The 144,179-nt window shown below is 45.3% G+C and overlaps 2 protein-coding genes and 1 gene segment (V, D, J or C); 1 reads left to right on the top strand and 2 right to left on the bottom strand.

Annotated features, from left to right (window-relative positions):
- Positions 1–6,576: 6,576 nt before the first annotated feature.
- LOC115456945 lies at positions 6,577–19,746 on the top strand. The segment is given in 4 exon segments: positions 6,577–6,673; positions 17,287–17,613; positions 18,948–19,051; positions 19,313–19,746. Coding segments are annotated over 4 exon segments (504 nt in total).
- TMEM17 (transmembrane protein 17) lies at positions 17,514–43,530 on the bottom strand. 3 transcript variants are annotated; one of them, XM_030186311.1, is made up of 5 exons: positions 43,410–43,530; positions 33,137–33,240; positions 23,784–23,897; positions 21,412–21,749; positions 17,514–17,600 (listed from the first exon to the last, which is right to left on the bottom strand). In XM_030186311.1, the coding sequence occupies exons 1-4, from the start codon at positions 43,522–43,524 to the stop codon at positions 21,423–21,425; spliced, it is 660 nt and encodes a 219-aa protein (XP_030042171.1). In that variant the 5' UTR covers positions 43,525–43,530; the 3' UTR covers positions 17,514–17,600; positions 21,412–21,422. The 3 variants fall into 3 exon arrangements, with proteins under 3 accessions (XP_030042171.1, XP_030042177.1, XP_030042170.1); XM_030186317.1 differs by lacking the exon at positions 17,514–17,600 and adding an exon at positions 36,300–36,371 and having other exon boundaries at positions 21,033–21,749; positions 43,410–43,499; XM_030186310.1 differs by lacking the exon at positions 17,514–17,600 and having other exon boundaries at positions 21,033–21,749.
- An 18,724-nt stretch (positions 43,531–62,254) lies between these two features.
- Positions 62,255–133,860, bottom strand: LOC115456910 (large neutral amino acids transporter small subunit 3-like). The gene is made up of 13 exons (XM_030186303.1): positions 133,627–133,860; positions 130,387–130,576; positions 97,895–97,950; positions 97,562–97,638; positions 84,820–84,912; positions 84,551–84,684; positions 83,426–83,589; positions 63,978–64,124; positions 63,588–63,619; positions 63,338–63,480; positions 62,822–62,963; positions 62,673–62,746; positions 62,255–62,315 (listed from the first exon to the last, which is right to left on the bottom strand). The coding sequence occupies exons 1-13, from the start codon at positions 133,778–133,780 to the stop codon at positions 62,282–62,284; spliced, it is 1,440 nt and encodes a 479-aa protein (XP_030042163.1). The 5' UTR covers positions 133,781–133,860; the 3' UTR covers positions 62,255–62,281.
- Positions 133,861–144,179: the final 10,319 nt, after the last annotated feature.

Raw genomic sequence — 144,179 nt, 5'->3', positions numbered from 1 at the left:
CCATTTGGTAGGGTCATGCTCTATCAAACTATAATATTGTGTTTGACCCAAATGACTGTAAGCCTCCTGCATATATTTTTCTCGATCCATAATCACAGTAGATCCACCCTTATCTGCTCTTTGAACAATAATACGCTGATCATTAGCTAGCCGCTGTATACCCTGACGCTGCATGTTGTATATATTACTGCCATCATCAGTGCTTAAACCCTGAATCTTGGCTATATCAGCCAATACCAACCTCTGATAGGCTACTATAGATGGATCAATTGTGCCTGGAGGTACCCATCGGGATCTAGGTCCCTTAGGGACCAATGTGGGACTGGTTTGATCTTTATTATTGGTGGTGCCGAAATGTAACCGCAATCTAAGGTCTCTAAAAAATCTATAGAGACCACGCCTGGTCTCAAAGGCATCATATCTGCTTGAAGGTACAAACGATAATCCCTTGGCCAAAATTCCTTCCTGCTCCCCTGTCAAAGCCACACTAGAAATATTAATAATATTGTTTATTTCTTTGGAACCCTCTTTGTTTTGACAATCTTGCTCCCTTCCTTCTCTCCTACTGTACCTATTGCCTGATCTGGAAGTCTTAAAAAAGAATCAGATATTCCATGGGCTGGCTCAACTGGTTTCGAGGCATTAATTGATCTATGTTGATTGTTACGTCTGTCGTCATCCCCCGATGACTCACTCGATGATAAGTGAACCGGTATATACTGAAAACATCAGAAGTTCAATAAGGAGTTTTTCACTGGCTTCTTACATTCCTGTATAATGCTGCACAAGTGGGATGTGTGAGCATGAACGGCTAATGGAGTGTTCCTGCTTGAACTGAACAGTGGCACATTTGGGACAAACACAACTGACTGACTGCAATACAGTGGTCACGCGGAAAGCGTGGCGTTAATCACTGTTTTATAGAGACTAAGTATCATGATATCAACTAAGTTTTTGAATTAATACTGGAGCTTTTTTGAAATAGATTGTGAGTTTGGCTCTGGGAATTGTGGTGTATCCCCTATTTGGGTATATACATAAGTTTTCCACAAGATATCTCTTTAGCATGTCCCCTGGTTTTATCATTGCATTGTAATATGAACTCTTTATACTTGAATGTTTAATATTCTATGCCAATCATGATCTCTAATGTAATACTACTTGTATTTCTCACTCCGGAAATGGCGATCGCCATGATGGAACAATGCAAGCCACATTGAGCCTGCAAATAGGTAGGAAAATGTGGGATACAAATGCAATAAATAAATAAATAAATAAATAAAGGCTGATCAAAGGGCGAATCCAACACTTGGAGAAATACTTTATTGATGCATCAATAAAGTATTTCTTCATAACAGCCCAAGTGTTGGATTTGTCCTTTGATCAGCCTCTACTTTTCCCTGTTTGGTCTTTTTGGCGTAGAGGTTTTTCCTTTTTGAGAAGAGGACCATCATCACACCACTAGTGTTCCCAAAAGCACACTCCTTGCATTTGTGTTATATTAAGGCTGAACAGAATCAACTTAGGATGTAAAATGTAGTGTTTTGGCTTTTTCTGATATCAAAATGGGCTGTGTTCAACTCTGTAATGAAATAATCCTCAAATATGTATGGATAAACAAAGCACAGCAAAACATTTTTCACAAAATCATCCTAATAATATCTCAATCCAAAGTCATCACTGCACAGAACGCCGTGTGGTATTCATTTAACAAAACTCAATAGATTGAACAGCTTGGCAATGTTCCAGCCCAGGTTCAGCGTTGCACAGAGCACTGTGTGTCGTACTTATCTGAATAGCCTTGAATCTTTAATTGGGAACACCAGCTTGTGTGAAACTGATCACCACTCAGTCCACATTTTCCACCCCATAACCAAATTGTGAAGAATATAAAAAAGAATACGAAGCTTGAACAAATCCCGATGTTGAATTCCCTCAACTTAAGCTGAGTTTTGAAAATCTGCGTCAGGAGGAAATAACTATTAGGGTCCCAGAGAGCACTTAAACAAAAAGCAGAAACTAGCAGCTCAGCAGCTAGCAGCAATATTCTCACTCACAGAGTATCTCCTCCTCATTCAGAGTGATGCCAGTGATTAAGAGTTTTTAGCTCTGAAGGGGTTTCCCTGGAGCACTTTGAGGCTTTTTCCACCCACTATTATTAATATACTAGTAAAAGAGGCCCGTTTCTGGACCAAATGAAACGGGCGCTAGCAAGGTTTTCCTCCCCAATACCCCCCCCCCCTTCTCCCTCCCTCCCTACGTACCTACCGACCCCTTGGTCGTTCAGATGCCATTGCTCCACGCACCGTATGCCATTGCTCCGCCCTCAACGTCATCACGCTTGACGCGAGGGCGGGGCCCAGCGACTTGGCGATTTCGGTGGCTTCACCACCACGAACCCTTCGAACCTGTGTTGAAGGAAGTGACGTCAGTGGCTTGGCTTCACTGACGTTAGTGTCTTCAGAACGTTGAGGGTGAGTTTTATTATATAGGATTAGCAGATGTTTAATGCAGATTTTAATCTAATTGAGGACTGTATTTAAACTATATTTTGTGTGATTATTTCATCCTCTACCCATACATTGTTTCTAATGTTGGGAAATAATATCAGTCGGGCAGACTTCTATGGTCTGTGTCCTGAAAATGTCAAAAGACAGATCAGGATCAGGTATATCACATTCATCTCATCTGCTATGAGTGTGGTTACTGTGCCTCTCAGTGAGAGAGGGGAAGACATCTTAAGGTTGAAATTAATTACTAAAATGTTGTAGTTTTCAATTTTGTTGGATTGTTTCTTTAATCGTTTATTGATAATGAATGGGACTATATTTATTTATTCATTCATTCATTCATTCATACTTTTATCCCACAATTATCCAAAAACGACTTTCGGTTCAATGTGGGCTTACATTTAACAGTTGTTAGAGATTACATCGATTCAATTAAATTTGCAAGGCAGTGGCGTAGCCAGATAGCCAGTTTTGGGTGGGTCTGAGCCCAAAGTGGGTGGGCACAAAGTTTTCTCTGCTCCGCCCTACCACCACCTCAAAATATAAATACTTTAGCTAATGAGGATCCTCAAGCTCAGTCAGCTGAAGACTTTCTTTGAAGGTGGCCAGAACTCTCTTTTACCAAGCTTGGCAGGCAGCAGAAATGACCCTAAGCCACTGATGCCAGCACCCCACACATGCTTAGCTGTTGATGGCTCAAGGATGCTGTTGCCAGAGCTTGGTAGAAGGGAGTTCTGGCCGCCTTTGGAGGAGGTCCTTAGCTGTGGAAGTCTGGGAATCCTCACCAGCTATACAGCAAGGGTTAGGACCAGTGGCGTACCAAGGTGGGGGCGGTCTGCCCCGGGTGCACGCCGCTGGGGGGGTGCCGCGCGCCGGTCAGCGTTGTTGGTTTCCATGCTTCCTCTGCCCCGGAACAGGAAGTTTCACTGGGGTGGGGGGTGTCTCTTCGTGGGGGGGGGGGGGGCATCGGTGATCCATCCTGGGTGTCAGCACTCCTCGGAACGCCACTGGTTAGGACTGGTGTTAGACCTGCTTGGGCCCAGGTCAGAAAATAAAGGAGGGCTCCCCTCCCCGATTCCCTCTCCTCTTTGCCTCCCCTCCAATTTCCCACCTGCCATTGCTATCACACCAACAGACCCTCACCAAATACAGAACAAGGGATCACAAATTAGAAATAAAAATATTTAGACAAAAATTGAAAAGGAACCCCAAGAAGTTAAACATAGCATTACTGCAACACTGGAGACATAAAACAGAGAACACAATACAAAGACATTTGCTATGCACATTTCCAAAAGCTAACATATTCCATGTAAAACATTCAAAATAAAACGCTTTGTTTCTACCTTTGTTGTCTGGACATTTTATTTTTCCATCTTGCTGGTTCCAATTTCTCTTTTCTGCTTTCCTCTCTGTCGTCTGCTAATTCTTCAAGCGGCTGCAGTCCATTTGTCTTTTCTCCTCTCTCCTGTCTGTTCCCTCACTATTCCTGCCTCTGACAAATTGATCATTCCTTTGTAGCTCTTTTCTGCCTCTCTCTCACCCTTCTTCATCTCCTTTTTACTTTTCAACTACTTATCAAATTTCCATCTTCTTTCACCCACTAGCTCTCCCATTCCCCATCTCTACTTTCTCTTTTATCTTTAATCTACTTCCTATTACAATATTTCTACCCTCTGTAATCACTATCGCTCATTCATTTCCTTGCCACCCCCTCCTCCCCGTCTTGGCCTCTCCCACAGGGTTCCACCATTCCCATCGTCTTCCTCCCTCCACCCTTCTAACCAGCATCTGATCCCCTCCCCACCCCACCCTGGTAGCCTTATATTTTGCTGCCCCTTCTCTCTTCATTCCTGTCCTCTCCCCCATGGCCCAGCATTTCCCCCCCTCACCACCTACTGTGTACCTCTCCCTCCTTCTCATCCACCCTCATGTCTATCTCCCCCTCTCATTCCCACTGTCCACCATCTCTCTCTCTCTCCCTCTCCTTTGTGTTCTGGGTCCAACATCTCTCTCCCCTTCCCATACAGCATCTCTCCCTTCCTCCCCTCTACCATCATGTCCAACATTTCTCTCTCCCTCTCCCTTGTGTTCTGGTCCAACATCCCTCTCCCCTTCCCAAGCAGCATCTCTCCCTTCCTCCCCTCTACCATCATTTCTAACATTTCTCCCTTCCCTCCACCCCTATGCCCACCATTTCTCCCTCTTCTCCACCCCTATGTTCAAAATTTCTCCCCCTCTCGCCACCTATCCCCTCTCTGTACAGCATGTCTCCCTCCCCTCCACCTCATATGCAGCCAAGACTTCTCCCTTCTTCAACCCTCCACCCCTTTGCTGTATCTCTCCCTTCTTCCCCGTGCAGCATCTCCCCCACCCACCATGTCTCATCTTCCCTCCCCCCTGTGCAGCTGCTGTCCCTGTCTTCCCTCCCCAGTGCAACATCTTTTCCCCATCATCCCTTCCCCCGTGCAGCAACTTTCTCCCCATCTTCCCTCACCCTCCTTGCAGGCCCGCCCAGCAGCGATTCCCACACGCTGCCTGCTGGCTGCCACTCAACAATCTCCTTGCAGCTACTAAGCTTCCGGGTTAGTGCTTAGTAGCTGCAAGGAGATTGTTGAGCGGCAGCCGGCAGGCAGCGTGTGGGAATTGCTGCAAGCAGAGCCTGCGACCGGAATCACTGTGCAGGAAGGAACACTGCTGCTGGGCAAGCCTGACCCCAAATTGGTGGGCCCAGGCCCGCCTGTGGCTACGCCCCTGTTGCAAGGTTGTGTGATGCTGTATTTATACTGCAGCCATAATATTAAATGCGTCTTTGGTTGCCTTGTTTGGCAGACTGGATGGTGTGAGCAGGTCTTTATCTGCCGTCAGTTACTTTGTTCTTCCATATATGCTGGAAACTACCAAACTGACTAATCAGATCCATAGAATCAGATGTCTCCAGACAATGTCACCAAGACAGACAGCGTGTGTATACAGCTGATCCATTATGAACCACTGTGCTTCTGCCTGCCTTCCAGCAGGGTTTTTGTAAAGCTGTAACTTTCTGTGGTAATACAGGGGCCACAATGATAGAAGCAGAGGAAGCACCTTTACAGAAACAGTGGAGGGAAGAACACACAGAGCGAGATCCCTAGTGATAGGAAGAAAAGAGATTATAAACCCCCTTCACATGTATGTAAATATGAACCAGTGGGCGATGGAGAAAACACAAGAAGCTCCAAACTTTCTCTGGGGAGATACTTGTATTGTTATTATAGAAAAACAAGTTATAACACAGGATCACTGCCCCTAGGTACAGACTTTTTCCCATACGCTCAAAGGAGAAATACATGTTAAAGTGACAAATGGATGATGTTTCGCTGAGAAAGTCAGAAGGCAAAACCACACGTTTGTTAGTGGAAACAACTCTGTAGCTCAGTCATGGACAATAAAATGAAATGTGGTGACCCCACATGATTGGCTTTACTCACTGCTGCATAGGGATGAGAGGTTTTTCATGTGTGAGGCATAAACCTAGGGAGAAATCTTCCCCCCCCCCCCTCTTCTCTGAATAAGTCGTTTTGTAGGATACAGGACATACTATGGTGGGGCCGGGGTTGACAAGGTTTTACATAAGAAGTTTTAAGAAAGGAAAGGGGGGAGGCAGAGACAAAGAGGAGAAAGAAGAGAAAAGGGTCCTGGTCTTTGAACTGCTCCTTGGTTTACAGCAGGTGGATCTATTGGAAAGTTTGTGGGTCAGTATCAGAGAGGCACTGGATGGAAAGCCTGGGAGGAGGTACCTGAGCAGTTAGGAGGGAGAGAGACCAGAGTGCTTGAACTACAGTGGAAGAACAGGTGTTTTTGACAGAGCTCATGTCACTGTGTTCAATACAGCAACCACAGTGTTACAGCCAGTGCCAAGAATGCACGAGTGCAGAGCACAGGAAAGGACAGGCACTCTGCAGTTTGAGCCCAGCTCAGGCAGGGCGGAGGCATTTATGAACCTCAAGGACACTCCCACCTATACCTCGGACCTGGGTGACATCTGGAAGCTGTGATGAAGTGCCCGCTGGGGAAAGCTGGTAGGCAGCAGAGTGCTCTGAGGTTTCTGTGACGTGATGCCATGTGTTGCTCACACTGTGCCCCTGCTTACTTCTCCACCGGGACCCGACTGATCGTCACAGGTGAGACCCTGTGTGCTGTGTGTGTAGCAACCAGTTCAGCAGTGAGATCTTGCAGTGCTCTGAATCCAGACCCAAATACAATCAAAGCTTCAGGCTTGACTTCAGTAATTCTCAAAGGGTAAAGTGTGATAGAGAGCCATCCTGGTGAGGGAGAAGGAGTGATTTATGAAAACGTTATGATGCTCTAAACAGGAACATGTTATATACAAATTGATGGAGCCCATTTATGTGATGTACACAAGGAGGTGTCCACAGGCTGTGTCTATGAATGGATGGAAAAGTATCCGCTGACACACCCAACATGAAGGGAATGGGACCTAATATACCACCTTCCTGTAGTTTTTGCAACTGCATTCCAAGCAGTTTACATAGTATACACAGGTACTTATTTGTAGCTAGGGCAATGGAGGGTTAAGTGACTTGCCCAAAGTCATGGGGAGCTATAGTGGGAATCAAACCCAGTTCCCCTGGAGCAAAGTCCTCTGCACTAGCCACTTGGCTACTCCTCCACTCATGAAACTATTTCAAATCTTTTTATTGAATTATACAAAGAAAGCAATCACCACAATAGATACAAGCAAAATGTGCCTGTACAAATCAACTAGCACTCCATGAATAGAGCAGTTCAATAAAGATACCAAATGAGGTGGCAAGCTTTGACTCATTATAGCTCCTACCATAGAACTTGAAATAACCAACTAATCTGTCTGAGCTCAATCCCACTCCTCCTTCTCCCCTTTTAGCATAAGTATGTAATCCGTATTCAATCATCTCAAACTTAAGAGAATATCTTCAATAATCCCAACAACAAAAAAGGGGCAAATGCAGCACTTTCACCATATATTTATGAAGCATCCTATCATCAGCTATAATCATCCCACATTGAGTAGGCGGCTTCAAGCTGTTGGGACGAGAGTCATCCAAAAAGGTTCCCAAATGTCACAAAACTGCTTCCCCAGTTTTGTATCTAGGTCTGTGCACTCCTGAAACTTTAACATGACCACCAAATCCAAAAGTTATTACAAACACATCATACACAGACACAAATACACAATCTCAAGAGCCAAGTTTCCCTTTGAAAAATCAGCAAACACCGTAGAGCTACTGCAGTCATTACTCAAGTAACGCATCTCCATCCTAAACCCTCTGCTCCCTCTCAGCTTCCAGTGCAGTCAGCAGGGCTGGACAAGGGTGTAAAGTGCCCTAGACAAACCCTCAACATTGTGTATCCCCTGTTACCTTTCAGGCTCCATGTGCCCAAGTTTTTGACAAGTAAATTTATCAATCATAATTATCCCAAGATCAATCATTCCATAAGCTCTGTTTGACACAATGCAAGTACTACAGCAAGTGCTAGCAGTAAAGTTGAGAGATTGAGATCAGCCCCCCTCCCTACCCTGGCTTAGGAAGGAGGTTAATTAGAAAATAAACCCAAGTGCAATATTTACCCCAAGATAAATCATATTTTTAAATATTAAACTTTCTTTTGTAAGTCACAATGAGGACAGTTTCTAAAACACCTTTATCCAAGGAAATGGGCTATTTGAAACTATTGACCTTTCCTTTGAGTTCTTTTACTCTGACTGCAGCTGCTTTTTGCCCCCACCCCCCCCCTCAGAAACTGATGCCCTAGGCTACTGCCTAGTCTTCCTAATGGATACATAGGCCCTGCAGTCAGGGATAATACAGGACAGAATTGTTTATAAAACAGCCATCAAGTGACAAAACAACCCAGAGCAAGGGAGGATCCGATAAGGAGAAAGTGATTAGAATATCAAGAATCACCTTGGGAGGGTTATTGCCTCCTGGTCTATTTCCTGTTCATCTGCATTGTGGGGGGTCTTTTACTAAGCAGCAGAGAGTTTTCATAAGGCTTATTGGAAAAAAAACAGCAAGGTTTCAAATATTACCTACATCACATTGGCCTTAGCTGTACATCAGCAAACATCAAACCCAAGACTCCTGAAGCAGGCCCTTGAGGGGCGAACCACGAGTCGTGTCGAGTCCTGGATGTTTAATAAAGGTGTTCATTTGAACATTGTCTGCTGCCTTCTCTTTTGTCACCCTTGTTGTGACTGCTTCTTCGTTGCATGGCAAGTGCTTAATTTGCCGCGTGGTCATTTCTTTTTTTTTTTTTAAACCCAGCCTTTTACTAAGCTGCGGTAAAAGGGGGTCTCAGCGTGCATCAAAAACAAGTGCTGATGCCAGTGCAGTCCCCCATTTGCAGTAGCTTAGTAAAAGGACCCCTATATGAGCTGCAGTAGAAATACCTCCCCCCCCCCTTAAAAAGTGACACCACCACAGATTCTAAGATCTTAACACTCTCATAGTGAGATCAGGGACCTGGAGGATCTACTTTAGAGGTTTAATTAGAGCAATAGATAAATTCCAAGAAGAAAACAGCTCCTGCCCATGCCTTCCTCTTTGGGAGAATAATGCAGTATACATGTGTAAAAACAAAATAGTTAGTCAAATTGTTAAGCATTTAGGGGCATAGTTATCAATGTGGGCTACCATTAAGATGTGCTATTTTATCACTAATGTGCTATTTTAAGAGCACACCTCCCATATTATTTATTTTATTTTTATTTGTTGCATTTGTATCCCACATTTTACCACCTTTTTGCAGGCTCAATGTGGCTTACATGGTACCGTAATTGGCGTTAACCGATTTCGGTATGAACAAATACAAGTTGTGATTAATATCAAGGTGATATTATTTATGGTAGAGTAAGATACATGTAAGGTAAAGACAATTGGGGAGAGCTTAGAAGAGGTAGGATATATCCATTACGATCTTTGATTAAGTTGTGTCGCAGATGTCCAGGTTTTTTATGTTGGGTCGGTGGGGTATGCCCTTCTGAACAGTTCTGTTTTTAGTGCAATATTATGCAATGAGACCTGGTTACCAATAAGTGGGGTCTACAGTAAAATAGCACTTGTTGATAAATCCATTCCTCCCCCCACCAGATCTAAAATGCTCTAACCCATACACAGTTATTCACATTAAACAATGTTAAAATAGCAATGAAAAGGTCTTTATCTATCTATCTATCTATCTATCTATCTATCTATCTATCTATCTATCTATCTAACTGTATTTCTGAATATTTTCCATCCACGTTATAAGCGTGGTTCACAAAACATCAATTATCAGAAACTGGGGTACAAAAATGGAAACAAAAGAAAGGATAATGCATGCACAACAATGTTATACCAGTGGACAAATAAATATTATGACACATAAAGAAGGAGAAAAATAATTATCTAAATTCCATTTTGACTTTACAAATACACTGCTAGAAGCATAAAATTAACAATTGCAACAAAAAAGGCATTAAAAGGCCTTTTATCTCCTTCCAGACTGTATTTACAATTTTCCATTTTCGCATTTCTCTTTTCCTGATTTGCCCAACCAAGCTGGCCAATCCCTGGACCACTTTAAAAAAAGATGAAAATTTAAATCGCTAAAGACAGCTGAAGGGGGGAGACTGTCCTGTTTGTCTCACATTTCAGCAGACTTTGAGTGCAGTCTGCAATTGCTGAATTTACTGTAGAGAGATGTGGTAGCCGTGTTAGCCCACTTTTAAAGGTAATCAACAGAAATAGGATAAAATAAAAATGGAAAAGAAAATGATACTTTTTTTTATGATAGTCCAACAAAAAAAGGTATCATCTTATTTTCTTTTCCATGTTTTATTTTATTCTATTTCTTTTGATTACCTTGAATTTACTGTGAAATTCAGGATCAGGTTTTGCACTGGGCATTACATATGCATCTGGTGCTTGAGGGGATCCCAGTATCCTCTTGTTAAATTATTGTCTGACAACCAAGATTATCTCCCTGAGCAAAACTGGTGAAAGCCACTGGGTGAGAAAAGTTGATTTTGCAGTGTCTGCTTAATAAGATCCCTTCAGGTCTGTCTGTCTTTCCCACAGACAGGAGAGAGTATTTTTCCCATGGCGTCGGTGACACCAGGTAAAAGCTTAGGACTGGCAGCTTTTAGGGGCTCTTTTACTAAGATGTGGTAACCTGTGCTAGTTTGGACACATGAAATTAGTGCATGCTGGGTGATTTTTTACCACGGTGGGTATAAAGGCCTTTTTTCAATGGGGCGGTAAATGGCCGTGCGCTAATATTAAAAGTTGGCGTGGCAGTTTACTGCCTGAGCCCTTAACGTCACCTATTTACTTGGCGGTAAGGGCTGACACGTTACTCCTGCGGTAATCAGACAGCATGCATTAATGTGCCTATGCTGCCAATTATTGCCAGGAATGCCCCCCACGGTAGAAAATAGGTGGGAAACAGCACACACTAACTTTGAAACTATCGCAGGGCACCCGCACTACCCTGGTGGTAGTGTCGATTTAGCGTGTGCTCTCCACACATTAACCTTATCACAGCTTAGTAAAAGGGCCCCTTAGTGACCAGATCCTGCCCCCAAGAACTGCTGTTGGATTTTAATTTGACAGCAGAGTCCTGATGTGACCCCAAGTTTAATCTCCTGGGGAAAGGCAGAGGCTGAAAGATCTTGACTTTTAGAACTCAGGTTTCTCAGTTTATTTACAGGTCTTTCAAATGAATAGAAACACAAGTTTATTTTCCTCACATCATGGTACTTTTTGCTTGTGAGCACTTTCATACCAAGTCTAAGTAAATACCAAAGACATGCGAATGAAAGGCTATTATTTGGATTTGTTCACAGCTTTTTCCAGTCTGGTTAGGGTACTAAATACAGAAATTCCAGAGCAGAAGGAGTTTTATTTGAGTGGCTATCCAGAATGGAGCCTGATTTCCATTAAAGATATTGGAACAGCTGTTTCCCCGCATCCCCCCTCTCCTGACTTTTCATAAATTGCTTTCTTGAATCAGAGAAATCCGTTTATCCCATGTCTTGCACAGATGACTTTTCCCTTGGCAAAATGGATCCGGGCCAGGACTCATCATCTCCTCCTGGGGGCTGAGGCCACTATCAGGTCTACATTCACCAGGGGCGTCAGTGGGGTTTAAAAATCCCATCCCACCTCTCCTTGCTCCCCTATATGCCCCAGTAAGGCTGGGAATCGCAGCCCAGCAGCTCCCCCACCCCCAAGCTTCCGAGGAGGGATTTTTTGTTTGTTTTGCCCCACTGTAGGTTTGTAACATACTGCCAGCAAATTAGGAAAATAGGAAAGGTATCACAGCCCTCAGAAAAAAGCTGAAAAAGAAACTCTGGTAGTGATTTGGAAACAAGAACTATCTGACCTATTTATTTATTTATTTATTAGGATTTATTTACCGCCTTTTTGAAGGAATTCACTCAATGTGGTGTACAGTAACATGAGCAATTGGCAATTACAGCAGTAAAAATATTTAAATAACAATACAAAGTATGGCATGGTATACTACTTACAATGTCAACACAATACCTAATAGAACATTTTAATTGATAGTGAAGGGTAAAGCAAAGATGTAACATAATAGGTAAGAGAGTAAGAAGAGTTAGAAAGTAAGGTGACTGATTTAAAGAAAATTGCACATGAGATCAGAGAGATGGTTAAATATTATCTCAGCTAAGGCAGGTGTGGATAAACACACCAGGATGTGTCACACGTGGAAGAAACATGCGAGATTGCGCCGTCTTATTACACAGCACCCGCTCCTTATGGACAGAAATCCAGGATTTTTTAAAAGCTTGTCTGCTTCAGGATTTACCTCTCTCTAATAAAATACTTTGTTGAGAGCCCATTGCGGTTACAGCAGATAACAGTAATCCCAGTTTTGTCTGGAGTAAGATCTTCATCTTTTTTTTGTTTACTCTGAAATAAACATGTTCAAACTCAAATTCCTGCAAGAGCTGGAACAATCGGGGATTAAAGTAAGTTTGGGGTGTTCTGTGATAGTTAACTGTCCCTCCCTTAATTTTCTTCAGAAGCACATTACCATGAGAGCTCAGCTCCAGCTGTGAGAGACAGCTGCAAAGTCTAAGAAAAGTAAACCTTCAGGCAGATGAAAAACGAGTGGATGCAAAATGCTGACGAGCACGGGGCAGGTTCATAATTATAAGCTATTTTAATTATAGTTATAATTATAACTATTGTAATGGAATCTATGTCAGATGCAAGGAACATTTACTTAAGAAACTTCAGACTGCCCAGAACTCGGCAGCAAGACTGATTTTCGGAAGATCTAAATTTGATTCTGCAAAGCCCCTTCGGGAAAAACTGCACTGGCGTCCCATCAAAGAACGAGTTGCCTTCAAGGTCTGCACCTTGATTCACAAAATCATCTATGGCACAGTTCCAGAATATATGCTAGATTTAGTTGACTTACCACCCAGAAACAGATCTAATACCTCCCAATCTTATTTAAACCTACACTATCCGGATTGTTTTGGCCTCAAATACAAATCTACATATGCCTCCAACTTTCCTTTCTTGGGTACTCGACTGTGGATTGCCTTACCCAGATTAGTTAAATCAACCCAGAACTATCTGAAGTTTAGAAAATTATTAAAGTCCATCCTATTCAAACAGGTCTATTCTCCAGATGCAACATAATCAGATCAATTTCTTTGGTTTCAAATAATCCAGAAACACTTAAATCTATGTTCTTTACTACGCTGCTGTTTCATATAATGCCAAGCTTTAATTTACTGTTTGTAATATTTTAATGTACTATTGTAATGTAGTCCTGATATTGCTTTGTAAGCCACATTGAGCCTAAATCTTAGTACCCAAGGTCTAGACCACTCTTCAAGCTTTCCTGGATCACTCATCATGCCATCTGCACCACCAAGGTATTATCTGCAAAGAGGCAAACCTTGCCCTTCTACAATATCACAAAAATCTTAAAAAGAGCCAGACCAAGGACTGACCCTGTGGCACACTACTGGTAACATCCCTTTCCTTCAAGCAAACACCATTTACCACTACCCTCTGTTGCCTTCCACTCAACCAGTTTTTAACATAAATCAATTAGTTATGAGTTGCCTATGTGGAACCGTGTCAAAGGCTAAAATCTATGTACACCACATCTAGTGCTTTCTCTCTAACTGTTGGTCACTCAGTCAAAGAAATTATTCAGATTCATGTGACAAGACCTACCTTAAACCATGCTGTCTCAGGTCCTGCAAACCACTGGATTCCAGAACTCTCATTATCCTCTGTTTTAGAAGTGTTTCCATTAATTTACTTATCACAGAGGTCACACTAACTAACTGGCCTGTAGTTCCCAGCCTCCTCCTTACTTCCACTTTTGGGGAGAGGGACCGCATACACTTTTCTCTAGTGCTCTGGAACCACTTCCAACTCTAAAAAGGCATTGGAAAGGTTAGACAGCAGAGCTGCCAGAACTTCCCTAAGTTCCTTCAGTCCATTAGGATAATTTTGGGTGATAATCTATTTTTATAGCAAGTTATTTTGTTTTTAGCTTGGCATTTTGCTTCAGAACTATTTATATATATATTTCTTTACTTGATAAATAATATATATTCCATCTGTGGCATTGTTCCTTTTTACAGCAACTAGCTAGTCATTGGGATAAAGAGGTACACTTCCCCTAGACACGAGTCCATAATAATTGCTATTTAGTAGAGTCTAGGGGAAGCGTACCTCTTTATCCCAATGACTAGCTAGTTGCTGTAAAAAGGAACAATGCCACGGATGGAATATATATTATTTATTAAGTAAAGAAATATATATATATATAAATAGTTCTGAAGCAAAATGCCAAGTTAAAAACAAAATAACTTCGTTCCATTGAACGGACACTTGTAATAGACTCCCGATGTAACAGAGGAAAGTAAAATGTCTGGCATACTGAAAGCATGTATTGTATTAATGTTAATAAAGATAAATTAAAAAAAAAAATAATAATAACTTGCTATAAAAATAGATTATCACCCAAAATATAGATAATGGAATATGATTATCCTAATGGACTCACTAAAAGAGTAATTACACAACCAATCACAATACTGCTATCTTAATGATTAGCATGAGAAGTTACAACACACATCTTATGCAAAATACAGTTAGCAGCTAAATCCATAGACCATAAGTCATGACATAACCCATCTGTCACAGACAAAGCCAAGAACTAATTATCCCCATGACCACAGGTAGTAAATCCTGGTATCTCACCCTGCAGTCTGTGGCAGACTTCCAGTGGTAAAGAAGCGGATTCCTCCTCTTAGAATCAATCTGAAGCCTCAGCGAGTCTCTCAGTCCAGGAATAAAGGCCCTCAGTTCAAGAATAAAATCCAAGACCTGTATTCTGGACACAGATTACACAGTCATAAGTAAGGCCGTAAACTGTAGCTGAGTGAACCTTGTGAATTTGTTACAAGGTATGCAGTTCACTGGTGTTTAGGAAAATCAGTCTCTGGCTCTTAATGAGCCTTCTATCCACCTGCAAGTCTTCCGGTCATCCCCCTTTATCCTTCTCCTCTTCAGTCCAAACTTTTGGTATCCAAGGGTCAGATGATACCTGTGGACCAATCACAGATGGTGTAATAATGTCCAGCCAGCTTCATGGTCAAGAAGCGAGCCTTTGTTCTAACCATGAAACTTATCGAAGGCATGCAAACCTCCCTGTCTGCTCACATACTCCTGGAGCCATGTGTGTCTCTCTCCTCCAATCTTCCCAGGAGATAGCAGGCTAGTTTGCAACACAGAATATGTCCTTGGATGAAGTCATCTTGCTATGCTCAGCAGTAATGTTCCTTTGACAAAACTGGTTACTGATGCATACAGACCACAAGCTGTAATTCATATTGTTATAACAATGGCTGTATAGGCCAAGACCAGCAAAGGTGAGATATCAGGTAAATACTCCTACATAGCCCCATATACTTTCTGTTTAGCTAGCTCCTCAGAAACACCAACTTCTGAAAATTGTTCAAAATTTCCACATTTCTACTCATATTTGTATTTGCCTTCTGCAGTCCTACTCCTGGCAGTTCCTCTGTGAACACAAAATAGAAATATTTGTTAAGCAATTCCACCTTATCCTTAGGTATTCCTCCCTTTCACTTTTGCACTTCCTCCTATCACTAACTTATTTAAAATATTTCTTGTCCCTCCATTTTATTTATTGGCTGTGTTTTCTTCCATTTGCATCTTTGCAGTCCTGACTACTCTACCAGCTTCTTTTAGCTTTTCCAGATATTTTTGCCTCTCTTCCTCTTTCTGTGATCTCTTGTTTATGAAAACTAACCTCTTTCCCTTTCCTTTTCAGCTACTACTTTTGAGAACCAAAAGTGGCCTCCTTTCCTTCTTATTTACTTTCCTAACATGTTGCCCTTCCAAAAGCTCCTTTCAGTTTTGTCCACTGCTTTTCTACTTCTCGCAGCTGTTCCCAACCAGCTTTATTCCTTGAGCTGTTCCCCTATCTTATTATTATTTTTTTTTTTACTAAACTCTCCTCAAGCATGTCTTAATAATGAACCACACCATCTGGTGATTACCCACTATAACATCAGAAACACTCCCATTTGTAAGCTCCAGGTCCATCCATGTGGGTTCCATTACCAACTACTTGAACAATTCTCCCTGTAGAGAAGCCATGATCTTCCTACTTTTAGGTGTCTCTGCAACAGGGATGCCTCAGTCAATATTCAGCATATTGAAATTATCTATTAGTAGTACTTCCCCTTTCACAGCTATATTTTGAATGTCTTTAATAAAATCCCTGTCCATGTCTTCTGTGAAGGCCTATATATCACACCAATATAAATACATTTGCCATTCCCTCTTTCCAGATTAACCCACAAGGCCTCTTCCTTATCCTATAGGTTCTGCAATTCTGTGAAGGTAATCTTATCTTTACATATAAAGCCACTCCCTTTTTTCCTACTCCTTCCTGAGTAAGATTATTATAGCCTGGTATAACTACATCCCAGTCATGGCTCTCTGTGAACCACGCCTCCGTGACTGACAATGAATTCAAGTTATCTATATCATTAGCATCTATATTACAGTGGTATCAATCCAATCAGCTGGTGAGGAGGTATTTACTGAATTCTTTGGTAAACCTGCCTCTTAAAGTGCAAAGCATCAGACTACTCAAAATCAAGCATTTTTTATTTCTTTATTTCTTGCAGCAAGATTATGGAATGCTTTGCCAGAGGATTTGAGAGCTATTTCAGATATTCAGTATTTTTGTGGACGATTGAAAATTTATTTAGAAGGCCATTTGTTTTTTTTTTTTCCCCAGACATGATTAAATACCAGAAATTACTTTAGAAGTTTAGGATGTTATAGGAGATTATATTTATTTTTGATGATTTTTGCGGGCGATTGAAAATTTATTTAGAAGGCCATTTGTTTTTTTTTTCAGACATGATTAAATACCAGAAATCACTTTAGAAGTTTAGGATGTTATAGATTATAATATTGATTTTTGATTTGTTGTGATGTGTGTATGCTTTACATTGTGCACTTACATTTTATGTTAGCCCCTCTTGAAACATGGTGAAGCGAATAGAATATAAATTTTATAAATACACAAAATAGACATACAGACCTCCACTTCAAAAGTGGCTTCATGTCTATTTGTGAAGCAGTGTGATATTATCTACTACAATGACACAGTACATCCTTAAATGTTCTTTCTGTTCACTTTCTCCTAGGCTCAGGTCGGGATAAGGTGGTTGCTCCAACTGTCCATGTCTTCTACCCCTCCTGCAGCGAGATCAAAAAGCACCAGAAAGCCACTCTGATCTGTCTGATCCAAGACTTCTACCCATGGTACGTGGAAGTGAGCTGGAGACGAGACAGCCAACTGATCAACCCTGAGGCCGTGGCTACTGACATACCAAGGAAGATGCCCAATGGCCAGTACAGTGTGAGCAGCAGACTCCGGCTCTCCCAGGCAGAATGGTACCAGGGTAACACATACTCATGTGAGGTGAAACACATGTCCTCATCGCCCACAGTGAAGAGCCTGAGAATACAAGGTAAGAACTCCACAGAGGAACCTAAGAGAAGGCATTTGGACACACACAAACAGCACCTAGGAGAAGAGACCTCAAACCATATAGGACAGCAATATAATAAATGACTGCAGTTAAAGGCAAGAATAGTCCATCAATTTTGCCCAGTTGAGAATCATTTACTATTGGTACATGTGCATTAAATACCCATATGCAACTCCCCAGTATTTTCTGTCTGATCTTTGATCCTAACACCCAAGTCTGCCTTCCACATCTGCCCCAAGCATTTCCAAAATCTGCTGTAGTGGTGGTCTCTGCCTCTTCTGTTGGTAGATCCTTTCAGATCTTGCCATCATCAACATTGCTTCTTACAAGATCAATACTTAAACTAACATTCAAGCCTCTTCTATGCCTTAATACCAGTAGAATAGATGAAAGGATAGATGCACGGACAAAATATGACTCCAGTGAACCAGACTCTAGAAAAAGAACAAACCCAGTGAGCTGGATTGAAGCACTTCTATAGAGCTTTCAGTCCTGCTTTTAAAGCACTAAAAATGAGATTTGGTCATTAGAAAAGATAAGGGGAAGAGGATTTGGTAGTACAATGTGACTTACATTCATGTATAGTCAGTATTTCTCTGACCCCAAAGTACTTACAGCCTAAGCAGGGCTAATGCAAGGATATTAGGTGCCCTAGGTAAACCTTCATCCTTGTCGCCCTTCCCCCTATACACAATCCTTATAGTAACACCCCCTCCAAAAACAAATCTGGGAAAATGGGCTATTTTTAAACTACCCACCCTCCCTACAACCCCGACTGTTAAAAGCGCATCCTTTGAGTTTGTATGGTTGTCAGGCCCTATTATTTTACTTCAGTTACTGTCTGGCAAACCCAAGGAACTGCTGCTCTAGGCAACAACCTAGTCTTGCCTAATGGTTGGCTCAGTACTAAGTGTACCTGAGGCAATGGAGGGTTAAATGATTTGCCCAAGATCACAAGGACCAACACTGGGATTTGAGCCCCCCTTTCTCTGGCTCTCAGCCTTCTACTCTAATCATTAGGCTATTCCTCTTCCACATATTTTACTTCAAAACTGTGAAAAAGTTTAAGAAATAAAATAGTATTGGCATGAGGTACATGAGCCTCTGTGGCAGACCCTCACACGCTAGTTCTGCTGGTTTAGAATGGATGGAGTGAGGTGTATGGGCCCCTGTGACAGATCCTCACACGCTGGTCCTGCTGCTTTAGAAGGGACAGAGTGAGGTACTTGATCCCCTGTGACAGACCCTCACACACTAGTCTTGCTGGATTGTTGGCAGTTTGGCTCACATGGGTCCCTCTTTCTCTCTATTAGGTGAGCAGGGATCGCTCCAGAACAGCATGAAATCAGCACAGCTCGGCCTCCTGCTCCTGATCTCTAAGAGCATCATATACAGCTGTTTCCTGGGTGCAAGCAAGGTAATTTCCTCACAGCCATCTTACACCACTTCATTTAAACCTTTTTACCCTCTCCATTATTAAGTGGGTTCCCCCACCTCTTCTTTTTCACCTTTAGACAGGAGGATGTCTAAATACTTGCATTTCAGTAGGAGAACTGAAACTCCTTCCCTCCTCAGTCACAAAAAAAAACAGCTTTCTTTTCACCCTGTCTTCTGAAGGCGGCAACCCTTAATCATCACTATAGCAGGCTCATATGAGGCCTTTTCTTTGTCTTTGCAGAGAAAACAATAATTGAGGCTTCTTGTGGCAGCAGGGCAAAATCCCTTGCACCTGGGACTAATGTTGTGGGAGAAGAGTTCAGCCCTTTGCAGATTCCAGTTCAGACCTGCACATACTCCAGCCCAGGATTTCTCTACAGCTTTAAGTGCTCACTCTAGCAATAAGTTTTAGCCATATCTGTCCTTTCAGAATTGAGAAATACTTTATTATTTCTGGAAAATGAAGGATTGCTGTATGTAACTGTAAGAGATTATGGTCTTGTTCCCCCTCTGTCTCTACTCCCTTATTAACCTTGCATTTCTCTATATTTTCTTTGTGCTACGTCTTTTATCAAAGAATTCTTGTTAATGCCATACAGTATCCTTTATCTACAGATTTATTTACAATATGCACAAAGTAAAAATGTAAACAAAAATACATACATTTTACATGAACTATCTCCTTGATCTCTGTATTACAAAACGACATTGTGGTATTTGGGACTAGAAAAGATATCCATCAATGTACAGTGCAGACAGCCATTTTGGCCTGTGCACACTCGGGCCATGGGGATTGGCCACTGCTATGGTAGCCACAAAGCATATAGGTGGCACTTCAAGAAAGAGAAACTTAGATTTATGTACCCTGAGGCAGCGTAGGGAGCACCTAGATTCCAGTCCATTATAAAATACTATTATTATTATGTTTCTTGGTACAATCAAAGCACCGCCATGTATGCTGTGTCGATGGCAGGGGTAAATTGTCACATCTAAGTGTGTCAAGCAATGCGTGCAACTGACAATATTTTATAAACTTAAGCATGTATGTGGGAGACATACCCATGTCCCGCCCATGTGAATGCTTCTGAACACCCCCTTGCACTTATACAGGCCCTTACAGCAGGGGTTCTCAACCCAGTCCTCGAGACACACCTAGCCAGATAGATAGGTTATCAGGATATCCACAATGAATATGCATGAGATCTGCATGCACTACCTCTGTTCTATGCGAACCTATCTCATGCATATTCATTGGGGGTATCCTGAAAACCTGACTGGCTAGGTGTGTCCCAAGGACTGGGTTGAGAACCCCTGGTTTATAGAATAGTGTCTAGGGTGTTTATGCACACAAGTGCTAATTAACTCTGCATTTAAGTGTGCATAAGTGTGGGAACACAGTTACAAAACTGCTGTGATAGGGACTGTCACCAGGAAGGGACAGGGTCCATACTGAATGCAAAGTCATGGGTAACGAATTATCAACACCGTGTCCGGAAAAAAACGGGATGCCCAACCTTTTTCCAAATAACCCAAAAACAAATGTACTATTATTTAAAAAAATGATTGCTATTATTGATAGGTGTTACTGCAAGATGCTGTAAAAACCGGATGAGCCCTGTTTTCAAAATGGCGTAATTCAGGAAGTGAATGCTTAATAACACACAACCCAGGGAAAAACCTGCAAAATGTTTGTGTATACTAACAAACAAATCTGCAGGTGTCACTCGCAGTTTTGCTTATGTTATTCAGGAAGTGACCTTAAGATTCGTTTTAACAAAATGGAGTTTAGCGAAGAAGATGGGAATGGGAAATGGGACTTGATATACTGCCTTTCTGAGTTTTTTTTTTTTTTTTTTGCAACTACATTCAAAGCGGTTTACATATATTCAGGTACTTATTTTGTACCAGGGGCAATGGAGGGTTAAGTATCTTGCCCAGAGTCACAAGGAGCTGCAGTGGGAACTGAACTCAGTTCCCCAGGATCAAAGTCCACTGCACTAACCACTAGGCTGCTCCATCCACTCCACTCCACAAATAAAGTTGAGATTACATTTTTGCAACAGCATTAGGCATACAACACAAATCGTTTGCTAAGGGAATTTCCTAATAAAAGTTGGACTAATGTATTTTCAAAGGTCATACTAAATGTTTAAACAATTGCAAAGTATTTTGAAACTATGTAAGGGGTCCCATTTTTTCCGGACACCATATACATACGGGATGTCTCTGGAGAACTCTTAACATCCAAACAGGTCTGATATCAATGAAGCATAAAAGAAGAAAATAAGAAACCAGTTTCTATTTATGACAAGCTCCTGGGGAACATTTCGTAAGGCACACCTTTATAGCATTTATGTTGTGATTCCAGAGCCCCAACCAATATCACTGGGTTGGGCTCCTCTCCCTGGCACCGTTATTAGATCTTTGTCCCCATTCCTAACAACCCCTCCTTCCAACCGGTCAAACTCTCGTAGATGGAAGCGGGTGGCCAGGTGATTGACCATCCTCTTGAGGGTGATGAAGGCTGTGATGACTTGGAAGATGAGGAACAGGAGAAAGACAATGTGGGTGGCTCGTTCCAGTGGCTGCACCTCCAGTCCTTCATTAAAAAGCAGGAAAAGTATCAACGGCAGCTGCAGCAGGATACTCAGAAGCCAAAAACCAGCCAACTCGGGGACCTGAAAGAGAAACCAGTGGGGTCATATATCAACCTGGGGACAGTAAACAGAATCCAGGAATCAGAGATAACTCAAGAATCTGTAACAGAAGATATGGACCTGAAATGCCATCAGACATCATCGGAGAACTGAGAAAATACAGTAGGTCAGTAGGGGGGTGGGGGGGTGGGATGGCTGGTGCATGGGTGGGGAGAATTATGTATTGGATCACAATTTACGAACCTGGTACATTGCTGTCTGTAGCAACAAGAGGTTATTTACAAAAAATAATATGTGAGGAAGAGAAAGTGCTGGAACCTAGCATAAGGGAGCAAGAATAAGGCTCAGTATGCAAGTTTCTTTCAGAGAAGCTTTCATTACATGTACAGTGGGGGAAATAAGTATTTGATCCCTTGCTGATTTTGTAAGTTTGCCCACTGACAAAGACATGAGCAGCCCATAATTGAAGGGTAGGTTATTGGTAACAGTGAGAGATAGCACATCACAAATTAAATCCGGAAAATCACATTGTGGAAAGTATATGAATTTATTTGCATTCTGCAGAGGGAAATAAGTATTTGATCCCCCACCAACCAGTAAGAGATCTGGCCCCTACAGACCAGGTAGATGCTCCAAATCAACTCGTTACCTGCATGACAGACAGCTGTCGGCAATGGTCACCTGTATGAAAGACACCTGTCCACAGACTCAGTGAATCAGTCAGACTCTAACCTCTACAAAATGGCCAAGAGCAAGGAGCTGTCTAAGGATGTCAGGGACAAGATCATACACCTGCACAAGGCTGGAATGGGCTACAAAACCATCAGTAAGACGCTGGGCGAGAAGGAGACAACTGTTGGTGCCATAGTAAGAAAATGGAAGAAGTACAAAATGACTGTCAATCGACAAAGATCTGGGGCTCCTACGCAAAATCTCACCTCGTGGGGTATCCTTGATCATGAGGAAGGTTAGAAATCAGCCTACAACTACAAGGGGGGAACTTGTCAATGATCTCAAGGCAGCTGGGACCACTGTCACCACGAAAACCATTGGTAACACATTACGACATAACGGATTGCAATCCTGCAGTGCCCGCAAGGTCCCCCTGCTCCGGAAGGCACATGTGACGGCCCGTCTGAAGTTTGCCAGTGAACACCTGGATGATGCCGAGAGTGATTGGGAGAAGGTGCTGTGGTCAGATGAGACAAAAATTGAGCTCTTTGGCATGAACTCAACTCGCCGTGTTTGGAGGAAGAGAAATGCTGCCTATGACCCAAAGAACACCGTCCCCACTGTCAAGCATGGAGGTGGAAATGTTATGTTTTGGGGGTGTTTCTCTGCTAAGGGCACAGGACTACTTCACCGCATCAATGGGAGAATGGATGGGGCCATGTACCGTACAATTCTGAGTGACAACCTCCTTCCCTCCGCCAGGGCCTTAAAAATGGGTCGTGGCTGGGTTTTCCAGCACGACAATGACCCAAAACATACAGCCAAGGCAACAAAGGAGTGGCTCAGGAAGAAGCACATTAGGGTCATGGAGTGGCCTAGCCAGTCACCAGACCTTAATCCCATTGAAAACTTATGGAGGGAGCTGAAGCTGCGAGTTGCCAAGCGACAGCCCAGAACTCTTAATGATTTAGAGATGATCTGCAAAGAGGAGTGGACCAAAATTCCTCCTGACATGTGTGCAAACCTCATCATCAACTACAGAAGACGTCTGACCGCTGTGCTTGCCAACAAGGGTTTTGCCACCAAGTATTAGGTCTTGTTTGCCAGAGGGATTAAATACTTATTTCCCTCTGCAGAATGCAAATAAATTCATATACTTTCCACAATGTGATTTTCCGGATTTAATTTGTGATGTGCTATCTCTCACTGTTACCAATAACCTACCCTTCAATTATGGGCTGCTCATGTCTTTGTCAGTGGGCAAACTTACAAAATCAGCAAGGGATCAAATACTTATTTCCCCCACTGTATGTAAGGGATCGTGGCTAGAAAACACAGAATGAGTTAAGTAAAGCCTGCGAGCCTTCTCCTGCATGTACGCACCTTTTCCTGCAGGTTCCCTGTGCACCCCAGATACAGACGAATCACCTCGATCAAAGACACCAGAATCAGAATTGTCACCAAAATGAATTTGTAGTAGTCAGGCAATATTGAATACTAAGGAGAGAGAGGAGAGATAAAGTACATATATCAGGGCTCGACAAATCCCTGGCGCCAGGTCGCCACTGCACCTAAAAGTTGTACCCTTGCACTTGTAATTTTGTGCCCTTGTACAGTTTTTTTGTTCCTACAGCACCACCAAACGGGTCTTCTTTTGCATTGCGTGATTCAGCTGAAGTTCACATTTCGTGCTGCAGGAACTTCTGACACTGGTCGCGCGGGCCAAATCTCTCACTGTCTTGACTTAGAACCATGTGACCAGCATCAGAGTTCATGCAGCACACAATGTGACCTTCAGCTGAGTTGTGCTGCAAAGGGAGGCCTGCTTGGCCTCTGCAAAGCTGAAGCAGGAGGGCATTAGGACCAGGGCAGAATGCTGCTGGTAGTCTTAGGACTAGGGAACACTGGATGTGCTGCTGCAAGGCTCAAGTCTTTGCCAAGTTTCTGCCCCCTCTTTTAGCACAGACTTCCTGTTTCTAATGAAGGAAGGAGTGGAAATGTGGTAGGACCTTGAGCTCTACCATGGTTCCAAGGCCAAATGTTTTATTACTTTGCTGCAGGCTGGGCCCTGCTGCACCATGGGGATCCTTATGGCCAACTGGTGAAGCAAAGCAAGATAAGGTGATGGACTGATATAGAAAACCTCCATGTCCTGGTGCTTTGGGTTAGCAAAGGGGAGGGGGCAATCTTCAAAAAGGAGGGAGAAAAAAAACGCAAGGGAGAAAAAGAACAGAAAAAAAGGTAGTGGAGAAAGAAAGAGAAAACATGAACAGAAAAGAAAATGATTCAAATGAGAAATGGAAAAATCTGAGAATAAAAGGAGAGAAGCCGGGGGAAGTGACGTCACTGCTCGAATATGGACATCTGAAGCTTTAACACCATTTGAGCAGCGGGTAAAGTGTTGAATTATATCCCTCTCCGATCCTCCTCAGTGTGGAAACTTCCAACAGAGTGGAAGATTAGTAGGATGCACACCAGAAAGCGTTTGGAGAAGTTTAAATACACACCGGAGGGAAGCTGAACACTGAACCACAAAGCAGCAGATCCAGCATTCAATACGGCAGTGGAGCACAGCGATTCAGAGGACAAGGAAAACGGTACCTGTTCTGAGTCGGCAGAGGATGAGATTACAAAAAAAGAAGTAGTGAGCTGGTTCAAAGCTATCAAGTCCGAGATGCAGGCAATGTGAAGCGATTTGCAAAAGGCTCTAAGAAAACTCCAGAGAGATGTTAACAAGATTGGGACAAGAGTGGAGCACATGGAAGAAAAGGCAGATGGTGTGGAGAGGCGTATGATGATTCTGGAACAAACCAGCTCCAGGGATGGTCAAGAGAGAAAGGAACTGCTTAACTCGGTAGAAGATTTGGAGAATAGATCTCGCAGACACAATCTGTGCTTTCGGGGGATTCCCGAAGTAGAGAAGTATAAAGATTGCACCAAGACAGTAACAGCCATTTGTAGAGCTTTATTGAATTCAGAGTCCCAGGAGGATGATTCATCTGACATGATACCAATTAAGCTGGACAGAGCACATAGAGGAGCAGGAACACGCAAAAACATGGCACCAAGAGATTATTGTCTGCTTTCACGACTTAACTTTAAAAGAGGAAATATTGCACAGAGCTAAGGGTAAAAACGATTTCCATTGGGACAACAGTAGAGTTTTGGTTGACCAGGATTTGGTGCATAGCACCTTACAGAGAAGACATGATATGGCTCCCGTGACACGGTATGTGCAAACGGCTGTTTCATTTTGGACTGCTTTTCACGGTGAACGGCAAAACCAGGAAGGTGACCACATGTGGAGAGGCTTGGACAGCATTAAAAGAATTGGGCTGCAAGGATTTGCCGACACCAGAAACTAGTTTGGTAGCAGTCTCGTCCCGTTCTACAGGGTGGCAAATGATAGTTGATGGAAAACCTAGATTGGCTCATCTGGTACAAAAAAGAAGAACACTTGAACGAACAGGGAATGAAGGGAGACTACAGAGAACTGATTCTTAATAGGTTTTTCAACTATTTATTTCTGAGTGTGACTGAATCAGGAAAGTGTGTACAGGGGGTGAGAAATGGATGAGTAGAGATATGAATGCAATGATGGGAGAGAGGTTGGAAGGTGGAAGGGAGGGGTTCTGCTCTGGGACAGGGCGATCTTCCTTGGTGGAGTGGGCTGGCAGAGGGCGGACATAGCCAGCATGGACGAGGGGGGGAGGGGGAGATTCGGGGGCACAGAGGAGGGATATTAGGGGGAAGGAAGAGGGGAGACGAGAATCACTCAGATGGGACTTCAGGTGGGTTCGTGGAATATTAATGGCCTAAATGATGAAGAGGAGTATTGTGTATTCACAATTAAAACGACTTCAATGGGATATAATTTTTTTTACGAGAAACACATGTAAGAGAACGAGATAGCCATATGTCACATCATCGATATTTTTTGGTATGAGACGTTCACACTTCAGAGGGGGGAGGGAGAAAAGGGGGATTGGCTATTTTTTTGTAAAAATACTTGTCCATTGGAAGTGGAAGATGTATAGCGTTCTATGGGCAACTACGAGGTATGCCTATCACTCTGGTTAATATTTATGCTCCTAATAAGAGTCAAGGGGCCTTTTTTGCACCATATTGGGCCCATTGCAGAAATTTGTGAGAGGGCAGGTTATATTGGGAGAAGACTTTAATTTGACTCCGGATAAAAGATGGGATAATTCCAGGGGTAAGGGAGATTACAATAGGAAAAACAGGAAAGTTTTGATGAGGTTGGTTAAGGGATTAGAGCTATTAGATGCATAGAGATTACATCACACCTCAATGAAAGGCTATACTTTTTACTCACATGCAACAGGGACATATACTCGCATAGACATGTTGTGGTATCATTGGAGTTTATGGGGACAAGTCAGAAATGCAAACATTTTGCCAATGCATGTACTGGAACATTTCCCAGTGTGGGTGGAAGTGGTTTTGGAGGGTAACATGAGAGAGGAGGGTTTTTGGAGACTCAATGATATTTGGGATCTTGCCGGGTATTTATGAACTGGATTGGCCACTGTTGGAAACAGGATGCTGGGCTTGATGGACCTTTGGTCTTTCCCAGTATGGCAATACTTATGTACTTGTTGGGGGTTAGATTGGTTTGAGAGGATGTGAAGGAAGTTATACAGAATTATCTATTGAATAATGACAATGGGGAGGTGAATGATAGTATAGGGATGCACTTAGAGCTGTGGTACGGGGGCATTTGGTGAAATGGGGAGCTCAGAGGAAAAAAGAAAGAACACAGACACATCTTAGGCTCTGAGAACAACTCTTAATATAGGAACAGAGACATCAGATGACCTCAAGTACTAAAGTTTGGAGGGAGTTAAATTATGTTAGGGCAGAGTTGGGGCGTTGGCAGCTTCAACAGATAGATTTTAAGCGTAAATGCTTAAAGCAGCGCTCATTTGAATTTGGGAATAAATCAGGGATGCACCTGGCAAGAATGTTGGAGTGAAGAGCAGATCAGGTGATACAACAAATTAGAGGGTCAGGGGGGCAACTATGCTATATGGATGATAAGATTCAAGAACAATTTTATCAATTTTATACAAAGTTATATGGACAAATGGAACCTTGTGAGGGGGGAGATCTACATTCCTATTTGCAGCAGGTAAATCTGCCAATTTCAACTGAAGAGGAAAGAGCGGGATTGGAAATACCCATACAGGTGGAGGAATTGGGCCAGGCCATAAAGAATTTGCAGACTAGGAAAGTCCCAGGACTTGATGGTCTTAGTGCTAAATTTTACAAGGTGTTTGGGACGAGGTTGAGGGGGTGTTAGCTCGGGTAGGTAATGGACTATTAGAAGGGAATCAGCTACCTTTAAGTATGAGAGAAGCAGGAATAACAGTACTTTTAAAGCCAGGGAAAGATCCTGCCCATTGTGGTTCATATAGCCCAATGTCCTTACTCAATGTGGATGTCAAATTACTTGCAAAAGTGTTAGCTACACGATTGGGAAGGTTATTACTGGAATTGGTACATCAGGACCAAGCGGGCTTTGTGGCGAAACAACAGGTGGGAGATAACATACGAAGAACGTTAAACATCACGTGGGAGGCACAGCAGACCCGGTTGAAATTACTTTTACTGGCCTTAGATGCGGAGAAGGCATTTGACCGGTCTGATGGGAATTTCTGTGGTGGGTTATGGAAAAAGTTGGGCTGGGACATAATTTCTGTCAATGGATATGGTGTTTGTATTCAGAGCCTACAGAACTGGTTAAGGTGAATGGAAGCTATACAGGACTCTTGAGAATAGAACGGGGAACAAGACAGGGATGCCCACTCTCGCCACTTTTATTTGCCCGTCTATTGAGCCTTTGTTTCAAAAAAATTTCTTAAATACAAATATACTGGGGTTCCAAATGGGGGATCGACCTCCTCATAAGATCGCATTATTTGCAGATGATGTTTTGTGCTATGTGGGGCATCCATATTTGTTGCTACCAGTTCTTTTACAGGAGCTACGAGATTATGGGAAGGAGGCGGGATTTAAAATAAATCTGGACAAAACGGAGATTTGGAAATTACCATAGACTCACAGAAGGAACAGCTTCGTAGTAATTTTTCTTTTAGGTGGGCAAGAACTCATTAAATATTTGGGGGTGCAGTTGCCTAGAGATCTTGATACATTATATGACCTTAATTATGATCCGTTATTTAAGATAATTAAGGGAGACTTGCACAGATGGCACTTTGCCTGATTGTTTTGGTGGGGGAGGATAGCAGCCCTGAAAATGAATATATTATTATGGCTTCTGTTTCTATTTCAGACTATACCTTTAGCAATCCCGGAGGGTGCCATTCAGATGTTACAAGGGGAATTTAATAGGTTTATTTGGGGGGGGAGGGGGAAGCCACCACAATTAGCAAAAAAAGATATTATGGCAAAGTCTCACATGGGGGGGTGGGGTAGAGCGGTTCTGAATATGTTATGGTATTACTGGGTGGGACAGCTCAGACAATTATGGGACTGGAAGGGGTCAGCTAATAAGGAAGGGGTAAGGTTGGAACAAGAGCACTTTCAACTCTTCCCTATACACCATTTACTATGGTTATCGCTCATACCAAAGGTTTATCTGAAACATATTCAAAACCCCTTCATGAAGCATTTATTGAGTTTATGGAATAGTATGAAGGGGAGGTTGGGGATTCGAAAGAAGAGCTCATCTTTGGCTGCATTGTGCTGGGAACCTCAATCTCCAGCGAGTAGGGAAAGTGGGGTATTTGCTAGATGGGGGAGTGTGGGGTTAACGTGTTTTAGACAGTTTTTAGATGTAGGGGAAATTATATCGTTTCAGGATTTAAAAAGGAAATATTCCCTAAGGGAGGGGGATATTTTTTCATATCTACAAGTTAAACATTACATAATGGGACAGGGGTGGCTTCACTTAGACCCCGAAGACACAGAGCATTTTGAAACGCTGTGGAAGGGTCTGGCAAAGAGGCCTAAGCCCTTATCGATACTTTATAGAGTTTTTAGGGGGTGGGAATTTCGGAAATTTGGATTCATGGATTTGGGGAGAGAGATCACGCAGAGTGAATGGAAAAGAGTGTTTCGAAAGGTTCAGAAATCTTCCATGTGTGTTAATTAAAGAAAATGCATATAAAGTGGTGACCCATTGGTATTATACTCCTGTGAAGCTGAAACTAATGCTCCCTAATATGACGACAGATGAATGCTGGAGATGTATGGCGGCCAAGGGAACTTTTTTCCATATTAGGTGGGAGTGCGGGATTATTCAACAGTATTGGTCCGAAGTGGTAAAGAAGTTGACTAGGATTTTGGGGACGGGATTTCTATTGACTCCCATTGACTGTTTGTTGGGCTAAGTAATACTAGGGGAGCTAGATGGCAGGTTCGACTTAAAAGACTTTGTTTAGCAGATGCAAAGAATGTGATTATGACTCATTGGAAAAGAACTTCTAGGCCTGGAGTGGAAGACTGGTTGGTTCGAGTGGCTCAAGTGCGTGAACTGGAAATACAGATTGATTACATGGTAGATATGATCCTGACAAAGATTTAGGTCAGAGGAGAAGGATGGGACGGGGGAGATCAATGAGACTTTTTCATGTCTCATAGTGGTTTGTACTGTATTTGGGGATAGGGAGGTGGGGGGGGGGGGGGGGGGGAAGAGGGTCTACAATTTATAAGAATTGTGAAGTTTTTACTTGCACATATAAATGTTATGTGGTGTTAATTTTCAATAAAAATTTATGGATACTAAAAACAGGAGTAAAGCTGGAAAAAATGGAAAAGCAAAAAAAAAAAAAAAATTACAAAGTAGATACATGAAAAGAGAGAAGTAACCTGCCTAGGAAAGAGGAGACTATGGGACACTATTGACAAGGACAGAGGAATGAGAGGAATGAACAGGATTGAGAATTGAGGGGAGGAGGAGACTGAGGGTGGACAGGGTGGGATGGATAAAAGAATGAAGGATGGGGGGAGGGGGAGAACTGGTAGAAACCCTGTGCTATAGCTGATAACCGAACCAAAGAAGTAAATCATCTCTGGCACAGTTGTTAAAGAGCCCTGACGGTCTGCTGACAGTGCACTTGAGGAAGGACGACTGCTGACTTCTGTCAACATAGTGCGGAGGTACATTAAGAGCCTAATTTACTACATTTTCTTTTCCTTTGGAAACAATGACAGAATAGTCTTAGTGAATTCAGCCCCAAAGGAGTTGCAGCAAACCTCTGAGAGGATGCACCTCCTGCTTTTGAGCTTGGGTTGAGGTATTGGGGAGTTGGAGAAGGAATGAGATATATTGGACTCTGAGTGCTAGGTTTTTGGGCTGGTTCCTAGATTCCAAGAGAATTTGTCAAAGCCTGGCATATATTAACAGTGCTGATACACACAAACAAATAGAGCTCTGCCAATGCATCTCCATTCCAACCTGAAACACCCCCAGCTAATCTAATACTGACCCCCCTCACACACACATATACACACAGCTCTGCCAATTCATCTCCATCCCAACTTGAAACATCCCCTGCTAATTTAATACTAACCCCCCCCCACACACAGCTCTGCCAATTCATCTCCATTCCAACCTGAAACATCCCCAGCTAATTTAATACTAACCCCCCCCACACACAGCTCTGCCAATTCATCTCCATTCCAACCTGAAACATCCCCAGCTAATCTAATACTGCACCCCCCTAAACACACACAGCTCTGCTAATGCATCTCCTTCCCAACCTGTAATACCCCCAGCTAGTCTAATACTGCCCCCTCCACACACAGACACACACAGCTCTGCTAATGCATACGTTTCCCAACCTGTAATACACTGCCCCTCCCCAAACATACACACACAGCTCTGTCAGTACCTGAAAAAAAAATCTAGTTTAGTACTAAAATCGAAGATATAACTTGAAACATCTGGCTTGGACAATGCAGGTTATACACAAATATACAGCTGTGCTTCCTTAATGAGTAGGTATGGTGGTAGTTAGTCAATTTATGCATTCTGATATTGTCATCTTTGGCCCATACTACCTGACCTGGGGGAGGAGGTTTTGGCCTTTGAAAGCTAGTCCAATAAAAGCTATCACCTTATTTTCCATTATTTGTTTAGTTCCTCTAATAGTGCTGCTGAGCCATATGTATGAATTGAGAACATCCAAGTTGCACTGCAGCTGAATACTGGTCTCTGCATGATCTTTAATTATTTAAAATGTATAATAGCCATGCTGGGTTAGGCCAACACTGACCAGTCTGGGTTGTTTGAAAGTATCCGTCGGATCCCAATAGGAACGTTCCATTTTGCTCCTTCCTGGAAGTAAAATGTTGGAGACTTTCCAGTCTGTCTGGCTGACGATTATTCTTGGACCTCTCTTCCAGTAACTTGTCCAGACCTTTTTGTGGTGGTCTTAACTCAGCTATTCTATAAGTCTTGACCACATTTCTAGCAAAATTAATTCTGGAGTTTGCATGTTGGCTCAAAACATGATTTCCTAAATATACTGCTGGATAGTTTCATTGGAGCATCTTCTAGTCTTAGTACTGTTTGATAGTATAAATAACTTGTTCACACCATATAGAATTTTATAGACCTCTGTTGGTATCAGCTGTCACTTGTTTCTTCTCCTAACCAGTTGAGCCTTTCTTTTTATAAGAGGACTGATCAGCCCTATAATCATTTTTCTCATCATTCTGCTGTTTTGAGGTGCAGCTACCCAGAACTGCTTGCAGTACTTAAGTTGTGGCTTCATCATAAATTTTCCCGAGGAGTCTTTCATGTTGCCAAGTGCCTTCTGAAAATCCATATACAATATATTGACCGTCTTGCTTTAAGTTTTTTATTTACACATCTTACTGGAATATATACCTGAACATGTATACTCTGGAAGAAAGGAGAAACAGGGGTGATATGATACAGACGTTCAAATATTTGAAAAGTATTAATCCGCAAACGAACCTTTTCCGGAGGTGCGAAGGTGGTAGAACGAGAGGACATGAAATGAGATTGAAGGGGGGCAGACTCAAGAAAAACGTCAGGAAGTATTTTTTCACGGAGAGAGTAATGGATGCTTGGAATGCCCTCCCGCGGGAGGTGGTGGAAATGAAAACGGTAACAGAATTCAAACACGCGTGGGATAAACATAAAGGAATCCTGTTCAGAAGGAATGGATCCTAAGGAGCTTAGCCGAGATTGGGTGGCAGAGCTGGTGGCGGGGATAATGCTGGGCAGACTTATATGGTCTGTGCCAGAGCCGGTGGTGGGAGGCAGGGCTGGTGGTTGGGAGGCGGGGATAGTGCTGGGCAGACTTACACAGTCTGTGCCCTGAAAAGGACAGGTACAAATCAAGGTAAGGTATACACAAAAAGTAGCACATATGAGTTTATCTTGTAGGGCAGACTGGATGGACCATGCAGGTCTTTTTCTGCCATCATTTACTATGTTACTACTGCCCCATCCTTGACCATCTTTAAATCTAGATTGAAAGCCCACCTCTTTAACATTGCTTTTGACTTGTAACCACTCCCCCACATTAATTGATTTGCTTGCTTTATTTTTGTCTATTAGATTGTAAGCTCTTTGAGCAGGGACTGTCTTTCTTCTATGTTTGTGAAGCGCTGCGTACGCTTTGTAGCGCTATAGAAAAGCTAAATAGTAGTAGCAGTAGTAGTACTGAGTTCCCCGCTTATACATTATTGAGAGCTGAGACCGAGAGGAAATTTACCTTGAGTTGTAAAATGGTTACATAGCACACCCACCAGAAAGGGAAGTAGAAGACATTGAAATACAGTGACATCTGCAGTGGCAAATTCGAAACAACCTCATTATCTGAAAAGAAATAGAGAATGTGCAGAATACTGTGAGTGAAAAGTGATCCTTACTTGTAGATAACAAAATACAAAGATTTTTCACAACAATTAACTAATACAGGAAATAATTAATTAGCAGATCATAAAGAAGACCCTCTCCACAAACCCACCCACTAGCTGCTCCTTGTCCTTCCACTGTACTTACCCATCAGAAATGCACCCTGTCCCCTATCCTGACATTGTCCTAACCCACTGCACCAAGAATGGGCCAGTACATAATAACCTTTTGCTCCCAATCCTCCCACTCCCAGAGATACGCACTACCCTCCATTCTTTCACTGTGCTATCCCATCAGAATCCCTTCCCCATTCCAAATGACATTTGAAAGAAGAACTATAAAATACATAATCAGAGGAGGGATAAAAATCCATGATTATAAAAAAACTTGTCAGATTTTTTTTTTGTCAAGATACTATTTTTATTCTTTGCAACCTAAAGGAATATTGGAAAGAAATCTAATATAATAAAACGCACCGTGAACGTTCTAATGAGGACAACGTTCTGAAGCCATCTGACGTCACTCCCTGAGTTCGTGGGGTCCGTGGGGTTCGTGGCGTTCGTGGTGTGAAGCCATCCAGCCGTCTCTGCCCCGCCCTCGCGCCTAAACAAACAAATACGGAAGCGAAGCGTCAGGGAAGGAGGCGGCGCTCCCGACGTCTAGCCTTCCCTTCGCTGTGTTCCGCCTTCAAAACAAGGCGGAACACAGCGAAGGGAAAGCTAGACGTCGGGAGCGCCGCCTCCTTCCCTGACGCTTCGCTGCACGAACCGCCACGGAGGTAAAGTTAAAAAGAAAAAAAAAAAAAAAAAAGGGATGCATGGATGCGAAGGGGGGGGGGCATGGATGCGAGGCATGGATGCGAAGGGGGGGGGAGGCATGGATGCGAACGGGGGGGGGGGGGGGAGAAGAGGGCGGGCCAGGCTGGGACATGGGAGAGAGAGTAGCATGGATGCGAGGGGGGGGGGGTCATGGAAGGGCGAGAGGGGACTTGCTGGAAAAGGATGAATGGAGGCGGCAGGGGACAGAGGAGCATGGATGGGCATGGATTGGGAGGGCAGGACTCAGGGAGAGAGGGAAATTGCTGGATAGGGAAAAATGGAGGGGCCAGGTGACAGATGAGCATGGATGGGCATGGATTGGAAGGGCAGGACTCAGGGAGAGGGGAATTGCTGGATAGGGATGAATGGAGGGGACAGATGGGCATGGATGGATATGGATTGCAGAGCAGGCCTCAGGCAGAGAGGGGAAATGCTGGATAGGGAAAAATGGAGGGGCCAGGTGACAGAGGAGCATGGATGGGCATGGATTGGAAGGGCAGGACTCAGGGAGAGGGGAATTGCTGGATAGGGATGAATGGAGGGGACAGATGGGCATGGATGGATATGGATTGCAGAGCAGGCCTCAGGCAGAGAGGGAAAATGCTGGATAGGGAAAAATGGAGGGGGCAGGTGACAGACAAACATGGATGGCCATGGATTGGGAGGGCAGGGCTCAGGGACAGAGGGGAATTGCTGGAAAAGGATGAATGGAGGGGGCAGGGGACAGATGGCCATGGATTGGGAGGGCACGGCTCACACTGTCTCTCTCATATACAATGTCTTTCTGACTCTCACTCTCACACAGTATCACATTCACTCTCTATGTGCCACACAGTCACTCACACACTCGCTTGGTGTCATACACTCACTCTCACAGAGAATCTGTGTCTCACACACACTCTGTCTCTTGCCCACACACACACACTCTCTCTCACACTGTGTCTCACATACACACTTGCACACACTCTCATTCTCACACACACTCTCTCACAAACACACTCACACCCAGAGTCACTCTCTCTCTCACACACTCACACTTTCACTCTGACTCTCAAACACTCACTCTCACATACACTCTCCCAAACATACACACTCCAAGGAAAATCTTGCTAGCGCCCGTTTCATTTGTGTCAGAAACGGGCCTTTTTTACTAGTGATAAATAAAAAGCATCAAAAATGTCTGTCCAATTGCCTAGGGATAAAATAACTCTATAAAAAGTTAATGGAACTGGACCAAATTTAGCATGGAGAAAAGCCAGGGAAAAGACACATCAAATTCGAAAATGGGTTGATTTCTTTTCTTTCTTAAGAATCAGGAGGGAGCTCAATCAGCCATTTACAGGGCCACGGCAGGAGAGACAGTACGAATGGTCCAGGCCCAAATGTGAAGTGGCAGCACAAGATGCAGAGATGGAATTAAAAGAAGAAGGTATGGCCTGGAGCCACACTGCCAGGAAACCCGGAAGTGAAGATGGGTCTTTCACCTCTTCCACTAGGACTCTGGCAGCCTCTAGGGAATTATATGATTTTAAGTAATTAGGCATGTGCGCATTAAACCCAAATTTTGCATATGCATAATCTCATAATTTCATTGGGTGTAGTACGTTGAAACACACCAGTTAGGAGAGAGGAAAGGCAATCTGAAAGAAGCAATTACCTATCTTCTTCAGGTCACAGACAGCCAACATAGATACAGAAACACAACCACACACACATGTACACCAGACCATCACACATACACAGACAGTCACACCCACAAAGTGGGGTTGGAAATAATTCCATGTACATGCTACTCAAGCTTTCCCCACCTTGAGTCACAGTGTAACATCTGAGATGAGCAGTCAACAATCAACATGATCTTGTGGCTGATGCAGCTGCATAAGAAAAAACCCCACTGTACATCACTTCCATTAATCTCACTGAAGCCTTTACCCATATGAGCACAGGATCCTGCTCTAGCTGCTAGAAAGACTGGCTGCCTTTCCAAGCTTCTCAGCGTGATTAAGTCCTTCCATGATAATATTAGCAGCAAATTCTATTCCTCTTAAAGTGTGTCCTTAGGCCAATAACTGAGTAAATATATTAATGCACCAAATTCTGTCAGAAAATGTTTAAACTCTACTGACTCCAAGAAAAACCCTAGGTGCATGAAGTTCTCATTAGACAACTGTTATTTCCTGCTACTATTGCTGTAAAACTCACACTGAAGAATAACTCCCTTGCCTGATGGGCAACTTCTCCTAAGCATTCCAGGACTTCGGGCTCATCATTAGCCTGGAGAAGACAAATGTGATGGGATAAGATGTTGATAAGCCCCCAACTGGTATTAACAATCACACATTACAGCAGGGGTTCTCAACCCAGTTCTCGGGACACACCTAGCCAGTCAGGTTTTCAGGATACCCACAATGAATATGCATGAGATAGATCTGCATACAGTGGAGGTAGGGCATGCAAATCTATCTCATACATATTTATTGTGGGTATCCTGAAAACCTGGCTAGGTGTGTCCCCCAAGGATTGGGTTGAGAACCCTTACACTAGAGCAGTACTATCAGCCAGTCCGGTTTTTAAGATATCCCTAATGAATATGCATGAGAGGACATATTTGTTTCCTGTCATCACAAACAATCCTGCATTCCTCAAAGGAATACAATGTAGTTGGTGGACTGGTCCGCACCCTGAAGCAGCCGGGGTTTATTACCCAGTGAAACATGGTCCGTGTAGGCAGCGGAACTAGATAAAGATGCTTCCAAAAGCTAAGTCATATAAACTCCTTTACAAATTATTATAAGAGTAAATGATCTGAGTTAATATATGCAGAAATAAGTATAATTATGGGGTTAAAAACTTGTGTGACCGATGAGGATTAAGGAGTCATGGGCTGCACACTCATGTAAAACTAGTCATCACTGAGGTCACTTTTGATGAGTGTTGAGTGTACCTGTCTACTGTGGCTGCCACTCGTTTAAGTTTTGGAGTCTGACCTTTTAAATAGATTTATAAAGGGATGGAGTTAGACAGAATACACCAAAAGATAGTGATGGAATTAAGCAAAGCTCTGGCGGATCCCCGTCTCTCCTTTTCAATGATTCCTTAAACTTGGGAGTAGTACCAGAGGACTGGAGACAGGTGAATGAGGTTCCTCTATACAAAAGAGGAAGTAAGATAGGAACTTTAGGCTAGTTAGTCTGATCTCAGTGGTGAGCAAATTAATGGAGTAGCTGCTGAAACTCAGGAACTGTTGGTTGAATCTGATCAATGTTTTTGACTCGGCAACCTGAGAGCTGGATCACAGAAGAGCATTAGATATGATGTACTTGGATTTTAGCAAGATCTTTGATACAGTTCCGCATAAGTGACATAAGTACATAAGTAATGCCACACTGGGAAAAGACCAAGGGTCCATCGAGCCCAGCATCCTGTCCATGACAGCGGCCAATTCAGGCCAAGGGCACCTGGCAAGCTTCCCAATGTACAAACATTCTATATGTTATTCCCGGAATCGTGGATTTTTCCCAAGTCCATTTAGTAGCGGTTTATGGACTTGTCCTTTAGGAAACCGTCTAACCCTTTTTAAAACTCTGCCAAGCTAACAGCCTTCACCACATTCTCCGGCAACGAATTCCAGAGTTTAATTACGCGTTGGGTGAAGAAACTTTTTCTCTGATTTGTTTTAAATTTACTACACTGTAGTTTCATCGCATGCCCCCCCCTAGTCCTAGTATTTTTGGAAAGCGTGAACAGACGCTTCACATCCACCTGTTCCACTCCACTCATTATTTTATATACCTCTATCATGTCTCCCCTCAGCAGTCTCTTCTCCAAGCTGAAAAGCTCTAGCCTCCTTAGTCTTTCTTCATAGGGAAGTCGTCCCATCCCCGCTATCATTTTAGACCAATAAACTGAGTGCCCCTGGTATGGACCTAAAGTACCTGACTGGTTAGAAACCGGTTGAGCAGAAAGTGAAACAAGAATAGTAGTAAATGGAGTTCACTCAGAAGAAAGGGACGTTATCAGTGGTGTGCCGCAGGGACTGGTCATTGGTAGAATTCCTTTCAATATTTTTTATATTGTGGACAGGTTGTTGGGTAAGGTTTGCCTCTTTTGAATAATGCCAAAATCAGCTTCAAGCTCTAGATAACACGAGAAATGACCTAGAGTATGGTAACTAAGATTTAATGCTAAAAAACGCAGCCATTCATTTGGGCTGCAAAACCCAAGGGAGTGGTACAGTATAGAAGATAAATATTCTGTGCAGAAAAGAAAGAGCGGAATGGGGATATGGTGATCGTATTGGCAATAATAAGGTGGCCAAAGTGGTTGAAAAGGTGACAGCAAAAGCTGGAAGGATGCATGTTTAGGGAGAAGAGTAGGTATCAAGAAAAATAAGAGGATAGCGCCTATGTATAAGTTTCTGACACAACTTTATCAGGAGTACTGTGTCTAATTCTGGAGACAGCACCTGGAAAAGGATGCAAAAACAGATGAAAGTGGTCAGAAGGGTGGCTATTTATTTATTAGGACTTATTTACCGCCTTTTTGAAAGAAGTCAATCAAGGCGGTGTACAGTAAGAATAAATCAAACATAAGCAATAGACAATTACAGAAGTAAAAATATTCAAATAACAATATAAAGTATGGAATAGCATACTACTTACAATGTCAACACAATATGTAATACAATATTTTAATAGCATAGGGTATAAACAAAGATATAACAGGCATCTCTGAGACCTGGTGGAAGGAGGATAACCAGTGGTACACTGTCATACTGGGGTACAAATTATATCGTAGTGATAGGGTGGATCGAATTGGTGGAGGGGTAGCATTGTATATTAACGAGAGCCTTGAATCAAATAGATTGAAAATTCTGCAGGAAACAAAACACTTTTTGGAATCACTGTGGATTGAAATTCCATGTGTAAAAGGGAAAAAGATAGTGAGTGTACTACCGTCCGCCTGGCCAGGATGAACAGACGGATGCAGAAATGTTAAAGGAAATTAGGGACGCAAACAAACTGGGCAACACAATAATAATGAGTGATTTCAATTACACCGATATTGACTGGGTAAATGTAACATCAGGGCACGCTAGGGAGGTAAAATTCCTTGATGAATTCAAGGACAGCTTTGCTTGATAACAGTGATCATAATATGATCGGTTTGATATTAGCTTTGAAGTATACATAGGAAATCAAATACGTTAGCGTTTAACTTTAAAAAAGGAGACTATGATAAAATGAGAAAAATGGTGAAAAAAAAAACTTAGAGGAGCAGCTGCGAGGGTCAAAAATTTACATCAGGCGTGGATGCTGTTCAAAAACACCATCCTGGAAGCCCAGGCCAAATATATTCCGCGTATTAAAAAAGGAGGATGGAAGACCAAACGACAGCCGGCGTGGTTAAAAAGTGAGGCAAAAACAATAGTAAAACTTTTTTTTAGGTATATTAAAAGCAGAAAGCCGGCAAAAGAATCGGTTGGACCGCTAGATGACCGAGGAGTAAAAGGGGCAATCAGGGAAGATAAAGCCGTAGCGGAGGTGATTAAATGAATTCTTTGCTTCGGTCTTCACCGAGGAAGATTTGGGTGGGATACCGGTGCCAGACATGGTATTCGAAGCTGACGAGTCGGAGAAACTTAATGAATTCTCTGTAAACCTGGAGGATGTAATGGGGCAGTTCTACAAACTGAAGAGCAGCAAATCTCCTGGACCGGATGGTATTCAACCCAGAGTACTGATGGAACTGAAAAATGAGCTTGTGGAGCTATTGTTAGTAATATGTAATTTATCCTTAAAATTGAGCGTGGTACCGGAAGATTGGAGGGTGGCCAATGTAACGCCGATTTTTAAAAAAGGTTCCAGAGAAGAGCTGGGAAATTTTAGACCAGTGAGTCTGACGTCAGTGTCGGGCAAAATAGTAGAGACTATCATTAAGAACAAAATTACAGAGCATATTCAAAAGCATGGATTAATGAGACAAAGAGGCTCATTTTCAAAGCACTTAGCCTTCCAAAGTTCCATAGAAACCTATGGAACTTTGGAAGGCTAAGTGCTTTGAAAATATGCCTCAAAGTCAACATGGATTTAGTGAAGGGAAATCTTGCCTCACTAATCTACTACATTTCTTTGAAGGGGTGAACAAACATGTGGATAAAGGTGAGCTGGTTGATATTGTGTATCTGGATTTTCAGAAGGTGTTTGACAAAGTACAGGAAATTGGAGACTCATGGGATAGGAGGTAGTATTCTATTGTGGATTAAAAACTGGTTAAAAGATAGAAAACAGAGAGTAGGGTTAAATGGTCAGTATGCTCAATGGAGAAGGGTAGTTAGTGGGGTTCCCCAGGGGTCTGTGCTGGGACCGCTGCTTTTTAACATATTTATAAATGACCTAGAGATGGGAGTAACTAGTGAGGTAATTAAATTTGCTGATGACACAAAGTTATTTAAAGTCGTTAAATTGCGGAAGGATTATGAAAAATTACAAGAGGACCTTACGAGACTGGGAGATTGAGCATCTAAATGGCAGTTGACGTTTAATGTGAGCAAGTGCAAAGTGATGCATGTGGGAAAGAGGAACCTGAATTATAGCTATGTTATGCAAGGTTCCACGTTAGGAGTCACAGACCAAGAAAGGGATCTAGGTGTTGTCGTTGATGATACACTGAAACCTTGTGCTCAGTGTGCTGCTGCGGCTAAGAAAGCAAATAGAATGTTAGGTATTATTAGGAAAGGAATGGAAAACAAAAATGAGGATGTTATAATGCCTTTGTATTGCTCCATTTGCAACCGCAACTCGAATATTGTGTTCAATATAACGGAATTAGAAAAGATGCAAAGAAGGGCGATGAAAATGATAAAGGGGATGGGACGACTTCCCTATGAGGAAAGGCTAAAGCAGCTAGGGCTCTTCAGCTAGGAGAAAAGGCGGCTGAGGGGAGATATGATAGAGGTCTATAAAATAATGAGTGGAATTGAACTGGTAGATGTGAAGCGTCTGTTTACGCTTTCCAAAAATACTAGGACTCTGGGTCATGCAATGAAGCTACAATGTAGTAAATTTAAAACGAATCGGAGAAACGTTTTCTTCACTCAACGTGTAATTAAACTCTGGAATTCGTTGCCACCGAATGTGGTAAAGGTGGTTAGCTTAGCGGATTTTAAAAAAGGTTTGGACGACTTCCTAAAGGAAAAGTCCATAGACCATTATTAAATGGACTAGGGGAAAATCCATTATTTCTGGGATATGCAGTATAAAATGTTTTGTACTTTTTTTTTGTTGTTACATTTGTACCCCGCACTTTCCCACTCATGGCAGGCTCTATGCGGCAGGCAATGGAGGGTTGTGACTTGCCCAGAGTCACAAGGAGCTGCCTGTGCCGGGAATTGAACTCAGTTCCTCAGGACCAAAGTCCACCACCCTAACCACTAGGCCACTGGATCTTGCCAGGTATTTATGACCTGGATTGGCCACTGTTGGAAACATGATGCTGGGCTTGATGGACCTTTGGTCTTTCCCAGTATGGCAATACTTATGTACTTATGGAACATATAGATAGGTAAGAGAGTAAGAGGAGTTAGAAAATAAGGTGACGAATTTAAAGAAAGGTGCATATGAAGTCAGAGAGATGATTAAATGTTATCTCAGCTAGGGTAGGAGTGGATAAACCTGTGGATTAACATGATCAGTGGTTTTCCTGATAAAGCAAATGGGGCTAGACTTAAAGATCAAAACAGACACACACACACCCTGGAGAAAAAGGAAAGGAGAAATATAAAAGATATTTAAATATTTCCAATGTAAAAATACACAGGAGACAGAACTTTGGAAAGCTCTGAAACAGGGATCATGGGATGAGGGTGCAACAGAACAGACTCAGGAGTAATTGAGAGAATATTTCTTTACAGACAAGGTCGAGACAAGGACAGTTATCAGAATTCAGGACACATTGTGTGAAGAAGAGAAAGGGGGTTGTAGAGCATGGATTTTTGGTGTGGATGGCCAGACTGGATAGGCCAAATGTGCTGTTTTTCTATCAGTATTTTCTCTTTTTAGCTCAAAAAACTTTATAGTTAATACAGTAACACAAAATCAGCAAGGAATATCCTCAATCCAAAATGGGAAAGGAAAAAGAAAAACTGAAAAGTATAGCAGAGAGACACATAACTGATTGTGTCAATTAAAACTAACTTTGGCCAGATAGTGCTCTATTATCTTCTGTAAACGTACAAATAGTCCTGTTATATATCATTTTTCTAGTGGCTTTTTGCTCATACTTATTTTATTTTTCCAGTAGTAGTTCAAGGTGAGTTACCCATGTATTTTTTAGAGTTTACAGTGTAAAGAGCCATTTTACTAAAGCTTAGCATGTGGTAATGGAATTAGCGCACTAAAACCCCCGGATTTTATATATAACACCCAAATTTGTATGCTGCAAATGAATTGCTTAACAAGCTTAATGACATCAATAATTGGGAGCTAACAATCAATTATTGATGCTACTCATTAATATCTGCAGGTGCATCTTTGTGCTATTCTATAAGGCAGTGCAACTAACTCCCATAACACGTATCTCAAAAGGGTGAATGGCCATGGGAGGAGGGTGTTCTGAAAATTTGCACGTGTATAGAATACTGGGTCAGTGCGCCTAACTTGGGCACTAGCATTTACACCAGGTTTCCGTAGGCATTAAGTCTGGCGCCCACAGTTAGGTACCATTCTATAAAGGCACATGCCCATGAGTGGGAAAGTGCGGGGTACAAATGTAACAAAAAAAATTACTGAACAGCAGGCTGATTTTTATCAGCATCTAATTTTCAGCGCCATTTACAGAATCCAGCCCTTAAATGCTTTAGTAAAAAAGGGCCCCTAAGTTTATACCTAAGGCAATGGAGAGTTAAGTATCCAAAAGCACATGCAAGTTGGTGGGGTTTGAACCCTTGTCTCTCTGCTCCTCCAGTATGTTAAACAAAGCTACCACTACCATCACAGATCTACCATTTACTGTAGGGTGCCCGCATGCATGTGAGTGCCCTGTTACACAGTTTTTTTCTGGCAAAGAAATGTGGAGGTAAAATCAATAAATATTGGATATGCCGCTTGCCTGATCTTTAGGGACTGTAGTACTTCTCTCGTCATATCTACACTTATCCGAAGTTACTCTTGGATGCTTTAGTTTCGCTCTCTAATCAAATGATTAGCCAATCGGAGGAATGGAACTGTTTGCCATGCTTTACCATCATTTTCTACTGTTTCTATGCTGCACAACTGTCCACGACGCTCAGCTTCACCTTGACTGGACACTCACCGACAGCTTCAGCGCCAAAAGCATCACTGTATTCGGGGCCAGTCCGGTTTGTGTCGGTGAATACGTTCCGAGAGAAAGAGTTGAGACGGCGCCGCACTGGTTCCGGAAGCGCCATTTTGGAAGCGGGCAGGTTGCTATGACAACAAAAACTCTGTGACGGAAATGACCTAAGCAATGCCGCTTCGCAGAGTTTGTTCCAAACAAGGAGGTTGGATAAAAACGGGAGACAGGATGAGCCTATCTAGATCATTGTATGGGCTGAAGCCAGTAGGCGGAGCTTGCTGCCGTTTTAGCACACCCAAAATAATAGCAAACGCTATTGAAAACAAATGCAAAAGATTATTAGAAATAACGGACTGCCTATGCGTGGTCCATCTGTACAAAGTCAAAAGCTGTTCCAGTTGGATAGGCAATGCCTGAAAAGGTGGAGGACAAAAGATTTTTTTTACTTATTTTGACAGCTTTTTAATTTATTTGTAAGCTTATTGAGTATCAACTAAAGCAGCTTTAAAAATTATTGTAGCTGGTAGAAACAGCAGTTATAAACTCTGTATTTTTTGCTCTCTTTTTCTACAATACAGATGGTCAAATTTCAGTGAGGATATCCAGTTTCCTGGTGGGTTAATCTTAACTGTTGTTGTAATCTGCCATGGGAAGCCTGGTGATATAAAGATGGAATATATTGTAATTAAATGGAAGTAAAATTAAACTCTCCTTTCATTGGGGCACATGGAGTCACATCTTCACCTCATCTCTTCTGTAGAAGTTTAAATTTTAGATACACAAATAGATTGTTCTGTTTTGAGCATGTTTCTGGGACAAGTGGTTTGTCAGTCAAAATAATAAAAATAAATATTTTCCTTTTTTTTCATGCAGATCTCTCACTTGTTGAAACATTACTAAATGGGCTATAAGCTCCTAATGCAGTTCATTGGTTTCTTATACTTTGTTCTTGCAATGACTTATATTGTGCCAAAACTGAAAACTCTTATCTCTTCTATCAGGTGTATAATGAAAGGAGCTCATTGTCAACACCATCCACCCTAAAAGGTTGTTTTGTGGCTGAACATGAGGAATTGCGATATTTATTTATTTATTTATTTGTTTGTTGCATTTGTATCCCACATTTTCTGCAGGCTCAATGTGGCTTACATTATGCCGTAAAGGCGATCGCCATTTACGGAATGAGAAATACAAAGTAGTGTTACAATAAAGTTCATAGATGTTGAAGTACAATATAAATAAAATTAGATAAATAGTTCATTAACAGGGGCGTAGCCAGACTTCGGCGGGAGGAGGGTCCAGAGCCCAAGTGAGGGGCACATGCCGACACCCCCCACCAGCACCACCACAAACAACTTGACCCCCCCCTGCCGACGACCCTCTTGACCCACCCGCCTGCCCCTGCCAACTTTTGCTGGCGGGGGACCCCAACCCCCACCAACCGGTCTTCTTCCTTCGTTTGGTTTCTGAGTCTGACGTCAGAAACCTAACGAAAGAAGACCGGCTGGGGGGGGGGGGGGTTGGGGTCCCCCGCCAGCAAAGGTAGCAGACGGCGACAGCGCGTTGGCGGCGGGAGGGGGGGGGTTGAGAGGGTTGGCGGTAGGGGGATCCAGGGCCAAATCTATGGGGGCCCATACCCCCATAGTAGCTACACCCCTGTTTCAGCATAAGAGATAAGGGGGTAAATAGTTAACGTTCATTGGTGGCAAACTGATTGAAACAATCAGGTGAAGAGAATATAGTTTCATCTGGTTCTGCTGGAGTTTAGATGTTAGGTCATTGATGATGGGTCATTATGATATGTCTTCTTGAACAGGTTGGTCTTTAGTAACTTCTGGAATTCTTTTAAGTTGTGCATTGCTTTTAAGGCCTTTGGTAGTATATTCCACAGTTGCGTGCTGATGTAGGAGAAGCTAGATGCATATATTGATTTGTATTTAATTCCTTTGCAACTGGGGTAGTGGAGGTTCAGGAATGTGCATGTTGATTTTTTTTGTGTTCCTGGTTGGCAGATCTATGAAGTCTGACATATATATCGGGGCCTCACCATGAATGATTTTATGAACCAGGGTACAGATTTTGAACGCAAATCGCTCCTTCAGTGGAAGCCAGTGCAGTTTTTCTCTTAGGGGCTTAGCGTTTTCATATTTCGCTTTTCCAAATATGAGTCTGGCTGCAGTGTTTTGGGCAGTTTGGAGTTTCTTAATGATTTGTTCTTTTCATCCGGTGTAAATGGCATTACAATAATCCAAGTGGCTTAACACCGTTGATTGTACTAGGCTGCGGAATATTTTCCTTGGGAAGAAAGGTTTAACTCTTTTGAGTTTCCACATTGCATGAAACATTGAATAAATAAGTGTATTTTTGTGTCCCTAGTCACGCATCTAAAGTTTATATAATCCTTTAAAGCCGGTTAATCATTTAACTTATTAGTGGAACATAATCTTAGAGGCATGGTCTGGTCACATTTTCAAATTGGTAATACTAAGTCCCAGCTAAGGAACAGGTTATTTTGAGTTCATCTTCACTGGTCCAAGCTTGCTTTCCTTGTGCCATCATCATCCAGATAGATAAGGCAGTGTCTTAAAAGGTGGAGGATAAAGTGGTTTGCTTTTTTTTTTTTTTTTACATTATTTACATTTATATCACACATTATTCCAACCAAAGTCTGGTTCAATGTGGCTTACATTTGAAAATACAGTGAGACAGAATTATAGAATTCAGTTACATCATGGGTGTTCTGTCCTCCGACAGCCTCGCACTAGTTTATAACGTGATCCTAAAATGTGTGTAATGCCTTTACTTTTATTCTCAGTCCCAAGGACTATCATTGCTGCAGTTTCCCACTGGAAAAATACATGAGCAATGCACTGTGGGTAATGTAGTTCACAGGCAGTGCAACCACACTTGTTTGGCTGTGTAAGAACTGTTACCACTGGTTGTGAGGCTGCTCAGACTCTCTCTCTCTCTGCCAAGCTTGGCTCTTTTGTCTTCCTGTTCAGTCTTACTATCTGTCCTCAGAGGTCAGCCAGGTATGACCTTTCCCTCCTATCTCTAGGACTACCCCTTGCTATCCGATGGCAGGCTCTGTCCCCATTGGTCTCTATCTGCTCCTCCCTGTGTGAAGCCCCACCACTTCTTTGTCCTTTCAGACACGCGGGGCTTCCTTCACCATTATAGCCAGGGACATGGAGCTAACACCATCTGGCTCCACACAGCTCTGTCCTGCTGAGAACTCCCTGTAAAGAACCTGGTTTTTACCCTGTGAATATCTTCTTCCAAATGAGATATCGCACATTCCAGTCACCCAGCTTTGGACTATTTCTACCTGTTCAACTACCTTCCCCTCCCCCTGCAATACAACTACCTCTCTTCAGATCTCCACCTCCCACAACCTCCAGATTAAGAAGTCTCTGTATCCTGAACATCTATCTGTGAGTAAATTATCTGTGATTTATTCAATAAAAGAGACTTCATAAAATAATAGAGACTTCAGGTGATTGCTGTGCCAGGGTTATGCTCCATGATATTAGGGCTTCTAATTACCAAGCTCCAAGAGTCATGACAATGGGAGCAAGTAGATGGATATGTCCGAAACATTTAACAAAGTTGAATTTAGCATATACACCCAACTGGGCATTTAAAAGTCTGTCATTCAATGAAGCCACGTTCAGAAATCATAGCTATTAGCGTAGACAGTTATTCAAACATTATCACATGCACACACCAGAACAGGCATCCATACATTGGAGCTGACTCTGTGGGTGCTTGAGCACCCCCAATATTGAGAAAATTCCTTGTAAGTGTCCAGGGAGGGGTTATTTCCATTGGGCTTAGCACCCCCAATAATTTTGAAAAGTTGGCTCCTGTGCATCCATACACACATTTTCTCATTTCCATCTTCCAAAATTCCAGACAGCAGATGTACAGATCAGCAGGACCAAGCAGTCCAAAACAAGTAAAGTCAGAAACAACACAGTTTATACCTAATTGTTCCATCTCCCTTAGGATTCACCATGTGGATGTAAGGACTGGATAAACAAATTAAAACCATCTTTAAAGCAAATGCCCTTAATATGTAATACTTGGTAGCAATTATGAAACAGTGCGGCAATATTCACATAGCAAGCAGCCAGAGCCAAGATATTTATTTTCCATTGAACATAATTAACTTTGTATGAACTTGGCGGCTAATAGTGTGCCGAACTACTGGACAATGTTGGCAGATTTAGACTGACTCTGGGCTTCTGCATTAAGGTAGCTCTGCCCTCATTATTCAATATCTGTCTTTTAAATAGTAGTAATAAAAAATATCAAGTAGGGGTCACGAGATGCTGTGATGGAGAGCGGTCGTGGGTGAATCTCTCTCCGTCGCCAACCTACCTGTTCACGAATCAGCAAGTGAATCTATCCCTTTAAAGTGCACAAAATCCGTAGCACAAGGCTTGGGGAGTGCTCCTGCCAACATTTCCACCGCCAAAAGCTGAAAATGACAGCGAGATCAGCGCCGCGGGACAAACAGAAGGGAAAGACGACCGACTACAAGATGGCGGCGTCTCCTTCCGATGCGGGATCATCGGTCTCCTCCGCTTGGATAGCGGACATCACGTCCGAACTCACAGTGGTGATGGAGGACTTGCTTGAGCGGCGACTGGCTCCGATTGATCAAAAGCTGGATGGCAAATTGGAACAGCTGAATGCCAAGATCGGAGAACTGACCAAAGAATGTGTTGCGTTCCAGACTCGGACAAGAGTGAGGAACCGAGGAACAGACTTGGAGGACACTCAGAAAGACATGAAGAAACTTGTGGCAGACATGGAGAACAAAATCGAGGATTTAGAAAATCGTTCCCGGCGGAACAATATCCGCCTGGTGGGTCTGCCAGAAGCGCTGGGGGCCCGCCATTTAGAAAAAACCCTGGAACAATGGCTGACTACACAAGTGGAATTTCCAGCATCATTGGGCCCATTACGAGTAGAACGAGCTCATCACCTGGGGCCTCGCCAGCTGGGGAAAACTACATCACGAGTGGTTATCTGCAGGATATTAAATTTCATGCATAAACAGTGTATATTCCAAGCAGCGCGCTCCGCAACGACTTTAACCTATGAAGGCAAGAAGATTCTTTGTTTTCAAGACTATTCGGCAGGAATATCAGCAAAAAGGCAGGCGTTTTCGCCAGTGTGCTCAAAGTTGTTTGAGATGAAGATTCGTTTCTCCTTGCAATATCCCGCTACTCTGAAACTGACACACAATGGTAGACTGAAAATCTTTACATCGGAGAAAGAAGCGGGAGCTTTTGTAGCTGAATTGGAGCGGGCAGCAGAATCGGAGCCTGAAGAGACTGGATCTACTTGAATCTGCTCAGACGGATAACAGAATGAAACACATTGGTGATTATCTGAAGATATTTGGGAAAGGTGGAGACAGACAGAAGCAGGAGAGTTTTGTAAGAATTTAAAGCTATAGATGGCTTAGGACTTGATATTAGTTGTTGGACTCGAATTGGGAGTTACAGTTGGGGGAAAAAAATTTTTGTAAAGTTGGGCGCCACAGGTGAATGTCATACAGGGGATGAAGTGGGAGGGCGTATTAGCATACACATATGGATTCGATCACAAGGTGGTTAGTATTGTGGAGATGGGGGAACAAAAGAAGTATTGTTAATAGTGACCTTTAATGTATGGGGGAGGGAGAAAGAGGTAATAGTTCCAGGACTGAACGGGGAGGGAGGTAAGCGTTATTTAGGTGTGACCAATCAAACGGGGGGAAGGTTTGGTAAATGACAAGGGCAGGGGGGAGGGGCGGGGGACCAGAGGGTAGGGGGAGGGGACGTAATGCATACAGAAAGAATAAGCTAAACTCTTCTCAAAGGGGAATGTGGATGGGAACATATGAATATGGACACTTTCAGTCACAATATAATGCACATGATAAATATATGGGACTGCTGCAGCTGGGACAGCAGTCCGGGAATTGGCGGGAAATCAGTCAGCTATTGGAAGCATTATATGGAGGAATAACATGAAGAATATGACAATATACTCATGGAATGTGGGAGGTATAGGCTCACCCATTAAGAGAAAGAAAATATTGGGGGAGTTGCGCAAAAAGGGAGCATTGATAGCCATGTTGCAGGAAACACATTTAACAACACAGGAGCACGCAAAACTAAATCATGGTGGGTGGGTACTGTACTAGAGGCTCCTGCGGTGGGGAAAAAAGCAGGAGTTGTAATTTTGATTCATAAAACACTCCAAGTAACTCAGAACTATGTCTATACAGACCCAGAGGGTCGATTTATTATCGCTAAGGTGACGGTAGATGGAATGCCGCTGCTGTTGGTAAATGTGTACGCCCCGAATGTGTACAGCAAAAGGTTCTTTCGAACCTTAACTGTGCGTATTCAAAAAATTAAACTGCAAGATCCGCATATACAGACGGTGATTGGAGGAGACTTTAACATAGTGGCGGACGCAAGTATGGATAAAACTTGTAATACGGGTGGAGGGAAAGGGGATCATATGAAAGGAATCCCTTGGATGTGTGATACATTGGAAGTAATCGATGTGTGGAGAATATTAAATCCAGGCCTTAGAGATTATACACACTACTCAAGAGCACATCACACTCAATCTCGGATTGATTATCTTTTGATTAATGAGGGGGCTCTCCCAGATGTACAAGAGGCAGACATAGATCCCACTATAATATCGGATCATGCGCCAATCTATATCACCTTTAATAGGCAAGATACGCAACCTAAAAGGCGGAAATGGATGTTCCCCATTGAGCTTTATTATGATGATGAATTTCTGAGCTATATCAGAGAGAAATGGATGGATTATAAGATTCATAATGAGAGGCACACATCAGAACCTATATTGTACTGGGAGGCAGCGAAAGCTGTACTCCGAGGAGAAATAATAGCTTATTGTAGCCGAAAGAAAAAAAGACGAGAACAGGAAATACTTAGGCTAGGGAAACAACTAGTTAGACTACGACGTAACTATAGGGACAAAGCCATTCACACAGGCAGCTCCGCTCCCCTATGCCGTGTCCATCTGGCCCTCTCTGATGTACTTCCTGTTTACGTAGGGCCAGATGGACGCGTAAAGGGGAGCGGAGCTGCCTGTGTGAACAGTAGCGCTTTGCAATGGGCAAAAAAGAGAATTCAGTAGAGCCTGGGGAGAAGAATTATTTTAAAGGCAGGCATGCAGACAACGCTGCTGAACGCTGTCTCCCGGACGGCCATACCCGGCGGAGCCACGGGAGAAAAGGCAGCAACAGCAGCGAAGGATGTTGGATGGACGGGCCTGGAGGGAAAGTGGCTGAGAGCTGCCGGACATGATGGGAGGGAGAGGAGGAAGGGACAGAGCTGCTGGACATGGGAGGGAGAGGAGGAAGGGGCTGGAGAGCTGCTGGACAAGGGAGGAAGAGGAAGAAGGGACTGGAGGGAAGAGACAGAGGTGCTGGACATGGGCGGGAGAGGAGGAAGGGGCTGGAGAGCTGCTGGACAAGGGAGAAAGAGGAAGAAGGGGCTGGAAGGGAGAGAGCTGCTGGACATGGGAGGGAGAGGAAGGGGCTGGAAGGGAGAGAGCTGCTGGACATGGGAGGGAGAGGAAGGGGCTGGAGAGCTGCTGGACAAGGGAGGAAGAAGAAGGGACAGGAGGGGACAGAGCTGCTGGACATGGTAGGAAGAGGAGGAGGGGACTGGATGGTAGGGAGACAGCTGCTGGATGTGGGAGGAAGAGGAGGAGGGGACTGGATAGTAGGGAGAGAACTGCTGGATGTGGGAGGAAGAGGGGGAAGGGAAACAGAAATACCAGACCAAGGAGATGAAGGAAATGGGAACAAATACTAAACGTACAGCGTGAGGGAGGAAGGGAGGGCAAGGTGGGAAGGCATTCTTCTAGCTTCCTCAGATCCTTTTTCATGCTTTCCACTCCCTCCCTGGTGTCCACGCTGTTGCAAATCTTAGTATTATCCGCAAACAGGCAAACTTTACCTTCTAATCCTTCAGCAATGTCACTCACAAATATATTGAACAGAATCGGCCCCAGCACCGATCCCTGAGGCACTCCACTACTCACCTTTCCCTCCTCCGAGCGAACTCCATTTACCACCACCCTCTGTCGTCTGTCCGTCAACCAGTTCCTAATCCAGTTCACCACTTCGGGACCTATCTTCAGCCCATCTAGTTTATTTAAGAGCCTCCTGTGGGGAACCGTGTCAAAAGCTTTGCTAAAATCTAAGTAGATTACGTCTATAGCACGTCGATGATTCAATTCTCCAGTTACCCAATCAAAGAATTCAATGAGATTCGTTTGGCACGATTTCCCTCTGGTAAAACCATGTTGTCTCGAATCTTGCAACTTATTGGCTTCCAGGAAATTCACTATCCTTTCCTTCAGCATCGCTTCCATTACTTTTCCAATAACCGAAGTGAGGCTTACCGGCCTGTAGTTTCCAGCTTCTTCCCTATCACCACTTTTGTGAAGAGGGATCACCTCCGCCGTTCTCCAGTCCCTCGGAACCTCTCCCGTCTACAAGGATTTATTAAACAAATCTTTAAGAGGACCCGCCAGAACCTCTCTGAGCGCCCTCAATATTCTGGGGTGGATCCCGTCTGGTCCCATGGCTTTGTCCACCTTTAGCTTTCCAAGTTGTTGATACACACTCTCTTCCGTGAACGGTGCTATATCCATTCCATTCTCAGGTGTACTTTTGCCAGTCCCTTGTGGTCCTTCTCCAGGATTTTCTTCTGTGAAAACAGAACAAAAGTATCTATTTAGCAAATTGGCTTTTTCTTCATCATTATCTACATAGCGGTTTGCTGTATCTTTTAGTCTCACAATTCCCTTTTTAGTCATTCTCCTTTCACTAATATACCTGAAGAAATTTTTGTCGCCCCTCCCTACATTTCTAGCCATTTGTTCTTCCGCTTGCACCTTCGCCAGACGTACCTCTCTCTTGGCTTCTTTCAGTTTCATCCGGTATTCCTCCCCGTGTTCCTCTTCTTGAGATTTTCTATATTTCTGGAACGCTAACTCTTTAGCCTTTATTTTCTCAGCCACTTGCTTGGAGAACCATATCGGTTTCCTTTTTCTCTTGCTTTTATTTACTCTCCTTACATAAAAGGTCTGTGGCCCTATTTATTACTTCTTTCAGCCTGGACCACTGCCCTTCCACTTCATGTACGTCCTCCCAGCCCATCATCTCCTTCCTCAGGTATTCCCCCATTTTACTAAAGTCAGCATGCTTGAAATCCAGGACTTTGAGTTTAGAGTGGCTGCCCTCCACTTCAGCCGTTATATCAAACCAAACCATTTGATGGTCACTGCTTCCCAGGTGTGCACCCACTCGGACATTTGACACACTATCCCCATTTGTGAGCACCAGATCCAGCGTCGCTCCCTCCCTCGTGGGTTCCGTCACCATCTGTCTGAGCAGAGCACTTTGGAAAGCATCCACGATCTCTCTACCTCTTTCCGATTTGGCAGACGGAACCTTCCAATCTACATCCGGCAGACTGAAATCTCCCATCAACAGAACCTCTTTTTTCTTTCCTAATTTTTGAATATCTGCGATAAGATCTTTATCTAGTTCCTCTAATTGTGTCGGGGGTCTGTAGACAACACCTATGTGGACAGAGGTTCTATCATCTCTTTTTAAGGTGATCCATATCGCTTCTTCTTTTCCCCAGGTCCCTGTCATTTCAGTCGCCATGATATCATTCCTCACATACAGAGCTACTCCTCCACCTTTACGACCCTCTCTATCCTTCCTAAATAGATTATAGCCTGGTATGCCATTCGTGGGAACCGTTGAGCCACGTCTCTGTGATTGCAACAACATCTAAGTCTGCCTCCAACATCAGGGCTTGAAGGTCATGAACTTTACTGCTTAGACTACGAGCATTTGTGGCCATCGCTTTCCATCTATATTTCTTGGTATGTGTTTCAACATTAGTGATTTGGGGGTGTCTTTTCACTTTGGGTACCTTCATGTCTTTTTGTTCCAACTTTATTGCTTTTTCCTCTGCCTCAGTTCTATTTTCAGGAGCATTACAGTGCTGTAATGGAGCAAAAGAATTCTTTAGTGGCAACACTTGTGCGGGCGGATGCTTCTGTGTCACCTGACGAAGTCTGCCTGAGCCTACTGTGTACCATCTGTTCTTATGTGGTTTTATTCTTTGAGGGAGTGGTGAGAAGCTATTTTTCTGTGCAGTCCCAGAAGCTGCTTTAATTGTATCCAATTCTTGCATTACTTTACTGAGCTCTTGTTTAAAACTAGATAGCTGAAGACAGATAGGACAAGCTTTAAGGCTCCAGATGATTGGCCTTGAAACTAAAGCACCACAATTATTGCAGAGAATAAAAGTCATCCTGATTGGTTGAAATGGGTATGAACAGGTGTACTATGTTGGGTTAACAGTGTGCAAGACTGCCTTTGTATGATTGAGTAAAGGTAATGAGGTTTGGTTTGTCTATAAATGAGTGGAAAACCCTGCGGTGGGTGGGATGTGGGGAGGGTGGGTGGGATTATAAGTCCCAGTGTGTCAGCTAACTGCTCTTATCAAGGCAATTCTCTAGATGGGGACCAGAATTGGTACAGTCTAATCAAAGAATTTTCAATTGATTTAACTTTCAAAATTGCCCTAGAATATAAAACTTTTCTTCTTGTGATATAAATCTAAATATTCCCAATAATTATAGCAGTTTCAGCAATGTAAAATGCAACTTCAGAGCCTCAATTGAGTGCTATGCAGTTTAAAACAGCCTCTCCTCTCTATCAGAGCTTGGCAGGGAAAGAAATAAAAGGTTTCACAGGGCAAATTAATTAATTAAGCAATAAGCATTAAATTAAAGAGAATATCAGGTATCTCACCTATAGCCAGAAAGTTGAGAAGTTTGGAATTTATAAATTTTCCAAAAGTTCCAGCAGTGGCTCCTTTAATAACATTCAAAAGATATCTTTCTGAAGTATTAAAAATTACTGAACAATTGTTTCCATCTGTAGCAAGGATTTATTATTTGGCTCCCTATGTTAAGAAACCAAGTGAGCACATAATACCATCTATGGAAACCCCATTTGAGGAGCTAAATTTGAATTTATCACAAACAATTGAAGATGAACTATGTGGAGTACAACCTGCTACATTAATTATAGACTTTGTTCTACAGCCGGATCGGGACTGGATCTTGAAAACTTTCTTTAAACATAGACATGAAGTCTTTCTGAATTGCAAAGTCAAAGTATTTCCTGATATTGCTAGACAAACTCAGAAAAGACGTCAGTCTTTTTTGAAACTTCGTGATCGTGTATTGTCACAGGGGGGAATTTTCTGGCTTAATTTTCCTTGCAAATGTGTTGTTAAATTTCAATCAATTAAATATGTTTTCTTTGAGAGTGATCAGTTAGCAAAATTCCTGGACTCCAGACAAGAACCAGCCGTAAACTCTCTTGTGCTTCCTCCATTAGTATCTACTCCGTGCTAGGATAAATGGGAACATGTTCTACTCATTTTTTCCTATGTTAACCAATTTTTGAATTGTGACTTGCCTACAATTGTGGACTTTAGCAGTAATTATCATTTAATAGATTTTCTTTATAAAATATTTTCTTGTATGGTATGGTAATACTCCTTTTCTGTACAAGTGTATCTTGTAAAATTCATTAAAATTACAAATAAAAAAAAAAAAAAAAGGATGTAGAAACCAGAGCCTGGGCCCAACATGACTTGGAAAAATAAAATGAGCAGACAACAAAAGGTAGAAAAAAGAATTTTATTTTTCTATTTTGTAACTAGAATATGTCAGATTTGAAATGTACATCCTGCCAGAGCTGGTGTTAGAATATGGCTGGGGCCCAAGGCAGATATTTAGGAGGGGACCCTAAAGCTTACTAACAGGCTGCACCTTCTTCAGCTTCCAGCTGGTCTGGGGTTCTCTCTGGCTAGGGAGCCAAGCGCAGTTGCCCTAGTTGTACCTCCCCTAACACTGTCTCTTGCATGTGCTATCGTATTTTGCATAGTATAGGAAAAAATGCATCTCTTCGTATTTCTCTGTGCTGTGCTAAATGCAATGTCTGGCCTCTTGGGATTTTGATTTGTTTATGGTTTGTGGTCACTTATTCTGTATTTGGCATTTGTGTTCTGTGTGTGTGACCAAAGTATTCTGTTAGCATCAATTTTCTATGTCGTATTGTATAGTACTTTGGCTTGTTCAGTTTTCTTGATGTATTGATATTTTAGAGCCCCACTGTAATATTTAGGGCATGTGGACTAGGGGGCACGTGAAGAACCTACTAAGTAGTAAATTTAAAACGAATCAGAGAAAATATTTCTTCACTCAACAAGTAATTAAACTCTGGAATTCATTGCCAGAGAATGTGGTAAAAGCAGTTAGCTTAGCAGGGTTTTAAAAAGGTTTGGACCATTTCCTAAAAGAAAAGTCCATATTCTAGGATAAGCAGCAAAAAATCTGTTTTACTGTTCTGAGATCTTGCTAGGTACTTGTGACCTGGATTTGCCACTGTTAGAAACAGGATTCTGGGCTTGATGGACCTTCAGTTTGTCCCAGTATGGCAATACTTATGTGTTTATGTTTATATGCTTAAGCCACCCACAAAGTTCAACTGACCAACTAGACCAGGAGCAATCACTCAGAACCAGAGGCTGAAAAGTGTGTCCATCTACCTGCTGGAGATAGAAAATACTGAGGAGCTGGACGGTATCTAGACTGCCCCTATTTGACTGACTGTACATTTGTCCTTTAGATTGTAAGCTCCTTTGAGCAGGGACTGTCCTTCTATGTTAAATTGTACAGCGCTGCGTAACCCTAGTAGCGCTTTAGAAATGTCAAGTAGTAGTAGTAGTAGTATGCCAAGAGAGGTATGTCTCAGTTCAGTTTTCTGTTCTCTATCTCCACACATCTATCCCACAGGTTCTGGAATTGTTTTTATGTATCTATCAAGTCTATAATTAAATTATCAACCCATTGCATCTTTCACTCCACTAATCAGGAGTACTACAGATTTCCTACCTTAGATCAGTGGTTGTCAACCCAGTCTTCGGGGTACATTTAGCTAGTCAGACTTTTAGGATATCCACAATGAATATGCATGAGATAAATTTGCATATAAAGAAGCAGTGCATGCAAATCTCTCTCATGCATATTCATTGTGGATATTCTGAAAACCCAACTGGTTGTATATGTCTCAAAAACCGGATTGAAAACATGAAAAGTAGAGACAGGGTGTGCTTGATCTATGGCCGGGCTAGCCCTATGGAACACGTTGCTGGCTATGTTCCATTTAGAAACTGCCTTGTAAGATTTTTGAAGCAAATCAAAGCCTCTCCCTTTATGGCAGCTTTTCAAGTACGGTATTGCCAATTTTATGATGCTAACTGAATTTTTCTGCATTTTAAATGTATTTGACAGTTTTACTTCACTTGTTGCCTTTGTAAGCCACTTAGAATTTTATTAAATGTGGATTATAAATCAGAATGAATATAATTTTGTAATGTCATGATTTGTAATTTTAATGGTATGTCCTATGTTTTTGATTTATGTGTACTGTTAACTGCTTGGATTTCTTAAGATAGGCAGCCTGTAGGCAATAAATGAAAAGATCGCTCCTTACACAGTAATTGCTCCAGGCAGTATGTGAAGCGTGGTCTAATTCTGCTGAAATGTATTAACTGTGGTAGTGCTAAAGAAACTAAAGTTAGAGTTAGCTCAATGACAGGGAGACCTGGCTTCAGTTCCAGGCCTGGCCTCTGTTTCCTAAGAAGTTCTCAGACACCAAGTGGAGAGTCCTGCTCATCACACAATAGGAAGACAGCTGCTGATGTGGCTGGGCTCCACAGCAGACTATGTTTGTGAAGGAGGAACCAATCTGGTTCTCATGGAGAACTCCCACTGTTGTATGTCAGCTATTTCCAGTAATCAGTCCTTGCCCTCAGCAGGAATCATAGAACCACACTACCTACATCTGAAGTCTGAAAAGCACTGCCCCACATCATTCCAACTTAACATCAAAGATAGCAGAGGAGGAGACAGCCACAAATAAGAAGCACTATAACACTAAAATGAAATCTTGATTATAACAACAGTCTGCTGTTAAAAGCTTAATGTGGCCTAGTGGTTAGAGAACTGGTCTTGCAATCCAGAGGTGGCCGGTTCAAATCCCACTATTGCGCCTTGTCATCTTGGGCAAGTCACTTAACCCTCCATTGCTTCAGGTACAAACCTAGATTGTGAGCCCTCCTGGGACAGAGAAATATCCAGAGTACCTGAATGTAACTCACCTTGAGCTACTTGAGCAAAATATAATTAAATAAATAATGTTTTGAAAGTGAAACAGATCTCAGTTCAAGTTTCAACTACTTACACCTTGGTACATGAACCTAGCAGAGCACAGGTAGAAGAACCATCAGGATACAGCAAAGTGCGAGAACGGGGAACAGGCCCAAATTCCTGAGAGAAAGTTATGGGCAATATGAATCCTAACCTGTAATAGCCTGACCTGGGGCCCTACTCATCTTAGGTACCATTTCAAGGAGGGATTTATTAATAATCTAGTGTTCAATGGCAGGAAATGTTTCCCAGTATCCAAGTCACTCATTTCCCAAGAAATTCTTTTCTTCCTGTTGGATAGCTGAGTTAATCACAGAACTTATTAAAACATCATTTAAATAAAATATTTTAAAGCACAGACTTGCTCTTCATATTTTACAAGTACAAAAATATTAAATTGTTCATTCTTTGACCTTTGCATGACCTCAAGGATCTGTCCCATGGTGTCTCTGTTCAGGTCTCCATTGTTTGTGGCATTGTCTTCATGCAGTTTGATGTGGGTACCATCAGCCAACTGTGTCTTTCTGTCCTTCATCTTCTGACACACTGACGTTTGAAATAAAACAGGTATATTGGGAGGAAAAAGCCCACCAGGGAGAAAATGAGGAGACCTAAATTCACCTGGAGGGAAAGGCAAGAAGGGAGGATATCAGTGTATTGGGCTTGGACAGTGCACTCCGTAACATACTACACATTGGCAAATAAAGACTAACTGAGCCACCCACTCTGCTCAGCCTTCCCTGCACCTATTGCAGCCTAAAATAGTGTACCATGGGATGTGTTCAGGCATCCTGTAGTAACTGCCAAAAGTGCACACATTAAAATTCTTTTTCTAATTTTTGAGGGGGTGTGTCAGGGCAGAGAGTGGCCATTCCTGCACTAAGTAGGGCAGCTACATTACTGCTTGCTAACTGGTTAGCATACAGAAGGTGTATTAGCCCTTACCATCTACAAAATGGGTGGCGGTGAGTGCTCATGCAGTAAAATTGTTAATAGTTGTGTGCTAAAAGCAACATTAGCGCATAGCCATAAATACTTGTACCGCAGCTTGTTTTAAGAGGGCAAGTAGACACCAACTTAGGTGCTATTTTATAAAAATACATTGGTGCCTAGGTATCTTTATAAAATACTAGGCACGGACATTTATACGTACTCAAGCAGGAGTAAATGCTCACAAGTGGAGTGTGTGAGTTTGTGTGTAGATTAATAGATTTCAATATCTAAATGTGTACTTGCAAACTTTGCCTAAACTCTGCTCCATTCACAGCTATCAGCAAAGTATACATTATCATGCCAATGTGTGCATTTTTATGCCAGTTGGAATTTTGTAACAGGTCACTTACATGCAAAAACAATTCTACAATTACCTCCTGCAAGGCAAAAAGCAGGGGATTGGAATGGAAGCAGAATCTCCACATTTACAGCTCAGTGCTCCAGCCATTACTTCACACCCACTTACCATTATCATAACAACTTGTTTACTGGTTAAAAATCTCATGTTAAAGAGGATAAATAATACATTTTTAATATGGAACTCTTTGACGGATGATGTGGTAACGGCGGTTAGTGTATCTAGGTTTTTTAAAAGTTTGGATAAATTCCTGGAGGAAAAGTCCATAGTCTGCTATTGAGACAGACATGGGAAGCAACTGCTTGCCCTGGGATTTGTAGTATAGAGTGTTGCCACGATTTGGTTTTCTGCCAAGTACTTGTGACCTGGCTTGGCCACTGTTTGGAAAACAGGATACTGGGCTAGATGGACCATTGGTCTGACCCAGTATGGCTACTCTTATGTTCTTATGTTCATAGCACCTGTAAGACAGACTGGATATAACATGCCTTATAAATTAATAAATGAATTTAGGGGTAGGATGCATGAGAGAAGGTGGAATGTCATCAAAGTAACATACCAGAGTCTAAGGATTAGAAAAAAAAAAAAGAGATAACAAAACTATATCCAAACTACATGATCTGGCAAGCCTCTTCTGGAATACTGGTGCCAGTTTATGGAAGGATATGGATGATCCTGAAGGAGTTTGGGGCACAGCAATGTTTATATGGGGGAACAGAGCTACTGTCACATCTTCAGCTGCTAAAAGAACTGGAAAAGTTCAATATGGAGAAAGAAAATTGAGACATGCCATGCTGGGCCATCAAAGGTCATCAAACTCAGCATCCTATCTGAAATTGACTAATCTGAGATATTAGGAAGTACCTGGCAGATCCCAAACAGTAGATTCCTTCCTTGCCCAGGCCCCTTTTAAATTCAGCTAGATGACTTGATCATGTTCTGTACTTCGATTGTGCTCGAACTGTCAGTCCTAACATGGAATCTGACTAAGAATTATTTTTCCCTATGTGCATCAGTCTTCATCCAGGCGAGATTTGCGCCATCTCCTTTCCAGTTTTCGTCCTTCGCGTTTAAGGATCTGAAGTTCTGGAGAAAACCAAGGTAAGCGTTTGTGAGTGGCACATAAGACCATTTTTTAGTGGTGTTATTTTCTCTAAGGTCTTGGCTAAGTGTGTATTCCAGATGTCAACTTGTTCTGACACTTGTTGTCTTTTCATCCACATGTGGATAGTCCAAGGCCTCTAGGAAATTCTCAACTGTCAGCTTTTTTTGTCTCTGATCTCCTTCCAAACTCTGGGAGGTGCCATTTGTTTCAGGTGGTCACTGAGGGAGAATTTAATTAGAAAATGGTCTGACCATGATAGAGGTGTTATTTCAATACTGTTATCCCAGAATTCTGGGATATTCACCACTTTGTAGAATACCAAGTCTAGTATGTGACCCTTTTCGTGGGATGAAGAATTGATCACCTGTGCTGTCATCGTGTCCAAGAAGGCAGCTGTGGTGGTATCTGGGGTTTTGATGTGTAGATTGAAGTCTCCCATGATCACCAGCCTAGGGTAATTCAGGGTCACTTGAGTAATCAGGTCTAGGAGTTCTTGCACTGATGATGTGTTGTTACTCCGATTGTTGATAACCTGTTGTTGTTGTACTTTGGCCTCCATTTCTGACTGCTTGCTCTGTTTAAGGGGAGGGGAGTTACTTTACCCTTGTGTTCTTTTATTTGGGGAACAGAAGTTGAGAGGGTTGGGAGGAGTTATTCATCTGTGTACAATTGGGAAGGGGTGGGGGGGGGGGTTCTTTATCTGGGAAAAACTTTGTTAAAATATGGAAGCTTGACAATTTATTTTAGTTTGAGCTTTCCAGGGTATCAAAAGTTACCTATTTGTATTATCTGGTTTTCCTTCTTATTGTTACCTGGATTTATAATAAACTGCTTCTACAAATAAAAAATAAAAGAACAAATGCCTCTTACTAAAAGTAGTTTTAGAGAACAAAGCAGCTCTGGTAGAAGTAAATGGTAGTGGGATAAGATTGTGTGGATGATGCTGCCCTAGTGAGGAACTGTTTAAACTGTTAGTAGAAAGTTTTTGCCGTGGATGCGGACTGGGTCCTATATGTTCTCCTTCCTTGAGAGTGCCAGGGTTTAAGGGGCTGGTCTGGGCCCCAAAGGAAGGCTCCCAGAGCCTGAGGTTAAAGGAATGTTCATCTTCCACAAATCTCTAAGAACTGGAGGAGCTACAGAAAATAAAATGTTCAAAGACCCAAGAAGAAGAGGAGAAAGTGGTGAAGAGGAACAAGGCTCGTGAGGGGTCTAACAGCCCAGGGAGAGATAATGATTCCAAACATGAGGTGTCTGGACTCTTGTGGGGAGATCTGAGTGTTATTGTCCTGTATCTTTCATTTGTTCTACACAGGATTCTTCTAGTAAAATCTAATTTATTTAAACAGCAGTTTTGCATTTCTGGGACTGACTGAAAGACTGAGAGGGATTATAAGAAACGGTGGAGTGCTTGTTTCTGCACCCACCTGAATACAGCAAAAGAGGTACACCTGAACTATCCCTCCACTCAGTACCCTTTCTCCACCACCGCCAACTCCAGGCTCCGCTCATTCTGCCTCACCTCACCCTATGCTTGGAATAAACTTCCTGAGCCCTTACGCCAAGCCCCCTCCCTACCCATCTTCAAATCCTTGCTCAAAGCCCACCTCTTCAATGTTGCTTTCGGCACCTAACCTTTATACCTTTCAGGAAATCTAGACTGCCCCTATTTGACTGACTGTACATTTGTCCTTTAGATTGTAAGCTCCTTTGAGCAGGGACTGTCCTTCTATGTTAAATTGTACAGCGCTGCGTAACCCTAGTAGCGCTTTAGAAATGTCAAGTAGTAGTAGTAGTATACAGTAAATGAAATGAAAATAGTTATTTCCTTGCTGCCTCCACAGTAATACAGATCAACACCCCATCCCCAACATCCCCACCCCCAGCATTTTCTTTTGTGCATGCCCAGTAGTCTTCTCTCTTACCCAGAAAGGATCACCCTGCAGCGGTTCAACCATTGCCATGAAGAGAGGTTGCTGGAGAAGAGCGAACACAGCACTGATGAGAGACTGCAGCCCTGTCAGTGTCCCAAAATGATTGGATGGATAGCTATCAACCAAAGTGGCACATGAGAAAATGAAGGGTGCTGTTATAACAGGAAACAGAATAAAAACATCTGATAACTGAGTACGAAGCTTTTTTCCTTTTGCCCACAGTCAACACCTGCATAGCCAGATTTCTGCCAGGCACCACCCAAATATTCATTCACCAGAACTGTTACTGATGTACAACAGACCACTATGTCCCCAAACATACATACTGCACCCAACAATGAGCTTATGGGGACACTATCAGGTCTCAGTGCACACATGTGCAGGAAAAATGGGAGAGCAGTGAGGTAAAAAGTGGGGGGAAAAGAAGGGACTGTGCCACTGAAGCCATTTACTCTGAAAATCCCCTCAGCATCAGGATTCGTATACCATACAGAGCTGAAGAAACTCACACAGCAGCATAGAGACCACCACAAGCTGAGTGAATGAAGCCACGGACCAGTGTGTGCAAGATGAATGTCAGAAACTGTGAATAAAAATGGAAACAGTGAAAAGTAAAATACCAGCACTGAATTGTAATATGAGCTGCAAAAGCAATCACCTGCAGGGGGAGACTGTGAATCATACAGGTAATGCCAAATCCCACCAGCAGCAGATTGGTGAAGAAGAAAGCTCTTATGGCATTGGTCAGTTTCTGAATCTTCTTGTCACGCAGCTTCTTGGGCTTTTGCGTGGAGTTCTCTCTGTGGCAAGAAAGAAAGTTCTGTCCAATTCCCAGAGTCAGGACCACGCGATCCATATATACTACTACTACTACTTGACCACCACTCTAGTGCCAGGACTCACTTCCAGTCCCAGCTTCATCTCTACACCTCTGCACTAGTGTTGGGATTCACACTCCTAGTCTCAGCACAGCAACCCTACCCCTGCTCACTAATAACCAGCCTTTCAGTACAGCAAATTCTATACCCCATTCACAATAGTGAGCCTGGACTCACATTTCCAGCCTCCATATGTAGCAGGATCTATAACCCAACATACCATTGCCACGATTCAGATGCTCAGCATCAATGCACTGGGCTGTAGGTGGATACAGTCTCCCTTCCTCTATACTCACCCAATGCTTCCATCAGCATATTTGTCTATTGGTCCATCCACACATTCCTTTATTCGCCAATCCATAACATAGCCAATGAAGGGACAGCTGAATAGGCAGAGAAGCTGCAGTACTCCAAAGATAGAGGAATAGAAGCTGACTATCAAGAAGAAGCAGATTCCAGCATTAGCAGAATACCCACACAGAGAAGGGAGCTATCATTAACTCAAGACAGACAGCTCCATTTCACTACATCATTTTCCTTACCGGAGGATTCAGCCTTCTCCTTCAACTCTTTGGAACCTTAAAGGGAAAACAAAGCAAGGACAAAAATAACCACAATTCTGAAAATATGGCACAAGCATTTCTAAAGTCCTGCCTCAATCTCTCCATCTTCTCATAGTGACCTTACTGTCTCCCTCTCTATTTTTCAGTATCTTATACTTTTTTGCTATCTGTTTCCTCCTTTGCCTCTGTTTCTGTAGATGAAGGTGGGGATTATCTCTCTCTGCCCCTGCTGCTCCTTTCCCACTGTCCCCGTCCTGTCTCACTCTGTTCCCCTCCTGTTCTCTCTCTGTTCCCTCTCTTCCTATCACCATGCTTCCACTCTTCCAGTGTCTCCATTCATCCTGCTCTCCTCCTCTGCCCTATCTCCTCTCACCGTGCTCTTCTCCTCCAGTCACTTGGAACTCCAACATCTTGTTCATGGCAGCCATGTAGAAGATGAGCCTCAGCTGAGACATGCCCATGGTGACAAGACTCCAGAGAAAGATGGGAGAGCAGACGCTGTGACAAAATGGGATAACTTCTAGGAAAAAGCATAAAAAAACTACAACTTATAGAGTGTTTTCTTCAATATGCCCCTCTAGTACCAACCAATCACAGAGTGCTTTCTTAACTACACTACTTGATACAGTACGAGCCAATCCCCCCAGTACCAGCCCAGCACAGACAGCTTTCATCACTTTACCCCGATACCAGCCAATCACAGAGCGCCTTCTTCACTAACCCCAAGTAATCAGAAAAACATAAAACGTAACAGCAGAAAAGGACATCAAAAGCATGGAAAATCACATTAACAGGACAGAGCTTTACATCATAGTTCTCCAAATTTATATGATTAATTTCAGACATTAATGGATGAAATTGCTCTATAAAGAGATTTTCAATAGGACACGGTTTATGTGTTAAACAAGTTGGCATTTTGGTTTGTGAGATTTCTCGTCAGTTTTAATGAGCCATGTCTGTGGGCTAAAGGAAGGCTGTAGGTAAAATGTATTTTCTCCATAGCAGCCTGTGATTGAGAGGATTGGGAGGAGCTTTCTTGAGGACAGAGTAAATAGTGAATGATTTTTCTGCTCAGGGAGAGAGTTCTGTGATCTTACCCTCTAAAACCCTTTTGCCTCAGGTGGAGGCACCAGGCACAATACATATAAGGGGCCAACTGAGCTGGCCCAGGGGGCTCCTGCCAGGTCAGGCCTCTGAATGCAGGTATGCTCCAAAGGGGGTGTTAAACAAGTATTTCTCAGAAGTGACAGATAATGTCCCAGCAGGAAAATCATCTCTCTGCCCCAAATTCCCAAAAGTCCCATCAAAAGGAACCTGCACCCCCTGCCAAGTCTCCCGCATTCAGCGGGAGACTCCCACTTTGGAAGGCCATCTCCCGCTCTCCTGCCAAAGCAGGAAAGTCTCCCGCTGAGATGGAATTGGTTTTCCTTACTGCCGCTGCTGCTGTGGCAGAAAAACAACAACAACAAAAAAGCAAACGCAGAGCCGCAGCACTGCCCTCATCATGTGATATCAGTTCTGCTGGTCCTCGGCCCCCTCCAGAACTCGTTGATATCAGCAGGGGCTGAAGACCAACATAGCCGACAGCGCACGCCTGAAGGCTGCTGTGGCCCCGCGTTTGCTTTTTTTTTTTTTGTCGCGGTTGCTGCAGAGGCTGCATCATGGAGGGAGACGGGATGAAAAGTTGAAGCCAATGGTTAGTCTCTCTTTCTCCTTCAACACAAAGTAAGCAAACGGTAATCTCTGAGCTGCTGCATCCACGTTGTCATTCTTATATTGTTGGTATCATTTTAAAAAATATTTATCTCACTTATATTTTCAAACATTGCTGGCTTGTGCAGTATAGCGAAGTTTCTTACCTGAAGCAGGTATTCTCTGAGGGCAGCAAGCTGGATATTCTCACGTGTGGGTGACTTCACGTCGGCCCCCGGAGAATTTTCAGCAAAAATCTGTAGAAGTCTCTTCTGGAGCGTTCCACCGCGCGTGGCAATCGCACTGCGCATGCGCAATTTCCCACCCGTCGCGCGATCCCGCTCCTCAGTTAAATCCAATAGTAAAGAGCAAAAAACAACTCCAAAGGGGAGGTGGGAGGGATTGTGAGAATATCCAGCCTGCTGTCCTTGGAGAATACCTGCTTCAGGTAAGAAACTTCGCTTTCTCCGAGGACATGCAGGCCGATATTCTCATGAGTGGGGTATCCCTAGCCCCCAGGCTCACTCAAAACAATAACCATTGGTCAATTGGACCTCGCAACGGCGAGGACATAACAGAGATTGACCTGAAACAAGAAAACAGCTAACTGACAGTGCAGCCTGGAACAGAATAAAAGTGGGCCTAGGAGGGTTGGAGTTGGATTCTAAACCCCAAACAGGCAAAAGGCTAGGCGCCGCAGGAGCCTCCGGCACCGTCGGTACTGGTACCTCCGGTGCCGGATGCAATTGGTGCAGCACTGCTTCCATAAAATTGGGAAACAGAGCCTTGATGCGCTCATCAAAAGAAGCTGTCGAGGAAGGCTGCGGTGCCGGTGTGATATTCGGAGGCAGAACCTGTACGGTTGGGGAGCCGGTACCGGACTGCCAGACGACCGCCAAGCCAACACCTCCATCACAGAGCGAGAGTGATCCTCTCGGTGTCGACGCTTCTCGGGTGCCGAGTGCTTCGACGACCCGGAGCTCCCGGTACCATGTCGAGAAGGAGAATGATGACGGTGCTTCTTGACCTTCGCCCGACGCCCGTCATCGAGACTCCTCGGTACCGGTGAGGAGGACGTGGAATCCACACTCCTCCTCGGGGCTGGGTCCGATACAGGTTGGTCCCGGGGGGCCTGCAAAGCAGGAGGCGCCGAGGCGGGTGGAGACCCACACGATGCATCAGTGCTCCCAGTGTGCATCGGTCTTTTGGCAGCCTTTACCTGGTCTCCCGACGCCAACGCCGCCCTTGACGTCAACACTGCCGAGGTACTGATTGTTACATTTGTACCCCGCGCTTTCCCACTCATGGCAGGCTCAATGCGGCTTACATGGGGCAATGGAGGGTTAAGTGACTTGCCCAGAGTTACAAGGAGCTGCCTGTGCCGGGAATCGAACTCAGTTCCTCAGTTCCCAAGGACCAAAGTCCACCACCCTAACCACTAGGCCACTCGGACCCAAAAAGCTTTCTCTCTGAGCTTCTCTCGAGAGCTGGGTGCGTTTCTTCATCTGAAGACACAACTTACAGCTCTCTGGGCGATGGTCGGGCCCAAGGCACTGAAGGCACCAGGAGTGCGGATCAGTGCCTGAGATGGTCCGGTTGCAGCGGGCGTATGGTTTGACAAAGTACCTCATGAAAAACTCCAGAGGAAATAGGAAAGTCATGGGATAGGAGGTAGCATCCTATTGTGGATTAAAAACTGGTTGAAAGATAGAAAACAGACAGTAGGGTTAAATGGTCAGTATTCTCAATGGAGAAGGGTAGTGGGGTTCACCAGGAGGCATATTTTCAAAGCACTTAGCCTTCCAAAGTTCCATAGAAACCTATGGAACTTTGGAAGGCTAAGTGCTTTGAAAATATGCCTCCAGGGGTCTGTGCTGGGACCGCTGCTTTTTAACATATTTATAAATGACCTAGAGATGGGAGTAATTAGTGATGTAATTAAATTTGCTGATGACAGAAAAGTTATTCAAAGTTGTTAAATTGCAAGAGGATTGTGAAAACTTTCAAGAGAACCTTATGAGACTGGGAGACTGGGCATCTAAATGGCAGATGACGTTTAATGTGAGCAAGTGTAAAGTGATGCATGTGAGAAAGAGGAATCCGAATTATAGTTACATAATGCAAGGTTCCACAATAGGAGTCACCGACAAGGAAAGGGATCTAGGCATCATTGTTGATGATACGTTGAAACCCTCTGCTCAGTGTGCAGCAGCGGCTAAGAAAGCAAATAGAATGTTTGGTATTATTAGGAATGGAAAACAAAAATGAGGAAATTATAATGCGTTTGTATCGCTCCATGATACAACCGCACCTCGAATACTGTGTGCAATTCTGGTCACCGCATCTCTAAAAAGATACAGTAGAATTAGAAAAGGTACAGAGAAGGGCAATGAAAATGATAAAGGGGATGGGACGACTTCCCTATGTGGAAAGGCTAAAGTGGCTAGGGCTCTTCACCTTGGAGGTGGCTGAGGGGAGATATGATAGAGATCTATAAAATAATGAGTGGAGTGGAACAGGTAGACGTGAATTGCTTGTTTACTCTTTCCAAAAATACTAGGACTAGGGGGTACGCAATGAAGCTACAAAGTAGTAAATTTAAAACGAATTGGAGAAAATATTTCTTCATTCAACGTGTAATTAAACTCTGGAATTCTTTGCCAGAGAATTTAGTAAAAGCAGTTAGCTTAGTGGGTTTAAAAAAGGTTTGGATGGCTTCCTAAAGGAAAAGTCCATAGACCATTATTAAAATGGACTTGTGGAAAATCCACTGCTTATTTCTAGAATAAGCAGCACAAAAATGTATTGTACTGTTTTGGGATCCTGTCAGGTACTTGTGACCTGGATTTGCCACTGCTGGAAACAAGATGCTGGGCTTGATGGACCTTCGGCCTGACCCAGTATGGCAATACTTACAGTATGCCTCTCACTTAATCAGGTGTGGGATTTAAACAATAAACCTGGTGTTGGATATCATTCAATTCTTAATGTCACCAGAATCATAATCACTAATATTTTTGTAAAATTTTTATGCTGTGCTCAGTAACACTATCGTGCCCATTAAACCAAATCAAACTCTGGAAAGGGTACACAGTCACCAAACATCATCGCACATACCCTTCCTTCCTTCCTTCCTTCCGTTTTCAATTATGAGCTGAATGCTCTGGATATAATGTAAAAACTTATAGGAAAATGAAACTTATCTTGATTGGCAATGTGCGCTGACTGTAGCACCTCCAGACACCATAAAACTAGTGCTTTGTGGTTAAAATCTCCAACTCCATAACAATCCCCAACGTGGAGCCACGTTTCACTTCAAAGCTTTTTCAAGGGAATTAATCTTCAATCTATCAAAAAACAGGGGATATATCTAAACTTGCTCCTCCCTGCTGTTAGATGAGATGACATAGGAAACCCTGTGAGGCTCAGCTACCAGATACCCCATCTGCAACCAATCTTGCGAACTACTTCAACGAAAAAGTTATAAAGCTCCGACTCATGATACCTACCAACATAACTGACTACACAAACATCCTGGAATGTCTAGACCCAATACCCGGGGAACACCCAGCAGATCGATCATGGACCAACTTTGACACGCTCTCATTAGATGAAATCTCAAAAGGGCTCGGAAGATACGCCAAATCGCACTGCAAACTAGACACCTACTACTACTACTTAACATTTCTAGAGCGCTACTAGGGTTACGCAGCGCTGTACAATTTAACAAAGAGAGACAGTCCCTGCTCAAAGAGCTTACAATCTAATAGACAAGTGAACGGTCGGTCCGATAGGGGCAGTCAAAGTGGGGCATTCTGGATTCACTGAACGGTAAGGGTTAGGTGCCGAACGCAGCATTGAAGAGGTGGGCTTTAAGCAAAGACTTGAAGACGGGCAGGGAGGGGGCTTGGCGTAAGGGTTCAGGAAGGTTGTTCCAAGCATAGGGTGAGGCGAGGCAGAATGAGCGGAGCCTGGAGTTGGCGGTGGTGGAGAAGGGTACTGAGAGGAGGGATTTATCCTGTGAACGGAGGTTACGGGCGGGAACGTAAGGGGAGATGAGGGTAGAGAGGTAGTGAGGGGCAGCAGACTGAGTGCATTTGTAGGTAAGAAGGAGAAGCTTGAATTGAATGCGGTATCTGATCGGAAGCCAGTGAAGTGACCTGAGGAGAGGGGTGATATGAGTATATCGGTTCTGGCGGAATATGAGACGTGCAGCAGAGTTCTGAACAGACTGAAGGGGGGATAGATGGCTAAGTGGGAGGCCGGTGAGGAGTAAGTTGCAGTAGTCCAGGCGAGAGGTAATGAGAGCGTGGACGAGAGTTCGGGTGGTGTGTTCAGAGAGGAAAGGGCGAATTTTGCTGATGTTAAAGAGGAAGAAGCGACAGGTCTTGGCTATCTGCTGGATATGCGCAGAGAAGGAGAGAGAGGAGTCAAAGATGACTCCGAGGTTGCGGGCAGATGAGACGGGGAGGATGAGGGTGTTATCAACTGAGATAGAAAGTGGAGGAAGAGGAGAAGTGGGTTTTGGTGGAAAGACGATAAGCTCGGTCTTGGACATGTTCAGTTTCAGGTGGCGGTTGGACATCCAGGCAGCAATGTCGGATAAGCAGGCCGATACCTTTGCCTGGGTCTCCGCGGTGATGTCTGGTGTGGAGAGATACAGTTGGGTGTCATCAGCATAGAGATGATACTGGAAACCATGAGATGAGATCAGGGAGCCCAGGGAAGAGGTGTAGATTGAGAAGAGAAGGGGTCCAAGGACCGATCCCTGGGGAACACCAACAGATAAGGGGATGGGGGTGGAGGAAGATCCATGAGAGTGAACTTTGAAGGTGCGGTGGGAGAGATAGGAGGAGAACCAGGAGAGGACAGAGCCCTGGAACCCAAATGAGGACAGTGTGGCAAGAAGTAAGTCATGATTGACAGTGTCAAAAGCGGCGGATAGATCCAGGAGGATGAGGATGGAGTAGTGGCCTCTGGATTTGGCAAGGAACAGGTCATTACAGACTTTAGAAAGTGCTGTTTCTGTCGAGTGAAGAGGGCGAAAACCGGATTGAAGCGGATCAAGGATGGCATGAGAGGAGAGAAAATCAAGGCAGCGGCTGTGGACTGCGCGCTCAAGTGTCTTGGAGAGGAAGGGTAGGAGGGAGATGGGGCGGTAGTTGGAGGGACAGGTAGGGTCTAGTGATGGTTTTTTGAGGAGGGGCGTGACTACAGCATGCTTGAAGGTGTCGGGGACAGTTGCAGTGGAGAGAGAGAGGTTGAGGATATGACAGATGGAGGGGGTGATAGTAGGAGAGATGGTGTTAAGTAAGTTGGTAGGGATGGGATCAGAGGAACAAGTGGTGCATTTTGAGGAGGAAAGAAGGCGGGCGGTTTCCTCCTCGGAGATATCAGGAAAGGAGGAGAAGGAGGTCTGGGTTGGTTGGTTGAGGGAGAGGGTTGAAGGGTGAAGAGGAGGAGGTGGCTTGGTAGTGAACTCAAGGTTGATCTTTTGCACCTTGTCGCGGAAGTAGTCAGCCAGTGATTGAGGAGAGAGTGACGGGGGGGTGGGAGCGGAGGGCACTTTGAGGAGGGAGTTAAGGGTGGCGAAGAGACGACGAGGGTTAGAGCTGAGAGAATTAGTCAATTGGGTGTAATAGTCCTGTTTGGCAAGGAATAGTGAGGACTGGAAGGAGGATAGCATGAATTTGTAGTGAAGGAAATCTGAATGGGTGCGAGATTTCCTCCAGAGGCGTTCAGCAGATCGGGCGCAGGAGCGAAGGTAACGGATGCAAGGGGTCAGCCAGGGCTGGGGATTAGTACGCCTTGTGGGACGGGAGGTGGATGGTGCAAGGGTGTCCAGAGCAGAGGAGAGAGTGGCATTGTAAGCGGAGACAGCCTCGTCAACAGACTCGGAGGACATGATGGAGGGGAGGAGATTAGAAATACTAGATGATAAGGTGGGAGGGTCAATAATCTGGAGATTCCTGGAAGTAGTGGTTAATGTTGGGCGGGGCTGAGGGGGAGGGTGAAGAAGTGTGAAGGTGATCAGGTGATGATCAGAGACAGGAAGAGCTGAGGTGTGGAAATTGGAGGGTGAGCCGGAAGAGGAGAGGACGAGGTCAAGGCAATGGCCATCACGGTGAGTAGGGGTGGTGGAACATAGCTGGAGGTTGAAGGAGGATGTTAGAGTGAGGAACTGAGAAGCGTGAGAGTTGGACAGGTCATCAACGTGTATGTTGAAGTCTCCGAGAATGAGGGATGGAGATGAGGGTTCAATAAAAACAGAAAGCCAGGCATCGAAGTCGGTGAGGAAGGAAGGGAGGGATTTATCAGGGGGGCGGTAAATGACTGCCACTCTGAGTGGCAACGGGTAGAATAGACGGATGGAGTGGACTTCAAAGGATGAGAAGCAGTGAGACTGTGGTAGGAGGAGGGGTTGGAAGCTACAATCTAATAAGATCTGCCCCTAAACAATTCAAAACAGACTTCACAAAACACATAAACCACAGCCTTCAAAATGGACTCTTCCACATGGATAAAGGAAACATCCTACTTACTCCTCTGCCTAAAGACACTAAGAAAAGCACAATGGACCTAACCAACTATCGCCCAGTAGCATCTATTCCGCTCATAACCAAACTCATGGAGGGCAGAGTGATGAAACAACTCACTGAATATCTAAATAAACACTCAATTCTACACGAGTCTCAATCAGGATTTCGATCGAATCACAGCACTGAAACTGTTCTAGTGTCTGCAATGAACTCTTTCAAACAAGCAATTGCAACTGGTAACAACATACTCCTCTTACAATTCGACATGTCCAGTGCCTTCGACATGGTTAATCATGGAATACTATTACACATACTAGAATACTTCAGAGTAGGAGGCACAATTCTCAAATGGTTCAGAGGATTCCTGACCACAAGATCTTACCAAGTAACAATGAACACGGACATATCAGCCCAATGGATACCTGAATGCGGAGTTCCCCAAGGATCCCCCCTCTCACCAACCCTTTTTAACCTAATGATGATACCTTTAGCTAAACTTCTAGCCAATCAGAACCTCAACCCCTACATATATGCAGACAATGTCACGATATATATCCCGTTTAAACATGATCTGAATGAAATAACCAACGAAATCAACCAAAGCCTCCAAATCATGCACTCCTGGGTGGATGCTTTCCAGCTGAAACTAACGCAGAAAAAACACAATGTCTTGTACTCACCTCACAACATAACACAAACAACTTCACCACCATAACCACACCATACTGTTCTCTTCCCATCTCACAAAATCTGAAAATCCTTGGAGTTACCATTGATAGGAACCTCACACTCGATACCCACGTGAAGAATACGATGAAAAAAATGTTCTTCTCCATGTGGAAACTCAAAAGAGTAAAACCTTTCTTCCGGAGATACATCTTCCGTACCCTAGTACAATCAATGGTAATAAGCCACTTGGACTACTGCAACGCACTATACGCTGGCTGCAAAGAACAGACTATCAAAAAACTCCAAACAGCCCAGAACACCGCCGCCAGACTCATATTTGGAAAAACTAAATATGAAAGTGCAAGACCCCTAAGAGAGAAACTTCACTGGCTCCCACTTAAGGAACGCATCACATTCAAGATATGCATGATTGTACACAAAATCATCCATGCAGACGCCCCAACCTACATGCTAAACCTCGTGGACCTGCCTCCCAGAAACGCCAAAAGATCAGCCCGCAAATTCCTCAATCTGAACTTCCCCAGCTGTAAAGGACTAAAATACAAGCTATTACATGCCACTACCTTCTCCTACATGAGCACGCAACTGTGGAATGCATTACCTAATGATTTGAAAACTATCGACGAAATAACCAGCTTTTGTAAATCTCTGAAGACTTACCTCTTCAACAAGGCCTATAAAGAAAACCCATAACCTCACTCAACTACTTCGCCAACCCAATCCAGCTAAGATAATCTACCTTCTATACTTACTCACCTCTTTTCTGTTCCCCCACTTAACCTTGATACATCACTAATTGTATCTGATATCCTGGAATGTTAATTCCATAACAAGACTCTGTAAGCCACATTGAGCCTGCAAATAGGTGGGAAAATGTGGGATACAAATGCAATAAATAAATAAATACTCAGCTATCAGGAGCTGTGTGATGCAAGGGCCAAACAGCATTGCACAAGGTTTGGAACATGCAAGAAGGGAAGGGAAGAACAGCTGCAGGGGCCTCAGAATCAAGCCATCTCCACTGATCTCTCATGACCTAGCACAGGCAGTAGCATCTGTTCCTGCACAGCAGACAGAATGGGGGGGCTGGTCTGCATACTCATTCACTTATCCAAGCTGATGCTTCTCTCATCCAACTGCAGCTTAACAGAAGCATCAGTACAGGGCAAAATGTGTAATCTAACCCCTATGTGTTAAGAATGTGATTATTAATTTGAGCAATCTACTTATGTAACATGTACAACCATCAGGACAGATCAGGAGATGGTGAATGCTGCAGAAGGATGAGTCTTCACTTTATTACAAAAAGTAGCTGTTCCTTTTTTTTGTTACTTTATTCTCATACTAAGTATGAGTTTTACAACATTTTATATTTGTACAAGATGAAAAAGTTAAATGTTCCTGAGTGAATATTTAGCTTGAATCCTGAAAGAGAAGAAAAGACAAATGGTCAACAGCCACTGGAAAGAGAATTAGCAGAAGACAGACAGAGAAATTGGGACCAACATGACAGAAAAATAAAATGTCCAGAAAACAAAGGTAGAAAAAAAGTGTTTTGGGAGGGATAAGTACACCCTAAAAAAATACATTTTGAATTCATTAACTGGACTATGTTAACTTTCAGGTATGTGTATCACAGATGTCTTTGTACTGTATACAGTGGCATAGCCAGACGGTTTTGGGGGAGGGCTGAACTCAAAAGTGGGTGGGTACCAAATTTTCTTCCTGCCCTCTGCACAATATAAATACCAGCTTGGAGAGATCTGGCTGCCAGACCAAGGAGGTGGTCTTCAGCTGGCAAAGCTTGGGGATCCCTGCCAGCCACATCAAGTGTGATGGTTAATTTGGGAGGGTCTGAGTCCAAAGTGGAGGGACCCAGGCCTAGACCCCCTGTAGCTATGCCACTGATTGTGTTCAATACAAAAGAACATGCATTTCTGTTTTTATTTCTTCAGTGTTGCAGTATTTACCAAATTTAACTTCTTGGGGTTCCCAGTTCAATTTTGGTGTTCATATTTCTATTTCTAATCCCTTGTTCTGTATTTGGTGAAGGTCTGTCTGTGTTTCATGTGTGAAGAAGTCATTTAATGTTGTTTTATGCATGGTAGTAATGGTGGGTGGGGAGACTGGGGGAGGGGGCCTCTTACTTTATTTCTGCCCTGGGCCCCAGCATGTAGGTGAAATGAGACCTTCTGTGGAAATACGGGAGAAGTATGATATTCCTGAGACTGAGGTCTTCTATTACTTACAGGTTAAGCATTATATCTCCCAACAGGGATAGGTGAGGGATGACCCAGATGAGCATGAGCATTTTGAAAATGTTTGGGTTCAATGGGGAAAATAAAGGGCACTATCTCTATTCTTTATAAATTTATAAGGGAAGTAAGCTTCCAGAAATTTACATATATGAAGCAATGGGAACAGGATTTTAATGTGGAACTTACTGAGCATGAATGGAAAGCTATATTTTTGGAAGTTAAGAAGGCCTCAATATGTGTACTCTTGAAAGAAAATGCATACAAAATATTAACACGATGGTATTACACTCCTGTAAAATTACATGCTATGTTTCATACAACCTTCAGTAACTGTTGGCGGTGTGGCATAGAAATGGGAACATTTTTGCATATTTGGTGGTCCTGTGATTGGGTCCAACCCTTTTGGGAGGCAGTTGTTGCTAAGATTGCTACCCATATGGGTAAACCCTTTTCTTGTGACCGGAAATGGCGCCTGTTGGGTTTGGGCAACAGGCGGGGCCTGAAATGGCAAAGACGTTTTAAAAGAATATGTTTGACAGTGGCTATTGCTAACCACTGGAAACAATCAGTGGGACCGACTGAAGCAGACTGGATTTTAAAGTTATCTTTGTTCGGGAACTTGGAATGACTTCCAGACAAAAGATTAGGACTCTATGACCTTGCTTCTGAACTATGGACACGCTTTGATGCATTAACAACATTCCTAAGGGGAAAATATTGAGGGAGGGGAGGGGGGGAGATAATTGCTCAGGGGGGTGGGGTAATTCTGAGAGGTTGCGGTTTAGCATTTCCATACTTTCATTGTATGTTTGATAGACCAATTGTGCTTAGTTGTAATGAGCATATTATGTTTGTGACTATTATAACCTTAATAAAAATTTAACGTTTAAAAAAAAGAAAAAATACATATCTCAGCCACTTAATATCCACAATACATAACAGCAATTCTATAAACTAGGTGCTCACATTTATATACATGTAACTTGTGTAGATATTTAGAAAATTAACATTTATATGTGTATGTGCGCACATAATGGGTTTAGATGCAAATATTCTGCCTGTGCTATTTTGCAAATTTGTGCTTAACTTACATACTGGGTACGTTTAAGGGGGGTTTAAAAACAAGGGCAGGACATGAGCAGGACTCCCACTTACACACATAATTTACACGCATCCCTACCACATTTAGGAACTCGTAATTATGTATTGCGAGCACTTAAATTCAGGCATGCCAATACTAGAATATGCTAGTATTCTCTAATGGAACCTACACACCTAAGTGTCACTAAAGAATAGGCTGCTACAGGGCAGAGACTGACAGTGATCTGGGCCTCCAGGCATGGGTCATGGGCCCCTAACTACCTTATCAAAAGTGATTAAATTAGATGAAGGTTAGGGGAGAGTGGGCCCCAAGGTACTGCACTATTGTTCCAATGGTCAATCTGCACCTGGGCTCCTATTGTACAGCCTCACATTGCCTAAATGACTATAGAGTTATGCTGTATAAGTTTACATGAAGGATAAAATTCCTGCCATACACATTAAGCTGTATAATGCTGCTGCTATGAGCAAGAAGAGATGATGGATAGCAATTCTTGGGACTAGTATTGCATTTTTGATGTGTTAATGATCATATTTCATGTGATGTATTATTATGGGGTTGTTCTTTGAATATGCTACTACATTTTTGCATTACTATGCTCCAAGCAGCACTAGATTCTTTTAGAAGGAGGGTAACAGAGATATGGACAGTATAAAGTACTATAAAGTGAATGATACATACCTGTAGCAGATGTTCTCCGAGGACAGCAGGCTGATTGTTCTCACGACTGGGTGACGTCCGCGACAGCCCCCACCAACTGGAAGAAGCTTCGCGGGTGGTCCGCACGCAGGGCACGCCCACCGCGCATGCGCGGCCGTCTTCCCGCCCGTGCGTGACCGTTCCCGCCAGTTAAATGACAAGCAAAAATGATGAAACGCAACTCCAAAGGGGAGGAGGGAGGGTAGGTGAGAACAATCAGCCTGCTGTCCTCGGAGAACACCTGCTACAGGTATGTATCATTCACTTTCTCCGAGGACAAGCAGGCTGCTTGTTCTCACGACTGGGGTATCCCTAGCTCTCAGGCTCACTCAAAACAAGAACCCAGGTCAATTGAACCTCGCAACGGCGAGGGTACAACAGAAAATTGACCTACGAAGAACAACTAACTGAGAGTGCAGCCTGACCAGAATAAATTCGGGTCCTGGAGGGTGGAGTTGGATTTACACCCCAAACAGATTCTGCAGCACCGACTGCCCAAACTGACTGTCGCGTCGGGTATCCTGCTGCAGGCAGTAATGTGATGTGAATGTGTGGACAGATGACCACGTCACAGCCTTGCAAATCTCTTCGATAGTGGCTGACTTCAAGTGGGCCACTGACGCTGCCATGGCTCTGACACTATGAGCCGTGACATGACCCTAAGAGCCAGCCCAGCCTGGGCATAAGTGAAGGAAATGCAATCTGCTAGCCAATTGGAGATGGTGCGTTTCCCGACAGCGACCCCTAGCCTGTTAGGGTCGAAAGAAACAAACAATTGGGCGGACTGTCTGTGGGGCTGTGTCCGCTCCAAATAGAAGGCCAATGCTCTCTTGCAGTCCAATGTGTGCAACTGACGTTCAGCAGGGCGGGTATGCGGTCTGGGAAAGAATGTTGGCAAGACAATTGACTGGTTAAGATGGAACTCCGACACCACCTTCGGAAGGAACTTTGGGTGGGTGCGGAGCACTACTCTGTTGTGATGAAATTTGGTATATGGAGCATGAGCTACCAGGGCTTGAAGCTCACTGACCCTACGAGCTGAAGTAACTGCCACCGAGAAAATGACCTTCCAGGTCAAGTACTTCAGATGGCAGGTATTCAGTGGCTCAAAAGGAGGTTTCATCAGCTGGGTGAGGACGACGTTGAGATCCCATGACACTGCAGGAGGCTTGATAGGGGGCTTTGACAAAAGCAAGCCTCTCATGAATCGAACGACTAAAGGCTCTCCAGAGATGGCTTTACCTTCCACACGATAATGGTAAGCACTAATCGCACTAAGGTGATTCCTTACTGAGTTGGTCTTGAGGCCAGACTCTGATAAGTGCAGAAGGTATTCAAGCAGGTGCTGTGCAGGGCAAGAACGAGGTTCTAGGGCCTTGCTCTCACACCAAACGACAAACCTCCTCCACTTGAAAAAGTAACTCTTTTTAGTGGAATCCTTCCTAGAGGCAAGCAAGACCCGGGAGACACGCTCAGACAGGACCAACGCAGTGAAGTCTACGCCCTCAACATCCAGGCCGTGAGAGCCAGAGACTGAAGGTTGGGGTGCAGCAACGCTCCGTCGTTCTGCGAAATGAGAGTCGGAAAACACTCCAATCTCCACGGTTCTTTTGAGGACAACTTCAGAAGAAGAGGGAACCAGATCTGACGGGGCCAACAGGGCGCTATCAGAATCATGGTGCCGCGGTCTTGCTTGAGCTTCAGTAAGGTCTTCCCCACCAAAGGTATGGGAGGATAAGCATACAGGAGGCCGGTCCCCCAATGAAGGAGAAAGGCATCCGACGCTAGTCTGCCGTGTGCCTGAAGCCTGGAACAGAACAGAGGCAGCTTGTGGTTGGTCTGAGAGGCGAAAAGGTCTACCGAGGGGGTGCCCCACTCTCGGAAGATCTTGCGTACCACTCTGGAATGAAGCGACCACTCGTGCGGTTGCATGACTCTGCTCAGTCTGTCGGCCAGACTGTTATTTACACCTGCCAGGTATGTGGCTTGGAGAAGCATGCCGAACTGGCAAGCCCAACGCCACATCCCGACGGCTTCCTGACACAGGGGGCGAGATCCGGTGCCCCCCTGCTTGTTGGTGTAATACATTGCAACCTGATTGTCTGTCCGAATTTGGATAATTTGGCAGGACAGCCGATCTCTGAAAGCCTTCAGTGCGTTCCAGATCGCTCGGAGCTCCAGGAGGTTGATCTGCAGATCCTTTTCCTGGAGGGACCACAGACCCTGGGTGTGAAGCCCATCGACATGAGCTCCCCACCCCAGGCGAGATGCATCCGTCGTCAGCACTTTCGTGGGCTGTGGAATTTGGAATGGACGTCCCAGGGTCAAATAGGTCCGAATGGTCCACCAGAGCAGTAAAGTGCGGCAACTGGTGGAGAGGCGGATGACATCTTCTAGATTCCCGGTGGCTTGGAACCACTGGGAAGCTAGGGTCCATTGAGCAGATATCATGTGAAGACGAGCCATGGGAGTCACATGGACTGTGGAGGCCATATGACCCAGAAGTCTCAACATCTGCCGAGCTGTGACCTGCTGAGATGCTCTGGTCTGCGAAGCCAGGGACAGGAGGTTGTTGGCCCTCGCTTCGGGAAGGAAGGCCTGAGCCGTCTGGGTATTCAGCAGAGCTCCTATGAATTCCAGAGACTGGGTTGGCTGGAGATGGGACTTTGGGTAATTTATCACAAACCCCAGCAGCTCCAGGAGTTGAATAGTGCACTGCATGGACCGGAGGGCTCCTGCCTCCGAGGTGTTCTTGACCAGCCAATCGTCGAGATATGGGAACACGTGCACTCCCAGCTTGCGTAGATACGCCGCCACCACCACGAGGCACTTTGTAAACACCCGTGGGGCAGAAGCGAGCCCAAAGGGCAGCACACAATACTGAAAGTGCCGTGTGCCCAGGCGGAATCTGAGATACTGTCTGTGAGCTGGCAGTATCGGGATGTGAGTGTATGCGTCCTTTAAATCCAGGGAACATAGCCAATCATTTTTCTGAATCATTGGCAGAAGGGTGCCCAAGGAAAGCATCCTGAACTTTTCTTTGACCAGGAATTTGTTCAGGCCTCTCAGGTCTAGGATGGGACGCATCCCCCCTGTTTTCTTTTCCACAAGGAAGTACCTGGAATAGAATCCCTGCCCTTCCTGCCCGGGTGGTACGGGCTCAACCGCATTGGCGCTGAGAAGGGCGGAGAGTTCCTCTGCAAGTACCTGCTTGTGGTGGGAGCTGAAGGATTGAGCTCCCGGAGGACAATTTGGTGGCAGGGAGGCCAAATTCAGGGCGTATCCGCACCGCACTATTTGGAGAACCCACTGGTCGGAGGTTATGAGAGGCCACCTTTGGTGAAAAAATTTTAACCTCCCTCCGACCGGCAGATCGTCCGGTACGGACACTTTGAGGGCGGCTATGTTCCCATGGATCCAGTCAAAAGCCCGTCCCCGGCTTTTGCTGTGGAGGCGCAGGGGGCTGCTTAGGCGCACGCTGTTGACGAGAACGAGCGCGCTGGGGCTGTCCCTGTGCCTGACGAGGCCTTCGGGCCGGCTGGGTGTACCTACGCTTGGTAAAAGCATAGGGCGCAGCCTGCCGGGCCCGGGAAAAACGTCCACCTGCTGAGGTGGATGCTGAAGGCGCCCAGTGGGAGAGCTTGTCGAGGGCGGTTTCCCGCTGATGCAGTTGGTCCACCAGCTGCTCGACTTTCTCGCCAAAAATGTTATCCCCCCGGCAAGGGACGTCGGCCAGTCTCTGCTGAGTGTGGTTGTCCAGGTCAGAGGCACGCAGCCATGAGAGCCTGCGCATCACTATACCTTGGGCCGCAGCACGAGATGCCACGTCACAGGTGTCATATATACCCCTGGACAGGAACTTTCTGCACGCCTTCAGCTGCCTGACCACCTCCTGAAAAGGCCTGAACTGCTCCGGCGGGAGCTTGTCAACCAGGTCCGCCAGTTGCTTCACATTGTTCCGCATGTGGATGCTCGTGTAGAGCTGGTAAGACTGGATGCGGGTCACGAGCATGGAAGATTGGTAGGCCTTCCTCCCAAACGAGTCCAGAGTGCGAGACTCCCGCCCCGGGGGCGCCGAGGCGGTATCCCTCGAACTCCGTGCCCTCTTGAGAGCAGAACCCACGACCGCCGAGTCATGAGGCAATTGGGGCCACATTAACTCTGGGTCCGAGTGGATTCTGTACTGGGACTCTGCTTTCTTGGGGATGGTGGGATTAGATAATGGTCGCATCCAGTTCCGAAGCAGTGTCTCTTTGAGGACATTGTGCAACGGCACCGTGGAGGACTCTCTAGGTGGTGATGGATAGTCGAGGACCTCGAGCATCTCAGCCCTCGGCTCATCCACAGAGACCACGGGAAAGGGAATGCAAATAGACATATCCCTGACGAAGGAGGCAAAGGAGAGGCTCTCAGGAGGCGAGAGCTTCCTCTCTGGTGAAGGCGTGGGGTCGGAGGGAAGGCCCACAGACTCCTCTGAGGAGAAATATCTGGGGTCCTCCTCCTCCCCCCACGAGGCCTCTTCCTCGGTATCGGACATAAGCTCATGCAGCTGAGTCCTGAACCGGGCCCGGCTCGACGTCGAGGCACCGAGGCCTCGGTGTCGTCGAGCGGTGGACTCCTGCGCCGGCGGGGACGAAGCTCCCTCCATCGACGTCGACTCCACCTGCGTGGCGGTCGAGACCGGCGCCGCAAGTGGCGTCGGTGTCGAAGGCCTCGGCACCGGGCTAGAGCTCGCCGGCGCCACAGTCAACGGCGCCGAGGGCGCAAGCACCCCTGGCGCCGGCACAGCCTGGCACATCAGCCCTTCCAGGATCCCTGGAAGGATGGCTCGGAGGCACTCGTCCAGGCTCGCTGCCAGGAAAGACGGGGGGGGGGGGGGCCGGTAGAGGCGTCGGTGCCGGAAGGTGCTTGGGTCCAGGAGACTGCACCGAAGTGCTGGGACCCTGACGCGTCGGTACCTCCACTACCGAGGGGGACCTTTCCTCTCGACGCTGACACTTACTCGGCGTCGACTCCTCTCCGGCGCCGGGGGGCCGGGTGCATCGATGGCGACCGATGACGGTGCTTCTTTGGTTTTTTGCGGTGCCCGTCATCGGCGCCAGGTGGAATGGAGGAGGAGGAGGTCGATCCCCCTCGGTCTCGAGGGGCCGGGTCAGACAGGGTTCGGTCCCGAGGGCCATGAGCAGAGGGAGTGACCGGGGCCGATTGCCCACGCGGCCTCTCACCCCTACCGTCACCGGAGGACCGGCGGGCCGACGGGACCTGTACTCCTGGGGTCGATGCCATCGGTGCCGATTTCGCGGACATCGATACCAGTACCGAAGAACCGGCCGTCGATACCGATGCCGTCGAGGTCGACGTCGAGGGGCCGGCGCAAGTTCCAAAAAGACGGTCCCGAAGAACTTGCCTCGCAACTTGAGTCCGTTTCCGGAGACCAAGACACAAAGTACACGACTTGGTATCGTGCTCCGGCCCGAGGCACCAAGCGTGGGTGTCGGTCTGCGAGATAGGCCGGCCGCACCGACCACACTTCTTAAATCCACTCGGGACCTTCGAGGACATCGACGGAAAAATCGTGTCGGCGAAATCAAAGTCGTCGATGGTGGCGGTAAAATCACACCTCGAAAAACAACTCGACCGCGCGGCCACAAGGCCGCAACGCGACGCCCCCGCTAGAAAACGAGGGAAAAAAGCAGCGCGTTCTTTTTGTTGTTTTTTTTTTTTTTTAACAAAAGAAAAAAAACTTTTGGGGAACACGCAACGAAGGAACTGAAAAATAACGAAGGTTCGCGAACAACGCAACGATTTTCCGGGGCTGATTAAGAGAGAGCGGTAAACACGACTCTCTTCAGGCGCGGAAAAGAAAAGACTGGCGGGAACAGTCACGCACGAGCGGGAAGACGGCCGCGCATGCGCGGTGGGCGTGCCCTGTGTGCGGACCGCCTGCGAACCTTCTTCCGGTTGGTGGGGGCTGCCGCGGACGTCACCCAGTCGTGAGAACAAGCAGCCTGCTTGTCCTCGGAGAACCTTTAATACAAAGGAACACATTGTCCCCACTACACAAGTTATGCTGTATAACTTCATATTAAGGACAAAGTCTCCAATCATATTGCATTTTGAAGACACAACCTACTGTTGAAACACTTTGTATATAAGGAGCAGTTTGAAGGGAAATGCAGGGAAGAGAGGAATTTTTATCCCAAAGATAATTATCTTTCAAAAAGCTATGGGCCAATATACTTGCTACTAGTTATCTGGAAGTTAGCACATGCTCACTGGGTCCAGTCAGTGATATTCAGCACATTATCCAGAGAATGTCATGTCTGACCACTTGGACACTATTGGGATAGTGCCAGGGCAGTCCGAGGGCCGGAAGTTATCTGGTACTGTGGATATTCAACACCCCTACTCAGATAACTATCCAGGCAAGTCAGGACAGCAAATAGCAAAATTGTCTTAACACCTCTCCAGGGACCAGTGCTGAATATCGACAGCACCCAAATAACTTCCAGCAGGTGCTAAATACCTGGATATTCAATGCTGGTATCCAAGTATAAAGACATACCGACCACCGTGGATTAAATATTACCCACTATAAGTTTGATAGGTAGTTTTTAATCATAAGAACCTTAAGACTACAAATTTACTACATTAACTTGTAGTGATGCATTTCCTTGCACCACAGGCCATATCAAAAAAGCCCCTAGAAACAAACTTATCTTGTGTAAGGCCCACAGTAGGGGCTATTGACATTTGCAACTGCATCCTCTCCCCTCCCCACACAAATACAGTCAATGAGTGATTGTCCTCATACTCCCCTACCCCCAGAGATGGGACATACGGTCAGGGGGGGTCTCTTGCTGCGGGTCCTCTGTGGGCTGGTAGAACTCCTTCCCCTGATCCAGAGATGCTCTCCTCTGGCTTAACCTCTGACCCACAGTGATCACATGGTTATCAAATTGGTCACCAGTCACTTTTTGGTCCAGGGACAGACCACTGAGCTTACTGTAAAACAACAAGAAGGAAAGGACCTGTTCTTAACTATTTAGAAGAACCAGAATATTATACAGTGTATTTTCACACCAGAAAAATCATTTCCCACCCACAGGCAGCACTGTCACATCACCACTCTCCCTCTCACACAGCCAGTTCTTATACCATCTCCTAGTAGTGCCAGGACCAAGTGACTGTTCTGTACGGTGACTGCAGAAAGACAAGATCCCCAAGGACTAGTACAGGTAACAGAAATATAAAGCAATTACCCCAACTGCACTGGGCGCCGTCAGATTGATTATAAAAAAACTTCCAAGTGAACCTTGATATGTTGCCTGAACATTTTACACCCAGGGCTGGTGTTAAGACATGTGGTGGTCCAGGGCAGAAATTTACAAGGGGCCCCAAAGTCTGCCAGCAGACTTTGCTCCCTTCAGTTTGGACAGGCCTGGGGACCCTTCTGGCATAGAGCCCAGGCCATGTGCCCTGTTGCACCCCTCTAATCCCACCCTAATCACACTTTACATGCTCCAGGAGGTAGCTCTCTGACACAATGCAAGTATTAAGCCTAACAGTAAATTTGAGAGAACAGGATCATATTGAACATGCTCTGTCTCATGAGTGGGGTTCATTCCTGCCATGGTTTGAGCAAATGTAATCCATTTGAAGTTATTACCCCCAGCCAACTCTCTTAGACCAGCCTCCTACAGCCAACAGTCCTCTCTCCCCTCCTCCCAGTTAAGGCTCTTACACCATCCTAAGGACATTCTGGCTCAGATTCATTGTCCATCAACTCCAGCATCCTATGTCGACACCATGCCATCTCCCAAAGAATGTGCTCCTACCCCAACCCAGTATTCCCACATCTTTCCCCCAAACAAGTTTCTTGTTCATTGTGTTCCTTTCTTCCCCCCACCCACTTCTTGTTAACCTTTCACTTCTCCACACCTACCACCCAAACGTACACACTCACATGTAATTTGGTTCCTCTGGTGCTGGGAAAGATTCCTTTGGCCAGTTAATAAGACAATTCAGAAAAATTAGGCAGGCCAAACCGGACCAGGCCAACATGATAGCGACAAAGGAAACTCCAGCATCATAAATTAGCTGCAAGCAAACCACAAATAGCAAAACTAGGTTACTGCCTCTCCCAGAGAGGCAGAATGATAAAGAATCAAATATGAGACATGTCCTGCAGGTGGAGCCATGACCAGCCTCCCCGCTGGCAACATAAAGATCTACCTTCACTACAGGAAATGTCACAGCCGAGGAGGCATAGGACCCGATCATCAGCGCAATGAAGGTGGAGCGCAGGTTCCCAAACAGATTCGGCAGCTGCAGATACAACAGGAAAGAAAGGAGGAAAAACATATCACAAAATATAGAAATATATATATATATACAGTGCAATCTGCTTAAGTGCAAGGGTCTGGGACCAAAGTAATGCATGCAGTTAACCGGAGCGTGCACTTAACCGTTGTGACCCAAAGAAGCTTGACATCTGATAAACGTAAGTACAGTACTGTTTATTATTATACATACAGTATACAGTCTCCGTTAACTGACATTAGGCTTACTTGAAGTAATCAGTTATAGTCCTCTGTACACTATTGGGTCTGTGAGTTCCATAGACTACATCTGCCAGACGGTAAAAACTGTCATAGCACTGACATCCAGTGGTTTTCAGATAGGCCCGCACGGTGTTGAGACTCTCCAGCGCTCTTGCAAAAATGACAGGAGGAGGTTGTTGAATTTCGTCAGCATGTGCCTCGCTGCTCATTTCATCATCTGTTTCATCATCAGCCATTGTTGTCTGCGTGTAGGCACATATCTCAACATCAGTGCTGTCGTCAGCTGTTTGTAGATCGTAATCAACAGCTACGTAGTAATGATACTCCTCTTCAGTAACATCAGCTGGGATGTCAATAACCTGTTCATCTGACACGTTTGCAACAGCTGCATCTGTTTCGTCCCTCTCCACATCCCTAACAAAGCTTGCCTGCTTGTAGCAGTTCACAATGGTTGCCTGTGTAACATGATTCCAGGCTTCTTTCTGCATATGTAGGGAATCCAACAGTGATAGATTACAAGCCAGTTCAACAGCACGTTTATCCTTGCCAGTCTGGCCATCCATAACGCTCATCAGATGATGTAGCACAAGAGCCCGATAATGTTGTTTGAAATTGGCTATTATGACCTGATCCATAGGTTGGATCTGAGAGGTAGTGTTTGGTGGGAGGAAGACCACCTTGACGTTAGACAGCCTTACATCATCCCTGTGTGCAGCACAATTATCACAAAGCAACAAAATCTGACGCTTTTGTGCCCACAGTGTCTAACTTTTTCAGCCACTGCTTCCAAATTTCCCCAGTCATCCATGAATTTCCATTAGCTTCGTATGACACAGGAAGTCGCTTAACTTTCTTGAAGCAACGGGGCTGTTTGCGCTTTCCAATGACGAGGGGTTCCAACTTCTCACTCCCATCCATATTGCAGCAAAGGAGGATTGTCAGTCGGTCCTTCGATGTTTTACCTCCAGTAGTTTCGGCATGTTTGAATGCAAGTGTTCCATCAGGAATCGCTCGCCAGTAAACACCGTTTTCGTCAGCATTGAAAATGTCACAAACTCGTTCAAGTTGGTAGGAAGAACTGAAACAACCCAATTTTCAGCACCAAAGTCATCAGTGTCTTGTTTCTCACCATGCTGTTTCTTGAATTTTATGCTGTTCCTCTCCTTCCATCTTTCCAACCATCCAAGAGTAGCTTTGAATTCAGTTAGTCCAAGACTTTCAGCTAGCTGGTTAGCTTTCTCCATAAGCAGTGGACCACTGACAGGAAACTGTCTGTTCCTGACTTGAGAAAACCACCGAAGAAGAGCATCTTCTACCTCCTCAGCTTTTCCCGCTCGTTTTCGTTTCCGTTGTGGATTTGTATTGTTTTGCCAGTCTTCCAGAAGCTGGTCTTTCTGCTTCAAGACACGTGAAATTTGACTGGGATTGACACCACTTCTATTCGTTCAGCCAGTGTTAAAGTCTTACAGTTCCGCCGAAACAACGACCCCAGTGTACACTCTAACAACATTCTTTCACTTAAAGGGGCAGTAAATTTGAAATCTCATTGGTTGTCACGCGCCAATCGGCTTCCATATTCCGTGCGCGCACTTATGTGGAGTCTTTCCTGCAGAGGAGCGGTCTTAAACCATGCATTTAAGCGAATCTTGCACTTATCAGTGGTGCGCTAAACCGAAGTTTGTCCCCATAGAAATTGATGGTGCCAAAAATGGGACCGAAGTACGGCATGCAGTTAAACAAAGCATGTGCTTAACCGACGTGCACTTAAATGGAGTGCACTGTATATATATTTCATTGAATTTCCTTCAAAAAGATACTTACCTGCAGCAGGTATTCTCCGAGGACAACAGGTTTCATATTTTCACAAGTGGGTAGATGCCAATCCGTGTTGCCCAGTCCAACATTCATGCCAAAGTAAAAAGTTAGAGCTTTGTGAAGCGTGAACCACGCTCCACCGCACGAGCGACTGCCTTCCTGCCTGTTGTGTGAATTTGGTCCCCTTAGCTCAATATTAAAGCAAAAATAAAATATTCAAGGAGACAACTCCAAGGGGAGGTGGGCAGGATTGTGAGAATATGAAGCCTGCTGTCCTTGGTGAATACCTGCTACATGTTAAGTATCTTCGCTTTCTCCAAGGACAAAGAGGCTTGCATATTCTCACAAGTGGGGAATCTCTAGCTTCCAGGCTCACCCAAAACAACAAACATTAGTTAATTGGACCTCACAACGGCGAGGACATAACACAGATTAACCTGAAACTATATACAACTGAGAGTGCAGCCTGGAACAGAATAAAATGAGTCTAGGAGGGTGGAGTTGGATTCTAGACCCCAAACAGATTCTGCAACACTGACTGTCCAAACCAACTGTCGCATTGGGTATCCTGCTCAAGGCAATACTGAGATGTGAATGTGTGGACTGAAGACCACGTTGCAGCCTTGCAAATTTCTTCAGTACAGGCTGACCTCAAGTGTGCTACCAACACAGCCATGGCTCTGATATTTTGAGTCATGACATGACCCTCTAAGGCCAGCCCAGCCTGGGCATAAGTGAAGGAAATGCAATCTGCCAGCCAATCGGATGTGTTTCCCGATGGCGATCCCTGTCCTGTTGGGATCAAAAGAAACAAAAAGCTGGGCAGGACTGTCTATGGGGCCTTGTCCTTTAATAGAAGCCTTTGGGTTTGTGTAACGACCAACAATCCATTGCATAAATTTAAGACCTATATTTAACTTCTCCATTGTCGCTTTTATGAAGGCCAATGCGCATGATCGAAGGTCTTCTCAGCATCTACCCCCAAGAGCATCATCTTGATCTTCTATTGCTGAACTGATTCACTTCACATTACCAGCTCCCTGCCACAAAACCTCTTTGATCTGAATGGATAACACAACAAACAGCAGACCAACTCACATTGGAAGTAGTAGCAAGAATTTTAATTTAACCCAAAATACGTATGCCTGGCAGTGTCACAGGCAAAACTAAAAACAGAACAAAATTATAATAACATTATAACAAACATTCCAAGCCAACAAAAAAATGCTGGAAAATCCAAAGTGCACAGCAGCAGTCACCTAAGTTCCTCCATCGGCTGGGAGATTATGACCAAATATTTATTATCTGCTTTTAGGTTGGATTATTTTGTCTGAGCACAACAGGACACCCATATTGGATTCTACACCTGTTTCTTGTATACATTTGCTTTAGCTTGCTATGGATAGATGGCTTAAATATTGTTTTTATGGTTACCTGGGGTTGGTTATGATAGGTGGGGGTGGGCGGGGGTGTTCACGTGGAATCTGGGACAGTAAATATGGGTTGGGGTGGAGGTGGGGGGAGGGTTGGGATTTGGAAGGAATATGGGGATGGTATAGAAATGGGGAGAAAACTGGAAATCTTGGACTAACAAGTTTTGTTTATATTTGACTAGTAAAAAAGGCCCGTTTCTGACACAAATGAAACGGGCGCTAGCAAGGTTTTCCTCGGAATGTGTATGTTTGGGAGAGTGTATGTGAGAGTGACTGTGTGAGAGACAGAGTGAAAGTGTGAGTGTGTGTGTGTGAAAGAGAGAGTGAGTCTGGGTGTGAGTGTGTTTGTGAGAGAGTGTGTGTGTGAGAATGAGAGTGTGTGCAAGTGTGTATGTGAGACACAGTGTGAGAGAGAGAGTGTGTGTGTGTGTGTGTGTGTGTGTGTGTGTGCGAGAGAGAGAGTGTGTGTGAGACACAGATTATCTGTGAGAGTGAGTGTATGAGAACAAGCGAGTGAGTGACTGTGTGGCACATAGAGAGTGAATGTGATACAGTGTGAGACAGAGTGTGTGAGAGTGAGAGTCAGAAAGACATTGTATATGAGAGAGAGAGTGTGAGCCCTGCCCTCCCAATCCATGCCCATCTGTCCCCTGCCCCCTCCATTCATCCTTTTCCAGCAATTCCCCTCTCTCCCTGAGCCCTGCCCTCCCAATCCATGCCCATCCATGCTCCTCTGTCACCTGCCCCCGCCATTCATCCCTATCCAGCAATTCCCCTCTCTCCTTGAGGCCTGCCCTGCAATCCATATCCATCCATGCCCATCTGTCCCCTCCATTCATCCCTATCCAGCAATTCCTCTCTCCCTGAGCCCTGCCCTCCCAATCCATGCCCATCCATGCTCGTCTGTCCCCTGCCCCCGTCCATTCATCCCTTTCCAGCAATTCCCCTCTCTCCCTGAGCCCTGCCCTGCAATCCATATCCATCCATGCTCCTCTGTCCCCTGCCCCCTCCATTCATCCTTTTCCAGCAATTCCCCTCTCTCCCTTCCATGACCCCCCCTCGCATCCATGCTCCTCTCTCTCCCATGTCCCAGCCTGGCCCGCCCTCTTTCCCCCCCCCCTTCGCATCCATGCCCCCCCTTCGCATCCATGCTGTCGTTTCTCCCCTGCTCTCCCGCTCCCATTTTTCAACTTTACTGCCCACCCTCTTCTCTCCCCCCAACATCCCTTTTCTTTTTAAATTTACCTCCGTGGCGGTTCCGGCAGCGCAGCGTAGCGTCAGGGAAGGAGGCGGCGCTCCCGACGTCTAGCCTTCCCTTCGCTGTGTTCCGCCTTCTTCTGGCGTCATCCTTGACGTCAGAAGAAGGCGGAACACAGCGAAGGGAAGGCTAGAGACGTCGGGAGCGCCGCCTCCTTCCCTGACGCTGCGCTGCCGGAACCGCCACCATGGAGGTAAATCCGTTTGTTTGGTTTTTTTTTCCGCCCTCGACGTCATGACGTTTGACGCGAGGGCGGGGCAGAGACGGCTGGCTGGCTTCACACCATGAATCCACGAACCCTTCAGGGAGTGTTTGAGTGACTTCAGAACGTTGTCTTCAGAACGTTCACGGTGCGTTTTATTATATTAGATTGTTTTTTCCTGCTGTATTTTTCGTCAATAAAACAGATTTAACGTAACATTATAACAAACATTAACTTAGATCAACTTAAATCACATCATAAAACATATTAAAACAAATTTACTCATACTAAAACAATAAAGAACCATGCATAGCTTGTGACCGACATACATAATTGCAAACATAAAAAGTGTGAGGGCTTCCAAGAAAACATTGTGTGAGAAAATAGTGAAGTGGTAGGAACAATATTATTTACAATAGTGGTGCAATTGTGAAACAGGCTAGGTCAAAGCGCAATATCATGAAAAGTCAAGTGCAATGAAGGTAGTATCTTCAAAATTCAGTGAGAGGGCAAGCAAGAATAATACATACCTAGAAAGGCAAAATCAAATACATTTCTCTCTAGCGTAACAATCAAGGAGAATTCTAGAAGCATTGGGTTCGACACTGACCATGGCAGTTAGCCGGGCTCCCTCCCACTGTCTCAATAACGTCTATCTTTTTCGAAACAAAAAGATAAGACAATTTTCTAGTTCGAAAATCACTATGTTCGCCACTTGAATTTTGGATGTTTTCAGCAAAGTTGGATTTAGAAGTCATATCAAAAATGCTCCTCCAAGTCTCTCTACACAGTTATTCCTCAGGATGAAGCCATTAATGTCATTTCACAGGTGTTAGAATCATGTACCCATCCACATAGGGTGCCTGTTCATGATTTAATCACTTTGGCAAAGACTGCCATGAGAGAAAACATTTTCTTTTGAATACTCAATTCTATTTACAAAAATCTGGAATTGTCATGGGGTCAACATTTGAGCCTTCTGTTGCCAACCTGTATAAGCAAACTTTGAAAGTTACTGATAACATTTATAAAGGGTGCCAATATATTGACAATGTGTTGGTCTTGTGGACTACAGATACAGCTCAGTTAGTCTCATTTCACAAGTGGTTAAATACATGTAATGATAACATGCAATTCACTTGTAATTTTTCTATTGAAACTAACTTTTTAGATATTGAGATCATCCAGCACCATAATTGTTTTGAAAAAAGTGTTCACAAAGCCCCCAGATCGTAATACCATGCTTCAATATCAGAGCTAAAAAAGAAAAAGGATGGGAGTGACCTATATGATGAGTCAGGATAAAAATACAAATCCTTTATTCATATATACACCAGTGTTTGCTTGAAGACAGCACATTACTACTACTACTACTTAACATTTCTAGAGCGCTACTAGGGTTACGCAGTGCTGTACAAAATAAACAAAGAAGGACGGTCCCTGCTCAAGTGAGCTTACAATCTAAAGAACGAAATGTCAAGTTGGGCAGTCTAGATTTCCTGGGTAGAGGTGTAGAGGTTAGGTGCCGAAGGCGACATTGAAGAGGTGGGCTTTAAGCAAAGATTTGAAGATAGGCAGGGAGGGGGCCTGACGTATGGGCTCGGGGAGTTTGTTCCTCGCGTGGGGTGAGGCGAGGCAGAAAGGGCGGAACCTGGAGTTGGCGGTGGTGGAGAAGGGTACTGAAAGGAGGGATTTGTCTTGAGAGCAGAGGTTACGGGTAGGAACGTAAGGTGGGATGAGGGTTGATAGGTAAGGAGGGGCTGCAGATCGAGTACATTTGTAGGTTAGTAGCAGAAGCTTGAATTGAATGCGGTACCTGATCGGAAGCCAATGAAGTGACTTGAGGAGAGGGGTGATATGAGTGTATCGGTTCAGGCGGAAGATAAGACGTGCAGCAGAGTTCTGAATGGACTGAAGGATGAAAACAGCAGGCAGAATCTTAAAGCGGACTCAACACGGTCTGTGTTTCAGACTATACCTTCATCAGGAGTCCATAAATGAGATGAGCATGGAAATAGTGCTATAAATAAACGAGGCGACACTACAGCCAGTAGTCAAGTTCCTAGGATGTGAGCATACTGATACTCGCAGTATGGCTACAGTGGCAGTGTGTGCACAACCTAGGAACTTGACTACAGACTCCCAAACTCATGTTCATCATCCTGGAACAAGGACAGGAAAAAATGCCTACTGTACCTGAATGTATACAGGCTTCAATAGCTTGCAGGCAGTACTTAAGAAATTAAATAACAATAAATAAATAGAACAAGACAGCCTACCCTCTCAGGGGTTAGCGACTTTTCTGTGGCTCTGTTCCCAATAAATACAACCACAGACAAGCTTCAGCAGCACCTGATTCACAATGAATGCTGAGAAAAGCTAAATTATTGAGAAAGGAGTCAGTTGCAGGAGGGCGGGTTTCAGCCCCTGATGGATCTGCAGGTGGCAATTTGAACATCTGGTGAGTTTGTCTCAGTTGCAGGGGGACAAGCATAGTAGAGACAGGATGCTCCCGAGAGCTGAGCTTTACATGGAGATAGCCAGGAGAATAAATAGTTCTTACTCTATTGTGGTGAAACTTAGTGTAAAGGTGTTTCAGCTACTAGGTCCTGAAGCTCACTGACCGCCACCAGAAACACAACTTTCCAGGTCAAATACTTCAGATGACAGGAATCAAATGGCTCAAATGGAGCTTTCATCAGCTGGGTGATAACAACGTTGAGATCCCATGACACAGTTGGAGGTCTGACAGGGGGTTTTGTTAATTACAAATCTTGCATGAAGTGAGCAACCATAGGCGCCCCGTATAAGAGGCTTGGGGAGGCTAAGCCTCCCCAGCCCAGCTGTGACCTTCCCCGCCTGCCTCCTCCAAATGTAGCCCTGATACGCACACCTGCCAAGACTCGTGTCCCGCTGAATTCTGCTGCCGCCGCCACTTCTGTTGAGCAGCGGCAGGAACAAGCACCGCACTGAACCGCTGCCGCCTCTTCTCTCCATAGCCAGCATAAGACAAAAAGAAGCGCGGGGCCACAGCAGCCTTCAGGCATGCGCTGTTGGCTCTGCCGTCCTCTGCCCCTGCTGACGTCAATTTCCTGTTCCGGGGGCAGAGGACCGGCAGAGCCGACAGCGCATGCCTGAAGGCTGCTGCGGCCCCGTGCTTCTTTTTGTTCTTGTGTCAGCGCTGCTGTAAGAGAGGCCCGGAGGGAGACAACATGGCTGGAAATGGTAAGGAAGTGAGGATGCTGGAGGAGAGAAAGAGTGGAAAACAGCAGGAGAGAGCCAGAGAGAGATGGGGAGAGAAAGAGGGGCCATGGAAAAGAGCAGGGGAGAGTCAGAGAGAGATGGGGAGAGAAAGAGGGGCCATGGAAAAGAGCAGGGGAGAGTCAGAGAGAGATGGGGAGAGAAAGAGGGGCCATGGAAAAGAGCAGGGCAGAGCCAGAGAGAAGATGCTGAATGGAAGAGGGGTACAGAGAGAGAGATGAGTGGAAAGATGGGGAGAGAAAGAGGGGATATGGGCAGGAGAGAGCGAGAGAAGCTGCTGGGGAGACCCTAGCTGTCAGACGGAGAAATGCTGAATGAAAGGAGGGAGAAAGAGGGAAAATGCTGGAAGGAGGGGGCAGAAGAGGGAAGACGCTGGATGGAAGGGTAGGGAGGGAAAGAGGAAAGACACTGGAAGGATGGGGAGAGAGAGGACATGCTGATTGGAAAAGGGTCGAGAGAGAACTGTCTAGAAGGAAGGGGAGATAGAGGGAGACAATGGACGGAAGGATTGGGAGAGGGTAATGGGTGAAAGGATAGAGAGAGAAAGAGAGATGACACTGGATGGAAGGGTAGGAGAGAAAGAGGGAAGGTGCTGGACATGGATGGATGGAGGGGAGGGAAGACTGGAAGGAGATGCACATGGATGGAGGGGATGGAAGAGAGGAGAAACCTGGACATGGATGGAGTGGAGGGCAGGGAAGAGAGGAGAAATGTTGGACAGGGATGGAGGAAAGGAAAGACAAAGGAAGGAAATGCACACGGATGGAGGGGAAGGGAAAGAGGATAAATGCTGGACATGAATGGAGGGAAGGGAAGTAGATGCACATGGATGGAGGGGAGTGAGGAGAAATGCTGGATATGGATGGAGGGAAAACTGCTGAATTTAAGAGCTATATCGGAACACTGAAGGACAGAGACAGGGCTACAGATGGTAGACAGGACGCATAAGGACACAGGAGGATGGTGGACATGGATGGTGAGAAAAAAAATATCAAATAGAAAGAAGACACTCCATAAAACAGAAGACACTGGGACCAAAGCGAATAGAAGAACTAAATGCTCAGACAACAAAGGTAGAAAAAAGTATTTTATTCAGAATATGCCAGCTTTTGGAAAAGTGCATCTGTGATATTTTGCATTTAAGTTTTAATTTTTCTAGTATTGCTGCATGCTGAGTTTGACTTCTTGAGGTAACTTTCCAGTTCAGTATTTTGCCTCCATATGAGATGTGTATGAAACTGGCTGAGATCCACAATGGGTCAAGAAAGACTGACTGCTTTATGTTTACTGAACATTGAAAGTGATCTTGTTGGAGATATTAACCCTGAGCAGATCATTGACACCTATGATGCGAAGTCAAGTCGCCGGATGTTACTTCACTAATGTGACCATTTCATTTTGGGATTTTCCATGGATGGAAATAGCAGTGTTTAATAATTGATAACATTTTTGAATAGTATACATTGGTTAATATATGCTTTGAGCAACCACTTTTTTTCTTTGACATATGATACATATCTAATATCTAAATTTAATAAAAGGTATTAATTGTGACTACTTTACTTTTACTTATTTTTTTTTCTGTGTGTTGTCAGACAATTATGGATGGAAGCCCCACCCCTGACCCCGCCCCCTTTAGCCTCCCCGAACAGTTGGGCTACCGACCGCCTATGTGAGCAACTACAGCAATGGTTCCCAAACCTGGTCCCGGGCCCAGCCAGTCAGGTTTTCAGGATATCAACAATGAATATTCATGAGAGAGATTTGCATTCACTGCCTCCACTGAATTAGAGGAAGTACAGAGATGGGCTTACCTCTTACATGGTGATGAAAAGCACTACTTGCATTGAGGTGAACTTTTACGGAATTGGTTTTCAAACCACACTTAGAAAGGTGTAGAAGGTATTCAAGCATTTTTTGTGCAGGGCAGGTAAGGGGATCTAAGGACTTGCCCTCTCATGAGATCTAAGATGGGTCGCCAAGAACCGCCTTTTTTTTGGCACCACAAAATAAATGGAGTATCGACCGCACTGCTGGGGGTACAGGCTGGACGGCACCCAGTTGTTGTAAGTTGAGGAGGGTGTGTCGAACGGCCCCACACCTTAGCGGGACATTTGCAAGGAGATTCCAGAAAAGAGTCTACTATCGGACGAGCCAATTCTAACGTAGCAGTCTCTGATAACCTCCAAGACCCATTCGTCGGATGTTACCACTCCACCAGGAATAGGGACAGTCTGCCCCCAATAACCAGCTGGATATGGACCAAGGCCCCATCATTGGGCGGACCTGGCTGCGGGCTGGTTTCTGTTACCGGAAATGAAGGCCCACCTGTCACCTCGAAAGGGCTGAGGCCTCTGAGAAGACCTTGCTCTCTGTAACGCCGTGTATCCTTAAACTTAGGTCTAGGTCCCGCCAGTCGTACAAACTTGGACCTGTCCTCCGGGAGCAGCTGGCCCTTAGAGTCACCGAGGTCCTTCACAATCTGTTCTAAGTCTGTCCCAAACAAAAGCTTTCCCCTAAAAAGAAGCCTTGCTAAACGTGACCTAGAGGCCACGTCTGCAGCCCAATGCTGCAACCACAGCCAGCGACGCGCAGTGACTGCTAGGGAAACCTCCTTCGCCGAAGCCCTCAAAAGATCATAAAGAAGAACCAGACTCCAAGGCCGGCAAAACAGCCACGAGATCTTCCGGAGAGGAGGCTTTCTGTACCCACGATAAGCATGCCCGCGTTACATAGGAGCTACAAACTGAGGCCTGCAGGGAAAGGGCCGCTACTTCGAAGGCCAGCTTCAAGCAAGTCTCCAACTTATGATCCTGAGGGCACCTGAGCGCCGTGCCACCCTCCACAGGGAAAGTGGTTTTCTTAGTGACCGCTGTGATTAAGGAATCCACCGTAGGGACCTTCAGCAAGTCTAACTCAGGAGCAGGTAGCGAGTAAAGACGTGACATAGCTCTAAGCAACCTTAAGCCCACTGTCCAGTGTATCCCACTGCACCGAAATAAGAATCTTCATGGCCTCATGCACATGAGCACTGGACCTGTTCCCCCTGACGATTCAGGGGGGAAATGGCCAAAACCTCAAAAGCCCTAACAATCAGGGAGGGAAGCTCTTCCCTGCGAAAAAGGCAGGCAGCCGTCGGATCATCCCCCTCCTCAGAGGGCAGGGTGATCTCATCTGCCAAATCCAAAGATTCTGAGGAAGAGCCCGGAGAGAAAACCGGGCCATCTGTGTCAGAAAGCTCCTCGGGATCCAAAATCTCTACCCAGGGACGTTTTGGCAAAAAAGACTGAGAGGCTGCAGCAACCAAAGTTTGTGGAGGAAAAGACGGGGCTGCCTGAAGAGAAGCTCCTGACTTCTTCAAAAGAAAGGCATTTTGTGCATTAATAACACAAAATCCGGGGGAAAAGGAACTGCAAGGGACTCCCCTGCTCCCTGTACATCGCTTTCCTCCATCGGAGCCTGTGCCACAGAAGCGCGCTGTGCCTCTTGTCTATCAACCGCCACGTGCAGAGCAAGTCACGTCTGAGAGGAAAAAATGGCCACTAACTGCCCCGAGGAAACCGCCGAAACTATCCCCTGCGCTTCTGACTCACCAGACGCCTGAGGGGAACCCCCGTCGCGCTGAACACCCACTGCGGGCTGACAACAGCAGGACTCACACTCCCCTGATGCTGCTCTCCAGCCCCCACACTGGGAGCAGCGCTTAGCCGCCTCAGAAGGCACTGACATGCTCCACAAACGCCTGCCCCCAAACTGACACAGCAGAACGTCTAGTTCCTCCGTATGATTAAACAAAAACAAAGTCTCTTACCTTTTTTTTTTTTAGTCAGGAGAGAAAGGAAACACCCGATCAGGCCAACAGCCCCGGGCAACAGAGGAAAGGTAGGGGGAGACCAGGAGGGACCTGGCACCACCAGGTGTACACCACAAGCTGCAAACAGACACTCAACCCCTGTCTGTGCTAAACTAGGCCCAAAGGACATCAGTAGCCAGATCAAACCAGAGCTGCACAGAGATGTCCCTCCACCTGCTAGATAGAGAGAATACATACTGAGGTTCAGCTGGCTGCATAGGTCCACATATAGCAAACCTCAGAGGTTCTCTCTATCTCCACCTGCTGGTAGAGGGACACAACCCACAAGTCTCTGGATTGATCTGTGGGACGCCATGGAAATAAATCCTCAAAATGAAGTACAGCTCAACCGAAAACTAGTTAGAAACCAAGTCAGGAGCTGCAAAGTTAGCTGTCATCCATCCACTTAACAGACAGAGAAATACTGGGGTGCTAACAGTACATGGTACCCTTATGGGATGGATTACAAAGAATTACTTTCTTTTTCTGTATCCATCTACTGGTCAATGGACATAACCCACAAGTCTTGGAATGATATGTTAGAGATGAAATGGAAAGCACATTCTCCCCTCCACTCCCCACAGTACTCACAGTGAGGGAGGTGAAGGTGAGGCAAATTCCTCCAAAGCCATTCAGTGACAGAACGAGGAAGATCAGTGGAGCAAGAACTACGAGAGAGAGAGAAAAAATCAGACAGACAACACCAACAGTGTAAAGAGGCAGAGCAGAGGGGGAGAATGAAGAAGAACAGACAGACAGACAAGAACACAAAGAACGGCGAGTGAACTGGTAAGAAAGAAAAGAAAAAAATGGAGCCCAGGATAGAGAATGAGAAACAGAAAGTGAGAAAGAGTCAGAAGGAAATGGAAAGCCAGGAGAGACCCTGGCGGCAATCAGAGCTGCTGAACCAGGAACTGTTCTCACCTGGTGGATTGTACCCAGCTAAGGCCATCATTGCACAAGACGCAGCAAAACAGAAGCTGTGAGGGATAAAAAATACCAGTAAAACCTTATTTTATTCAGCAATACTACACAAAGACGCCAAATAATACCACAGTCACACACATGACAGGCTTCTCATCCTTCTTGGAGTGCACAAAAATCTCTCATTCTGCCAGTCTTCATTCTTATTAGTTTTATGTTTGCAGGCTAATGTGGTTTGGTGAATTTCTTAAAATGTGTACATTGTAGGGTAAGAAAAATGGAGATATTTCTCGGCCCCCCCCCCCCCCCCCCCGACTGTGGGGTCCCCCAGGGTTCCCCATTTCCCCCAAAGTTTAATATATATTTAAGCTAACTTGTTGAGATGATGACTAAATTGGAAATTTATGTTTTGTCTTACGCTGATGACATATTTTTGTTAAATGTCCAGAGCAGAATTCTTATGATAATATGTTTTTAAGTATAAGACAAAACATTTCTCCGATAGTTTCCTAAACTCAAGAGAACTTTTTGAGGCTAAACAAATCCAAGATTTAAATCTTGTGTTTTGGAGATTACGAGTCCATTCCAGTGAAAGAATTAAAATTGATATCAGGTGAAACTGAAACAGAGTCAAAATTCTGGGTGTTCTATTAGTCTCAAGATTAACTTTTGAGTCACAAGTAAATCATTTGGTAAAGAAGATGTTTTTAATGTTTAGATCATTTTTACTGATTTCAAGTGAACCATATAAACAGAGAAACAGCAAACAGAATTCAACACTACAGAATAATCTTCCCCTTTTCCTGCCCCCCCACTACCCCTTACCCCTCATCTCTCCCACTCCCTTTATCTCATCTCTATTGTTCACAGAGGGATATTTAACAAAAAAAACAAAAACAACCCTATTAACAGCTGAGCAGTCTACTCCTCATCAAATACGGCAGTATTAACCAGAATGGTTCCAAGACTTCAAGAAAATGTTCACCCTTTAAACTATTTAAATCATGTATTCCATGCTGAGCTGTTCAATCATATAAGTGCGCCAGCATTGTGCTGAGGGTGGGCTAAACTGCAACCATGCGTGGAGAATGGTTTTGATACCGAACATTATTGAAATTCTTTAAAAGGGTTTCTATCTGGAAGGAACTGGTCATTCATTACACAGTTATCAAACAATATAAGAGGGTTCTGGGAAACTGGATAAGACCACCACCCTTCCAAAATCTGGAGCAAGGTATTCCAAAATATCTGAGTCACAGGACAATGCCAAAACATATGGCCCAGCTTCGCTGTTTCAGACAACTCCCCTTCTCCATCTCCACTACACCAACCCTCATGGATCAATATGGTGATATAGGGAGGCTGTGAAGGATCCCTCCACTCCTCTCAGGAAAACTCTGGCCTCCAGCCCGTTTTCTATATGATATTCCACTTAGGTACAACTCCCTGTAATCTTCGAGGTGTACCCTCCGACCTGAGGTACATCAGCAGTACTATTCCAGCACAGCTCCCGAGATATCTGCCAGGGAAATTATCCCAGCGGTTTCAAGAATGCAATCCCAAAAACAAACAGTTTAGAAAAAGTAGTTTTTAATAATGCAGTTCCAAAAGCAAAGCAGTTCAGGAATCTCCACAGCTTCAAAAATGCAGTTCATAAACCAAATCTCAGCAGTCCCAATGATGCATGAATCTCAGCAGTCCCAATGATGCATGAATCTCAGCAGTCCCAATGATGCAATTCAAAATAAGTAATCCCAAAAGCAAAAAAAACGTTCCACAAAGAAAAACAAGCAATTTAAAGAAAACAAGCACTTCCAAACAGGCAGTTCAAACAAGCAGTTTAGAAATCCCATCAGCAGTTCAGAGGCAGAGAGCTCTCAGGGGTCCCCTCCCTCCTCTGGCCAGTTCTATCTCCTGGCTTCCTCCCACTTGACCACGTCGCTCCCTGGCTCCTCCACGATAGCTACTGCCTTCCCTTGTTTACCAAGACCCCGCACCAAGCAGTTACCTGCTGTCTGAACCTTTTACTTGTGGATCTTGCCAGAGCTGCATTCTCCATCGGCCCCTCGCCTCATTTCTTCCTCCTTTTCTTCCCCCTTCCATTCCATGGGCTCCTCGCCCCACCCATTCCCCAGCTGATCCTCCTCCCCCTGATTAACTCTGCTTGGAGGCTCCCCCTCCATTCCTGGCCTCCCCTCCGTGTCTTGGGTTTCACCTTTACCTGCCTTTCCCTTGGGCTCCACTGGGGGATGCTGGGATAGGAAGTCTTTGATTCTGTTGTAAGACTTCCTCAAGAGCTGCTGGGAATCGTAGTTTTTACCCTGCCTCCAGCCCTCTGGGGAAAATGATCTATGCTTTCTCCTGACATGTGGCACTCCCTGAGCTAAGAATGGACCCAAATATACTCCAGACAGCGGCGTGCACCCGGGGCGGACCACCCCCACCGCCCCGCTCTTGGTACGCCACTGTCTGGAATATATTTGGCAAAATTAGATAGGAGAGATCTCGGGTCCATGCCTCTGCCAATGTCCCATAATTAATATCAGCTGTAATGTCCTCCAGATATCTGTGATCAAAATAAGAGGCATCGCCTGCTGAGCTCCCATAGTCAGGTCATCTGTGAGGATTTCTTGTACATCTTCAGTAAGATCAGTCCACTGCAACAATGACAAATAATGATACAATTACATATAGGCAAAACAGTGGGAGGCCGGTAAGGCATAGCGCCTCTGTAGCTCCTGAAATTATTTCAATTTACCTTCTTCAGTGAGTACATTTAACAGATATTTAATACCTTTTGTCTCCCAAGTCATGAAAGGCCCTGGTCCTTGAACTGGTGGGAATGCAGGATTTTTACATACAGACAGCAAAGGTGTCATTGATGCAGAGAAACCATAATGGTGCCAAAGCCACCGCCATACACGCCTGTAGGCAGAAAAAAAAATCAGAAAATGTTGAAACAGTTATGGTGGCAGTGGCTTCGTCCCATGCAAAATGTGACCAAGATGTATGTGCGGAAACAGGCCAGACTCCAGAGCTGTGACTGAAAACTGCTCCGTGCTTCTAAGCCAGTCGTGAATGTCTCATAGCGCTGGCCACTGTTACATGATGAATATTAATTAATCCCATGCCTCCATGTGACTTTAGTGTACAAAGTATCTTCTTAGATAATCTAGGCCTTTGTTGGCCGGGGTAGGCTCTTTTGCAAAATGACGTTGCAGCTGACGCTCCAGCTGAATAATTCCTGCCACAAGCTTTTTTCTAAAGCTAGTATAAGCAATGAAGTCGCCTTGCAGTACTACCTTGGCTGCATCCCAAAACTGTGAAGGCTGATCTAAATGCTGAGAATTATTATGCAGATAGACTTCCCACTTTTCCAACAAATATTGAAGAAATTATTGCGAGTGAATCAGATAAGAAGGAAAGCACCATCCCGGAGAAGCCCTATAGTGTGAAGGTGCCTCTAAGACTATCCCTACCATTGCAAGATCTGATATTGCTTCTATCTCAATCTCTGCCTTCTGCACTGCTGCAAATAAACCCGCTGATACAAATGTATAATCTAGTCTGGATAAAGTGTCATGAGCTCTAGAGCGATGTGTGAAATCTTGCTCCGTCGGGTGAAAAAGACGCCAAGCATCCAGTAGGCCAAGTGACTATGCAAAAGAAGAAAGAACTCATTTCCCCGATCTACCCAGTCCCAAGGCATCACATGCTAATGTACTATCTGTGACAGAGTCTAGCATCAAATTCATAACCCCCATCACCAAAAGCTGCCGATCAGAGTAAGGGAGTAATCGAGAGTAAATTAGGAAAAAACTCTCTATTATAAGGAGTGGGTCCATACAATTCCAACAAATAAAGCTCCCTACCCTGTACCCACATCTGCAATTACAAATATCTATCCTGAGCATCTGTGAATACAAGCTTCGCAGTGCATGCCAGTGTCTTCTTAAGGTTGCAATACGTCTTCTACTGGTTCCCGAAGATAAGTAAAATACTTCTTCTACCTATTGTCACCTAAGTTTTTGGTGTTCAGCGTCAGTGAGACGAGTCTCTTGGAGATATACCACCGCTATTACTTGGGTACAACTTCACATACTAGTTGTAGTCAGTATAATATACTAATTCTCAAACAACTGTTATATATTTCACTTCATCAATCTTTATTAAATTACTTTTTACTTTTATTACCTTAATTAAAATCTTACTCACTATGCTGTTCAGATATTTAAAATCTTTTCTCACACATACCAAACACTATCTAATATAATAAAACGCACCGTGAACGTTCTGAAGACAACGTTCTGAAGTCACTCAAACACTTCCTGAAGAGTTCATGGATTCATGGTGTGAAGCCACCCAGCCGTCTCTGCCCCGCCCTCGCGTCAAACGTCATGACGTCGAGGGCGGGAAAAAAAAACGGATCGCGAGGGCGGAAAAAAAACCAAACAAACTGATCGCACCCACGCACGGTGCGTTTTAGTATATTAGATTTACCTCCGTGGTAGCGGTTCCGGCAGCGCAGCGTCAGGGAAGGAGGCGGCGCTCCCGACGTCTCTAGCCTTCCCTTCGCTGTGTTCCGCCTTCTTCTGACGTCATGACGTCAGAAGAAGGCGGAACAAAGCGAAGGGAAGGCTAGACGTCGGGAGCGCCGCCTCCTTCCCTGACACTGCGCTGCCGGAACCGCCACCACGGAGGTAAATTTAAAAAGAAAAACAAAAGAAAAGGGATGTTGGGGGGAAAGAAGAGGGTGGGCAGTAAAGTTGAACAATGGGAGCAGGAGGGCAGGGGAGAAACGACAGCATGGATGCGAAGGGGGGGGCATGGATGCGAAGGTGGGGGGGAAGAAGAGGGCGGGCCAGGCTGGGACATGGGAGAGAGAGGAGCATGGATACGAGGGGGGGTCATGGAAGGAAGAAAGGGGAATTGCTGGAAAAGGAAGAATGGAGGGGGCAGGGGACAGAGGAGCATGGATGGGCATGGATTGGGAGGGCAGGCCTCAGGGAGAGAGGAAAATTGCTGGAAAGGGATGAATGGAGGGGGCATCTCTCCTACTCTTATTCCTTTTATCTGTCACATTCTCAACCTCTCACTTTCCACTGCGACTGTCCCTGCTGCCTTTAAACATGCTGTGGTCACACCTCTCCTTAAGAAGCCTTCACTTGACCCTACTTGTCCCTCTAATTACCGACCCATCTCCCTCCTTCCTTTTCTCTCCAAATTACTTGAGCGTGCTGTTCACCGCCGCTGCCTTGATTTTCTCTCCTCACATGCTATTCTTGACCCATTACAATCTGGTTTTCGCCCTCTCCACTCAACCGAAACTGCGCTTACTAAAGTCTCCAATGACCTATTACTGGCTAAATCCAGAGGTCAATATTCCATCCTCATTCTTCTTGATCTTTCCGCTGCTTTTGACACTGTCGATCACAGCATACTTCTCGATACCCTGTCCTCACTTGGATTCCAGGGCTCTGTCCTTTCCTGGTTCTCTTCCTACCTCTCCCTCCGCACCTTTAGTGTTCACTCTGGTGGATCCTCTTCTACTTCTATCCCTCTGCCTGTCGGCGTACCCCAGGGTTCTGTTCTTGGTCCCCTCCTCTTTTCTATCTACACTTCTTCCCTTGGTTCATTAATCTCATCCCATGGCTTTTCCTACCACCTCTATGCTGATGACTCCCAAATCTACCTTTCTACCCCTGATATCTCACCTTGCATCCAAACCAAAGTTTCAGCGTGCTTGTCTGACATTGCTGCCTGGATGTCTCAACGCCACCTGAAATTAAATATGACCAAAACCGAGCTTCTCATTTTCCCCCCCAAACCCACCTCCCCGCTCCCCCCGTTTTCTATTTCTGTTGATGGCTCTCTCATTCTCCCTGTCTCCTCAGCTCGAAACCTTGGGGTCATCTTTGACTCTTCTCTCTCCTTCTCTGCTCATATCCAGCAGACCGCCAAGACCTGTCGTTTCTTTCTTTACAACATCCGTAAAATCCGCCCCTTTCTTTCCGAGCACTCTACCAAAACCCTCATCCACACCCTTGTCACCTCTCGTTTAGACTACTGCAATCTGCTTCTTGCTGGCCTCCCACTTAGTCACCTCTCCCCTCTCCAGTCGGTTCAAAACTCTGCTGCCCGTCTCATCTTCCGCCAGGGTCGCTTTACTCATACTACCCCTCTCCTCAAGACCCTTCACTGGCTCCCTATCCGTTTTCGCATCCTGTTCAAACTTCTTCTACTAACCTATAAATGTACTCACTCTGCTGCTCCCCAGTATCTCTCCACACTCGTCCTTCCCTACACCCCTTCCCGTGCACTCCGCTCCATGGATAAATCCTTCTTATCTGTTCCCTTCTCCAGTACTGCCAACTCCAGACTTCGCGCCTTCTGTCTCGCTGCACCCTACGCCTGGAATAAACTTCCTGAGCCCCTACGTCTTGCCCCATCCTTGGCCACCTTTAAATCTAGACTGAAAACCCACCTCTTTAACATTGCTTTTGACTCGTAACCACTCGCCTCCACCTACCCTCCTCTCTTCCTTCCCGTTCACATTAATTGATTTGATTTGCTTACTTTATTTATTTTTTGTCTATTAGATTGTAAGCTCTTTGAGCAGGGACTGTCTTTCTTCTATGTTTGTACAGCGCTGCGTATGCCTTGTAGCGCTATAGAAATGCTAAATAGTAGTAGTAGTAGTAGTAGCATGGATGGGCATGGATTGGGAGGGCAGGGCTCAGGGAAAGAGGGGAATTGCTGGATAGGGATGAATGGAGGGGACAGATGGGCATGGATGGATATGGATTGCAGGGCAGGGCTCAGGGAGAGAGGGGAATTGCTGAATAGGGATGAATGGAGGGGGCAGGTGACAGAGGAGCATGGATGGGCATGGATTGGGAGGGCAGGGCTCAGGGAGAGAGGGGAATTGCTGGATAGGGATGAATGGAGGGGACAGATGGGCATGGATGGATATGGATTGCAGGGCAGGGCTCAGGGAGAGAGGGGAATTGCTGGATAGGGATGAATGGAGGGGGCAGGTGACAGAGGAGCATGGATGGGCATGGATTGGGAGGGCAGGGCTCAGGGAGAGAGGGGAATTGCTGGAAAAGGATGAATGGAGGGGGCAGGGGACAGATGGGCATGGATTGGGAGGGCAGGGCTCACACTCTCTCTCTCATATACGTCTTTCTGACTCTCACTCTCACTCACTCTGTCTCACACTGTATCACATTCACTCTCTATGTGCCACACAGTCACTCACACACTCGCTTGGTCTCATACACTCACTCTCACAGAGAATCTGTGTCTCACACACACTCTCTCTCTCGCACACACACACACTCTCTCTCACACTGTCTCTCACATACACACTTGCACACACTCTCATTCTCACACACACACTCTCTCACAAACACACTCACACCCAGACTCACTCTCTCTCACACACTCACACTTTCACTCTGTCTCTCACACAGTCACTCTCACATACACTCTCTCAAACATACACACTCCGAGGAAAACCTTGCTAGCGCCCGTTTCATTTGTGTCAGAAACGGGCCTTTTTTACTAGTCATACATAAAACACACCCACACATGAAATTTTAGGGAGTACTTAAGTTCATAGGTTGATTAGATCCTCACTTAGTAAAAACAGTTTCAGGGTTGTTGTTCAATCTATATTGCTCCCACAGTTGGATTATTGTAATTCGCTTTATAGTACTTTATCTTCCAAATTGCAAAGAAAGCTCCATCTACTGCAAAGTATGGCTGCTAGGTTGATATTTTCTTTTGGCAAGTTTGAACAGGCTCTCCATTGCTGGTCGCCTTGCACTGTACCAATAAGTAAGAGAGTGGAGATTAATATTGCCCGTTTGATCTTTTCTGGCCTAAATTCTGAAGGACTGACCAAACTCTTATCTCTATCAAATTATTGGCTGATATCAAGGAAATCTCAGAAGCTAAAGCTTAACTATCCAGTAGTGAAGGGCGTCAAACAAAAAAAAACCACATCTGGAAGGAGAAATTAAGTCATACCTAATCATTTTCTTTCCATTAGTCCTTCCCACTATTCCAGACCCTGTGGGATAGTTGTGTCCATCAAACCAGCAAGTGGCGACAGAGAACTGAAAACTGACTGTGAGCTGAAACATTATCTCTCTTGGCATCTAGTCTACCTCCTCACTATTTATGTAGACAAGCAGTAAGGATAGAATAAACACAACAACTCACTAACCTATCATTAACCAGACAAGCAAACATGTGTGGACCTCTCCCATCTCTGGATAACTTATATTTCAATATTTTTATTGATGACATAATACAAAGGCAATAAACCATATAAATATAAACTTAAAACAGCGCGGTAATAACCTCTCATGTAACAGGGTTAAAGATAGTGCAAAACAGCCATCAGATTTGTGGTTTAACAACTTTTTCCCCCCAATCCCCCCTACCCCCCATCCCCCCCTTCTCAAATTGTTATGCTTCTATAGCTACATAATGATATTAGCATATATCATCCAGAAACTTCCTTGTAACAGAAGGTAACACCATGGTACATATTTCTAACCCAAAACTCTTCTTCCCTATCTCCCAAAACCTCCCCCCTCCCCTCCCCGAGCATTGCTCAAATTCTCTTCACTGGTTCCAAGAAAGTCTATTCAAGATATGACTTCTCGCCTTAGGCGATACAGTGTTTATGTATGCCCCCCATATTGCTAGGAACCTCCGCTGCCTTCCTGGTGACAGACCCGCCCCTCTAGACCCCCATGTCAACAATTCATGAAGTCGATTCCTCCAGTGCCAAAAGGAGAGTGGGCAATCACTAGTCCAGTAAAGTAGGATGCATTTTTCCCCAATATGCAGGCCTTGCCAAGAAACAATTTCTCCCCCTTTGTGGTTCCCATCTAGAGTCTAGGCACACTGAATACAGCTCTTTCAAAAGTTAAAGTTATTGTGCACCCCAGCACTTTGGTCAAGTATTTGCCAATTGCCGACCAAAATAATGATATTGACCTACATTGCCAGATCCCATGAAAGAAGTTTGCCTCCAATCTATAGCACTTCCTACAGTGCTGTGTAGTCAATACTCCTGCTCTAAAAGCTTGTCTCTGAGAGAAATATGCTCGATGGATAGTGCGAAAGTGACACTCCTGTAATTCTGCATTGTGTACTATGGCCACCCCACTCTGAAGAGCTGACGATATCAAATGTGTAGAGATGTTTTTGCCCGACTCTATGCTCCATCTATTTGCTACCTCTGTCAAGTCCCGTTCCATTGAGAGTCTACCCAATTTGCCATAAAACCAGGACACTGAGATTTGCCCCGCTGCATCTCCTTCTAATAATTCTCTTAATTGTCTTCCAAACCGTGGGTGCAGGCTATCCGATGGGAGGGTACTCACATAATGAGACAACTGCCTGTACGCCAACAAGGCTGCCGTCCCCTGCCCACACTTCTCCAGAAATTCAGTATACGAGAGCAGAGATCCGTCTTCCATTACCAGCTTATCCATCGAATGGATTCCCTTATTCTCTAACAGTCGGAAAATCCTATTTTCATCTCCCGGCCTAAATGACACATTCCCCCTCAAAGGTAACCATATGCTTCCTCTGCTATCCTGCCCCCAATACGTGAGCACTGTTTTCCACACATGCCTCATTGACTTTAACAGTACACTTCCTCTTACTCTTTCTGGCAAATCTCTCCTTGGAGAATGCAACAGGGAAACCAGGTGCCAAGGCCTGAAGTGGTCTCGCTCAAGTTCCACATGTGTGTAAACATCTGAATCCATCAACCAATCTCTCAAATGCCTTAACAGGCATGCCTGATTATATTTCCGGATGTCTGGGAGCCCTAAACCACCCATCTTTTGTGCCCCTAATAAATATTTCCACCTCACTTTAGATTTTCCACCCCCCCAACAGAATTTCATCACTAATTTCCTAAGGGCTTCTAAGTCTTTTTTGAGCAACCACAGAGGAAGGGTCTGTAGAAGGTAGAGCCATCTAGGGAATACCATCATTCTAAACAGATGTAATCGTCCCAAAAAAGTTAATGGCAAGTTAGCCCAATTCATCAGCTGCTCCTTTGTCTCCCGGAGAAACCTTGGAACATTGATTTCATATATCTTTGTCGGGTTCATTGCCAATTGTATCCCTAGATATTTAAATGATTCGTTTGCCCACTGTAATGGGAACCCCGCTCCCCACAATCTCTGCAGATCGTCTGAACTAGCCAACGCCTCCGATTTTAAAAGATTCAATCGGAAACCAGAGAAATCCCTGTACTCCTCCAGGCTCTCCATCAGGTAAGGCAGGGAGTCTCTAGGCTCAGTTATTAATACCAATAAGTCATCTGCAAAAGCAGCTGTTTTAAAGAGAAAATCCCCTACATGCACCCCTTTCACATCGGAATTAAGCTGCAACTCCCGCAACAGCGGATCTAAAGTTAAAACAAACAATAATGGGGACAGTGGGCATCCCTGCCTAGTCCCTCTTCTAATCTTAAATCTGGCTGAAGTAATACCACTTGCGTGCACACACGCCTCGGGGTCCTCATACAATGTCCGCACAGCCTCATTAAACCAGCCTTCTATCCCATAAGCCCCAGTCCACTCTATCAAAAGCTTTTTCTGCGTCGAAACTGATAAGTAGAGCTGGGTGCCTTTCCAATCTGATTGTCTCCAAAGCCGCCAGGATCCGTCTTATGTTTTTGGCTATAACCCTTCCCCGTGTGAACCCTACTTGGGGCTCAGCTACTAAGGATGGTAAGACTCTCGCCAGTCTGTTTGCCACTATCTTGGCCAAAAGCTTAACCTCAGTGTTAAGCAGGGAGATGGGATGGTAAGATTCCGGTTGATCCTCAGGTTTACCAGGTTTTCTTAATACTATGATCTGTGCTGTGTTCAAATGTACCGGGAGCGCTCTTTGTTGGACAGATGTCTGAAAGACTTCTGTCAGAACCGGACTAATGTCGTCCTGTAATAGTTTATAAAACTCATTGCGGAGTCCGTCGGGACCAGGCGCCTTACCAAGAGCACTTTGCTTGATTACCCATGCCACTTCCTCCGTGTCTATTGGGGCACTCAACTGGGATAATTCTTCACTCGATATCCTTGGAAGCTCTATGCTATTCAAATAAATATCACTATCTACCAACTGAGATTGCTGGGACTCATATAGTTTAGTAAAAAAGTCCCGGAGCACTTTGTTGATTGCCTTGTCGTCATTCACTCGCTTCCCTCTAGAATCCACCAATGTGGTTATCTTACTCTGACCCGTACTACCCTTTGCTAATCTAGCCAGGAGAGCGCTACCCTTTGTTTGCGAACTTATAGAGCTGAAATTTATAATAGGCCCATGATTTCTTTGCCTCTGTATGTATTAGCTCATTTAAAATTTGTTGGGTTTCCAATAATTGCTTCTTAATTCGCAATGAATGACTCACTCCATACTGCTGTCTTAAGACAGTCACTTGTTTTTCTAAACTCAAAAGCTCTCGTTTCCTCACCTTTCTTCGGTGACTCACGTAGGAGATAATTTCTCCCCGGAGAACCACTTTTGCCGCCTCCCAAAACAGTATTACATTTGATCTATGTTGTTCATTATCAATTTTATATTGTTGCCACTTGGAGAGTAAAAATGGAGGAAATTTACTATCTCTATATAGGTGAGAGGGGAATCTCCAACCGCTCTCAGCTTGCCTAGAGTGCCTTCCTTGGAGGCTTAACTCTACCCATGCACGGTCAGATATCATTATAGGCCCTATCTTTGTGCTTTCAACCTGTGTAAAAAGTTCTCTGGATATTAGCAGATAATCTATTCTGGATAGTGTGGAGTGAGCCCTGGTCACATGTGTAAAGTCCTTCTCCAAAGGATTTAGCGTTCGCCACACATCCACCAGACCCAATGCTGACCCTAAAAGGTTCACCCCTCTCACTGTCCTTGTTAGTTCTTTATCTGTAGGTTGGGATCTATCTATCTGAGGGTCTGCCACATCGTTAAGATATCCTCCTAATATTATCGGGATATCACCCAGGTCCAATAACTGTCTGATCACCTTTGTATAAAATGCTCGATCAAAGGTATTTGGGGCATAGAGATTGCACAATAGTATAGGTTGACGCTCAAGAATTATCGAGGTCAGAACATATCTGCCCTCTGGGTCCGCAATGACCTTCTTTATCTCTAAATGCAAACCCTTCCTGAATAAGATTGCCACACCTCCCTTCCTTCCCTTTGCCGGGGCTTCTACGAGATCACCCACCCACCATCTTTTAAGTTTGGCATGCTCTGTCGCGGAAAGGTGTGTCTCCTGCAGAAAGGCAACGGAGGTCCCCCTATCTCTAAGTACTTTCAAAATGTTATGCCTCTTAATTGGGGATTGAATCCCTCCAACATTCCAAGTGGTAAATGTTAGGTTAGGCATGTTATCCTACCCCTAATCTCTCCTTATAGGCAATACCCTCAAATGTCTTCCATCTCTGATTTGTGAGAGTGTCCCAGCCTCCACCCCCCCACCAGACTTGCATGTTCCCCATTCCCTACGTTCCCCCAATCCAGTGTTTCTACATATTTTGAGCAACGCCCTTCCCCTCGAAAACCCTCCCGACTCTCAAAACTCCCACCTCCCTCCCCCTTCCCTTCTTCCTCCAGTCCTCCCATTTGGTTCCCAGAATCCATTCCGTTCTGGACTTGGAGCTACCCACCCTTCTATTTTACAGATCACTCAATCCCTCCTCCTCTATTCAGATCCATCTCTGCCCTCCACTCCTTTAAATATAAACATTGTCCCTCAGATATCGTTCAATCATACATCCTATCAGCCACTCCTCAGGCTTCCCTCTTCCACTGCATAACCTAGTATGATAACCTAAAGAATAGTAGTTATAATAGGAAATTTGCTCTCTCTCTTAGGCTAACCTGAACAACCTCTCCAATAGCATTCAGTCATTCATTCAATACCTTGTGATACTGTCTCATGTGGATGTCCTGCAGTGATCCGCATATGACCATGTTTCCTCCACGTGTACAGGAGCAATGGTCTTCATCTGGACTCTCTATTATACAGACCACTGCAGGGTATAATGATTTTACATTTCAGATGGTCTTAAACTTATCACATTGCCCCCCTCGCTTCATTCATCTCTTCATTCATCCAATCGTTCAAACATTCAATCAACCATCCCTCCATTCATTATCTTGCCCAACATGCTAATAATCAATATACAGTTGACCTGCTAGGTTCAGTAATAAATACATGTTTTTAAGTACTGTATTTAGTAAACTGTACTGTCCCGACCAGACAGTATTCACTCGTCTGATTCTTTTCAGTTTATTGGTGTCTTCCATCAAATATGTCCTCTGCTGCAGCTGCTTACTATGGACGGGGCCCATACTGCCATGCCCTACAACCTCCAGTCCATCTGCAGGGCACGCAGAATCCAGCCTATCTCATCTTATGTCTTAAAGGCTTACTGCTGCCAAACAGAAGATTTTTTTCACCCACTTTAAAGTTAAATCACATCAGTTTCCACTCATTGTACCTGCCTTTCCTTATAATGCTGCTTATGTGGATTGCTGTCTGTCGCCCTGCAACTTGTTCACATAGGCCTTCGCTTCTTCCACGCGATCAAAAAAGACCACTTTACCTCCATCTTGAATTCTCAGTCGTGCCGGGTACAGAAGGCTAAAACGGCAGTTCATTTCAAACAATTTCGAGCAGAGTGGTACAAAAGCCTTTCTTGCAATCGATACCTTTGCTGAATAGTCTTGAAAACATAAAATTTTTTGGTTCTGGTACTGCAAGTGGTTCCCGCCACGCAGCGCTTGTAAGATTTTCATTTTATGGGCATAGTTAAGCGCTTTGAAGATAACTGTTCTGGGGCGATCTCCTCCTGCCGGCCGCTGTCCCAGCCGATGTGCTCGCTCCACCTTAAATTCGCCAGCCATATCCAGGAGCGCTGCTGCTTGTGGGATCCAAGTTTCCAAGAAACTCTGCAGATCTTTGTCAGGCAAGGCCTCTGGGAGACCGACCAGGTGCAGATTGTTCCGCCTCGATTGGTTCTCCAGGTCGTCGATTTTTTCTTCTAGTTCCTGCACCCGTCGAGACAACTTTGGGTGTTCTGTAGATATTTTCTGTAGCTCATCTTCCACCGTCCCGAGCCGCTGCTGCGCCGCTTGTATATCCGCCATCATGGACACGTGCCTCTCCTCCATGCCATCTAATATATCAATGATTTATTGCTGCTTGGTGTCCATAGCATGTTCCACAGCCGCTTTCACTTCTGTGATTATTTCCGCAGTCCATAGCGAACTCGGTGTGGGGGACGGAGGCAAATTTTTCTCCGCCATTTTGGATTCCATAACCCACCCTTTTTTGCGGTTCTCCTTTCGTGCCGATTTCGTTGCCATCCACCCTCACTCAGTCTCCTCACCACTTCCTTTCGAATACAGGATCGTTTAACGCTTAGCGTAGTGCTGTTAGGCTGGGTTTAGGTGCCGAATATTTTGCCGATTCCTCGGGTGCTCCGGAGCAGCAACACTTCCCCTCCTCACTCCTCCATAGCCCAACCGGAAGTATCCATCTCTGGATAACTTATAGTAAACAAGAGATATGAAGGAAAAACCATGCAATGTGAGTCATTATTTGACCCATTACTTTGCAATGACTAAACATCTCAGAAACCTCGGGCAGGCCTCTGGAATAGTGGAAAGGACTAATGGAAACAAAATTATACGGTAAGACCTAATTTCTTGTTCCATTATGTAGCTTCCAGAACCTGTAGGATGTCTAAAAGCAATCCCTAGAGTGGGTGGGATCCTGGTGTCGCTGCCCTGAGGACTTAAGCCCCAAAACTGGCTTCTGTGCATGCCGCAGTGTCCACCCTGTAGTGCTTGGCAAAAGTATGCAGCACTCACCTTGCAAATATCTGCCAGAGGCAGTCTCCACCCAGGATGTCACTGTACAACTAGTAGAATGACCCCAAAAGGCCTGAGGAGCCTGCTTCCCGCAAGCAAATAAGTTGATGCGATAGTCTCCTTCAATCATCTAGCAATTGTGGGCTTGGAAGCCATGAGGCCAAGCCTCTGCTTACAAAAAAAGTATAAACAGTCTGTCCAATTTGCGAAACTCATTCATGACTTTTAGATATCTAATGAGGACTCTACACACATCGAGAAGCTTCAAAGAAGAATACTGAGCATCTTTGTCCTCTCTGCAAAAGGACGGAAGCTCCACAAATTGGTTGGGATGAAATGCTGATACCACTTTTAGAAGAATGAACCGTGCACAGGAACACTCCCGTCTCCGAAAAGTGAAGAAAGGGACCCAACAAGAGAGAGCCTGAAGCTCTGAAACCCTACATGCTGATGCGGAAGCCACCAAGAATGCTATTTTAGAATAAGATCTTTCAAGGAGAACTTCCGGAGTGGCTCAAAAGGAGGTTTCTGAAGAGCCTGAAGGACTAAATTAAGGTTCTACTTTGGATAAGGTGTACAAAAAGGATGCCAAAAACATCAAACGATATCTAGGTGAGCCACAAGACGTCTCCTGTAGTTGGCCCCTGAAACAGGCCAAAGCCACAACCTGAGCTAATAGAGATCTCTAACATCAATCCTTTCTGAAGACCGGCATGGAGAAATGCTAGGATGTGTGCGATCTGAGCAAAGGGAGAAAGTCCATGCTCAGAACACCAACCCTCGAATGTGCACACCCTCGGGTACACCATGGATGTAGAGCGTTTCTAAGCCTGAAGCAAGGTAGTGTTTGTGCACTATTTACACAATACAATCCTCTCAACCGATATCTTAAGAGCTGGGCAGCGGATAAAACTTATTTAGACTGAAACAAAGAAAAAAGGACCAGAGAAGCGCTTCTCGGGGTTAACACTGGTTTATTTAATTATCCAAAGATTAGGATAAAAAATTAAGAAGATAGTCATAGAAATAGTCTAGAATATGACAGAAATAAGAACATATTATAGAAATAGAAATCACAATGGAAAGTTGGCCAGGGCAGTCTCCCAGTTCTCTGGCATGAGACCAGGAGCACTGCACACTGACCTCCCTCCTATCTGGCAGAGGAATATTATATAGGATTTCTTTTTCCTTTCAATACAAGAGGAGCACAAGAAGGGGGGAGGGTTTCTTCTTACCCCCTTAATTAGCATCTTACAGTCAGGCAGGATCTCCTGACAATAAGGTAAAATTATGTATCATACCTGATAATTTTCTTTCCATTAATCATAGCTGATCAATCCATAGACTGGTGGGTTGTGTCCATCTACCAGCAGGTGGAGATAGAGAACAATCCTTTTGCCTCCCTATATGTGGTCATGTGCTGCCGGAAACTCCTCAGTATGTCGATATCCAAGCTCCATCCGCAGGACTCAGCACTTAAGAGAATTACACCCACAAAGGGACACTCTGCCCAGCTCACCACCGCCGAAACGGGGGAGGGGAATTAACCCAGCTCATCCCCACACAAGTGGGGGAGGGGAATCCGTCCAGCTCATCCCCGCGGAGCGGGGGAGGGACACCACCCCGCCGATGCGGGGGGATCTGGCTTATCCTGCAACCGCAACCGCGGGAGGAGCTGACTGACTCTAACACCGCCGAAGCGGGAGGGGTACAAAGCTGCCCTACAGCCGCACGAAGTGGGAGGGAGCGCCGGCAGAATTTATGTCTCAATCCAGCCCCGTAAAACGGAGGGGAGAGGAATGCAGCAGCTCACTGTAACACAAACTCGTCTCAACTCTTGAAGAATCCAATTGAAAAAACTTGAACACGAAGTCCTCCTGAACAGGAACTGAAGACTAAACTTGAACCTGAAATGCAACCAGAATATAAACAGTACAGATATCTGGGAAGGGCTATGGATTGATCAGCTATGATTAATGGAAAGAAAATTATCAGGTATGATACATAATTTTACCTTCCATATCATCATGCTGATCAATCCATAGACTGGTGGGATGTACCGAAGCAGTACTCACCCAGGGCGGGACCCCTGACCGCAACACTGAAGCTCCAAACCGGGCCTCCGCCCGAGCAGCCACAGTCAAGCGGTAATGCCTGGAGAAGGTATGGGCCGATGCCCAAGTTGCCGCCTTGCAAATCTCCTCCAAGGAGACGGACCCGGCCTCTGCCATCGATGCCGTCTGAGCTCTAGTGGAGTGAGCCTTCAGCTGGATAGGCGGCACCTTCCCCGCAGCCACATAAGCCGCTGCAATGGCTTCCTTGACCCATCTTGCCACTGTAGGCTTAGCAGCCTGCAGACCCTTACGAGGACCTGCAAACAGGACAAACAGATGATCCGATTTCCGGAAATCATTGGTCACTTCCAAGTATCTGATGATGACTCGTCTCACATCCAGATATTTGAGAGCAGAGTATTCCTCTGGGTAGTCCTCCCTAAGAAAGGAAGGGAGACAGAGCTGCTGATTCACATGGAAGCGAGAAACAATCTTGGGCAGGAAGGAAGGCACTGTGCGAATAGTCACTCCTGCCTCAGTGAACTGCAGAAAAGGCTCTCGACATGAGAGTGCCTGGAGCTCGGAAACTCTTCTGGCTGAAGTGATAGCCACCAAAAAGACTGCTTTCAACGTCAGGTCTTTCAGAGATGCCCTCGACAAGGGTTCAAAAGGCGGCTTCTGCAAGGCTCTTAGCACCAGGTTGAGATTCCACGCAGGCACCACCGAGTGCAGAGGAGGGCGCAGGTGATTAACTCCCTTGAGAAAACGTACCACATCTGGCTGCGAAGCCAGGGAAGCACCCTTCAGGCGGCCCCTGAAGCAAGCCAGAGCCGCTACCTGGACTTTAAGGGAACTGAGCGACAGGCCTTTCTCCAGACCTTCTTGCAGGAACGCCAGCACTGAAGAAATTGGAGCAGTGAAGGGAGAAAGTGAGCCTGCTTCACACCACGCTGCAAAGGTACGCCAAACCCTGGCGTAAGCAGTAGAAGTAGAGCGCTTCCTCGCTCTCAGCATAGTGGCGATGACCTTGTCTGAGAAGCCCTTCTTCCTCAGACGCTGCCGCTCAATAGCCAGGCCGTAAGACCAAAGGGGGAGGGATCCTCCATCACCACGGGACCCTGATGCAACAGGCCCTGATCCACTGGCAGCCGCAGAGGGTCATCCACTGAGAGCCTGATCAAGTCCGCATACCAGGGACGTCTGGGCCAGTCCGGACCCACCAGGATTATCCGGCCCGGATGCTTTGCCACCCGGTCTAGTACCCTGCCCAACATGGGCCAGGGCAGGAACACATAGAGAAGCTCTTGTGTCGGCCACTGTTGGAGAAGAGCATCTACTCCCAGAGATCGAGGGTCCCGTCCTCTGCTGAAAAAGCGCGGCACTTGGCAATTGGCCGATGACGCCATCAGATCTAGGCTCGGCTGGCCCCAGCGCTTCGTGATGTCCAAGAACGCCTGAGCCGATAACTGCCACTCTCCGGGATCCAAGGTATGGCGACTGAGAAAGTCCGCCTTGACATTCATGACTCTGGCAATGTGGGCCGCTGACAGCTGTTCCAGGTTCGCTTCCGCCCACTGGCATAGATTCATGGCTTCCTTGGCTAGAGGGGCGCTCTTGGTACCTCCCTGGCGGTTGACATAGGCCACAGCCGTGGCATTGTCCGACAGGACCCGTACCGGCTTCAACGCCAGTACCGGGAGGAACTCCAAAAGCGCCAACCGAATGGCTCTGAGTTCCAGGAGGTTGATAGACCACTTTGCCTCTGCAGGAGACCAGAGCCCCTGCGCTGTCCTTCCCAAGCAGTGGGCTCCCCAGCCCATCAAAGAGGCGTCCGTCGTGACGACAATCCACTCCGGGGTCACAAGAGGCATCCCTGCAGACAACTTGTCTGTCTTCAGCCACCAGCTCAGCGCCTTGCGCACTGCTAGGTCCAAGGGAAGGCGCACAGCATAATCCTCCGACACCGGAGTCCAGCGCTGCAGCAGAGAGTGTTGTAGTGGTCTCATATGAGCCCTGGCCCAGGGCACTACTTCCATCGTAGCCGTCATAGAGCCCAACAGCTGCACATAGTCCCAAGCCCGAAGCGGAGAGGCTACTAGGAACTGGTCCACCTGAGCCTGAAGTTTGACAATCCGATTGTCCGGCAGGAACACTCTGCCCACTTGGGTGTCGAATCGAACTCCCAGATACTCCAGGGACTGAGTCGGGCGCAGCTGGCTTTTCTCCCAGTTGATGATCCACCCCAGGGAGCTCAAAAGAGCAATCACCCGGTCCACAGCTTTGCCGCACTCTGCATAAGAGGGGGCTCGGATCAACCAGTCGTCCAGATAAGGATGGACTTGTACTCCTTCCTTTCGCAGGAAGGCCGCGATGACCACCATTACTTTGGAGAAGGTCCGCGGAGCAGTAGCCAACCCGAACGGGAGGGCTCTGAACTGGAAGTGTCGGCCCAGGCCTGCAAAACGCAGAAAGCGTTGATGAGGCGGCCAGATGGGAATATGCAAGTAGGCTTCCTTGATGTCCAAGGATGCCAGGAACTCCCCCCCTGCCTTCACTGCCGCTATAACAGAGCGGAGAGTCTCCATGCGAAAGTGCCGAACTTTCAAGGCCCGATTGACCCCTTTGAGGTCGAGGATAGGCCGTACAGAACCTCCTTTCTTTGGTACCACAAAGTAAATGGAGTAACGTCCCTTGCCAAGCTGATTTTCTGGCACCGGAACGACAGCACCCAGGCGGATCAGATTGTCCAAGGTCTGCTGCACTGCCACAGCTTTGACCGGAGACTTGCAGGGAGAGAGTACAAATCCGTCTCTTAAGGGTCGGCAGAACTCTAGCTTGTAGCCGTCTCTGATGACTTCCAGCACCCAAGCGTCTGAAGTTACCCTGGTCCACTCGCCCAGAAACGAGGACAGGCGTCCTGCAATCTGCACTGGGCCATGGACCAGGACCCCGTCATTGGGTACGAGACCCTGGGGAGGACCGGAGGGCACACCTCCGGGACGGCAGTCTCTGCGAAAGGAATGCTGCTTTGGGGAGAAGTTCCTCTTGAAGGAAGAGGGGGCAGAGGAGCCCGACTTGCCCGGGCGGTACCGACGGGCTTCCTGAAACCGTCCTCTGGAGATACCGGGGCGAGCACTGGCCCGCGCCCTGACCTCTGGTAACCTCTTGCCCTTAGACGTGCCGAGATCGGTCACAATTTTGTCCAGCTCGACCCCAAAGAGCAGCTTGCCTTTAAAAGGCAACTTAGCCAGGCGGGACTTAGAGGCGTGGTCCGCAGACCAATGTTTCAGCCAAAGCCAGCGCCGCGCAGAGACTGTCTGAGCCATACCTTTAGCCGAGGCTCTCAAGACATCATACAGTAAGTCTGCCAAATAAGCCAAGCCCAATTCCAGGGCCGGCCAATCAGCCCTCAAGGAAGGATCCGAGGGGGAAGCCCGCTGCACAATCGTCAGGCACGCCCTGGCCACGTAGGAGCCGCAAACTGAGGCCTGCAAACTTAAGGCAGCCGCCTCAAAGGACGACCTTAAGGCCGCCTCCAATCTTCTGTCTTGGGCATCCTTTAGGGCCGTGCCACCTTCCACCGGCAACGCCGTTTTCTTAGTCACCGCAGTGATTAAAGAATCCACGGTAGGCCAAAGAAAGGCCTCCCATTCACTTTCAGGCAAAGGATAGAGGCGGGACATAGCCCTAGCCACTTTGAGGCTCGCTTCCGGGACATCCCATTGAGCCGAAATTAAGGTGTGCATGGCATCATGCACGTGGAAGGTTCTAGGCGGGCGCTTCGTCCCCAGCATAATGGCGGAGCCAACAGGGGCTGAGGGAGAGACGTCCTCTGGAGAGGAAATCTTCAAAATGCTCATGGCCTGCACTAACAGGTTGGGCAAATCCTCTGAGCGAAAGATCCGCGCTGCAGAGGGGTCATCCACTCCATCCGAGCGGGAATCCGTCTCCTCCAAGGAATCCCCAAAGGACCTTTGGGAGAACTCAGATACACTGCCCTCATCTACATCAGAGGAAACAGCGTGCTCTAAGGCCTGGGAATCCACCCGAGGGCGTTTACTTCCGGGGGCCTCAACCCCTTTATCGGACAAGGGAGAAGGGGCAGCGTTTTGCATAAGGAAGGCCTGATGCAGCAGCAAAATAAACTCGGGGGAGAAACCCCCCAGACTGTGCACTTCAGCAGCCTGGGCCACAGCCCTAGATGCACCCTCAACCGGCGCTCGCAAGAGCGGGGGAGAAACATGCTGCGCATCCAAGATGGCGTCCAGCGCGACACTCCACGAAGGAGCCGCGCGGGAAGAATGGCGCTTAACTTTAGCCACTTTATTGCCATCGCCCAAATCAAGGGCGGCCATGGCATTAACGTCTCCCAGCTCAAGGGCGGCCCAAGAAGAAGCTGTCCGAGCAGAGTGGCCGGCCAAGATGGCGGAGGCGAGCAGCGGGGGATGGGCGTTTATGGCAGGAAAAAACACCGCACTGGAGGAAGACCCGGGACACTGACCGGCCTTCAAACTGACACCCAACAAGGGCGAATCAGACTTTAAGACCCCCGAATCCTCGCTAGAAGCGCACACGCGGTCCGGGGAGCGATTCTTCGCGCCCTCGCCCTCCGACGCCATAGGCCACGTGGAGATCGATCGGGGAACCCCCTGCCCGCTATAAAAAGGTAAAAGTTACCTGCTTCTCGCTCCGAGCTGTAACGACCTGGTGTCCCAGTGAGTAGTTTAAATAAACGTTTAAATAAACGTCGAAATAAACGCTCTTAAGGACGCCCAAATTTTTTTTTTTTTTAACGGAGCCAGCGGGAGGGGGGAGAAAAAGAGGGACCTGGCGCCACCAGGTGTGCACTTGCTCAAGAAGAGCCCTCAACCCCAGGTACTCAACAAAACCTAAAAATTAGGCTTGGAGACCTAGCCAGAGCTGCTGCTGTGTGTGACCACCACCTGCTGAGATAGAGAACATACTGAGGAGTTTCCGCCAGCACATGACCACATATAGGGAGGCAAAAGGATTGCTCTCTATCTCCACCTGCTGGTAGATGGACACAACCCACCAGTCTATGGATTGATCAGCATGATGATATGGAAAGACATATATAGCATCTGTTTGTATTTCCTTTTGAAGATGCATTTGGTCTGTTGTCCAAATGTTTTGGACCTCTTCTATTCATCTTTACAGCCTTTCTCACACAAGAATACATTTCTCAGCACCTTTAATTAGTATTTCCCCTATTCTGAAAGAGGAGACAAAAGTTAATTACTGTTTCCTTATAGAGTTGTTATAGAGGTGTTAGGTTTCTCTTGTCAATAGAACTATATGCCTCTACAAACATTCTCCGAGCTCTAAGTGCGCTCCAGACACAAGGGGGTAAACCGGGAGATGATATACTTGTGAGCTTAGACGCGGAAAAAGCTTTTGATAAAATCTTATGGGACCACTTGTTTTGGATATTGCTGCAGTTTGGTATAAGTACATAAGTACATAAGTAATGCCACACTGGGAAAAGACCAAGGGTCCATCGAGCCCAGCATCCTGTCCACGTCAGTGGCCAATCCAGGCCAAGGGCACCTGGCAAGCTTCCCAAACGTACAAACATTCTATACATGTTATTCCTGGAATTGTGGATTTTTCCCAAGTCCATTTAGTAGTGGTTTATGGACTTGTCCTTTAGGAAACCGTCTAACCCCTTTTTAAACTCTGCCAAGCTAACCGCCTTCACCATGTTCTCCAGCAACAAATTCCAGTGTTTAATTATGCGTTGGGTGATGAAAAATTTTCTCAGATTTGTTTTAAATTTACTACACTGTAGTTTCATCGCATGCTCCCTAGTCCTAGTATTTTTGGAAAGCGTGAACAGACGCTTCACATCCACCTGTTCCACTCCACTCATTATTTTATATGCCTCTATCATGTCTCCCCTCAGCCATCTCTTCTCCAAACTGAAAAGCCCTAGCCTCCTTAGTCTTTCTTCATAGGGAAGTCGTCCCATCCCCGCTATCATTTTAGTCGCCCTTCGCTGCACCTTTTCCAATTCTACTATATCTTTCTAGAGATGCAGCAACCAGAATTGAACACAATACTCAAGGTGCGGTCGCACCATGGAGCATTATAATATCCTCACACCTGTTTTCCATACCTTTCCTAATAATACCCAACATTCTATCAGCTTTCCTAGCCGCAGCAGCACATTGAGCAGAAGGTTTCAGTGTATTATCTACGACGACGACACCCAGATCCAGTGGTGTGCTGGTAAATGTTTAACAACAGGCTCTCTCCCTGCTCCCCCTCTGCGCCCCCCCCCCAAATTGCAGAGCTGGCTATAGCCGGGGAGAGAGCCTGGGGGGGGGGGGGGGTGGCAATGCATTACTCCAGGAAAAAAAATTAAATGATCCAAGGTTCCAATCTAATTCATGTTTACTGTGCGATAAAATGCCATAAATAAGTAAATAAATATAAACTTTTAATGTTGAGCACCTGATTCTCAAAGTGAACTTATTCCAAACACTATAATGAAAATAAAATGATTTTTTTCTACCTTTGTTGTCTGGTGACTGTTTTTCTGAACATGCTGGCCCAGTATCCGATTCTGCTGCTATCTGTCCTCTTAACTCCATTTCCAGGGCTTCCTTTCCATTTATTTCTTTCCTTTCCTCTTTTCTTCTTCATTTCTGGTCCTGAGCTTCTGCCTATTTTCTTCATCCATGTGCAGTTTTTCTCCTCTCTTCCTTTTCCCTCATCTCCTTCCTCACTCTTCCCTCCCCTCCATCCATGTCCAGCATTTCTTCTCTCTCCCCTCCCCTGCCCTCCATCCACCCATGCCCAGCGACCCTTCTCTCCCCCTGCCCTCCATCCACCCATGTCCAGCGACCCTTCTCTCCCCCTGCCCTGCATGCACCCATACCCAGTGACCCTCCTTTCCCCTGCCCTCCATCCACCCATGTCCAGCAGTGACCCTCCTCTCCCCTGCCCTGCATGCACCCATACCCGGTGACCCTCCTTTCCCCTGCCCTCCATCCACCCATGTCCAGCAGTGACCTTCCTCTCCCCTGCCCTGCATGCACCCATACCCAGTGACCCTCCTTTCCCCTGCCCTCCATCCACCCATGTCCAGCAGTGACCCTCCTCTTCCCTGCCCTGCATGCACCCATACCCAGCGACCCTGCCCTCCCCTCCATCCAACCAATGCCCAGCGACTCCCTTCTCTCCCCTGCCACCCCTCCCGAGTTGTTCAGCGGCGACTTCTCCTCCCTCCCTCCGGATCCATCCCTCACTGACCTGTCCTTCTAATACAAGGGCGGCCTCCAAGACTTCAGCAGAAGTCTCGCGAGGCCGCCTCTGGAAGTCTCGGCGGCCATTTTTAAAGTGCGAACCGGCAGCGGGGGTGAGTTAGCGCTGGTAGCAGGCAGGCAACACTGCCTGCCCCGAAGAATTCGAAGGACAGGTTGGTGAGGGACGGATCCGGAGTGAGGGAGGAGAGCCGGCTCGCGGGTTTTAACAACCGGCTCTTCTGAGCCGGTGCAAGCCGGCTCCAGCACACCACTTGCCAGATCCCTTTCTTGGTCCGTAACTCCTAACGTGGAACCTTGTATGACGTAGCTATAATTCGGGTTCTTTTTTCCCCACATGCATCACCTTGCATTTGCTCACATTAAACGTCATCTGCCATTTAGCCGCCCAGTCTCGTAAGGTCCTTTTGTAATTTTTCACAATCCTGTCGTGAGTTAACGACTTTGAATAACTTTGTGTCATCAGCAAATGCAATTACCTCACTAGTTACTCCCATCTCTAAATCATTTATAAATATATTAAAAAGCAGCGGTCCTAGCACAGACCCCTGAGGAACCCCACTAGCTACCCTTCTCCATTGTGAATACTGCCCATTCAATCCCACTCTCTGTTTCCTATCCTTCAACCAGTTTTTAATCCACAATAGGACATTTCCTCCTATCCCATGACCCTCCAATTTCCTCTGTAGCCTTTCATGAGGTACCTTGTCAAACGCCTTTTGAAAATCCAGATACACAATATCAACCGGCTCCCCTTTGTCCACATGTTTGTTTACTCCTTCAAAGAATTGAAGTAAATTGGTCAAGCAAGATTTCCCCACACAAAAGCTGTGCTGAACTGGTCTCAGTAATCCATGTCCTTGGATGTGCTCTGTAATTTTGTTTTTAATAATAGCCTCTACCATTTTCCCCAGCACCGACGTCAGACTCACAGGTCTATAATTTCCCGGATCTCCCCTGGAACCTTTTTTGAAAATTGGCGTTACATTGGCCACCCTCCAATCTTCCGGTACCACGCTCGATTTTAAGGATAAATTGCATATCACTAACAGTAGCTCCGCAAGCTCATTTTTCAGTTCTATCAGTACTCTAGGATGAATACCATTCGGTCCAGGAGATTTGCTACTCTTCAGTTTGCTGAACTGCCCCATTACGTCCTCCAGGTTTACCGTGAAGTCAGTAAGTTTCTCCGACTCGTCCGCTTGAAATACCATTTCCGACACCGGTATCCCACCCAAATCTTCCTCGGTGAAGACCAAAGCAAAGAATTCATTCAATCTCTCCGCTATGTCTTTGTCTTCCTTTATTGCCCCTTTTACCCCTCGGTCATCCAGCGGCCCAACCGATTCTTTTGCCGGCTTCCTGCTTTTAATATACCGAAAAAATGTTTTACTATGTTTTTTTGCCTCTAATGCTATCTTTTTCTCGTAATCCCTTTTGGCCTTCTTTATCTGCGCCTTGCATTTGCTTTGACACTCCTTATGCTTCTTCTTGTTATTTTCAGACAGTTCCTTCTTCCATTTTCTGAAGGCGTTTCTTTTAGCCCTAATGGCTTCTTTCACCTCACTTTTCAAACACGCCGGCTGTCTTTTGGACTTCCGTCTTTCTTATTTGCGAAATATGTTTGGCCTGGGCCTCCAGGATGGTATTTTTGAACAGCGTCCATGCCTGTTGAACCGTTTTTACCCTCTCAGTTGCCCCCCTAAGTTTTTTTTCACCGTTCTTCTCATTTTATCATAGTCTCCTTTTTTAAACGCTAACATATTTGACTTCCTGTGTATAGCAACTTCAAGGTTGATATCAAAACTGATCATATTATGATCACTGTTATCAAGCGGCCCCAGTACCATAACGTCCCTCACCAGATCATGCGCTCCACTAAGGACCAAGTCTAGAATTTTTCCTTCTCTCGTCGGCTCCTGCACCAGCTGCTCCATAAAGCTGTCCTTGATTTCATCAAGGAATTGTACCTCTCTAGCATGTCCCGATGTTACATTTACCCAGTCTATATTTGGATAATTGAAGTCACCCATTATTATCACATTGCCCATTTTGTTTGCGTCTCTGATTTCTTTTATCATTTCTGTGTCTACCTGCTCATCCTGGCGAGGTGGACGGTAGTACACTCCTATCACCGTTCTTTTCCCTTTTATACATGGAATTTCAACCCACAATGATTCAAAGGTGTGATCTGTGTCCTGCTGAATTTGTAATCTATCTGAGTTTCGGGGAGTTTCTAACAGGGCCTTATACAGTTCGCCCACAGCGCAAATTCTTATGAATGGTGATTTGACTGAGTCCTTTGCGCTGGAACGAGGAACGAGACAGGGGTGCCCCCTTTCCCCTATGCTGTTTGTTCTATCCCTTGAGCAACTGGCAAGTAAATCAGGCAGTGTAGCATACTAAAGGGTATTACGGTGGGCACACAGGAGTATAAAATTAATCTGTTTGCAGATGACATGCTAATATTCTTGAGCCAGGTGACAGGGGGGATTCCGGTCCTTATTGATCTCATTCAGAAGTTCGGGGCTTTTTCGGGGCTCAAGATTAACTCTGAAAAATCAGAAGCAATGACGATCTCTAATTGTGCACGTAAACTTCTACCTGATTTCCCTTTAGCCTAGACTTCAGGTCCTATGAAATACCTAGGAGTATTTCTGCACTTGGACCAAACTGTCATTTACAGAAAGAATGTGTGGGAAAAACTAGAGGTTATTCGGGATCTGTGCCACCAGTGGAAGGACTTCCCTATCTCATTTTTAGGGCGGGTGGCGTTAGTTAAAATGGTTTTGCTGCCTAAAATTTTGTATCCCCTCCAAATGATGCCGCTATGGGTCACCAGCAAGGATGAAAAACTTTACAGGGGATTAATATCCTCATTTATTTGGGGAGCGAAATGGGCACATATTGGGCAACATAAATTGACTACAGAGAGGGTAGAGGGGGGAGTCAACTTGCCAGATCTCAGACTATATGATGTGGCTGCAGTATTACGCTGCATCAATGAACTTCACACCAGGCAGTTTACATTTGCACCGCCTGGTTCATGGGAGGCGGCTGCCTCCCCTCTTTCAGTTTTCAACGTACTCCATTCTAAGGGGGCACGAGTCAAACTGTCCCCACTCCTGCGACCCCTTAAGCTAGCCTGGGAGTGGTTGAGAGGCCGCTTGGGGGGAGCGGTGGGACCTTCTCCTTTCTTGGAAATCCGAGATAATCCGAATTTTCCTGCACGGCAGGGTAGATCGCAGTTTACAGAATGGTCACATCAGGGATGCCGATATGTGGGACAGCTGTCGGGGGGGGGGGGGGGGGGGGCAATGTTCAACTTTCGCACAGTGTCGGGAAGTATGGCACCTTCCTCAGAATTCATCCTTCCCATACTTGCAACTTAGACATTACATTCATACACTGAAGGGAACGGACCGGAAGCCCCCAACTTTCACGGCGCTGGATAGGGCATTCACCCAGATGTCCAGTGAACACAATAAGCTTTCGAAATGGTACTGCATGGGAAGAGCATGGCACCCCTCTCCCCTTTCTTTGAGCAGCTCGCGAGGCAATGGGGTGCAATATTGGGGACAGAGGTAACAACTTAGGAACTGGCACACTGTTTTTTATTAGCGTTCAAAATCACTCCAAATGTAGGTCTTCACGAAATCCAAATTAAAATTTTACACAATGCATATCTTACTAGAAGCAGAGACAAAGCTATGGGGTAATGGGACTCTGAGGATTGTAACAAATGTAAGCTCGGGAGGGGAACACTGGTACACCATTTTTTGGAGTGCCATCCGTTGCTGGATTTTTGGCAGGGAGTCCAGGCTCTTGTGGAGGAGGTTCTGGGCAAATCTGTGAAGTGATCCTACGGGATCATGCTTATGAGGTCGGACTCAGACCTTGTGGCGCAAGACTTCTCTGACATGCAGGGTCGGTTTATCCTGCTAGCTTTGGTGCTGGCTAAGAAGGTTATCCTGCAGCACTGGGTAGACGGTAATCCCCTTCCCATTGCTAAGTGGTATGCTAGCATCGCGCAAATGGAGATGTGGGTGAGGGAGAGAAATCTGGATCCTGCTTGGATACATGTTCAAGCCTATATCAACATTTGGTAGAGATGTCAGGATTGTTTGTCGCAACTAGTCAACAAATATGATGTAGCTTCATTGATAGGAGTCGGGTTCAGTCTCAGGGGAGGAAAGAGAGGGGGAGGGAGGGCATAAGGGTGGGGGCATGTAAATTGAAAAGTGAGGGAGAGCTTGACATGTATGGTATATCCTCGCTGGAACTCTGTGGGGTATAGTCAGTTCGACATATGTATTAGTTATTTAGCATCTTACGTTTCATGTCTTACCATTGTACCTGTATGGCTTGAAGAGAGATGTGGTTATTTTGATTTTGTTTGTTTTTGTCATGTCATGCACCTCTCCTCTTAATAAAAACAGCTAAAAAAAAAAAAAAAAAAAGATGTAAAACAAGCTCCAAGGAAAAATGAGTTGCGCTCCTCAGCAGCTAAGAAACAGCATAACTCAGACAAAACCTGAACTTGACAGGAGAAGGCCAGGCACTTCCAAGAGAACATTACACAACAAAGAGAAAAAATTCCTGTATGGACTACGTGAGGTATACGCTCTACTAGAGAGACCCCAGAGACCAGGAGAGACAAAGGCACCGTGCTCCTGCCTCAGAAACCAGACAGAAAGAGCAATTGCTCAACAGTGAGATAATCGCACTGAGGAAATAACTTACCCTTAATACAGTAATGGCAGAAGCGAGAATAGTGAAAGCCGAGCTGAACAGAGCTGCCGACTGATAAGAGAAACGGGGAAGGAAAAGTCGGTCTCACTTCAGACAGCATGACCCTAGGAGGCAGATGCTACCAACACATCCCTGGGAGGAAAAGCAGGCCAACCCAAGTGTTAGGATGCGACGAAACTGTTGCCAAGCCTGTACTTCCCCCAGTATCGGAAGAGAAACAGCCCCCCCCCTCATAGCTCGCCTTCGCAGTTACGAGCCAACACCACCCATGCAAGACGTGGGAACTTAGGACCTGCCTGACACGAGTGCCATATGCAGGGTACCTGTTTGATGCTGCTTTTAATTCCTAACTTGTCACCTGCTTGTAACCTTTATCTTGTCTTCCTCTCTTCAATAGTCCCTTTTCCCTATGTGTCCTATCTGTCTGTCCTACCCTTATCCCTTTTGTCCTGTCTGTGTCCTGATTTAGATTGTAAGCTCTTTTGAGCAGGGACTGTCTTTTCTTCATGTTCAACTGTGAAGCGCTGTGTACAACTGGTAGCGCTATAGAAATGATTTGTAGTAGTAATACTATTCCAGGCATGCAAAGGAGCCAGGATGCCACGCAGCCAATGTGAAGTCCCCAAACCAAGCTGACCTCCGGCACCATCTCAAGTCCCAAAAGGAGGTAGGCAGCCTCCTAAAACCCGCCATCTGAGGCTGGTCTGAAGAAAAGAAGCTAGTCAGTCAAGGAGAGAACAAACCTGAAAATGGATGTGGAGCAAACTCAGACAACAGCCTGAAGAGTCCCTGTGGTGCGAATGCAACACCGAGTTCTTCTGAAAGATGTCATCATCCTCAAACTCTGCCGCAGTGGGCCAGAAAAAGTCCACCAACTCAAAACACCTTGAAAGCAGTGGCATATGAATGCCAAAGAGCTTTCCACCAGGGGCCTCACAGAAGGCGACTCCGCTGGAGAGTTGGCAGGAAAGGACAAGAGAGGTGAAAATCCCAGAGGCACTCCCTGTTGTGGGGAATAATCACCAACAGGGACCCCCATTTTTTTTCACAGACAACCCTGTGCCAAGAAAAAGAAACATGGGGGAAAGAAAGTCAACACAGGCGCTCCCAGCTAGCGTGCTTACAAGATGGCCGCCCAGGCCAGCCTGCTGACAAAACAGACCAGCTTGCACTCACTGGCACAGGAAATAATTAGTGGTCTTGGACCGCAATAGCTGTAGACGGAGGAGAGACTGCACAGCTTGCCCAAAAATCCCGCATTGCACAGTGCCGCCAATGGCAGAAGCAACAAGAAATTACCTTGCCCCCATGTTGGGGACAGAAAGGAAAAACACTACTGCGACAAACTGTACCAATAGAAAAATAACTGCCTACTCACCCCGGGTGGCACTGCTGGGAGAAGTCTGCTGCCTCATTGTTGCTGGAGGCACAACACTACCCTCCCCTCTCCCAGCCCAGATGCTGGGGGCACCAGGAACCATTTGTAAGCTGCTCTCTTTGTGTGTTTTTTTTTTTATAGACCCAGCTGTTGTGAGGAAGGAGAAAAGAGAGGGCTGGAGAGGGCAGAAGGGTGGGGGAGGGACCTGGGGTGACCATGTGTACCCCCCAAAGGCAGCACCGCTCAGCCGCTCACCCCTAGTTCCACTGAACTGAGAAACACAGAACAGGAACTGCATATAGATGAAACCAGGAGCTTGTGAGAAACCATCCATCCACCTGCTGGAGACAGTGAATACTGACTGAGCAAGGAGAATTCCATCCTATAAGACAGTGCAGGAACTGCACTATCTCCACCTGCTGGTAGATGGACATAACTCACAAGTATCTGGATTCATCTGCTGCAGACAATAAGCAATACTACTACTACTACTTGACATTTCTAAAGCGCTACTAGGGTCACGCAGCGCTGTACAATTTAACATAGAAGGACAGTCCCTGCTCAAAGGAGCTTACAATCTAAAGGCCAGCTTTCTATTCCAGTACTCAAAAGCCACTCCAGAAATGGACCGTGAACTATATGGATTTCCATACCAAGACTGGCGTGGAAGGGAAAGTTCTCACCCCTAGGAGGAAGATGCTTTCCCACTCAAGAAAAATCAGTTATGTACAGGTTTAATACAATTAAGCAGGAAATCTAGGTATGCAACTTTCAGCTACCACAGAGTCTTTACTCTTCGAATATAAGTTAAAGGACCTCACCAAATACTATTTGGCTACATGGCAATCTTTATCTCTAAGGCCAAATTGGCTTAATTTGAATGGTACTCTTCCTAAATGTTATTTATTTAGTTATAAACAGTGGGATATCCAAAAATGTATTGCATCGATATCTAAATTGGTCTAAAATACAGACTTTAGAGAATGCCAATACAGAGTAATTCATAGAGCATATTTCACGCAAATACAGATATTTGACACACCAACCTGTCCCAAGAGGCATTTCTGTTGAACAGTACGGACAATTAGGTCTATTCAGAAAAGGGGCTAAGCTGCTAGTCTGAAAGGCAATTTTGAGTGGAGGACTGGCACGGATAAAGGGGTTGAAAGGGTTGATTGTATATTTTTAAAAATTGTTATACTCAAAAAAAAAAAAAGGAGGGGGTGGAGGGGAATAGGTAACAATGTTTAGATCTTGAACAACAGAGTTGTGAAAGAACAAATGTAAGGTCATCCAGCCCAGGAAATCTATCGTTATGGTTCATACCAAAAAAACAAAAAAAAATCCCCACTCTTCCAAACTCAAGGAATCCTCCTATTCAGTTACTAATACTTGCTTACCACATCCATAGTCACATAGGGATCCTTTTACTAAAGTGCAAACAAATAGCATGTGCTAAATACCATGCAGCCCATTATATTCCTATGGGCTGCATGGCATATAGCGCACATTAATCATTAGCATGCACTAAATCTGTTAGCACACCTTAGTAAAACGACTCCATAGTAAATGACAGCACATAAATACCTGTATGGTCCATCCAGTCTGCAAAAGAAGGTGACCAGAGTTGCACCTGATCTTCTGTGCAAGTTACACCCCTCTATGCTGCCTTTAAAGCGTGAAGGTCATTTAAGTTTTGCTTTGACCCCCTCCTCTTTCTATAAAAGGATCCTATGTTTATCCCACAAATTTTTGAATTTTGTCATCATTTTTGTCCCCACCACCTTCACCAAGAGGGTTCTTCAGGCAACCACTACATGAAAAAGTATTTCCTGATGTTAATCCTAAGTCTACCATCCTATAACTTCAATTCATGTCCTCTAGTTCTATTACTTCCTCATCTCTGAAAAAAACATTTGTTTGTATATTAATACCTTTCGAGTATTTAAACACCTCCTCTATCCCTCCTTTCCTCTAGGGTATACATATTCAGGTCTTTAAGTCTCTTTTCAAACATCTTTTGATGCAAACTCTATAATATTTTTGTTGGCTTCTTCCAATAGGCCCTAAAAACTGTGGAATAAACATAGTAATACACACCTGCCCAGCAGACGAAGGGGCCGGGGCCCATACTTGTCCATCAGGATGCCGAGGGGTAGCATGGTTGAGCTAAGCAGGAAGCAGCCGATCGTAAAACCCAGATTCAGCATCTCATCCTGGTCTTTGCAGGTTGGCCACTCATGTGGAGCTGCAGAAGCATTCTGAGCATGTTCTGAAGTGGCATTCTCATCTAGCAGGACAGACAGCCAAGCAGAGTGAAAGAGGAAAGAAAGAAAGAAAGAAAAGTTAAAAGGTACTGCTATTTTTTTCAACATCCTCAATACAACAATCTCCTCCTCCTCCTGACTAAAGGAAAATGGGCAGCTGAAATACTACTTAAACCCACAGAAATCACACTTAGAGGTTTGGGGGTCTCTAGAGGTGATGAAACAGAATTAGAGAATAACACAGATATAAAGAAACTAGCAAAAGAATATAGAGTATCATAATAAGAAAATAACAATAAAATTAAATACTTCATAAGTAAAGCAAGTAGGGACACAAATACATTTTTTAGGCTTACATAAATATATTTGAGCCGAAGCTTAAGGTTTAAATACGCCAGTAAGGCAAATAAGTCAGTCAGGGGTCATGGCAAGAAACCACATACTAAGCAGAACAGCCTGTTATAACTGAATACAGTTGACAATGAAAAACAGGCCTCTCTGCTCTCAAAAGCCCCTAACTCACATGCATAAGATAAGTCCACTGTTTTACTTCCCTATGGGGCTCTTTTACTAAAACTTAGCTCAAGTTATCTGCAGCAGGGCCTATTTATTCCTATAGGCCCTGCTGCAGATAACTCGAGCTAAGCTTTAGTAAAAGACCCCTTATATGATTAACTGATGACCCAGGGGACAAAAACTAGAAGAAAATAGGTCAAAGGTGGAAAAGGCAGGGGGTCCCTATCGGGGGAGGGCAACGTGTAGAGGTGGAGAAGGCAGGACCCGAGTCTAAAAATAATACAATAAATGACAGACTAATCAGCCTTAGGTAGGCTTTGGAGCATGTGTGACACAAGGTGATCAGGTGTTACTCTGAAGATATGTAACCGAGACATGAACCTGTATTAAATCAGAAGCAACTTTGATTTATCAGACTGTCTTCTCATTTGTAGTGCCACAGTTAAAAGTTTCTTTCATTCTGGTACTTTGAATGTATTTGCTTTATGTTATATCTAGTATTACTTTGATAAATAAATTACCAAATTGATTTATTTCTACAGAATGAGAGCCCCTGCCACCGATAGTAAGTGTATTACAGAGATTGCCATGCTATCCCTGTTGGACTGATCACTAAATCTGCAGTGCACTAGGCTGCAATAAAGAGACTTTTGCCATGATATGTGCTGGGTCATGCTTGCTTCAAAGTCTTCTCCAGATTTGTGCTGTGGTTGGAAACACCAGGAATGCTTGTCTGAAAAGGACCTGTTATCTGGGAAAGGAATGTGAAGGGAATTCTAGTCACATTGACCCCAGAATGCTTGAGACCAGAAAGCATATGGAATGAGATAAAAAAAAACATTCCTGTGGTTTCTCAAGCCAATCACCTTCCAGGTTGTTATCAGATCATCAGACAGTGCTGCTAACAGATTGTTATAAAATATAATCATCAGCACTGAAGAGGAGATCTTCAGCTAGATCTACAACTTTCATCTGATTGAACACTGGACCACACTGGAACATGCACTACCATCCGCTACCATAGACATCCCTGTAAAAGTGAAACTGGCAATACGGTCAAACTCTGTAATTGCTTGCAGATCACAGATAGACGGCAGTTGCTGATAGGGAGTACGTGTTTCTGATAAGTGTGAGTTTTCTTTTCCAAAGAACTTTGATTCTTATTGATTCTGAATAGTTCTTCTATGTCAGTATTTCATTCTTGTAAATAGTTATCTGTGATTATTATATTCATGTATATAAATTATTTGCTGTTGTTATAGTTACTTGCTCTTATTGATTAGTACATATACAGAGTGTGAACTTAGAAAGCTATTTGGACATGGTGTTATTTTTTTTGTTACATTTGTACCCCATGCTTTCCCACTCATGACAGGCTCAATATGGCTTACATGGGGCAATGGAGGGCTAAGTGACTTGCCCAGAGTCACAAGGAGCTGCCTGTGCCTGAAGTGGGAATTGAACTCAGTTCCCCAGGACCAAAGTCCACCACCCTAACCACTAGGCCACTCCTCCAGAGTGCATAACTTTACGTATATCTTATCCACTTCATCCTATCACACTTGTGGTGAATTACTGACATACCCCTCACATTACTACAAGTCTCTGGATTTAAATGTCTAGTAATTCTGAGTATTTGCTGACAAACTCTGTCACTCTCTGGGACTATGTGTTTGAAACTCTTTGGATCTATATTTGGGACTGTATATGTGCTTGGTTCTTGAGGCTCTCTGGCATTTATGCATATGTGTCTGAGGCTCTGTCTGTGTATATTTAGGGCAGTGTGTGCCATGTGCTTGGGTCTTGGGGTCCTCCGACATCATGCATATGTATCTGAGGCTGTGTGTGTGTACGTTTAAGGCAGCGTGTGCCATGTGCTTGGATCTTGGGGATCTCTGGCATTCTGCATACCTGTCTGGGGCTGTGTGTTTGCACTTTTAGGACAGTGTGTGCCATGTGCTTGGGTCTTGGGGCTCTCTGGCACTGTGCATGCATGTCTGGGGCTCTGCATTTATATGTTAAGGACAGTGTGTGCCATGTGGTTGGGTCTTGAGGCTCCATGGCATTGTACATACATATCTGGGTCATAGATTTGATATATAAACTGCTTTGTTTGTACTACAGACAAGCAGTATATTATATTCAAGTACTTTCTCTGTCCCTAGTCGGCTCATAATCTAAGTTTTGTACCTGGGGCAATGGGGGATTCAGTGAGTTGCCTACGGTCAAATGAAGTCACAGTGAGAACTGAACCCAGTTTCCCTCATTCCCATACCACTGTGCTAACCATTAGACTACTCCTCCACTCTATATGGGAACTCCGGTTTTTCAGGATTGTCAGTCCCTCTCCAGTCACTACTATCTCAGTGCTGGGGGAATATGAAGACCATTTTCCCCAGCTAGTTTATCCAGTTGTGCCTGTCATTCCAGCAGGTGGGATCTCTGATTTGTGCTGCTCTGGGAAACTGTAGAACAAACCAGTAGAGTAGCCAAAAAGTTTCTTTTTTTTTGGGGGGGGGGGGCAATGGGTAACATTATCTATTGATTATGGTCTTACCTTGGCAGAGGTAAGAGTAGAAACCCTCATTCTTCAACATGAGGAGGAGAGAAGTCCACCCCAGAAGAACAGCAGAGAAGAATAGATTCTCCAGAACAGCTGTGCATGCCATCCACCAGCGGCGCAAGTATGCTTGCTGCAAAGTCGGAGCCATTCTGAGCCAAGGAAGGGACAGTACAAGTCTCTACTGCAAGACAGAGCCTGCCACACGCACTGCACAAGATCTACACCCCAATTTCCTCTGACACTGCAAAACAAATGCACACTCTAGGAGGTCGGAAAAGGTTGGATGACGAAGAGGTGTCACAACACCAACATATAAAGGTCACAAGAATATAGACCACGCACAAGAGTATGAAGGTCAAAGATGTAATAGAGGTGCTTATGGTCAACATGCAGTCTTATCATATCACCCCTGGCAGAGTAAAGCCACATAAACTGAATCTATATACTTAGTGTAATCTCTGTAGTACAATATAGCCCCATATAACCTGGACACTGGAGTTAAAGATATCTGACCATATTATAAGTGAATCTGCCTTGTATTTGTTGTACAGCATAATATGTAATAAGATAAAAAAAATGGGGGAGGGGGGTCCAACCCTTGACCACATTATATTGGGTCTACAATATACTATAAATTATTTTTAAAAAAAATTCATGGAAAGAGAAATTCGATACACTTAAAGCAAAGCAGGATCCCTGTCAGTGAACAAGGACTGCTTGAATTTTGAATGTGTTATGGGCAAACATTTTAGCAAGGTCAAGCGAATAAATACTTAAGGACAGTGGGAGGAGGGAGAGAGGCAGAAAACCTCTCTTATTGCTTCTTTTGTGGGGGAGGGGGGAGGAGGAAGAGATTTGGAAATGTGCTTAAAAAATTCCAGCATGTATGAAGAAATTGCTCAGTGTCACCAGCAACGTGCCCCATATCATAATATTGGATTGAACAAATCCTTGGCTTAAAATCCACTATTACCAACTAGGCAAAGGCTTCTGTATGACAAGCCAGGGTCACAGTCCCAATCATGTACCCATCAACCTACAGAAATCACACAAACAGTACTACCTGTCTAAACACCTGCTGCCACTTCCTCTCTTATTACAGAACTGCCATAATACAGAGTTACCAGGGCCTGCTCAAGGACTTATGATAACCCTGTCCCTACTTTTGCTTCAGCGCATTCTCCTGTCTTGGAGCTCCCCCAATCTCACCCACCCACATAAATCAGCGATCATCTGTCCAGCCAACCAGCCTGCCTAACTACCCTGACTCATCCCAAAGGTCAGATCAATTCCCAGTTGCTCCTACCCTGGTGGCTACCTTCTTCAAAACGGTACTAATAGGGGGTTCAAGCTGGCATATAAGGGGGGGAAAAGCCGTCTCCATCTCCCATCCCTTCCACCCTGGGTCCAACAGGTCTCAAACTCTCTTCCCTCCTTTTCGGGTCCTTCCTTCCTTCCCTCCCCCCCTCCTTGGGTCCGGGCCTAGCATCTCCCTCCCTCCCCTCCCCCCTCGGGTCCGGGCCTGGCATCCCCCTCGGGTCCGGGCCTGGCATCTCCCTCCCCCCCCTCGGGTCCGGGCCTGGCATCAACCCCCCCCCCCTCGGGTCCGGGCCTGGCATCTCCCTCCCACCCAACCCCACTGTCCAGCATATTTCTCTCCGTCCCCTCCCCAGGTCGAGTATATCCGTCGATCACAACCAGTGTGACTGCGTATCTACTTGTAAAGGCGTCTTTCTCCCCTCCTCTAAAGGTCGCCGCAGTACCGTTTCACACACCGCTACCAGCGCTAGTCCCGAACCCTTCCCGCCGCCGGGTTTAGCCCCTGCGGAAACAGGAAGTTACGTCATAGCAGGGAGCTGACCGCGGTGGCGGGAAGGGTTTACGACTGGCGTTGTCTGCAGTGGTGTGTGAAACGCTACCTGCTAGCGGCGATCTGTGGAAGGGAGGATGACGCCTTTTGCAGGTAAACAGAGGGAGGAAGAGCAGATGAGGCTAGCCCTCAGCCCCTGGGAGCCTGCGCTGGGGTTTAACATTAGTGTGAAAATCGAAGAGGAAGAAAAGGACCTATTCACCCTCAGGGATGTGGGGTTGAAACATTTGGTAATGAGGAGCCTCACCCTGTGCACTCTACTACCATACCAATTCGAAACTCTAGGCTTGGAATGTATAGGAAGAGAGGACTGGTGGCAGCAGTCAGGCCATGCCCCCCCCCCCCCCCGGGGGGTCTCTTTGTTGATACTTTGCTTGCCTGGTTAGTTCAAGAAGTGCTATTGACTTAGAGAAGAATAGCTGACTTCAGGATGGGGAGGGGGTGGGACACTGCTGCATCAAGCTCCTCAGAAGGACTAAGGTCAACTCGAGGTTGGAGTTGGATTAAGACTTCCTTAGGTCAACCACATTAGAGACCTGCACGGGAACAAGTTCGTGGGAATCCCACCGAACCAGCAGGATTCCCACAGAAACAGTTTCTGCAGGGTTCCTGTGAAGTGCATGCTGCACTTGTGCCAGCCTCTCACCTACCAAGTGCCAATAACTGACCAAGTTCTTTGAGTGCTGTCTCCTCCTTCTCATTGCTTTAACAGCACAGATGCAAAGTTTCCATTAAGGAAGTGGTAGAGACACAAATGGTGATTAAATTCAAAAAGGCATGGGATGAACACAGAGGATCTCTAATTAGAAAATTGAAGTTATAAAAAACCTAAATGGCTGCATGTGTGTGGATGTGTCGAGTGACACTTAGATTGTGACTCCAGCTGTGATTAACTAGGGCCGATATCAGGCAGACTTGTACGGTCTACGTCTCACATATGACAATTTGGTTTAGGATGGGCTGAAAAGGGCTTAGATAGCAACTTTAGTGGCTGGAACATGAGGACAGTGCTGGACAGATTTTTACGGCCTGTGTCCCACGAATTAGAAGATGAATAGGCTGAAGTGGGCTTCGAGGACAACTCCAGCAGTTGGAACATAAGAATAAGGCCAGGCGGACTACAGAATAGGGCCACAGAAAGGCCATAATCAAATATATAATATCACATTCATTGTTGATTTAATCATGAATTCATAATGAGTGTGACTGTTGAGCAGACTGGATGTACCGTTCCGGTTTTTATCTTTGTTACTATTAATCCTGTCTGCTCCCGGGCTGATATGCAGACCTTAGTTCCGACATGGGCACGAGCATCAAATGTCACCTGACCTACTGGTGCGTGTATGTGGCGAACTCTTAGCACACAGTGCCAGTGAATCAGAGACAAGTCTTACATGTGCACACCAGAGTGTTCCAAGTTCCAACTTCTGTACCTTCCTTGCCTGCAGTGCTGCAGCTCGAACCCAGAGAGAGACTGACTAGAATTTCTTTTTATGTACCATTAAATTCTTGCGGGACTGGGCAGCGACAGGTTAAATTCTTGTGGGAATGGGTGGGGATGGGTAAGATTTCAGCAGGGATGGGCAGGGACAGGTAAGATTTCTGTCCCTGTGCAATTCTCTAAACCACATGAAACTACAACATAATTCTGATACATTTCTTAGACACAATTGAGGGGAGATAGCAAAAGCTTTCCAATAGGGGGTACATGTTGATTTGGCGATATTTCCCATCTAGGGAACAGCAATATTCTTCAGACCCTTTATAAGGGGAAGCGATTTTAGTCTGATTTAACAAAATTGACAGAGGCATAAGAACGTAAGAGTAGCCATACTGTGTCAGACCAGTGGTCCATCTAGCCTAGTATCCTGTTTTCTAAACAGTGGCCAAGCTAGGTTATAAGTACCTGGCAGAAACCCAAATTGTGGCAACACTCCATGCTACAAATCTCAGGGCATATGGTTGCATCCCATTTCTGCCTCAATAGCAGACTATGGACTTTTCCTCCAGGAATTTGTCCAAATCTTTTTTAAACCCAGATACGCTAACAGCTGTTACCACATCCTCCTCCAAAGAGTTCCAGAGCTTAACTATTCATTGAGTGAAACAATATTTCCTCCTATTTGTTGTAAAAATACTTCCATGTAACTACCTTCAGTGTCCTCTAGTCTTTGTACTTTTGGAACGAGTAAAAAATCGATTTACTTCTACTTGTTCTACACTACTCAGGATTTTGTAGACCTCAATCATATCTCCCCTCATCCATCTCTTTTCCAAGCTGAAGTACCCTAACCTCTTTAGCCTTTCCTCATACGAGAGGAGTTCTATCCCCTTTATCATTTTGATCGCTCTTCTTTGAACCTTTTCTAATTCCGCAATATCTTTTTTGAGATACGGCGACCAGAACTGAACGAAATACTGAAGATGCAGGTGCACCATGGAGTGATACAAAGACATTATAGTGTTTTCAGTCTTAGTCACCATCCCTTTCCTAATAATTCCTAGCATCCTATTTGCTTTTTTGGCCTCCACCGCACACTGAGCAGGAGATTTCAGCGTATTATCTACAACAACACCCAGATCTTTTTCTTGAATGCTGACCCCCAAGGTGGACCCTAGCATCAGGTAACTATGTTACAGATTATTCTTTCCAATGTGCATCACCTTGCATTTGTCCAGATTAAATTTCATCTGCCATTTGGATGCCCAGTCTTCCAATTTCCTTAGATCTTCCTGCAATATTTCACTGTCCGCACGTGTTTTAACAATCTTGAATAGTTTTGTATCATCTGCAGATTTGATCACCTCACTTGTCATTCTGATTTCCATATCATTTATAAATATGTTAAACAGTACCGGTCCCAGTACAGAGCCCTGTGGCACTCCACTGTTCACCCTCCTCCATTGAGAGAAATTACCATTTAACCCTACCCTCTGTTTTCTGTCCAATAACCAATTCCTAATCCACACCAGAACCATGACTTGTTAATTTTCTCAGGAGTCTCTCATGAGGAACTGTTTTAAAAGCTTTCTGAAAATCTAGACACACTACATCAACTGGCTCACCTTTAGCCACATGTTTATTCACGCCTTCAAAGAAATTAAGCAAATTGGTAAGACAAGACTTCCCTCGGCTGAACCCATGCTGACTCTGTCCCATTAAACCATGTTTGTCTAAGTGTTCTGTAATTTTATTCTTTATAATAGTTTCCACTCTTTTGCCCGGCACTGACGTCAGGCTTACTGGTCTATAATTTCCCGGATCACCCCTAGAACCCTTTTTTAAAAGTCGGCGTCACATTGGCCACCCTCAGGTACTATGGATGATTTTAACTACAGTTTACATATTACTAACAGCAGGTTATCAATTTTATGCTTGAGTTTTTTGAGTACCCTTGGATGTATGCCATCTAGTCCAAGTGATTTACTACTCTTTAATTTGTCAGTTTGGCTCAGTACATCTTCCAGGTTCACTGAGATTTCTTTCAGTTCCTCTGCATCATCACCCTTGAAAACCAATTCCGGTACAGGCAGATCTCTTACATCTTCTTCCATAAAGACAGAAGCAAAGAATTTATTCAGTCTCTCCGCTATGGCCTTGTCCTCCCTGAGCACCCTTTTTGCTCCTTCACGATCTAATGGTCCCATGGATTTCCTTGCAGGCTTTCAGCTTCTGATATACCTGAAAAAGTTGTTGTTGTGAGTTTTAGCCTCTTCGGCAAGTTTCTCTTCGTATTCTTTTTTAGCCTTCTTTATTAATGCTTTGCATCTGACTTGCCAGTGCTTATTTTGCTGCTGCTTCTTTTTTTTTTTTTTTTTTTGTTACAATTGTACCCCGCACTTTCCCACTCATGGCAGGCTCAATGCGGCAGGCAATAGAGGGTTAAGTGACTTGCCCAGAGTCACAAGGAGCTGCCTGTGCCGGGAATCGAACTCAGTTCCTCAGTTCCCCAGGACCAAAGTCCACCACCCTAACCACTAGGCCACTCCTCCACTTTCTTAATTTGAGTCCTTTTTCCATTCTTTGAAGGACTATCTTTTGGCTGTAATGGCCTCTTTTACTTCACCTTTTAACCATGCTGTCTGTCGTTTTCTCTTCTTTCCACCTTTGCAAATACGTGGAATGCATCTGGACTTGGCTTCCAAGATTGTATTTTTGAATAACATCCATGCCTGATTTAGAGGGGCATAATCGAACGCGAATGCCCATCTCCATGGGTGACTATCTCCGAGGACGGGTACGCGAAGGGGCGGGGCAGACCGTATTTTCGAAAAAGATGGGCGTCCATCTTTTGTTTCGATAATACGGTTGGTGCCGGGCAAATGCATTGGATTTGGGCGGATTTGAGCTGGGCGGTTTCGGTTTTCAGCGATAATGGAAACTGAAGGCGCCCAGCTCAAAAACGAACACATCCAAGGCATTTGGTCATGGGAGGGGCCAGGATTCATAGTGCACAGGTCCCCCTCTCACATGCCAGGACACCAACCGGGCACCCTAGGGGGCACTTGTAAAAATTAAAAAAAAATAAAATACCTCCCAAGTCCATAGCTCCCTTACCTTGGGTGCTGAGCCCCTCAAATCCCTCCCAAAACCCACTCCCCACAACTCTACACCATTACCATAGCACTTATGGGTGAAGGGGGGCACCTAGATGTGGGTACAGTGGGTTTGGGGGGGGGAGGTTTGGAGGGCTCCCATTTGCCAGCACAAGTGTAACAGGTAGGGGGGGGATGGGCCTGGGTCCACCTGCCTGAAGTCCACCGCACCCACTAACAACTGCTCCAGGGACCTGAATACTGTTGTGATGGAGCTGGGTATGACATTTGAGGCTGGCATACAGGCTAGAAAAAAAAGGTTTTAAAGTTCTTTTTTTTTGGTGGGAGGGAGTTAGTTACCACTGAGGGAGTCAGAGGAGGTCATCCCCGATTCCCTCGGGTGGTCATCTGGGCAGTTGGGGCACTTTTTGTGGACTTGTTCGTGAAAAAAAAGGGTCCAAAAAAAAGCGGCCCAAATTCTTGCTTCTGCCGCCCTTCTTTTTTCCATTATCGGCCGAGCGTGCTCATCTCTTCTCGGCCGATAAAACATGCCCCAGTCCTGCCTTCACCATGCCTCCGACATGCCCCCGTCAACTTTGTTCGTTCCCGCGACAGACTGCAGTTGGAGGCGCCCAAATTGGCTTTCGATTATACTGATTTGGGCGCCCACGGGAGAAAGACGCCCATATCCCGATTTGGGTCAAAATATGGGCGTCTTTCTCTTTCAAAAATAAGCTGGTAATTATCTTTATTATCATCTACATATTGTTGTTTAAATGATGTCTATATGTTCACTATCTTACTTTTACATTGTTTAATTGTACTTTTCTGTACTGTAGCCTTTCCTACAGTTTTGTGTAAGCCACATTGAGCCTGCAACTAGCGGGAAAATGTGAGGTATAAATGTATTAAATAAATAAAATAAATGAATAAATACATATAAAATTTAGCAGTATAACCATCCATCCCTGGAGCCTTAAGACCTTTTACCACCCTTAAGACCTCGTCCAGAGTTATTGGGGCCTCCAGCTCAACCTTATTATTTTCAGGCAGTCTCTTCAACCCAATCCCCTCTGAATCTTGAATCTCGGACACCGAGGCACCTTCGCCCTGAGAATATAGAGTAGTGTAAAACTGTACAAACTGCTCTCTAATTTCCCTGTCCAAGTCAAAAATAGCATCTCTAGGCTCTTTAATCTTGGTAATAGTGCACTTAGACTGTCGTTTTCGGAGAAAGAATGCCAACATATTCCCTTCCTTGTTACTAAATTCGAAAACTTTTTGCTGGGCTTAGCGTCTACAAAATTCCATCCTTTCTACCAGCTATTAATTGAGGAAAAATTTCAGGGTCACCCCCCCCCCCCCCCTTGATGCAGTGTCTCCAAATGAGCAAGCTTCATACAGCTCTCGAGATCCTGAGTACAGCGCTCCCGCTTACATATAGCCCCCTACTTTATGAGGTGCCCCTGCACTATCGACAAGAGGATCCCAGAAGATTCTATCTGATACTTCTCTGCCATCATTAAATTCTAAGTAATTTTTATGACCCCCCCCCCCTTGTATCTCCTGACAAACCCTCGTATCCCCCCAATAGGGATTCATTCAGTCTGCAAAAGGTGAAACGGTTCTCCTCACCTAATCCAAGGAAGGAGACCCAGACCAGGGCATAATCAGAAGCATGTATATTCTCTATTTCAGTGTCGCACACCTGCCCCCATAAGGAGCAGCTACACCAAAGCACATCAGTTCTAGTATAGATTTGTTGTGCTTATGAGTAAAAGGAATAGGATCGTTGTCCTAGATGTTGCAGCCTCCATACATCAAGCAAGTCTAAATCCTTGACCAAGTGTAAAAGTTCCTCTCTATGAGCCAGATTACCACCCGTCCCCCCCCTTGGAATGATCCATATCAGCTAAAGTCAAATTAAAGTCACCCCCCATAATCACTCTCCCAGAGGCAAACTCATACCCACTGCTCACGCACGCCAGCCCTGAGCTTCCTTCTGACACAAGCAGCAGGTAAAAGTCGTTGCTCACTGCCAGAGAAGAACTGGAGGCTTTACAAGGTACTGGGGGTTGGGGGGTGGAGTTCAGAGACCTGATCAGGGAGGGAGAGATGCCAGGCAGGGGACAGGGTTGTGCCCACCCATTTTGAGCTCAGGCCCACCCAAAATTGGGCGTCTGGCTACACCCTTGTTTGGCTCTCTTCTGGGTCTGGGTTCCTTGCTCTGGTCCTGTGTTCACTTCTTAGGGGCAGTGGGTTTCGTGCACAATAATACAACACATAGGTGTGGTTTGGAAAAAGGTATTTTGTATGGTAATAGGCTTAATAGGTTTACAGCACTTAGGGTAGAAAGGTATTAAGAGCACTGCTTCTGTGTGTCAGTCTGCCTGTCTCGCTGATTCTGTGTGTTGTGGGCTCCCTGGACTTCGATGTCCCAGCTGCTATAGCTTTTTTTTTTTTAAAAACCTTGCAACCGTGGAGCTTCCAGCCGGCAAAAAAATAATAATGTTTCAAACCCTAGCAGAAGTTTGTTTATTTCCTTGCTAAGCAGCTGCTGGGCTGTGGGGAGCGGGAGGGCCATTTGGGCTCCCTTTGAGAGCAGCTGCTGCCTTCGGGGACTTTGTTGCAGCCCCAGTGAGTAAATGTTTGCCCTATTTCTGTGTGTTTGTGAGTGATTGGTTCCGGCGGAAGTTGTCAAAAGATGTTCCTGCTGTGGCTCTTGCTGTTCCACAGCGGGTACCTGCGTAGCTCAGTGCTCTGACGTGACCTCCGGTGCTGAGGGGAGCCTGTGGGGGAGTTTTCACGCTCAGAGGGTGCCACACGCGTGGTTGTTGCCGCGTCTGAAGCGGTTGTGGAGTCTGCATGTTTTTCCTCTGCTGAACCTTCCTGCCTCTCCGGTTCTGAAGGAGTGGGTGTTTCCAGTGCAGGGGCGACTTCTGGTTCTCTTCTTGATTCGTCTGACGCTAGCATAGCAGGTATGGATTTCTCCCTGGATTTTATCCTGCTTTTACATCAGGCTTACTTGATGAAGAGGGGATTCTCTTCTGTACTCCCTCCCCTTCCTAAATTGTCTTTACTGGAGAGCAGGGAGACCCTGTCTAGCCAGGGTGACTTCAGGTCCCCTCTTCTTCTAGAAGATCCGGTAGTCAAGCGCAGGAGGTTAGCTTCTTTGCCTGAGAGAGGGTCTTTGGGTCCCCATTCTCCTACGCCTTCTATTTTGGCGGGATCAGGGGATTCAGGGCACCCTTCTAGGCTTGAGGAACTAGAGGATGGTGATCATATTCCAGCTGAGCAGGATGATCCGGTGGAGGTTTGGATTTTTCATTGTGATGAGCTCCATGGTCTGATTTCTGATACATAGTAACATAGTAGATGACGGCAGAAAAAGACCTGCACGGTCCATCTAGTCTGCCCACGATAAACTCATATGTGTATACCTTACCTTGATTTGTACCTGTCTTTTTCAGGGCACAGACCGTATAAGTCTGTCCAGCAGTATTTCCCGCCTCCCAACCACCAGTCCCGCCTCCCATCACCGGCTCTGGCACAGACCCCGTATAAGTCTGCCCTCCCCTATCCTAGCCTCTCAACCACCAACCCCTCTTCCCCCCGCTTTAGCAGCTGTGAATATTTCAGACCCAGAGGAACAAGCGACAGCTACTATCAACGTTAAGATGGCGAGCATGCGGAAGCCCTCTAAAGCTTTCCTGATGCATGAATCCATTCAAGAACTAATCTCCGCTCAGTGGGCTGACCCAGAGAGTGGGTTGAAAGTGGCTAGGGCTATGGCGAGTCTCCATCCGATGTCTGCTTCTACGCTAGACACTTTCTTTTTACCTAAGGTTGATGCTTTAGTTACTGTGGTCACTAAAAAGACCACTCTTCCGGTGGAAGGGGGAGTCGCACTTAAAGATATGGTGGAGAGGCGTCTCGAAGCATCTCTTAAATGTTCTTTTGAGGTAGCAGCTTTGGCCTTGCAGGCCTCCATCTGTAGTTCCTATGCTGCTAGAGTTTGCCTTTCCTGGTTTCAGTAGAGTTTGGAACAGGACCAGGTTTCGGCCTCTGTTTCTGTTGCCACTGCTCCTATTGGGGTCGGCTCTCACCTACCTTGTGGAAGCACTCTATGATCTAGTCAGGG

This window comes from Microcaecilia unicolor, chromosome 1 (genome assembly GCF_901765095.1).
Source record: "Microcaecilia unicolor chromosome 1, aMicUni1.1, whole genome shotgun sequence".
Lineage (NCBI taxonomy): Eukaryota > Metazoa > Chordata > Amphibia > Gymnophiona > Siphonopidae > Microcaecilia > Microcaecilia unicolor.
The sequence above is the reverse complement of the archived record's forward strand: the minus strand, read 5'-3'. Positions and strand labels throughout refer to the sequence as shown.

Excerpts from the sequence above, each read along its gene's own strand:
- TMEM17 (XM_030186311.1), bottom strand. The coding sequence starts at position 43,524 with ATGGCGCTTCCGGAACCAGTGCGGCGCCGTCTCAACTCTTTCTCTCGG. Across the intron at positions 23,898-33,136 it reads TAACCATTTTACAACTCAAG|TATTCAATATTGCCTGACTA; the intron begins GTAAATTTCCTC and ends CTCTCTCCTTAG. Across the intron at positions 21,750-23,783 it reads CAGGGAACCTGCAGGAAAAG|GTCCCCGAGTTGGCTGGTTT; the intron begins GTGCGTACATGC and ends TTTCTCTTTCAG.
- LOC115456910 (XM_030186303.1), bottom strand. The coding sequence starts at position 133,780 with ATGGCTCCGACTTTGCAGCAAGCATACTTGCGCCGCTGGTGGATGGCA. Across the intron at positions 130,577-133,626 it reads CTACTCTTACCTCTGCCAAG|ATGAGAATGCCACTTCAGAA; the intron begins GTAAGACCATAA and ends CTGTCCTGCTAG. Across the intron at positions 83,590-84,550 it reads CCAGAGGAACCAAATTACAT|TAAGCTCAGTGGTCTGTCCC; the intron begins GTGAGTGTGTAC and ends GTTGTTTTACAG.